The 113590-nt window shown below is 37.3% G+C and overlaps 11 protein-coding genes and 7 non-coding genes across 21 annotated transcripts; 10 read left to right on the forward strand and 8 right to left on the reverse strand.

Annotated features, from left to right (window-relative positions):
- Positions 1-6767: 6767 nt before the first annotated feature.
- Positions 6768-12895, reverse strand: LOC137707454 (T-complex protein 1 subunit theta-like). The gene is made up of 13 exons (XM_068446328.1): positions 12619-12895; positions 12226-12488; positions 11994-12140; positions 11689-11850; positions 10465-10542; positions 9594-9727; positions 9344-9416; positions 9173-9250; positions 8943-9065; positions 8682-8776; positions 7882-8091; positions 7321-7378; positions 6768-7088 (listed from the first exon to the last, which is right to left on the reverse strand). The coding sequence occupies exons 1-13, from the start codon at positions 12752-12754 to the stop codon at positions 7020-7022; spliced, it is 1626 nt and encodes a 541-aa protein (XP_068302429.1). The 5' UTR covers positions 12755-12895; the 3' UTR covers positions 6768-7019.
- Positions 12896-17107: 4212 nt separating this feature from the next.
- Positions 17108-20817, forward strand: LOC137708725 (uncharacterized). Its single transcript, XM_068447868.1, has 7 exons — positions 17108-17403; positions 17597-17976; positions 18459-18540; positions 18787-18837; positions 19229-19267; positions 19596-19698; positions 20452-20817. The coding sequence occupies exons 1-7, from the start codon at positions 17158-17160 to the stop codon at positions 20580-20582; spliced, it is 1032 nt and encodes a 343-aa protein (XP_068303969.1). The 5' UTR covers positions 17108-17157; the 3' UTR covers positions 20583-20817.
- Positions 20818-21539: 722 nt separating this feature from the next.
- Positions 21540-24856, reverse strand: LOC137708375 (ras-related protein Rab11D-like). The gene is made up of 3 exons (XM_068447434.1): positions 24798-24856; positions 24490-24710; positions 21540-22217 (listed from the first exon to the last, which is right to left on the reverse strand). Exons 2-3 carry the CDS (start codon positions 24708-24710, stop codon positions 21782-21784), a joined length of 657 nt encoding a protein of 218 aa, XP_068303535.1. The 5' UTR covers positions 24798-24856; the 3' UTR covers positions 21540-21781.
- A 4146-nt stretch (positions 24857-29002) lies between these two features.
- LOC137709582 (U4 spliceosomal RNA) lies at positions 29003-29148 on the forward strand. The gene has a single exon (XR_011064876.1). It is a non-coding gene; the product is annotated as a U4 spliceosomal RNA (small nuclear RNA).
- A 4402-nt stretch (positions 29149-33550) lies between these two features.
- On the forward strand, positions 33551-33746 carry LOC137709580 (U2 spliceosomal RNA). Its single transcript, XR_011064874.1, has one exon. It is a non-coding gene; the product is annotated as a U2 spliceosomal RNA (small nuclear RNA).
- A 1661-nt stretch (positions 33747-35407) lies between these two features.
- On the forward strand, positions 35408-35603 carry LOC137709578 (U2 spliceosomal RNA). Its single transcript, XR_011064872.1, has one exon. It is a non-coding gene; the product is annotated as a U2 spliceosomal RNA (small nuclear RNA).
- Positions 35604-40647: 5044 nt separating this feature from the next.
- Positions 40648-40800, forward strand: LOC137709581 (U4 spliceosomal RNA). Its single transcript, XR_011064875.1, has one exon. It is a non-coding gene; the product is annotated as a U4 spliceosomal RNA (small nuclear RNA).
- A 2000-nt stretch (positions 40801-42800) lies between these two features.
- Positions 42801-49463, reverse strand: LOC137708786 (pentatricopeptide repeat-containing protein At2g41080). Of its 2 annotated transcripts, XR_011064832.1 has the most exons (3): positions 47123-49463; positions 45257-45441; positions 42801-43831 (listed from the first exon to the last, which is right to left on the reverse strand). XR_011064832.1 is itself a non-coding variant. In XM_068447937.1 (2 exons), exon 1 carries the CDS (start codon positions 49142-49144, stop codon positions 47138-47140), a length of 2007 nt encoding a protein of 668 aa, XP_068304038.1. In that variant the 5' UTR covers positions 49145-49463; the 3' UTR covers positions 45025-45441; positions 47123-47137. The 2 variants fall into 2 exon arrangements, 1 of the variants encoding a protein (XP_068304038.1); XM_068447937.1 differs by lacking the exon at positions 42801-43831 and having other exon boundaries at positions 45025-45441.
- On the forward strand, positions 42885-43080 carry LOC137709579 (U2 spliceosomal RNA). Its single transcript, XR_011064873.1, has one exon. It is a non-coding gene; the product is annotated as a U2 spliceosomal RNA (small nuclear RNA).
- Positions 44641-44836, forward strand: LOC137709576 (U2 spliceosomal RNA). The gene has a single exon (XR_011064870.1). It is a non-coding gene; the product is annotated as a U2 spliceosomal RNA (small nuclear RNA).
- On the forward strand, positions 46266-46461 carry LOC137709577 (U2 spliceosomal RNA). The gene has a single exon (XR_011064871.1). It is a non-coding gene; the product is annotated as a U2 spliceosomal RNA (small nuclear RNA).
- Positions 49464-49880: 417 nt separating the features above from the next.
- Positions 49881-53653, reverse strand: LOC137749571 (ATP-dependent zinc metalloprotease FTSH 2, chloroplastic-like). The gene is made up of 4 exons (XM_068489690.1): positions 53515-53653; positions 50994-52498; positions 50640-50880; positions 49881-50494 (listed from the first exon to the last, which is right to left on the reverse strand). The coding sequence occupies exons 2-4, from the start codon at positions 52496-52498 to the stop codon at positions 50156-50158; spliced, it is 2085 nt and encodes a 694-aa protein (XP_068345791.1). The 5' UTR covers positions 53515-53653; the 3' UTR covers positions 49881-50155.
- An 8821-nt stretch (positions 53654-62474) lies between these two features.
- LOC137709397 (uncharacterized) lies at positions 62475-63761 on the reverse strand. Its single transcript, XM_068448490.1, has 3 exons — positions 63514-63761; positions 63355-63434; positions 62475-63128 (listed from the first exon to the last, which is right to left on the reverse strand). The coding sequence occupies exons 1-3, from the start codon at positions 63679-63681 to the stop codon at positions 62702-62704; spliced, it is 675 nt and encodes a 224-aa protein (XP_068304591.1). The 5' UTR covers positions 63682-63761; the 3' UTR covers positions 62475-62701.
- Positions 63762-64347: 586 nt separating this feature from the next.
- On the reverse strand, positions 64348-71761 carry LOC137708286 (uncharacterized). Of its 2 annotated transcripts, none has more exons than XM_068447331.1 (6): positions 71358-71761; positions 65662-65817; positions 65392-65524; positions 65259-65291; positions 64812-64953; positions 64348-64729 (listed from the first exon to the last, which is right to left on the reverse strand). In XM_068447331.1, exons 1-4 carry the CDS (start codon positions 71613-71615, stop codon positions 65266-65268), a joined length of 573 nt encoding a protein of 190 aa, XP_068303432.1. In that variant the 5' UTR covers positions 71616-71761; the 3' UTR covers positions 64348-64729; positions 64812-64953; positions 65259-65265. The 2 variants fall into 2 exon arrangements, with proteins under 2 accessions (XP_068303432.1, XP_068303431.1); XM_068447330.1 differs by having other exon boundaries at positions 65259-65298.
- A 1439-nt stretch (positions 71762-73200) lies between these two features.
- On the reverse strand, positions 73201-75697 carry LOC137707704 (F-box/kelch-repeat protein At3g06240-like). The gene is made up of 2 exons (XM_068446608.1): positions 74406-75697; positions 73201-73315 (listed from the first exon to the last, which is right to left on the reverse strand). Exons 1-2 carry the CDS (start codon positions 75695-75697, stop codon positions 73201-73203), a joined length of 1407 nt encoding a protein of 468 aa, XP_068302709.1.
- A 785-nt stretch (positions 75698-76482) lies between these two features.
- On the forward strand, positions 76483-77146 carry LOC137707628 (NADH dehydrogenase [ubiquinone] 1 beta subcomplex subunit 8, mitochondrial). Its single transcript, XM_068446544.1, has one exon. It carries the CDS (start codon positions 76568-76570, stop codon positions 76943-76945), a length of 378 nt encoding a protein of 125 aa, XP_068302645.1. The 5' UTR covers positions 76483-76567; the 3' UTR covers positions 76946-77146.
- A 4478-nt stretch (positions 77147-81624) lies between these two features.
- LOC137708163 (nuclear poly(A) polymerase 1-like) lies at positions 81625-84594 on the reverse strand. The gene has a single exon (XM_068447173.1). It carries the CDS (start codon positions 83946-83948, stop codon positions 81813-81815), a length of 2136 nt encoding a protein of 711 aa, XP_068303274.1. The 5' UTR covers positions 83949-84594; the 3' UTR covers positions 81625-81812.
- A 5179-nt stretch (positions 84595-89773) lies between these two features.
- On the forward strand, positions 89774-97904 carry LOC137707547 (potassium channel SKOR-like). 2 transcript variants are annotated; one of them, XM_068446438.1, is made up of 13 exons: positions 89774-90360; positions 92702-92926; positions 93112-93175; positions 93414-93753; positions 93829-94124; positions 94275-94355; positions 94815-94913; positions 95793-96014; positions 96125-96307; positions 96408-96483; positions 96574-96868; positions 97096-97217; positions 97534-97904. In XM_068446438.1, the coding sequence occupies exons 1-13, from the start codon at positions 90095-90097 to the stop codon at positions 97785-97787; spliced, it is 2523 nt and encodes an 840-aa protein (XP_068302539.1). In that variant the 5' UTR covers positions 89774-90094; the 3' UTR covers positions 97788-97904. The 2 variants fall into 2 exon arrangements, with proteins under 2 accessions (XP_068302539.1, XP_068302538.1); XM_068446437.1 differs by lacking the exon at positions 89774-90360 and adding an exon at positions 92405-92532.
- Positions 97905-113590: the final 15686 nt, after the last annotated feature.

Here is a 113590-nt window from a genome sequence, read left to right on the forward strand (position 1 = left end):
TACGGCTGGCATTTTTGGAACGATGGTTGATCCAACGATCCAGATTCAAATTATGTTTTTTTTTAAATGTTATTTTAAAATGCATTGAATCCAACAGCTGAGATTGAATATAATCAAATCTAATGGTAAAAAAAAAAAGATCTAACGGCCCAAATTTAAATCCAACGGCTAAAATAATTAAAAAAAAATTATTTAACTCAAAATTCACCCAAAAACTCTGTAAATACCTATGTATTTGTTAAACATCCACACAAAACTCGATTTTCTCCTACAATTCTTCCAATTTTTCTTTCTACCATTTCCAAATTGTTCAACATGGCAAGAGAGCATATTAGAGGTTGAAATTTAACTTGTGATGAAGATGTTGTTTTATGCTTGGCATGAGTTTCTGTTAGCGAAGATAGTGCAGTTGGCACGAATGAACGCCCCGTGATAAAACCATGATAACTAGATTCGGCATGATGCTCATATTGCATAAGCGAGTTTGCAAGTTCAGCTTCTGTGTTGATCATTTATGCATCCTCAATGTCAAGGCTTGCTTGGTCTTGTGTCATCTGCATTGCCCTGCTACGCCTTCTTCTATCACCCATTGATGAGATATTGAAGATTTTTAGGAAACAAAAACACTTTGAAAGTTGAAATATTGGTGAATATAGAGGATGATTGAAGGTTGAAAGATTGTGTGATCAACTGATATTCAACCTGTGTTTATATAGAGGATGATTGATGAAAGTTAAAAGATTGGTGAAAGTTGAAAATTGGTGAAAATTGAAGGCTTGCTTTGTGGAAAGATTTAGTGATTTTTCAATATTTATTGGAATTTAAAAATTTTTAGATTAAAATGTTCATAAAATTAATTTACGATAATTTACATAATTTTTTTTAAGTTATTTAAGAAAAAAAATTTAGCTTAAGTTCATTCTTTAATAATCCTGGGCTAAAATTTTAGGCCAGAATGGTTGGAGCAGAAAAGCTGTTTCTGGGCTAAAAGCTAAATTTTCCGGGCTAAAAAATTTGGCTTTTAGCTCAAGAGTTGGAGATGGTCTTAAGGACCATTTTTTTTTTTCTTACAAATAAGTACCGATTTTTCTTTAAAAAAAAGAGTACCGATTTATACATGTCTATATATTTTGGGAACTATTATTAGCACTCCTAAATTTTGATTTTACACTCCTTAAAAGTGTACAATTGTATTTTTATTTCTAATTATAAAAAGTTTGGAATGCTAAACAAAATTTTTAAAGTTCCAATAACTATTCCCTATATTTTAATTTAGTATAATTATATTAGAGTATTTTCACCGACAAATACTGTGACATCCCACATCGCCTAGGGGAGTGATCCTTATATGTATATTCTCATCTCTACCTAGCACGAGGCCTTTTGGGAGCTCACTGGCTTCGAGTTCCGTAGGAACTCCGAAGTTAAGCTAGAAGGGGGCTAGAGCAATCCCATGATGGGTGACCCACTGGGAAGTTGCTCGTGAGTTCCCAAAAACAAAACCGTGAGGGAATGGTAAGCCCAAAGCGGACAATATCGTGCTACGGTGGTGGAGCGGGGCTCGGGAAGTGATCCGGCCCGCTTTGGAAAGCTTACTATTCCCTCACGGTTTTGTTTTGGATCACTTCCCGAGCCCGCTCCACCACCGTAGCACGATATTGTCCGCTTTGGGCTTACCATTCCCTCACGGTTTTGTTTTTGGGAACTCACGAGCAACTTCCCAGTGGGTCACCCATCATGGGATTGCTCTAGCCCCCTTCTCGCTTAACTTCGGAGTTCCTACAGAACTCGAAGCCAGTGAGCTCCCAAAAGGCCTCGTGCTAGGTAAGGATGGGAATATACATTTAAGGATCACTCCCCTGGGCGATGTGGGATGTTACAATCCACCCCCCTTAGGGGCCCGACGTCCTCGTCGGCACACACGCGACCAGGGTTAGGCTCTGATACCAAATTGTCACATCCCCGCCCGGGCCGGACTACTTCCCGAGCCCGCTCCACCACCGTAGCACGATATTGTCCGTTTTGGGATTACCATTCCCTTACGGTTTTGTTTTTGGGAACTCACGAGCAACTTCCCAGTGGGTCACCCATCATGGGATTGCTCTAGCCCCCTTCTCGCTTAACTTCGGAGTTCCTACAGAACCCGAAGCCAGTGAGCTCCCAAAAGGCCTCGTGCTAGGTAAGGATGGGAATATACATTTAAGGATCACTCCCCTAGGCGATGTGGGATGTTACAAATACAAATTTGAGACATAAAAATCACATTTATATTTCTCATTTACTAGCGGAACTCACAAATGAACACTCTGTGACAGAACCACGATAGCTAGATTCGACATGATGCCCATATTGCATAAGTGAGTTTGCAAATTCGGCTTCTTCGTTGTTCATTTATGCATCCGCAGTTGCAAGGCTTGCTTGGCATTGTGACATATGCATTGTCAAGCTACACCTTCTTGACACACCCCGACCGAAATCAGGGCATGTTGGCCGTCACGCAAGGGTGACGTAACCATGTGCACAGTGCGGAAGCTGAGAATAATAATAAAAGTACGCGAATAAATAAAAACCAAGCTATACACCAAATAGAAAACATACATGTGCAAGCATGAGTGTGAAAAACAATATTCAGAGCACAGAATACCTAGTGCAGTCCGGGGGAAACAAACACTAAATAAACACACCCAGAGGTGGTCCTACACTGGTGATAATCTGTCAAATATGCCGAGAATTCCTTGAGAGCCACCAAAAGAGTAATCCAAACTAGAACCCGGAGGGGCACAAAACAGAAAGTGTGAGTGGGAAAAAACAAAGCTTTTCAAAACCATTTCATTAACAAAGTTCTAACCCCTCGCCGTAAAATCCGTATAGTTTCCCAGAAAATAGAATATGCACATATATATAAAACATGCTCAGAAATATGCCATGTCGAATGCCTCTAAATAAAATGCAAGTACTCGGGTAATGTCAATCAATGCCATGTAATCTGTCAGCCGGAGTCACCTAATGTGACCTGTACGGCTGAATCTAGAGCTCAAATCCATAACTCACTAACTATACCTGCACACGAGTTGGAACCACCTAAAGTGGTCTGTACGACAGGACTGAGTGTAAATAAATACGCGCAAGTGCTACGATCACGTGAAGACTGGACGAATAATCGCGGGTCACCTACGAGTCGGAACCACCTATAGTGGTCTGTACAACAGGACTGTGCACCTAATTTGGATCCAAGATGAGCGTGTGGTGCGGGAGGTGAACATCATGTGAAGGAATGTGCCCTACTCTGAGCGGGAGTACTAACACCGGGGGTGCAGGTTATGAGCTCTCAATGGATCTCATATCACTACTAATCACAAACATAAACCATAACTTACCTGGCACTTACCTGTGCGTCTGCAATATCAAACATATATATATGCAACTACTAATGCATAATGAAATAGGCAAACGCAATGCATGGCCTTTAAAAACATATAGACAATTCATTTCATTTTCTGGGAAAATCACAAGTATATAGGTATATACGGAAAACCAAAAGCCCACTCACTGGTATGTAGAAGGGTCGTAACCCCCTTGCCTCGAGTGACCGCGCTTGTTCTCGGGATAGGTCTCACCTATATGTAAAACAACTATAAAAACGTTAATTTAAAGCACATAACCCAAACTAGGTAATAACTTCTCATACAATGCTCAAATGGGGTGTGTGAATACACCAACGTGATCTACTCAACCTCATGAACATCCCCATATTTTTAAAATAATTTTCCGACGCCGCACGGGCCCCCACGCGCCGACCAAGGCAAGTGTCTGGCACACTGACGGCGTCAGTTAACGTCGTCAGGAATATTCCGTTATATCTGACAGATTCTGTTAAAGTTAACCTAACGACGTTAGGAATATTTCGTCCAAACTGACAGAATATTCTGTCGTCTTCTCCAGCCAATCTCCGGCACCGTTGCCATCGCCGGAAAATCGGGAAATTTTCTAAACTTAATTTCTCACTCGTTTTTCACCCAAATTTCACGAAATTGGTACCAAAATGAAGCTTACAACTAGAGGAACAAAACCTTACCACTTTCAAGCACTAAAACCAACGAAATCTCGCCGGAAAAACTTCACCAAATCCGGCCAAACCTGCAACTCACGATCCCGACGTCCAAAACCTTCAAACAAACCACCCCGAGCTTCCTAAGGATCTCACCAAGCTTCCTACAACCCTGAAATTCCCAAAAACACATGATTTTACATGTGCATGAACAATACCCCAAATTGAACATCTCGGGTTCGACATGAAAACGAAGGTGTCCTTACCTGAAATGGGTATGGTTGAACTCGTATGAAGCTCACGAACACAAAGGTATAAGTCTCCACCACGATCTACCACGTTTTCGAAGGATTTGATCTTGTCCATACAAAGAAGAAAGGAAAGGGAGAGAGAGACAGGGATACGGGACAGGGAAAGGATAAGAATGAGTGTGGATGTGTGTGTGTGTGGTCCAAAAGCAACCAACCAAAACCCCAAAATAACCACACAACAAAACAAAACCACTAGGGGCAAAACCGTCATTTCACACTTGCGGTACGAAAAATCCGGGACGGGCTGTCACATTCTTCTATCACTCATTGATGAGATAATAATGATTTTGAGGAAACAAAAACACTTTGAAAGTTGGAAGATTGGTGAATATGTTGTGTGATGGTTAGATATTCAACATATGCTTATATAGAGGATGATTGAAGGTTTGTGGTTAGATATTCCCATGTTTGGTGTGTTATACATCTCTATCATGTGTTTTGTATGTGTTTTGTGTGTCTTGTGTGTTTCATATACATGATTTTCATATTCTTTCATAGTATTTCATGAGTTTTATGTATCGATTTAGTGATTTTTCAATATTTATCGGAATTTAACTATTTTGGATTAAAATGTTCATAAAATTAATTTATCATAGTCTACATATTTTTTTCAAAGTTATTTTTAAAAAAAATTTAGCCTAAATTCATTCTTTAATAATCTGAGGCTAAAATTCTAGGCCATAAGGGTTGGAGCAGAAAAACTGTTTTTAGGTTAAAATCTAAATTTTCTTTGCTAAAAATTTTAAGTTTTAGGCTAAGGATTGGAGATGGTCTTAAAGATATAAAATGTAAAAAATTAACATATTTCAGCGAAGATAATATTTTACTATTAAATAGCTTTCCGGCAAACAAGATACTAACACTGCCCATTTCAAGGCATTTTACCTTTCCCATTTTAATGCTATTTGCATTTCATAAATAAAAAATAAATAAAAAGCAATGTTGCACCCTCTTTTGATGTAAAGTTACACTAAAAAAAGCCCAATAACTCTTTTATGGCGCGTTTACGTACCCGTAATCGGAATTAAAATGTAGAATTGAATTCCGATTACGGACTACTCTAGTGTTTACTAAATATGAAGGAATTGAAAAAGTGGCGGGACCCACAAAAATTTTGGATTTCAATTCCGCATGCTGTGGGGAATCCGGAATACAAATTTTCTACCACTTATATCCTCACTTTATTTTGAAAATTCTAGCACTACCCTTTGCATTAACACAGAAAATCCACTTGCCGTTGTCCAGCGATAATGTCCAGTGCTACTTCCTCCTCCAACACCGCAACCACCCATGCCCAGGAACGTAACCCAAACCCACTACTCCCACTTTCTACCATATCTCTATGTTACTCCAGGAAAATTTTGAAATCAAAATGAACTAGGTTAGAGAGAGAGAGAGAGAGAGAGAGAGAGAGAGAGAGAGAGAGAGAGAGAGAGGAATGAGGGACTTACAGTGGAGTTTATTTGCCATCAAATGCTCAAGACTTGAAATAAATACTTGAATTATAATGGAATGGATTGAGATAGCGAGAGGTGGCGGTGAGGAGTGGGTTCTCCGGGAAGAGAAAGATAAAATTGGTTTGGGGTTAAGTTATTTTTTATTTAAATAAATATATATTTACTGGTGCAGCATCAGTAGATATGCAAATCATGGTGGCTTACACTATCTTGGCTAGCATTAATACATATTTGATTTGGGATAAGGGCATTTTAGTAATCATACTGATTTATATTCCGATTCTGCTGAATTTGTAAACAGCTTTATGGAATTCTATTCCGATTTCAAAACATTTAAGTAAACAGTTTCAACATGAATCTGATTCTGACTTCTCCTCATTCCAACTCCTCAATTCAATTCCTCCTCTTTTCATTACAGTTATGTAAACACACTATTAGGTTCTCCCTTTAAAGGAGGAAACTTAGATGAACCGGATACACTCACAGTGACACCTCAATCCAATAATATAATACGATTCGCTAATCTCACTTCATATGACTTTGTGTTAATAGATCAAAACACCACCGTACCAGCAGGGTGAGCAGAAAATTTTGCTTAAGTAAATTTCGGATTAAGCTCAACTGCTCAAGCATAGGGGAGTGGGTGAATGGTAAATCTCGGGTTCTAATCCTCTTTTAACCAAGTTTTTCTTTTCGCCACCAAAACAGACGATAATGGGAAACAGAGATTCAAACACTCGACCTCGGGTGTAGTTTTTGGCCGGGAAAACTTTCTCAAAAGAATAATAAAAAGGACAATCGGAGAAACCGACACCAGAATTACAGCAACTTTGAGAAACAAAGAGGACCACATAAACATCTGAACACCTAAAGAGAAAATGGCAAGCAAATACAAAGACGAAAACAGCTCCGGGGAAGTATCACTGAACAAAAGCTGAAGGAAAGAACGAATTGAAGAAACATAATCTGCAATCATAGAAGGAAAATTTATATAATTCCAATCCATTAGTGTCTAGCAAGGGCACATACGAAAACAAAAACTTTCAACAAAACCTCAAGGACCAGCCAAGACCACAAAAACTCGAGTACCAGCTAGAACAAAAACTCGAGAAACCAAACACGCTTTTCAACTGTCCTCATATCCTAAAATACAAGCGAGATGGTTAGTTGTAGCACAAAACAAGTTCTGTGACACAAAACAAGTTAATCCTCATCCATCCCTGCAGGCTGATCTCTCCTACTTGGGCCACCTGCTGGTTTCGCCATTATAATCTGCAACACGGTCAAGACATTGTCAAAAAAAATATCAGCTGCCGTCTTTTTTTATCTTACTACTATTTATTTATATTTATTAAGGTAATCATACTGAGCGAAATATTTGAAAGCAGCCGTCAATTTATATGCAGTAGTTGTGATAAGGTGGGCATCATTACGAGAAGATATATTGGTAACAATGCACTTAGGGACCAAAAAAAGCATTGACCAATAGTTACTAGTTACTTACTTGATCTACTCTTAGGACAGTGCAGGCAGCATCCACAGCATACTTGAGAGCAAAGAACCTGTAACAAACATCGCAAGAAAGGTCAGGCCAAAAAGGAAAGAATAAAATCCCAAGACGAAATATGGACGCCTAATATCACATATAAAGAAAAATAACATTGGGCAAGGGTTTACCGAAAAATCTAGTGGTTCAATAAATAATTTTGATTTCAATGAATCACATAAAAGATCTACAATTACAAATATTCCCTTGTGTATGAATTGGAGATATGAACCATACTTGGCTTATATGTAAGGAGTAATTGGCCAACAAATGAACCTAACAGATGAACAACTACAGACGCAGAAGGAACTCATTGGCTATTCAATTTCAAAACCACCAAAAAGGGCATGGAAATTCAAAGAGTCCTCTACAAACAAATTATAGACCCAAAATTTAATGCACAAAACTTAATCTTCATGAACAATATCGCATCAAGCATCACGGTTGTAAGTTGTAACAATACACAATGAAATCCGTTCACAAAAAAACTTGACTTGAAAGATGACAAAGAAAGCTTACTTAGTTATGTGGAGGTCCCAAACATTAATAGTCGACACATCTTTGCAACGGCCTTCCTCTAAGTCAATGCCCGCTTTCGTATTTCCTGATGCATGTTCAGCATAGAGAGAAGATATGATCTCCATTGCATTCTTTCCAGCATTCTCAGCCAGAGTTTTAGGCACCATCTCAAAACTTTCGGCAAATTTTGCTATAGCATACTGATCCAATCTGCAAAACCAGTGTTTCTTTAGTGTGTTACTTATTTCTCTCATGCCCAGATTCTATTTTATGCTGTCAGGGACAACGTTACAAGCAAATTACAAATCCAATATTGCAGATCAACCTAAAAAATCTAAACGAATCATATCAAAATTCATGATTTCTAAACCATACCATTTTTGGACCAGAACACCCATGACATATCTGTTCTTTTTCTTTTGTTTTGCTTTTGCTGCTAGTCATATTTCCTTTACATGTTAATTTGGTTGGATCATTTAAAACTGCAACTGGTGTTCCTATCTAGTTAGGTTGTAATACCCCTGACGCTTCATTAAGGTATCACTGAAGTTCTACAATGTTTATTCCGATACCACTGAATACATCTTATGTACTTAGAATGTACCTCATGACACATTTTCAACAGAATATCTTATATGGTATGACTTTCCTTCTAAACAGAATCTTAATAGCTAATTCCATCTCATTTGAGGATTAAATCATTACTTATTGTTGGTTATTTTTGTCTGACTAGCAGAAATCTCCATGTGTATTATGTAATTAAGTTGAACTAAAATAATTCAAAAACAGAGACAATTTACCCCGTTTCTTTAAAAGAGAATTCCTTCACTCTTCTAGCTAACTCAATTTCAGTAGCAGCAGCTCCAGGAACAATGCGGCTATCCTTGCACATAGCCTGACAATGAAATGCATTAGGAAAGCAAGAAATTACTTTCAATGGTTTGGACACCTTAATACAACTACTTCAAGAGTTCCAGAGAACAATATGCCTCCAGTGATTGCAGAGGTAAAACAAGCCAGCCAAACAACACAGAAAACTCTTAATGCTCCACATTAATTACCTTGTATGTGTTCACTCCATCATCAACTGCTCTTTCAAGGTCATCTAATATACTATCAGTACTTGCCCGTAGAACCACAGTAGCTACTGAGTTCCCACCTTCTTCATTCTTCACAACAGTGACCTACATAAAAGATCGTTAGATGTATCAGCAAGATGAAAAGGAAAATAGCCGAGAACAAGATAATTTCAATACAGTACTAGGTCTGAGGAAACATCTTTTCAGCATACCCTAACACCGGCAATTTCCTCAACCGCGACAGAGTCAGCATATCCCAGATCATCTGGGTTAGGTTGGCTAAGCTTCAACTGTTGCAAAAATACAAGGGGTATTTTTGTAAGACTCTCATAATTAAGAAACATTCAATAAGGTTCTCACAAATCAGATTCTTGTGAGATTACCATGGCAACAGCACCAGTTGTACGGCAAAATCGTCTCAATTCAAATTTTGAATTGATTTTCAGCACCATGAGCCTGGAATCAAGAAATAACAAGTTAAAACAGAAAAAGAGCTCAAAGATCTCTTAAGAGATTTGAATACCTTAAGATGGGTATTGAAGGGTTTATCTGATTCTACGGACACAAGTGTCAGTTTATGCTACAACGGTTGGAAAGGATAAAAAAAAAATATGACAAGATGTTAATACTTACTTGTACCGCTCACAGAAATGTAGTGCCATCTCTCCAACTGCTGCTCCACTCACAATTACCTTGGCACCTGAATCTGCAACTGCTTTAATGAGCTCCTCAATTTTAGCTTCTTCAGTTTTTGCATAATTTTCAAGCTACATAATGACCAAGAAAATCATAGTTAATGAGATATCAACCACCTTAACATAACTTTCAAACAATGGAGGACAAAAGGCACACAACTTTAAAATACCAACTACAGAAAACATCAGATATATTGTTAATACCCAGGAGAAAATAGATCAAAACATTTTAAGATAAGAAATACCAAAAAACAATTAGCTGCAATAAACTGACACCAGCTCAAGTACTATGGACCTAAAGGCAAGCATATTAAAACACCAAGAGGTCCAATACATTCTGTTAAGATGTACAAAGGGATAGAAACTATATTTTGTGAAACTTTTCCAAAATGAAAGTAAAACAGACTTAGATATAGTAGTAAAGTGACATCGCATAAACTGGTAAAACACATTAGAAGAAATCATCACTTCTTCATGTACAGCCCTCTAACCAAAAGACAAACTAGGGGAGATTAAAAAGAAATAACAAGGACCACTTCAAGAAAAGTACAGAGTGCTCCAATCATGTACAAGTACAATAGAAATAAATTAAACCTTATGAACCATATGCATATGAAGAAGAACTTAACTAGTTGCACATATAAACTAAGTATTCAAGAAACTGCCACCAAATATAACCTTTATGGGATCAATTGCACATATAAACTAAGTTTTTTGGTTGCAACATAAAAAGAAAATTCAAACTTTTGCTACATAGAATTACAAACAATCTCCCATTCCTCCAGAACAACAAACACACACAAACATACCTGGTCAGCAGTATGAATTAGAACAGTTCCTTTGGTCTCAGTTGCAGAGGTATCAACTCCACCCGCAAACACAGCAACCTGAAATGGTTTAACAGAATATACAAGCTCAGAAACTTGAACCTTTCAAGCATATATTTAGACCGCATAAAGGTAAAGGGTTTTTATAATAATACATAGCGATCACAATACAGAAAACAGGCATGATCAAGCATAAAGTATTATAAACTACAATAGAAGAAGATTCAAAAGTTAAACGGCACCAAAGCACTATAAAGTTAATAATATTATACAAATCGCCAATACAAACACACACTCATGTTACTAGCTTACGAAAACAAGCACACTGTTAGCAGATATACGTGAAGACTGAATATAGAAAACTAAATTCCAAATAGTCAACGTGTGGTGCATTTTCTGAACTTCAATACATCAAGAAGAACATGTTATGACAAGAAGGCTGCTGCAAGTCTTGAGCATAGCATATTATTGAATGCAATATGCCAAAAATTAGTGTTATCAAGGTAATAACATGAAATCAGAAGCCCTAATCACCACAATTAAGAAAATAAAAAGAACACCATTTTCTCTGGTACCCAACAAACCAGGCCAACATTTTTCCTGATTCCAAAAGTTTGAAGTACGAAAAATACGGAAGAAGGCAGCGTGTAAGTTCACACCAGACAACACCTACTTATTCTAACTGGTATTTGCGTTGAATCATCAATTTTACATCATGATCATTCAACAAACCTACAATTTCCATAGATTTTTCAAAAGAATCTTCAACCATACTGACTATCACAAGCAAACAGCAATTCCATTTGGCAACTGACTTTGGCCAACATAAACTACCTTCAAGGGCATTTATGGTAATGAAAAGGTATGAAAATCATGCTCATATTCTTATAATCATTGAGTTGCTTCTTCCCTATACCCAATATTCCATGCAGAAAGTTTCGATGATGTTTCGTCCATCATTTACAAGCTGTTCCAAATTTGATATGAGATCCTCACTATAGTGTCCTCACAATACCATTAATTTGTGCCTTTATATCAAAATCCAGAGTTAACAGATAGTGAAAACTCCCAAAATGGTGCTAAAAAGACAAGAGTAAATCTGACAAAGTTTTTAATAGACTATGAGAAATGAAACTCATCATATAAGGGTATGTCATGTATATCTTATGCAAAAGTTCAAAAGCAGATGTGTAAAAGATTGCTAACCTTGGCCTTCTCCATTCGCTTTATACTCCCCACAGCATCAGTTTTCAACACCATACCTCGAACTACTGTACAATTATGCAAACCCCCTCCCGCAATCTTTGCAACACGTACATTATCCACATTGAAGTTTACTGGGTTCTTGGGGCATACTTGTATACATGCCTATATCGTCCAATAAAAATGTTTACCATTAGAACTTGCTAACAAACAGTGACACGCTATACTTCTTTCCTTGGCTTCAAAATAGCTGAGTAGCTGACATAGAAATTAACCAATAATACAAAGGGGAAACAAGTAATAATTACATCGGCAACAAGTGAGGACAAGATATCTTCTTGGCCGAATTGCTTGCTGGCAACAGCAGCTCTCATTCTAGAAACCACTTGTTCTTTGTTGCGCACATCCATAATCTCGGAACCTTCCTCAACCAGTTCATCTAAGACTTCAAGCGTCTGAAATATTCAAAAAAAATGGAACAAAACTCAGAACATTAGAATTCTAATAACAGATAAAAAGCAGAAAGGGGGATTGAAAAACCTTTTTTATGGCTTTGTTGTATCCACTAATGATCTCACTCGGGTGCAGACCCATCCTGATAAGCTCCTCTGCGTTTTGAAGGAGCTCCCCAGCAAAAGAAATGGTGAGATTAGCGCCATCGCCGATTTCTTCCTGCTGAGCCCTGCCTGCCAAAACCAAAATCTTGGCAGCAGGATGCTGAACCTCCAGTTCATTGACAATGGTGGCGGCATCATTTGTCACAAATAGCTTGTCCAAGTGATTGATTACCATCTTATTCATACCTGATTAGTGACAAAGTAGACAAATAATTCAAAAATTAAAATTAAAAAGTATGCTTGCAAGTATCGGATCCACTAAAGAGATCCACCAAGGAACTGTAATTTGTAGTCAGTAGAGTAAGAAAAGGAATACCATTGGGACCGAGAGAAGTTCTGGTGATGGTGGAGAGTTGCTTGCAGGCATCGATGTTCTTCACCACCGCCTCGTCCAAACCGGAGAGGTGCTTGTGGCCCTCCTTCAGCATCGATTGTATTCCGTAGGGCTGCATTTTGAACTCTTTTCTTCTTATTCTTCTACTACTCTTTCTTTCTCACAGATTCTGTAAAACCCTAACCCTAGAAATGGCTGCCTTACAAAACCCTACTCCCTGCAACTGAAGACCTTTTCTTTGAACTCAGACCGCGAGGAGCTCTTTTTCTTGTCAAAGGATGCGGCTCCTCTGCAGTTATGCCTTCTGCACTTGTTTTCCTAGTACGAAATCTGCATCCTCCAACTAATCCAATGGATTGATCGGTTGCCAGGTCATTTGAAACAACTCTTGTTAATTGGAGAAATAATCTCTCATGGTGAATCGGTGACAGGGTATTCATAAGATAACCCTCACGGTAAAAAATTAAAATTAAATACTCTTATGATAAAGTCTGTTAGGATTTATGTTCAAAATTGAAAGTTTCGTCACCAAGTCAACTTTTGGATAGCCTGCATGTGGAGACTTTTAATGAAGAGTTAACGAAACTTTCAATTTTGGACTTGAATCTAACAAATTTTATCACGAAGATTTAATTCCTAAATGTTTTTACCACGCAGCTCTATTATGAATACTCTATCACCACAAGATCAAAATTTCTTACATGAAGAAATATCGTCACAGGTTCGTTGATTGTAAGCTGCACGCTTGTCGAATCCCTCGTCGAGATGCAACTCTGAAGGTTGTTAGGGTGGCTTTGTTTCAGTGGGGGTGTGGTGGTGTACCTGCAAAAAAAGTACTCCGACACTTACGTCAGTCAGAGTGAATTAGTATTATCTAGTCAATGGTTTCAGATTGTGTACCTTGTTCTCTATCTCAACTCCCTTTTTATAGAGCTATGATGCTTGAGGAGCAAGTATCACTCCCTCGATTCTCATTCCTTCTCCAAAAATGGAGGTAGTTGCTCACCTCCCTCTACCCCTCTTATGGGCTTTGCATTCGCGAATTTGACCCAAATTTTCCATGTTCTGCATCTCATACATATACGAAGGACAACTAATATATCACGCATGTGGGTTAAGGGCACATTCCTTGTTAGTGTCACATCTCGGCCCAGGCTCAACTCCACCATAGCACTATATTGTCTGTTTTGGGTCCCGACCACACCCTCACAGTTTTGTTTCTGGGAACTCACATGAGAACTTCCCAATGGGTCACCCATCCTGTGATAGCTTTCACGTGAACTCGCTTAACTTCGGAGTTCCTACAAAACCCGAAGCCAGTGAGCTCCACCAAGGTCCTCGTCGGCACACTTCCGCCCAGGGATTGGCTCTGATACCAAATTGTCACATCCCGGCCCGGACCCCACCACATCCCAGGCTCGACTCCACCGTAGCACGATATTGTCCGCTTTGGGCCCTGACCACGCCATCACGGTTTTGTTTATGAGAACTCACACAAGAACTTCCCAATAGGTCACCCATCCTGGGATTGCTCTTGCGTGAACTCGCTTAACTTCGAAGTTCCTACGGAACCCGAAGCCAGTGAGCTCCCAAAAGGCCTCATGCTAGGTAGAGATGGGAATATACATATAAGACTTACAGGATCCACTCCCTTAGGCGATGTGGGTTGTTACAGTTGGTGTTAAAAGAACAATGTTTGAGTTAAATTTTCAACTTTGGAAAGACTCCATAGTATCTGGAACAAACAACTGTAAGACTTTTATTGGGCTTACATCTATTTAGGAGTCCTAATTGATTAAGAATATAAGATAGGAAGAAATTCTTGATTATCCCTATAATGATTGGTGGTGAAGTAAACCTATAATGATTAGGAATATCTTTCCTATTAGGTCATGGATTTTGGAGGTGCTAAAGATATGTATTAGGGATTTCTTTATGGGCAAGAAACCTAATATACTCACCTATAAATATAAGGCTTAGGTCCTCACTCTTATATACAATATTCTAGCACAAAACCCTACCCCATATAAGAGTGCATAAGGCGTGTAGAGAGAGCGGAAGATCTTTGCTTGTTGCTATGTTCGTGGTTCATTCTTATGCTTGGATTCAATGACTTCTCAAGGTTAGTACTTTTAGTGTGCACATTATAGTTAACTTACAACAACGTCAATATATGGATGTGAAATGGAAAGTTTATTTTTTGTTGTAGAACTTAAAATGCATTTTTGGACTAAGTAAATGATATTGGATGGCTAAAATCCTTATACATCACAACAAATAAATGAGTTTGAACGAAGTGAATGTTGCGCTCTTTCCAATAGGGTATTATGAGCCTGAAACGAAGTTCGGGCGACAATTTCAAAATTTCCCAATGCGTCATTTTTCGAATTATGAGGTTAATTAGTTAAATGTTTAATTAGAAGATGAATTAAATTACTTTTAAACCCTTTAGATTATTTCAAAAAGTTGTATCTGTTTGAACTTGAATCAAACAGTTACACCTATTTTGAAAAGGCATTAGAATCCTATATATCTCAAACGGTCATTTGCATTTTGTTATGTCAATTTTGGAACCTTTATTCATATAAACTTTATGAGAGAGAAACACAAGGAAGTTCGCTAGAATCAAAGTTTCAGTGCTAAAACTTTCATAGATAGTTAAATCCTGGTGGAGCAGACGCTTGCAAAACTACAAGCGCTGAATAGGAGTGAAATTATGTTCAAAGACATTGAAAATCTACAGGCCTCTATTTGCAAAATTTGTAAGCTCATTGCTTTATTATAATTTTGCTTTTTTTGTAATTATATACATATCATATTTGGTTGTTAATATTATTGTGTTAGAATATATAAATTTCAATAAATTAGTCTTATTGATTGTTGTTCTGCCAACATTCTCTTAACATTTCACATGTAGTGTGAGACTCATGACTCTTTTGGGCAACTAAGAGTACCCTTGGGAAGGCAAAGATCTTGACGAATCTTCGTCCTTAGGCTTGTCTCATATCTCCATGTGTAACTCATGATGGGTCCACATGTAAAAATCATATTTTATTTCCACGCCCAAATTTCATAGTTTTGGGTCTGCTATCTCGATCATGATTTTTCTACCCCAAAAGAAAAGGTCCTTCATTTTAGGGCGGTTGTCGGTGATGAGGTATTCGAACCCCAACAATGTGGCTCGTACCCATGTACTCTAATCTTCTGAGCTACAAACTCCACCTTGTCTCAATTGGATATATTTATAGGAGTACCCTAATAGGACCCTTATTCTTATTTGCCAATTTATTTTATTCTAGAAACAAACCGGCCATTAATGTGGGTTTTCAGTTTCCAGGGCAGGATCTTGGGTTTTATATTGGAATCTCAACTTTCTTTATGGTAGCAAGTAGTCCCATGTGTAAAGCCCTACGGCCACACATGCTCCATATACCCGAGTTGTATTGTTCACGTGTTAAGCTTGAAAATTTGCCACACGTATAAGGGCGTGTTGAGAATGAATCCCACATCTATATGCTTATAAGTAGTTAGGCTACTCCTCATATGATTTTATGGTAGAACATTAACTTCTTCATAGTATAGCTCAAATAGAAAGCTGTACAACAAGTAGTTGGCAAAACAAAATTGATATTGACACAATTTGCAGAATTAAAAGCCTTTGCAAAATTCGTTTTTGTTCTTCAAAGTGAAACATATTGTGGTTGTTTTGGTTGCATCACAATGAAATAATCGTTGCATCAAGTACTAACCAAATTGAGCAAGGACTGTCACTTCGCAATATTGTACCACACGTAATGGAGCCGTAAATAGTTGAGTGAAACAAAGTAACCAATTCGGAGGATTTATTTTCTCTCCTTCTGTGAGAGTTCTTTCCCCCCTTTTGGTGAGGGTTTCGGTTGCCTCTTCTCAATTTCTCTAGTGGCACCGGCCCTAGCTCCGGCTGGGGTCTATTGCTGTGTTCTCGACGGTGGATGATGTTTCAGTTGGCTGCTTTGGATTTCTGTTGGTGAAGATTTCAGTGGAAGCTTCTCGCCTGTTGTGTGCTTTTTTGGGCTTCACAGTTGTTGGGTCCTCTTTCTGTTTTTCTGTTGGTTTGGACCATTTTTTGATTGTGTATAGGTGTAAATTGGACCTTTGATTTGCTTGTAAATTTAAGCTTGCTGTTTAATAAAAGTTTTCCCTCGACCAAAAAAAAAAACAAAGTAACCGGTTCGATGAAGAGTTGCAGCAGCAATTATTCACGAGGTGACACGTTTTCCCTGTGTGCTTGCCGTACTTCGCCACTTCCCATGATGGAACCACCTCGGGTCCGTCCACATTCTCAGGAAAACGTTTGGCTCTGAAACTGCCATCTCAGCATCCCTCCCTTCCACGCCAAAAATTCTTCCACCTCAGAAATTTTCAAATATTCCAAATTTATCTCCCAAAAATTAAAATATCCAACTTTTTTACTTCCTCTGTTTCATATTATTCAATTGAGCCCAAAGCAATAACCTGGAGTTGCAATTTGCATGCTCGTCAATGGCTCAATTACTGACCCCCTCTCCTGTTTTCACTGAATCTCTCAAGTTCCAGAACCCATTACCGAATGGGTGCTCTAGAAGCCCAGGGCGCATGTTAGCCAAGCCCGGCAGTAGCCTGACTTTGATGGGTGGTCATGGCGGTGGCCGGAGGAGGCGTAGAGGCTTTAGCAGGCTCAGAGTGGCAACCGACGACTCACCTTCAACGAACGCCGTCGCTGATGACTACTATTCCGTCTTGGGATTGGTATGCTTAATAATGTTGTACCCCTTTTGTTAAATTCCATCTGGGTTGTTTAAATTTGCAAAAAAATTATGCTTCTGCGCAAATTAATTAGTTTAATTTTTGTGGGAATATCCAAAAGTTCATATTTTTATGAATTTTGAGGAGTTCGGTTTTGCGTGAAATGCTTAGATTTTGTATGTTATGTTAATAACAGCTTCCAGATGCAACGCCGGCACAAATAAAAAAGGCGTATTATAATTGTATGAAAGCTTGCCATCCGGACTTGAGTGGTGATAATCCAGACACCAACAATTTCTGCATGTTCATCAATGAGGTCTATGAGGTGCTCAGTGACCCCGTGCAACGCATGGTTTACGACGAAATTCACGGCTATGCTTTGACAGCAATCAATCCTTTCCTGAACGAGTCTGCACCAAAGGATCATGCATTTGTTGATGAGTTTAGCTGCATAGGCTGTAAAAACTGTGCCAGTGTTGCCCCAGACGTCTTTGGAATCGAGGAAGACTTTGGAAGAGCCCGAGTATACAGTCAGTGCGGGAGCGTAGATTTAGTTCAACAGGCAATTGATAGTTGGTAGGTACTTTGACATCGGTTTTTCGAATATGATGAACATTTTGTGACAAACTGACTAGTCCTACTTCCATTTTTGTCAATTGTATTGTGTGTTTAACTTCATCACTGTGAACTAAGACAGATATTAGGAATCAGGCATCTTTGTATTTTCATGGTTTGCGTGTAAATAGGTAGAAACGGGACAGACTTCACTGAAGAGCGTTACTTTACATCAAATAAGAATTTGACTTCAGACTTGTTAGAAGAGTCTTCCTTAAAGCTCGTGATAGTATTTCTGGTTTTTGACAAAAAATCTAATCATTTTTCTACAAATTTCAAATCTTTCTGCAGCATCAAATAGTTTTCGTGCATGCTTGTACTGCTTTCACAAATTCGACGTTTGAAATTTTCATGTCACTGGATAGTTGTCAATTGGACTATCAGATGCCTGGAAATGACTAGCTGTCCTTGATTATTAGTTGACAAATTCTTCTTTGTTTCAGCCCTGTTGATTGCATCCATTGGACTTCTGCTGCGCAACTATCATTGCTCGAAGATGAAATGCGCAGAGTAGAAAGAGTAAACGTACGGAAAGCAATCATTATAATGTCAGAATTGTCCAAGTTTTATATTTATACTAATAATTATATGCACCTTCTTTATCACCATTTTGAAATCCTTCGATGCGAATAGTTTTCTTGGCTGCTTGGTCGTACTAATCAATTCTGAGTCTTTCTAGTTATCTAAACTTTGACCAAAAGAGCTGCGTTTTATACTTTTTTCTTATTCGTTTATAACTTCAGTAGCTAAAAGTGTACTGTGGATGGTCAGGTTGCACTGATGCTCGCAGGTATGGGCTCATCAGTGGATGTTTTCAGAATGGTATGTTACTCGTTCTTTGTATTATACATTGTCTTCTATATGATTTTTCACAACTTTCAGTTAATGACCTGAAGACATTTTCAAACTACTTGTTTCACTTATCTTTGCTTTTGTGCGTTGAACTACAATGTGTTGGCATATTATCTGAATTCTGCTATGTGTTGGCATATTATCTTAATTCTGCTAAAACGAAGTAGAACCAGGAAGTTTATTCCTCGTAGCTCTTGAAACACTTCAGATGTAATCAAGAAGCAAATCAAAAGAAGAATGTATAAATATTTGTTATATGTTCTTGAATTCATCTGCTTAGATGAATCTTTGGGATAAAATTATTTCTAGCTTATCTTCATTGTCGCCATAACTAGCTTAGCAATTTTTGTTAATGTGGCAGGCAAGTTCTCGGTGGCAAAAGAGGCAATCACAAGTCTTGGTAGGAACTCTCATTTTATATTTTGTACCTTCAACTAATCTAATGTTTTGTGATTTCTTTTGCTATAAAGTAAAATCGGTAATACTGGGTGTGTCGGTTGTATGAACTACCAAAGATGAATCCTTCAATATTCTGATCCAAAGAGCCGTCTTATGAAATTTCAGTTTCTTCTGATAAAGAAGAAAACAAAAAACCTTGAGTTGCCAATTTCTGTGCTGCTGTTCCCTCTTGGCAGAAAAAAATCTCGATCGCTGCTTACAGGTTTTTAAAGTACCAAGTGCATTTATAATTTTAGTTATGACATTTCACAAACCTGGGTTTATTGCAGGAACAAACTAAAATTAGGATGATGAAGAAGAAGAAGGATTCAGATAAAACAGAATCATACTGGGACAACATTTGGGGTAACACCAAAAACTACCAAAATTCAGGTAAGTGCAAACCTGTAGAAAGAATGATATTGATAGCTAATGTTTGAAATATCAATGCACAGAAGAAACATAATAGAAGTTACTCGAGGTGAGTACCATCCATGCTTTCTTCGTGTCTCACCGTTTTACCCTCAAGTATGTCCAATGAATGAAATGCAATATGTTTTAAAATTTAGTCTCTAAGAAGTTTTTACATTTTGATTTATATTCCTTCTCAACGTCTAGTGCTGTCTCTTCCTTTCCGAGGTCCAATGAGTTAGAACCAACTTATTTGGATCGCCGACTGATAACAAAAGCATTACTTTCATTTGCTGCTGTGCTCATATATCTGCATAGCTACGCAGAATCTTGCTCCCTTGTCCAGATAGATGTTTTTTCAAATGGGCAATGATTAAGACTCAGAAAGGCTTTCCACATTTGTCGTCCTTCTTACCATTCCTACATGCTTTCTTCCACAAGCAAAAGTTCTAATCTCCCATAGGTGCCAATTAGATTTGCATATTCTGAATCTTATGCGCTAGTGGTTGTTGCCGAACCCCGCCTCAGTTCATATAGGCATTTCAGCATAAAATTATCCTCCTCCAAACTTCAATATCTCATCTAAATATTGATGTTACATGGTTGTAATGATTGGGGACACTATCGTTAAAGCTTCCATAAAAAATGTTTTCTAGTCAAACATGTTTAATGCTTCATATGTTATAGACGAATCAAAGTCCGAAGTTAAATTTGAAATGTGTTTTCATTTTCCAGAGGAGGAAGTGAAAGAAAGAGCAAAGAGAGCAGCAGCAGCAGCTCGAAGATGGAGAGAGTACTCAAGGAGGGGTGCTGATAAGCCTCCCAGCTATAAACTTCCGGAGGCCATCTCCAACAACGAAAAGTGACCAGATTAATCTGTAGAGGACCGACACCATTGAAATTATATCATCAAATGTAAGTATTAGCAAATTTATAGCTTAAGCTGGTGTAAATTTGTAACCATGTAAAACTTGAAGAGATCTGAAACTCTGCGTAATCAGTATAGTAGCTATCAGATTACCAGAAGATTGATCTGTAAGTTTAAAAATTGAAAAACAAAAAGATAAGATATACATATAGAAGCATTCTGCATACGCGCAAGGTTTTTATTGCATCGAAGCATCATGGTCGACGTTATTTCTTGTTTCTCCAAGACTCCATCGAGAATCTGAGCACGACATAGCATCATGGTTGACGTGTAGAGCCCCGTGGTCCGGGCACACTAAAAAATCTCTCTAGGAAATAGTAATCGCACGAATTATGATGTGGTATATGTTTTCTGAACTCGGCGAGTTACAGGAGGGTTCGGTGACAAAACCGGAGATGCAAGTTTAAAAGTTGTAGTAGTACAGGATACGACTAAAAACATTCATCAGTCTTCTTTTTATACAAGCGGCATTGGGTAAGGAGGAAATTGCATACAACAACTAAGGTAGGGCTGGTTTTGTATTGTTGTGCTTTGAAAAAAAACTGCTTCTGCTGTGCTGTGAGAATAAGCAGCTGTAAAATAAAGCAGCAGAGTGTTTGGTAAACTTTTTTGTAAAAGTGCTTTTGAAAAAAAAAAAAAAGCAATATTATAGTGTTTGATAAACTTTTATGTAAAACAGATGTGAAAAAAAAAAACTAGTTTTTCAAAGCTGTGTTTTGCAGGTTTGTGTTTTTGGCTTTTTTTCACCAAAAACTGTGAAAAAAAACTGAAGTTGAATGTTTATCAAACATAAAAAAGCTCTCAGCTTTTTTTGATGGCCATATTTTTCTGAATCACCTCAGTACCAAACTAGGGCTAGTAGAGTCGATGTTCATGATTTTTGCAAGTACACAAATGAAGCTAAAATACTATAACAAGCTACGAAATATGATCCGGCGGCCACAAGTTCGGGTATACAAGGAAACGAACCCACCCAACGATCAATATACAGACCCTGGCCTGGCCTATTAGACAATTTAGCCAGCAATGTATCTGAAAAACTAGTTTTTTTTATTCTAAAGACAGATTCCGTTGATCATATACAGGGTGCAGGATAAAAGAAAAGCCCGAAAAAGAAAAGCACGAAAATTACCAGTTCTAGTTTGAGCAGCATCCAATTCTCTTGAAAACAGAACCATCATCTTTGACATTTATGGTCTGTCCTTTAGACGGAACAGCAGAAGCGCTTCCACTGTTGCCTGCCTCGACTGCCCTCTTGCTTACCACCCGGTATATTTGAGTCAAGACTTGGGTAAATGCACTTTCTACGTTGGTTGCTTCCAACGCAGAAGTTTCCATGAAGTAAAGGGACTCTTTTTCGGCAAAAGATTTACCATCCTCTTTTGAGACAGCCACCAGATGGCGAAGATCTGATTTGTTGCCGATGAGCATCACTACAATGTTGGGGTCAGTATGGTCCCTCAGTTCCTTCAACCACCTTGCTACATTCTCAAATGTGGCATGCCGAGTGACATCATACACTAGCAAAGCACCAACAGCCCCTCGGTAGTATGCGCTTGTAATGGCACGGTACCTATAACAGTTAAGGAATATAGTGGAAACTATGTAATTTAGAACTAAACAGCAATTTTACAACTTCAGACAACAACTTGCAATTGTAGCTAGAGGGCCATTTCACCCCGCGATGGATGTTATTTCCACTTGAACATGATGCCCAATGTGAGGGAGATTCAGACCAAGGAAACATATCTGCAATCAACACTTTTACCCAAATATAACTCCAACTATTTACAACTCTTTTTTTTAGATAGTATTAGAAAGCTCTATGGTCTAGCAACCGCTACAGTACCTTGTGGTAATCAGTGTAGCATTTACTAAACAACGGAATAATACAAAAGACTCCAATCCTGGGCAGTATCAACAACAGATTAGCCAGCTGATTTATCTTTCCCTCACTGGACCTTGTGAGCCAAATGCAGTTATATAGTGTTTTTTGCCAATTCATATCATGCTTTTCCTTGAGAAATAATATTCTCCAACTAGACTCAATAGAATTCAATCACTTGCATGCAGCTAACACGTCATAATGTTTATACACATGACATGAACATAATCGGTAACTTTTGCGTTTTCAACAAAACTATATGAAAGTCAAAAGCAGTTGCGAACGATACTTAGGTACAAAACTTCTTGCAACACGACAATTAACTCATAGGTCAGAAGTCTGGTCATAAACAAAAGCTAGAAACACAGTGAGTTCAAAACCAAATAGTTTTCGCAAAGCAAACATCAAAGTTACATTTCATAAGCCAAAGATCGTTTCCATGAAATTAGGCAAAAATAATTGGCCATCAACAGCACTGCACAGTTGCATTACAATTCAACAAAACTCAAAACTGAAAATTTTCAAATTCCTTCTTTTCCTCTGAGGATTGGTTTGTAGGCAATATTCTATCCAAATATAGTTCAGGCATGCCTCTTTTGTGGTGAGGCGATGGAAGATATTGACCATTTTTCAAATAGTATTCTTTCGTTAGAGGTGTCAGGATGTGTTGACATGGCCCGCCCAAACACCCTAAACACAAACCTTTTTCTTGATTGGGTTCTACACATAGAGAACAAGCAACAATAAAAAGGAAATAACAACATTAATTTGTCAGAAAAACTGTTGGTGTGTAAGCAGCTCTTGGAACACCTATATGCAATGATACTGAGGAACCAAAAGCCTAACCCTATTCAGGCCATTAGTAATGCTACTAATTGTCTCCCAACTTTGCCATAAGATACAACACCACACAATACAGGAAAAAACAAACACACCCCCTCCCACAAAGGGGATCAAATGGCAACCCCTGAAGGAGTACTTCATTAAACACAATTTGGATTCTCCAGTTTAGAGAAGCAATCAAGCCATGTCTGGAGACCTAGACTAGAGAACTGTCCCAATCGCAGAATGTCAAGCCTTGAAGGAGGGATTTCCATGAAAAGTGAAATAAGGTCGGACAAAGAAGCAAAACAGAAGGCCACTCTAAAGTCCAAAATAGTATTTTGAAAGCACCACGAGCAAAAAAATATGCTATGGCAGCTGGGAGTGGTCAAGAGAGGTATCCACTTCACATCATCTCCCAAATGGATCACATAGAACTTCAACATGTTATCAAAGACGCAAATGTTGTGGCAGATGCAGTTGCTGACTCAGGGCTTACAACAAGTTTTTAAGTACTGGAAATAAAACCAGATTCTACTTGTAGGTGGTGGCCACTATTCGATCGGGTTGTTCTTTCTCCTTTAATATCAAGATTATGATGGTGATGCATCAATATCAGCCTATGTTCTGTCTCCCCTCCTTTCCTCTTCCTCCTTGATCACCTTATCAAAATGCCCACTAAGACATACTATAGTGCTTTGCAGACAAGCACCACGTCAAATTACAGGCGCGTTTAGTATCAAGTTCTTCACTTCCATATATACAAGTATCAAAGTATCCTTTCCTCAAGAAAAAGAGGACTGCAAAATATGAGTATGCAAAACTTCGCAAAACTACAGGTAAAATTTCAAAATAAGTTAGGGAGACAAAAACTCCATAACCCCACGAAATTTCCAAAAACAGGGGAAAACCCCTTTGACAAAACCGAATTTTGGGTTTTTCACTGTTCACCTCAGATATCAATACTTGAAAGAATAACCCTACTAACTATTGAGCATACAATTCAATCAAAACTCAAACCAAGATATTATATATAAAATATTTCCAAGTAATCAGCAAAATAATCAAACCCAAATCAGAAAAACTAAAAATATAGAGAATACTGCGGGGAAAAAAGAAAGAGGAGAAAAAATATCACCTTTCTTGACCAGCAGTGTCCCAAATCTGAGCCTTGATGAGCTTGGAATCAACGGTCAAAGTCTTGGTGGCGAACTCGACGCCGATGGTAGACTTGGACTCCAAATTAAACTCGTTCCTGGTGAACCTGGAAAGCAGGTTCGACTTTCCCACCCCAGAATCCCCAATCAATACCAGCTTGAACAAGTAATCGTACTCATCGTCACCTTTGTACCCCGCCATCTATGATTTTATATCAATTATTCAAATATTCAAATATTCAAATCTCAACCAATCAATATATATATGTATATGTATGTATATACATACTTCTTCTTGCTGAGAGAGAGATGAAGCGCAAGGAGACTGCCTTTTCTTGGTTTGGTCTAACAATTGTGGAAGATAGGCATCATCGTAGGTGTGAACGGGGATGTGGTGGTCATTGAATTATTTTTTTTATATTTTTACTTTTAAGAAAGATAAAGATTTGGGTTTTTAAATTTTGAAGAATTTTCACTTTGCTTGCTGCCAATCTAAGTCTACATCTTTTTTCTTTAACCAAAGTTTTCAAATTTAAATTTTATAAATGGTGATTTCGAAAGCAAAATTAAATTCTAAGTTAAAACTAAATTAAAGTAAAAGGTTTTTGGAAGGTTTTCTGGTTGCCCGAAATCTAGCGAGATAATAAAAAGCCCAAAGATACGAAAGAGTCTAATAAAAACCCTAAACCCTAAAGGTGACGGAACACGTTTGGTATCGTGTTATAATATAATTAGTTAAATTTTATTTTCAAGTGTCTAATTAATTGTGCCACTAATTATTACCGTATAGTGATATTCCTATTCACTTGAAATTAAGAGGTTTTAGGTTTGAATCTCGTGGATGGCGAATTCGATCTAAATTAAGTTGCTCATTGTGTGACTTAGTCGAATTCCCCATCTCCTTAGTATAAAAATATCCATATACTAAAAAAAAATAAAATCTAGTTAATTATATTATTATATTTAGTATATTAAACTATTCTCTTAAAACTAATTTTTTTTTACCAAAAAGAGGTCTTCATCTCTTTCTCCCCAGCTTTCCACTTTCTGGAGGGAGTGACCATCCAAATTCCAAATGACTAGCGAGTGTGACCTTAAAATTTGACAAAATAGAAATGAAAATTATTACTGATGCCATAATAGAGAGAAATAATGATATATTCTGCTTTTATGATTTCCAATCAGATCGAGTATCTTTGGGTTCAACGCAAACATTCAAACACAATCAAATATTATTTTTAAATTTGAACGTAAATAATGATATGTTTCGTGCGTTATGATTTCTATCAAGAGAGAGGGTCTTTTTCGGATCTACTTTGTAGGAATTATAGGGATTTTCATATCCTAACCGTTCATCGTACATTATGCGGTTAGTTTTAGTAATATATTATTTGTGTTTAACTTAAAATAAAAAAAATTCAAATGATTTATGACCGCACAATACACGATGATTGGTTAAGATGTAGGGATCACTAGAATCCTCACAAAGTGGATCCAGATAAGATCCAATTCCCAATTGGATAGGGTTTTTTTGGATTTGAAAGAAAAGATACTTACATTTAAATTCAATCATCAATTCAAACTGAAATTAATTATCAACCAAGATTTCTATATTCAATTTTGGAAAAAATCGAAAATAAAAAATGAATGGTTATCAAATGGCCTTGGTTATAGAATAGATCATGAAGGTTGAACGACTCTACAAACATGAAATGAGGTATATATGAGGACGCACCTAAAACCACCGTCACTCTAGTCTAACTTACAAACTATTAGTCACTTAGTATTATGATCTAATGACATTTCTCTTAACTTACAAAATATTTATCTTCACTTGTAAGTGAAAGGTCTTAGGTTTGATTCTCACCAAAGTTAAATTTGAACCATATTATTACGAATTATTGTGAGACTAAACTCTCACTCCCTTAATGTAAATAATATCGTTTTTTTTAAAATAACTTACAAACCATTGACACCATCCTCCTGATTATGTTCTTATAAAAGATCCACTCGTAAACCCGCCCAATAAAATCCTGCTGGACCGGCCGACCAAAGCCCAAAGCTATGAACATATCTTTCTCACACAAAAAGCAACAACTTGCCCAACTGATGTGATATTTTGTAGCAACTTTTAACGAATGTTGCAGATCCATCGAAACGGAGAAAGTATAACGACGTTGATGGATACTACAATAGTGCCACAAATGCAAGCCTAATTCTTTAAGGGGTAATTTGCTTAAGGTTGCGAAAAAAAAAAAAAAAAAATCAGCTGGTGGTTTTGCTTCGGCAGTCCACCATTCTGACGGCAAGAAAGACTTACAAAAACACTTCAGCCTCCTCTTAGCCACTATCAAATTATTCACCACCTTCAGAAATCGAACTCAAAATGTGTCATGTGGAATATTGATCTTAGTTGGAGGAATGATTATGTACATGTAAAGAGCTAAGAAATGATTTTGGAGGAATAATTTTGCAAACCTTAGTTGGAGGAATGATTTTGCAACCTTCAGCACCTTCAAAGGGTTGGACCATTCTAGAGGTATTATTTGCAACTAAGGATAACTAAGATTGCCTCCATTAGGGTTTGCATTTTACATTAATTGATTGCTAGGATGTGTAAAGTCATGGCGTTGTAGAACAACGTTCACATGAATAACATACATAAAGATGTGGAACTAGGATTTTGTTAAGGGAACTTTAACTAAAAGCTTCCAGTACTGTTGATTTTAACGAAAATCATCCTTATCGTTAAAACTCAAAGTTTTCAAGTTTTTTTTATTAGTTTTTTTTTTTATCAAAGACTCAAAGGGAAGGTGGAGTAATGAACAAATAATACGCTTGGCCTAGTTGTTTGGAGTAGGTAGTAAAGCATGAAAATTTCTTACAAAGTGGTTGCAAATAAATTTCTTACAAAGTGGGCGCAAATGCCCACAATAGGACTTGTACATGCCCCCAGGTGAATTTATACATTTTAGATAGAGAGTGTCCGCAAGTCGTCAGAATGGTTGTTTGTAAGCAATTGGCCACTGACAATCAATAAGCATGGTTGTTGGTAGGCAGCATCGTCTAAAACGATGTACTAAGGATAGGTCAGCAAGTCGTAAGCTTATTGAATGGATAACCTGAATTGAGAATGACATTAAATTTAGAATTGTGATTATCTTACAACAACTTTACAAACTAGGCATATCGGTGATTGCGATAGTAGTGTAACTGAATTGACTTAAATTAAAATTCAAGGTATTTTTCTTCATTTGGAAGTAAGAGGTCTTAGGTTCGAGTCTCATGAATAACGAATTCAATATCAAATTAAACTGCCTATTGTATAGCTTTGTTGAACTTACCCTTTCTTTAATATAAAAATATCGATGTACTAAATTTTATATCGATGTACTATAAACAAATAATTCAAAGGGCAAACAAGATCATACAATTTTAAGCCAGGAATGGATTGTTCTGGGGAAAGGAATATCGTTACGAGTTTGGACCCAAATAGGTGCCTTTATTTGCCTTCACTGGCTTTCACTGGACTGAACTAAGTATTAGTTCAATCCCGTGTTTGTTAGGCGTCGAGACTAGTTTTAATGAGAGTAGAAGGAACTCAGCCCAGGCTAAAGGCTTCTCTAGCCGGTCTTAGAGAGACCCCCAAATATTGAGCGGACTGCTAATCCGCTTCTCCCCTTCCTGCTTCGTCCCTCTTATCAACGACTGTAGACTTCCCCATCTCCCAGAAAACCCAAAAGAGCAAGTCTGCAATTACCCTCAGCCACCCACCTCCCAAACCAGCAGCCACCTCCAAAGCTAACAACTATCTCTTTCTTCGCTCTCTATCGATGGAATCCGACGCATAACCCAAAAATAAAACCCACCGACTTCCAAACACAAACACCAGAAGAGGAAGATGAAGAAAGTAACCTTCCTAATTAGTCCAGCCGTCCAAGCCGTCGTCCAATTTGTCCCGGAACACCCAGAAAAAACCCACCTAAGTGGCCCATTTCTCATCTGGGTTCAACCCCACCAAGAACCCATACCCCAATTCGACCAAAACCAAAATCTTTGAATTGATTTGTTGTGCCTTCTAGAGTTTGTTAGAGAGAGATAGATATTCTAGACAAAAATGGTGAAACTGGGAGAAGGGAGGGAGAGAGTGGCGGAGGAAAATAGGTTTTGTGAGAGATGATTCTAGAAATAAAAAAATATTGGCCGTAGATGATTTCATAAAATAATAAAACAAATAAAATTATAATTTATTAATTATCTTGCTTTTTAGTCCGACAGTACACCAAACGCTTCATTAAGTTAGTTCAGTTTAGTCTAGTCTAAGCCAATCCAACTTAGTCCCTGAAGCTAATCCAGTCCGAGATAGTCCGGTGCAACAAACGATAGGCTGTGGAAGAGGCTTCGGGCAGCTGCTTCGTGTCCCACATCGATAGGCTATGGGATTGCCACGCGGTGAAGAGCCCTTAATAGGACGCAAAAATAATCTGGAAAAGCATCTTTGCACTTGCGGCAATGACGTAGCTAATGAGATTCTAACCGAGACGTGTCTATTGTTGGTTGAAAACTATTTCCAAATCCCTTCTTATGCCTTGATTTAGTCTTGTGTTTTTGAGAAATTCTTGAAAGCTTTCTCTTCAGAGTGAGCTCTACAATATCTAGTTCTAAATTTTATCATATTCTTTTCGATAGGATTCTTTTTTGATTCTTTTGGTGAGAATTTTAAGAATTTGTAAATCGTATTTATTTATTATATATTGTGCAACTTAAAATGATTTTTGATCGCACGATATAGTGGACAATGTCATGTATTCTCCTCATATTTCATACAGAAAAACTATAAAATATTTCCATAATTTATTTGAAAACAAAATAAAATTGTGCATGGTGTGGGCCACTGTTTTTGTCTAAGTGCTCATTGGGTTTCGTCATTGTGTGTTGGATTAATCAATTGCTAGGTTGCTTCCGCATGGCTAATCCTTGCATTAATCAAAGTTCTGGCTCTATAAGAAGGGTGGTGGACCGGATGGAATGGCTCGACCGGATAGAATGGCTCATTAGGTTATGAATTTAGGATTTGTAATGTTAGGATTGGAAGGAATAGGTTGAGATATTTGGCAGCAAACACGTCAATTAGATTAGGATTAGAAGGGAGGGGTTAAGATACTTGTCTAGTGTTTGTTGTGAACAAATCAAAGAAAAGTCATCCAACATCAACGATCTCAACATATCCCAGCAAGCATGACATTCTACCAACAAGCATAATCTGCAATGAGATTGCAACTACAATCACGACCCAGTAAAGATCAAGCATCAAACCATAACGATCGCGATCCACAACTAAAGTCAAGCACCAATCTGTGATGTTATTTAGGCGCATTCAAACAATGGTTAGGACTTATTGCCTACACAACTAGATATGTGGCAACTACAAATTTATGTGTGTAATGCTAAAAGTTAGGATGAATAACTTGTGTCTTTATGCCTTTTTTTGGTAGAGGCCAGATTAAATAGGATAAGCGCAATTAAATTTAACATGAATTATGTTTGTTGTTTGGTAGAGTTAGTAGATCATGAGTTTAATATGGATCTCATAGCGAATAGAAAGAACTAAATCCCTAAAAGAAGGTCCCCCGTCCCTTCAACCCCAACCATCTGAAAATTTTGAACTACAATCCATAAACAATACATCAAGTAAAAAATATGGTGATTCTTCAAACTAAATTTGCTTCACACCAAGAGACAAACCAATCTATCCAGCTGATAAGCGCACTCATTTACTTGACAACATTTACAACATCTAAAATGTACTCGCCGGTAGTACGAATTTAAAAGAGAAATATAACTTTATGTATAAAAATGTGAATTTCACGAAAATTGAAAGTAGTAAAATAAAAATAATTCTATTTTTAAATGACTATGCAAGACTTTCATTTTCCGACGTGGACAAACCAACTAGTTATCACCAGAACCAAAAGGACACCAACAGAAACACAAACAGCAATTAAACCTATATATTCAAACGGTAATGGTTGGAAAACATGTACATATATGTATATAATCCTCTTTAATTATTCAAGAAGAACAATTCCAAACCTATCGACATGAAGTTCAACAGTGACTATTAACTAGTACTGATCGCAATTCTGCGGCAAAATCATTTGGAAATGTTTTAAAAATAACTGAAAACATTTTTGGTGAAAATATTTTTAGAACAAATTCTTAGAAAACATTTATGTGACATCCCGTCCCGAAATTATTTAAAACGCACGTGTGAAATGACCCTTTTACCCCTAGCTTGTGTTCGTTATGTTGTTTGGTGGTTTGTGTAGTGTTGGCAAGTGTTGGGCCACACACACACACACACTGTCACTCTCCTTCTCCTTCTGTCTTTTCCCTCTCTCTCTCTCTCTCTCCCGAGTCCTCTTTCCTTCCTCTTCCTTCTGAAAACGTACGGACACACACCAAGAACCATCAAACCTTAACAGATCGAGGGAACCAACTACACCTTCGAACTCGTGAGGCTGAGAAGAACACAGTCGTACCATTTTCAGGTAAGAACTTCACCGTTTTCACGTCGTTTTCACGAAGACAGTTTGGGGTACTATTCATGCAAAAATTATTCATCACGTTTTTGGGATTTTGAAGCTCGTGGGTAGCTTGGTGGAGTCCCAAGGAGCCTCGGAGTGCTTCGTTTGACGGAAGTGGACGTCGGAATCACCTGGTTTGAAGTTGGCTGGTTTTTTGAGTTTGGAGACAGGTATGATCCCGTGATTTTTAGGCTTTAAAAGTGGTCTAACGTTGTTCTACTAGTCTAGGGCTTCAATTTGGTTCAAGAAATGTGAAAAATGGTGGAGAAACAAGTGAGAAAACGTAGGTTGCAGGTTTTTCCAGTTTCCGGCGACGTCGCCGGAGGTTCGCCGGGGAAGGTGACGGAATATTCCGTCAAATCTGACGGAATATTCCTGATGCCGTTGACGGAATCCGTTAGAACTAACGGAATATTCCTCACGGCGTCAGTTGACGCCGTCAGCGTGCCAGGCACGTGCCTGCGCGTGGCCGGCGCGTGGGGGCGCGTGCGGCGGAGAAGTTATTACGAGAAGTTGGTTATGTGCTTTAAAATTAACGTTTTTATAATTGTTTCGCGTATAGGTGATACGTACCCCGAGGACGAGCGTGGTCACTCGAGGCAGGGGGGCTACGACCCTTCCACTTACCAGTGAATGGGTTTTTGGTTTTCCGTATATACCTATATACATTTATATTCCCAAAAATTGATTAAAAGGGTTATTTGTTTTATGCCATGCACCATATTATTATCGTTTATGCATCATTACATGCATTAGTAGTGGCATACATATATATATGCGTATTTGGTGTTGTGGACGCACAGGTAAGTGCCAGGTAAGTGGTATTCATGTTTATATTCAGTAGTAGTTTGAGATGCTTAGAGAGCTCATAACCTGCACCCCCGGTGTTAGTGCTCCCGCCCAGAGTAGGGCACAGTCCTTCACGTGATGTTCACCTCCCGCACCACACGCTCAGCTTGGATCCAAGTTAGGTGCACAGTCCTGTCGTACAGACCACATTAGGTGGTTCCGACTCGTAGGTGACCCGCGATTATTCGCACAGCCTTCACGTGATCGTAGCACTAGAGCGTACATATGTATTACACCCAGGCCTGTCGTACAGACCACTTTAGGTGGTTCCGACTCGTGGGCAGGTTCAGTTATTGAGTTTTGAGATTTGAGCTCTACATGCAGCCGTACAGGTCACGTTAGGTGACTCCGGCTGCCAGATTATATATTATTGATATGATTTATACCTGAGCACTTGCATTTCCATTATGAGATTCTGACATGGCATATTCTTGAGCATGATTGGCATATCTATACATACGTACATATGTTATTTTTTGGGAAGTATACAGGTTTTACGGCGAGGGGTTAGATTGTGTTTTACTAAATGGTTTTAGAAAAGTTTTGTTTTTGCCCACTCACGCTTTTGTTTTGCGCCCCTCCAGGTTCTAGTTGCTTAGCAGTTTCGGTGGTTTCCCAGAGGGTTCTCCCGGCTTTTCTGACAGACACTCACCAGCGTAGGGTCACCTTCGGGTGTACTTTTGTCGCATCTTTTCTTTTGGACTGCTGTAGACTTGCTCTGAACTTGTGTCTCACTTACGCTAGCACTTGTTTTAGTACTTTGTATGCTAGTTTTTAATTATTCGTACTTTTATATTACTATCTTATTAGCTTCCGCACGTGCACATGGTTACGTCACCTCTGTGTGACGGCCAGCACGCCCTGATCTCGGTCGGGGTGTGTCATATAAGTAAATCCTGAAAAAGTACTTGAAGTGCTTCTTACGGGAACCACTCCAGTGTGTTTGAAACCCAAATTTTTTTTTTCTCTAAAAGCATTTTTAGTGATTTTAGAGGCACTTCCAAACAAGTTCCAAAAAACAAAAACATTAGAATTGAAATTTTCGGATTTGGATCCTCTCCGAAGCAACTAGTCGGGATCCTACTGACCAGTGTTAGTGGACCGTTAGATTTTTTTACCAACGGCTACAAACAGAGAACCCTCTAAAAGTTATAATAATTGTAGCCGTTGGATAAAAATCCAATTGTCCACTAACACTGGTCAGGATCTTCTGACCAGTTGTCTCGGAGAGGATCCAAATCCGAAATTTTCATCCAAGAGAAGAGAGCTCTGTGGTTTTGACAAGAAAACGTATTATTTTCTTTCAATTCTCATCCTTTCGAGTTTAAAAAGACTCTCAATTGGTTCAAACTTCAAACTTGAGCTGACAACTCCCCTTGATTTGAACACAGATTCAAATCTTCCTCCTGTCCTCCAATTTGGTCTGTTTTAATTCCACAAAGAATAAAATAATTGTAAAAGTAAGGGCAGTGGGCACCAAGACTAAAAACAACAACGACAAAGTGATAGGCATACTGCATACAGGTTTTATATCCCACATCCGCTGGTGGAAGAAGTACGTTAGTGAAGTCGCATATAAAAACACAAGCCAAACTTGAAGAAAAGCATACCTTTCTCGGCCTTTTGGCTAAGATCAAGTGTAGTATCTGTTCTTATCAGTTTAATATCTGATACGTGGGCCAATGGTTCACACGATATTAAATTAATTTTTTTAGGGAGAGAGTCTACTACAATAGCTTGCTATTGGGGCTCTCGAGTGTCGCTCAAGCGTTGCACTATAGCATGGGCCTGGCGCATCCCACCAAATCTAGTTAGAATTTTCGAGCCTTCACTCTTCAATGGTCCAATATGTTAAGAAGTAGAACGGTTTTGAGTCTTTTTTGGAGAATTACAATGGTTGTGGCTCATAGTTTTGGGAGCATCTCCAGTTGTCTTTTATCCCTCAAATCCATTCAATATTTCACACAAATCACAAGCTATCTATCATAAAGTCACTTCTAACACTTAAAATGTCTGAGAAAGTGAGGAGGGGTATCATATTAGAGCATCTCCAATAGGAGACTCGATAATAAGGTCTCCACCATTGTTAAGGACCTCTTTAGGACTCAACAAGTATATTCGAGTCTCTAACAAAATATTTACTTCAATGAAGGAGTCCCTACAGTTGAATCCCCAAACAAATATAAAAAGGAAAGAAAAAAAAAAGATTGGGAGTTTGAAAAGTATCTCTTTGATCTACAACAATAAAAAAGAGAAAAACATAAGAAACAATCTAAGTTGTTGATTTTAACAGAGTAAAAAAAAAAAAGGTAAATAACAAGTGCGTTGTAGGGCATGCATTGGAAGCCTTATGTCCTGAAATATGAGGTTTATACGGTGGTAGGAACTCACCCTTGCCCTGACCTCTCTTTCGTCGCCCTGACCTCTCTTTCGTCACCTCCGGCCACCAGCTTGAGAGTTCGGTGGCATGTTTCTCCCATTCCGGCAAGAAATCCAGGGGATCCGCTCATTCGGGTCAGGACTTGGCTCTCACCACTTATAATTATCTTGGACAACCCAAAAACATTTCAACAATTTTGTGGGAGCTCATTCGGGTCAGCACATATCTTTAAATGACTATGCAAGACTTTCATTTTCCGACGTGGACAAATCAACTAGTTATCACCAGAACCATAAGGACACCAACACAAACACAAACAGCAATTAAACCTATACGTTCATACGGTAATGGTTGGAAAACACATACATATATGAATATAATCCTCTTTAATTATTCAAGAAGAACAATTCCAAACCTATCGACATGAAGTTCAACAGTGACTAGTAACTAGTACTGATCGCCATTCTGCGGCAAACTCATTTGAAAGTGCTTTAAAAATAACTAAAAAGGTTTTTGGTGAAAATATTTTTAGAACCAATTATTAGTAAAAATACAAGTAAATCCTAGAAAATCACTTAAAGTGCTTCTTGGAGGAAACACATAACTAGTGCTTCTTACAGGAAGCACTTCAAGTGTGTTTGAAACCCAAATTTTTTTTTCTCTAAAAGCATTTTTAGTCATTTTAAAGGCACCAAACTAGTCCCGAAAAGCAAAAACTTTAGGATTGAAATTTTCATCCAAGAGAAGAGAGCTCTGTGGTTTTACACGAAAATGTATTATTTTCTTTCAATCCTCATCCCTTCGAGTTTAAAAAGACTCTCAATTGGTTCAAACTTGAGCTGACAACTCCCTTTGATTTGAACACAGTTTCAAATCTTCCTCTTGTCCTCCAATTTGTTCTGTTTTAATTCCACAAAGAATAAAATAATTGTAAAATTAAGGGCAGTGGGCACTAAGACTTAAAACAACAAAGACAAAAGTGATAGACATACCGCATACAGGTTTTATATCCCACATCCGCTGGTGGAAGAAATACTTTAGTGAAGTGGCATATAAAAACACAAGCCAAACTTGAAGAAAAGCATACCTTTCTCGGCCTTTTGGCTAAGATCAAGTGTAGTATCTGTTCTTATCAGTTTAATATCTGATACGTGGACCAATGGTTCACACGATATTAAATTAATTTTTTTAGGGAGAGAGTTTATAACAATAGCTTGCTATTGAGACTCTCGAGTGTTGCCCAAGCGTTGCATTATAGCATGGGCCTGGCGCATCCCACCAAATCTAGTTAGAATTTTCGAGCTTTCACTCTTAATGGTCCAATATGTGGCTCCTTAACAGTAATCGCTTAACAAGTAGAACGGTTTTGAGTTTTTATTTTTTATTTTTTGGAGATTACAATGGTTGAGGCTAAAACACTAGTTTTGGGAGCTTCTCCAGTTGTCTTTCATCCCTCAAATCCCTTCAATATTTCACACAAATCACAAGCTATCTATCATTTAAATAGATAGCTTGTGATTTGTGTGAAATATTGAAGGATAGCTTGTGATTTGTGTGAAATATTGAAGGGATTTGTGTGACACAAATCCCTTATTAAAATGTTTAAAATGTCACTTATTACATTTAAAATGTGCATCTCCAATGCGAGGCTCAATAATAGGGTCTTCACAATTGTTAAGGACCTCATTAGGACTCAACAAGTATATTCGAGTCTCTAACAAAATATTTACTTCAATGAAGGAGTCCCTACACTTGAATCCCCAAACAAATATAAAAAGGAAAAAAAAAAGATTGGGAGTTTGAAAAGTAGCTCTTCGATCTCCAACAATAATTTTGAAGAATATTCCCTTTGCTTGCTGCCAATCTACTTCTTTTTCCTTTAACCAAAGTTTTCAAATTTGAATTTTATAAATGGCGATTTTGTAACCAAAATGAAATTCTAAGGTAAAACTACATTAAAGTAAAAGGTTTTTGAAAGGTTTTGAAATGGAAAAGAAAAAAAAGAAGAGGGACTGCTTTTCTGATTGCCCGAAATCTAGCAGGAGAATAAAAAGCCCAAAGACATTAAAATTCTCTAATAAAAACCCTAAACCTCAAACGTGTCGGAACACGTTTGGTATTATGTTATAATACAAATAGTTAAATTTTATTTTCAAGTGTCTAATTAATTGTGTCACTCAATGCTACGGTTTAGTGATATTCCTATTCACTTGGAAGTAAAATGTCTTAGGTTTGAATCTTTTGTATGACGAATTCAATCTAAATTAAGTTGCTTATTGTGTGGCTTAGTCGAATTCCCAATCTCCTCAGTATAAAAATATCAATAAACTCAACAAAAAAAATCTAATTAATTGTATTATTATATTTAATATATTAAACTATGTTCTCGTAAAACTAAAATTTTTAACCAAAAAGAGTCTTCATCTCTTTCTCCTCAGCTTCCCACTTTCTGGAGGGAGTGTGACCATCCATATGACTAGCGAGTGTGACCTTAAAAATTGACAAAATAGAAATGAAAATTATTAGTGATGCCATAATAGAGAGAAATAATGATATATTCTGCTTTTATGATTTCCAATCAGATAGAGTATCTTTGGGTTCAACGCAAACATTCAAGTACGATCAAACATTATTTGTAAATTTGAACGTAAATCATGATATATTCTGTGCGTTATGATTTCTAACAAGAGAGAGAATCCTCTTCAGATTCACTTTTTGAGGATTATAAGAATCTTCATATCTTAGTCGTTCATCGTATATCGTGCGGTTAGTTTTCATCATATACTATTTGTGTTTAATTTTAAATAAAAAAATCAAATAATTTTTTACCGCACGATACACGATGAATGATTAAGATGTGAGGATCCCTAAGATCCTCACAAAGTGGATCCATATAGGATCCAATTCCCAACTGGATAGGGTTTTTTTTGGATTTGAAGGAAAATATACTTACATTTAAATTCAATCATCAATTCGAACTGAAATTAATTATCAAACAAGATATCAATATTCAATTTTGGAAAAAACCGAAAACAAAAAACGAATGGTTATCAAACGGCCTTGGTTATAGACTAGATCAAGAAGGTTGAACGACTCTCCAAACATTTCCGAAATGAGGTGTATATGAGGACACACCTAAAACCACCATTACTTTACTCTAACTTACGAACTATTAGTCACTTAGTATTATGGTCTAATGACATTTATCTTCACTTACAAAACTTTTATCTTCACTTGTAAGTAAGAGATCTTAGGTTTGATTCTCACCAAAGTCAAATTTGAACCATATTATTATGAATTATTGTGAGGCTAAGCTCTCACTCCCTTAATATAAATAATATCATTTGTTAAAAAATAACTTACAAACCATTGACACCGTCCTCTTGATTATGTTCTTCTAAAAGATCCACTCGTAAACCAGCCCAATAAAATCCTGCTAGACCGGCCGACCAAGGCCCAAGGCTATCAAAATATCTTTCTCACAAAAAGCAACTACTTGCCCAACTGATGTGATATTTCTCTTTACTTACAAAACATTTATTTTGTGTGATATTTCTCACACAAAATAAAATTATTAGTCACTTAGTATTATGGTCTAATGACATTTCTCTTTACTTACAAAACATTTATTTTCACTTGTAAGTAAGAGGTATTGAGTTTGATTCTCACCAAAATCAAATTTGAATCACATTATTACTAGTTATTGTGAGGCTAAGCTCTCACTCCCTAATGTAAATAATATCATTTGTTAAAAAAAAGGGTAAAGTACAAAAAACTACCTCAACTATTGGTGTTACGACACTTTCATACCTCATCTTTTAAAATTGACAATGTCATACCTTATCTTTAGAATTTATGCTAATGTTATACCTTCCGTTAGCTTGGCCGTTTATTTCTCAGTTAAATGCTGACGTGCCTTGATTCGGGACCCATTTTTTTATTAAAAAATTATTAAAAAAAATCATTTAATAATTTTTAAATATTAAAATAATAAAGAAAAGTAAAAAAATTAATTTAAAAATTAAAAAAAAAAACCCTCACGTCCCCTTTCCCCACCCCCTTCTCTCTCTTCTCCCCCATCTTCATCTTCTTCCCCTTCCAGCGCCCTTCTTGCAACCTAGAAAAAAGAAGAAGAAGAAAAAAAACCAATTTATCTTCCCCTCCCCCACCCCACTCGTGATTTTCCCCGACCCCCCTTCCTTTCTTCCCCCCTCCTGTCTTCCCTAAACCTGCCTCACCCTCGCACCCACTACCTGCAACCCAAAAAAAAAACCCGGGAAAAAACCCAAATCATGTTGAGGTGGAATCGGGAAACCTTCGTGATGGGGTGGGAGTGATGGATTTGGGGTTGGCAGGGGGTTGGGTTTGTTGGGGGAGGGGGACGAACTGCGTTTGGTTTGGTTTTTTTTTTTTTTTTTTAACTTCTTCCTGTTCTTCTTTCTAGATTGTGTTTTTTTTTTTTTTTTTTTTTTTTTTTTTTTTTGTTGAATATTAAGTAGGAAGATGAAAATGGGGAGAAGAGAGAGGGGGGAAGGGACGAAGTGAGGACTTTTTTAAAAAAAAATATTAAATATCTTTTTTTTTTTTTAGTTTTTAATAATATATATTTTTTAAATAGAAAATGGGCTCCGAATCAAGCCACGTCAGCATTTAACTGAGAAATAAATGGTTAAGCTAACAGAAGGTATAACATTGGCACAAATTCTAAAGATGAGGTATGACATCGTCAATTTTAAAGGATGAGTTATGAAAGTGTCGTGACACCAATAGTTGAGGTAGTTTTTCGTACTTTATCCAAAAAAAAACTTACAAACCATTTACACCATAATCTTGAATATGTTCTTATAAAAGATCCACTCGTAAACCAGCTCAATAAAATCCTGCTGGACCGGCCAACCAAGGCCCAAGGCTATGAACATATCTTTCTCACACAAAATACGACTACTTGCCCAACTGATGTGATATTTTATAGTTAACGAATGTTGCAAATTCATCGAGACGAAGAAAGTACAATGGCGTTGCTGGATACTACAATCGTGTCACAAATGCAAGCCTAATTCTTTAAAGGGGTAATTTGCTTAAGGTTGTCAAAAATAAAATAAAAAAATCAATTGATGGCTTCACTTCAGCAGTCCACCATTCCGGCGGTATGAAAGATTCACAAGGACACTTCAGCCTCCTCTTAGCCACTATCGAATTATTCACCACCTTTAGAAATCGAACTTAAAATGTGTCATGTGAAATATTGACCTTAGTTGAAGGAATGATTGTGTACATGTAAAAGAGCTAAGAAATGATTTTGGAGGAATAATTTTGCAAACCTTAGTTGGAGGAATGATTTTGCAACTAAGGATAACTAAGATTGCCTCCATTAGTTTGCATTTTACATAAATAATACTCTTGGCCTAGTTAGTTGTTTAGAGTAGGTAGTAAAGCGTGAAAATTTCTTACAAAGCGGGTGCAAATAAATTTCTTACAAAGTGGGCGCAAATGCCCACAATAGGACTTATATATGTCCGCAGGTGAATTTATACGTTTTAGATAGATATTGTCCGGCTTATCATGTTCAAGCAATCGGCCACTGACAACAAATAAGAATGGTTGTTGGTAGGTAACACCGCTTAAAACGCTCTAGGTTGGCAAGTCGTAAGTCTACTGAATGGATAATCTGAATTGATGTTTCAATGACGTTAAATTCAGAATTGTGGTATTCTTACAACAATTTTACAAACTAGGCATATCGATGATTGAGATAGTAGTGAACTGAATTGATTTAAATTAAAATTTAAAGTATTTCTCTTCACTTGGAAATAAGAGGTCTTAGGTTCGAATCTCGTGAATAATGAATTCAATATCAAATTATGCTATCCATTGTATGGCTTTGCTGAACTCTTTCTCTCCTTAGTATAAAAATATCGATGTAGTAAAAGAAAAAAATTCAAAGGGCAAAGAAGATCATAAAATTTTAGAAAGGTTTAACAAAACACTTCCGGTACTGTTTATTTTTAACGAAAAATCATATTTATACTTTTTCATGGTACTATTCACTATACCTTTAAAAAATACTTTTCATTAAAATAGAAGTTTTTTTTTTTGAATTTTTCATTAGTTTTTTTTAAATTTTATCAAAGCTTGGAATGGATTGTTCTAGGGAAAAGAATACCGTTACGTGTTTGTACCCAAATAAGGATTTTACTGGATTGTTCTTGCTTTGGGAAATGAAAAAGGCTTCGGGCAGCTACTTCGTGTCCCACATCGATAGGCTGTGGGATTGCCACGCGGTGAAGAGCATTTAAAAGGACGCGAAAATTAACAAGAAAAGCATCTTTGCGCTTGGGGCAATGACGCAGTTAATGAGGTTCTAACTGAGACGCGTCTATTGCTGGTTGAAAACTATTTCCAAACCCCCTCTTAGGTCTTGATTCAGTCTTGTGCCTTTGAGAATTTCTGGAAGAGCTTTCTCTTTGGAGTGAGCTCTACAATATCTAGTTCTAAATTTTATTATATTCTTTGTAATATGACTGTCTCTTGATTCTTTTGGTGAGAATTTTAGAAATTTGTAAGTTGTTTTTGTCTGTGTAGTTAGTTTTTGTCAAGGATAATTTATGTGTATTTTTAAATGAAAATATTTAAAATAATTTTTGATCATACGATGTATGATGAATGGACACGATTTATAAATTCTCCTCATATTCTTTTGGGTTGTATTCATAATTCATGCAGAAAAACTATAAAATATTTCCAAAATTTATTTGAAAACAAAATAAAATTGTGCATGGTGTGGGCCACTGTTTTCGTCTAAGTGCTCATTGGGTTTCGTCAGTGTGTGTTGGATTAATCAACTGCCAGGTTGCTTCCGCATGGCTAATCCTTACATTAATCGAAGCTCTGGCTCTATAATAAGAGTGGTGGACCGGATAGAATGGCTCATTAGGTTATGAATTTAGGATTTGTTATGTTAGGATTGGAAGGAATAGGTTGAGATATTTGGCAGCAAACATGTCAATTAGATTAGGATTAGAAGGGATAGGTTGAGATACTTGTCTAGTGTTTGGTGTAAACAAATCAAAGAAATGTCGTCCAACAACAACAATCTCAACATATCCCAGCAACTAAGGTCAAGTATCAATCCGTGATGTTATTTAGGTGCATTCAAACAATGGTTAGGACTTATTGCCTACGCAACTAGATATGTTGCAGCTACAAATTTAAATGTGTAATGCTAAAAGTTAGGATGAATAACTTGTGTCTTTATGCCTTTTTTTGGTAGAGGCCAGATTAAATAGGATAAGTGCAGTAAATTTAACATGAATTATGTTTGTTGTTTGGTAGAGTTAAGTATATCATGAGTTTGATATGGATCTCATAGCGAATAGAAAGAGCCAAACCCCTAAAAGAAGGTCCTCCGTCCCTTCAAACCCAACCATTTGGAATTTTTGAACTACAATCCATAAACAATACATCAACTAAAAAATTTGGTGGTTCTTCGAACTAAATTTGCTTCACACCAAGAGACAAACCAAATCTATCCAACTGATAAACGCACTTGTTTGCTTGACAACATTTACAATTTGAATTGACTCACCTCTAAAATGTACTCGCTGGTAGTATGAATTTGGAAGAGAAACGTAACTTTATGTATGGAAGTGTGAATTTCACGATACTTGAGAGTAGTAAAGTAAAAATAATCCTATTTTTAAATGACTATGCAAGACTTTCATTTTCCGACATGGACAAATCAACTAGTTATCACCAGAACCATAAGGACACCAATACAAACACAAACAGCAATTAAACCTATATATTCATATGGTAATGGTTGGAAAACATATACATATATATATGTATATAATCCTCTTTAATTATTCAAGAAGAACAATTCCAAACCTATCGACATGAAGTTCAACAGTGACTGGTAACTAGTACTGATCGCAATTCCGCGGCGAACTCATTTGGAAATGCTTTAAAAATAAATGGAAGCGCTTTTGGTGAAAATATTTTTATAACCAATTCTAAGTAAAAATACAAGTAAATCCTGGAAAAGCACTTGAAGTGCTTCCTGAAAGAAACACATAACTGGTGCTTCTTACGGGAAGCACTTCAAGTGTGTTTGAAACTCAAAAACATTGTCTCTAAAAGTGTTTTTAGTTATTTTAAAGGCATTTCCGAACAAGTTCCGAAAAGAAAAAACTTTAGAGTTGAAATTTTCATGCAAGAGAAGAGAATGCTCTATGGTTTTACAAGAAAATGTATTATTTTCTTTCAATACTCATCCTTTCGAGTTTAAAAAGACTCTCAATTGGTTCAAAACTTGAGCTGACAACTCCCTTTGATTTGAACACAGTTTCAAATCTTCCTCTTGTCCGCCAATTTGGTCTGTTTTAATTCCACAAAGAATAAAATAATTGTAGAATTAAGGGCAGTGGGCACCAAGACTTAAAACAACAAAGACAAAAGTGATAGGCATACTGCATACAGGTTTTATATCCCACATCCGCTGGTGGAAGAAGTACGTTAGTAAAGTGGCATATAAAAACACAAGCCAAACTTGAAGAAAAGCATACCTTTCTCGGCCTTTTGGCTAAGATCAAGTGTAGTATCTGTTCTTATCAGTTTAATATCTGATATGTGGATCAATGGTTCACATGATATTAAATTAATTTCTTTAGGGAGAGAGTTCACCACAATAGCTTGCTATTGGGGCTCTCGAGCGTTGCCCAAGCGTTGCACTACAGCATGGGCCTGACGCATCCCACCAAATCTAGTTAGAATTTTTGTGCTTACACTCTTCAATTCTCCAATATGTCAAGAAGTAGAACGGCTTTGAGTTATTTTGGAGATTACAATGGTTGTGGCTAAAACATAGTTTTGGGAGCATCTCCTGTTGTCTTTTATCCCTCAAATCCATTCAATATTTCACACAAATCACAAGCTATCTATCATAAAGTCACATCTAACACTTAAAATGTCTGAGAAAGTGAGGAGGGGTGTCATATTAGAGCATCTCCAATGGGAGACTCGATAATAGGGTATTCACCACTATTGTTAAGAACCTCTTTAGGACATCTCCAATGGGAGACTAGATAACAAGTGCGTTGTGGGGCATGCATTGTCGCTGCGCTTTGCAGCTTCAGCATTAACGTGGGTTCAAGCCCACTTTCTCCGATTCTTCAAACTGGGTACACCATTTATGAGTCCTTATCTGCATCCTTACATTTGAGGATTTTTATAGGAATTCCGGCTGAGTCTCTATTCTTTACTATACTTTAGGGACTTCTTTTCCGGCCCATTGGAAGCCTTATGTCCCTAAATATGAGGTTTATACGGTGGTAGGAGCTCACCCTTGCCCTGACCTCTCTTTCGTCACTTCCGGCCACCAGCTTGAGAGTTCGGTGGCATGTTTCTCCCATTCCGGCAAGAAATCGAGGGGATCCGCTCATTCGGGTCAGCACTCTATCTTGGACAACCCAAAAACATTTCAACAATTTTGTGGGAGCTCGATCATAACTGCAACCCATTTTTACAAAATCGATTAGACAACCCAATTTTCCAAAAGTTTTAAGTATCGAACTATTCCATGATGTGTTAAGAAAAAGATATTAACAAATGGATGAATGCATATTTAAAAAAAAAAAAAAAAAAAGAAGAGATGTATATGATATGCAAACTACTACTCTGCCGACCCAAAAGCGTGAATACGAGTAGAGAAAAAAAAAAAAAAGGGGTCTTTCCTCAAATTTTTTTATGGTATTTAGAGCCAGGTTATGTACATGAGCAACATATATATTTTATAGCAACATGCGAGTAACATGACTCCGATACCATGATAGAAGCCATTTTTAAACGACTACGCAAAACTTTCATTCTTCGATGTGGGACAATTTAGCTCATTGTAACTATAACCATAAAGATGACAAGACAAATACAAACGATAATTAAACACAACCCGAACACTTTCCCAACTTTATGGGAGATTCTGTCAAGATTCCAGGGTTGAGCTAGCAACCCACTACTATTTACACCGATAGTGTTCCAATTATATCAAGTCAGGTCAGAATTTCATTCATAATTTTATATCTAGTAATATGGAGATACAACTCTTGTAGGACAAGGAAACAAAACTCCTAATCTAATAAAAAATACAATCCTATAAAGACATAAAATAAATACATTCATATTTTAATTTCACTCACTCATCTCAATATATGACTTTTATAAGTGATAGGCATACATGTTTTATGTACCATATCGACCACTGGGGACAAGTATGTTTCTGAAGTGGCCTATATAAACACAAGCCAAAGTTGGTATAAATCATACCTTTCTCGGCCTTTTGGCTAAGATCAAGTGTAGTATCTGTTCTTATCAGTTTAATATCTGATACGTGGGCCAATGGTCCACACGATATTAAATTAATTTTTTTAGGGAGAGAGTCCATTACAATAGCTTGCTATTGGGGCTCTCAAGCGTCGCCCAAGCGTTGCAATATAGCATGGGCCCGGCGCATCCCACCAAACATAGTTTAAACTTATACAAAGACCCATTAGCCCCACCAGTAAATGAAGGATGGAGGGAGAACTAAAACCCCTAGATACTATTGCAATGACCGATACAAATGCAAACCCTGACACTAAGGATTTCTCGTTGTACTGGACTCGGGTTATGTATATTTTAAGGCATTCCAATCCGTGCACACACTATGGCTCTGCCTTTTGTAACAGAATGCTGGATGCAGTTAGACAGAGATAGAGGTCAAGACTTATAGTTAAACCTTCCATCTCCGAAAAATATATGAATACTTATCCTAGAACGTTTGAGCAAACTAAAGAAACAAAGTGCTCTTAGCTGAAGAAAAAGGACCTATTGACGCAACACCAAATCCTCAGATTAATCTAATATAAATATGAGGTTTATACGGTGGTAGGAACTCACCCTTGCCCTGACCTCTCTTTCGTCACCTCCGGCCACCAGCTTGAGAGTTCGGTGGCATGTTTCTCCCATTCCGGCCATAAATCCAGGGGATCCGCTCATTCGGGTCAGCACTTGGCTCTCACCACTTATAATTATCTTGGACAACCCAAAAACATTTCAACAATTTTGTGGGAGCTCGATCATAACTGCAACCCATTTTTACAAAATCGATTAGATAACCCAATTTTCCAAAAGTTTAAGTATCGAACTATTCCATGATGTGTTAAGAAAAACATAATACAAATGGATGAACGCGTATATTTTAAAAAATAAAATAAAATAAAAGGAGATTGGGGGGGGGGGGGGGGTATATGATATGCAAACTACTACTCTGCCGACGCAAAAGCGTGAATACAACAAGTAGATAAAAAAAAAGGGCCTTTCCTCAAAAAAAATATATGGTATCTAGAGCTAGGTTATACACATGAGCAACATATATATTTTATAGCAACATGCGAATAACATGACTCTGATATCATGATAGAAGTCAATTTTAAACGACTACGCAAAACTTTCATTCTCCAATGTGGGACAATTCAGCTCATTGTAACTACAACCATAAAGATGACAAGACAAATACAAATGATAATTAAACACAACCCGAACATTGTCCCAACTTTATGGGAGATTCTGTCAAGATTCCAGGGTTGAACTAGCAACCCACTACTATTCACACCGATAGTGTCCCAATTATATCAAGTCAGGTCAGAATTTCATTCACAATTTTATATCTAGTAATATGGAGATACAACTCTTGTAGGACAAGGAAACAAAACTCCTAATCTAATAAAAAATACAATCCTATAAAGACATAACATAAATACATTCATATTTTAATTTCACTCACTCAACTCAATATATGACTTTTATAAGTGATAGGCATACATGTTTTATGTACCATATCGACCACTGGGGACAAGTATGTTTCTGAAGTGGCCTATATAAACACAAGCCAAAGTTGAGATAAAGCATACCTTTCTCGGCCTTTTGGCTAAGATCAAGTGTAGTATCTGTTCTTATCAGTTTAATATTTGATACGTGGGCCAATGGTCCACATGATATTAAATTAATTTTTTTAGGGAGAGAGTCCACTACAATAGCTTGCTATTGGGGCTCTCAAGCGTCGCCCAAGCGTTGCACTATAGCATGGGCCTGGCGCATCCCACCAAACTTAGTTTAAACTTATACAAACCCATTAGTCCCAATCGACCTTGCAAGATTAAAATGGCGAACACAGAACTAAAGCTTCCACTGCCTATTTCTTTCTTGAAACCTTCTGTTGCAACTTGCAACTCAAGCATATGAAATCCAGTGCGATGTAGAATGTATGACAAAGGTGGAGTGTTGCCTCAGGACGAGAATTCTAAGAACTCACTCAACATTTGGTTCCTTGGCAACACAAAGAATATGAAACCAGTAAATGGAGGACAGAGGGAAAACTAAAACCACTAGATACTATTGCAATGACCGATACAAATACAAACCCTGACACTAAGGATTTTTCGTTGTATTGGACTCGGGTTATGTATATTAAACACCATGATTTATTTAAGGCATTCCAATCCGTGCGCACACTATGGCTTTGCCTCTTGTAACAGAATGTTGGATGCAGTTAGACAGAGTTAGAGGTCAAGACTTATAGTTAAACATTCTATCTCCGAAAAATATATGAATACTTATCCTAGAACGTTTGAGAAAACTAACGAAACAAAGTGATGTTAGCTGAAGAAAAAGGAACTATTGACGCAACACCAAATCCTCAGATTAATCTGTCATAAAATGAAAGGAATATTCGAAACATTTAGAAATCAGATGAAGAACACTTACTTGTATAACCTTCCTTTACCAGTAATCTCCACAAGAACATTTCCCATCTTTAAAGTGATGAAATCTACTAGCATCACGTACAATAATCTCTCGGTTTTTTATTAGAGATATGTACTTAATAGCAACATGACAATCAGTGCAAACGCGCAAATTCTTCATCACCCTTACTGGTACACCCTCAGGAGTGTTCATTAAGGCGAAAGCAATCGCCAACTTCTCACTATGGTGTGCCAAGTTATATTCTTTCTCCTCGTTATCCATATCATGCAAAACAGAGCCGATATCAGGCACATAACCATGCAACTTCAACTCTGATGTTAGCTCTTTAAGATACAAATCAATCTCTCTAGATTGGGGGTGCGATTTATCACCGATGCAGAACTGGTGAACTTGATTTTTAATTTCCAGCCAGCTTATACCTGGCTCCTTCTTGACCTTTCTATCTCTCATCGTTTTTCTCATCTCAGAAACATCATGCCACCTTCGAGCTAAAGCATGGATGTTCGAGAGTAGCACATAGGATGCCGAGTCCTGTGGATCTTGCCTAATAACTTCTTCAGCAATCCTTCTTGCCATGTCTGCGTTCTTGTGGATTTTACATGCAGATAACAAAGTTTTCCAAATGATAGCATCTGCTTTAACAGGAATTGATCGTATCATTGCCTCGGCTTCCTCCAAACAGCCAGATCGGCCAAGCAGGTCAACCACACATGTATAGTGTTCTAATTTAGGATGTAGTCCATACTTTTCGACCATAGAGTTGAAGAACTCAAGTCCTTTGTCCTTCAACCCGCAATGACTGCACGCATAAAGCAAACTCAAGAAAGTAACATCATTTGCCTCCAATTCTTCCTGCTTCATCTCCTCAAACAGCTTAATGGCATTCTCTCCTTGTCCATGAAACCCATAGGCAGAAATCATAGAACTCCACGTTACAGCATCTCCACCTTCACTTTCCATGAAAGCTTTCAGAGAATCATCAAGACACCCGCATCTCGAATACATGCTAATTAACGAACTAATCACCGCAACAACTGTGCTAGCCCCAGCTTTAATTGCTTCAGCATGAATTTGCTGACCCTGTCCAAGTGTTGCCAATTCCGCACACGAACTAATAACACTAACAAAAGTGACCTGATCAGGCCTGAAACCAGCAATTTTCATCAAGTTATACTGATCCAGCACTCCCTCGAGATGCCCGTTTTGAGCTTTTCCCGCAATAATAGTATTCCAAGCAACCACACTACGAATTGGCATCGATGTAATCACTTTTTCTCCTTCCACCAAACTACCCGACTTCATATACATATGAGCCAAAGAGCTCCCAACGACCAAATTAAACTCAAACCCGCATTTCATCACGTAAGCGTGAACCTGACGCCCGGCACACAATGTTCTCAAACCAGCACAACCCCTCAGAACACTGCCCAAAGTGTACTCGTCGGGCAAAAACCCAAACTCGTGCATCTCAGAAAACAGACCCAGCCCCTCTTCGTTAAATTCAAACTGCGTCAACCCGGTGACCATGGCATTCCACGTAGCCACATTTCTCTCAGGCATTTCATCAAACAGCTTCTGGGCACTTTCCAAATCACCCTTCTGCACGTACCCATTGATCAAAATGTTGCAAGACATTGTGTTTCTCCTGGGGAGATGACCAAACAAGGTTAAAGCGGCATCCAAGTCTCCGACTTTGGAGTACAAGTTGAGGAGGTGATTGGATACGAACTTGTCTGCGGAACACCCAGATGTGACAATCAAAGAATGGAGCTGTTTTGCTAAAGAGAGGGACTCGCTGGGGATGCATGCTTTGAGGAGGTGTGAGAAGAGAGATGGGTCTGACCATATCTGAGATTTGAACCCCTCAAATGCTTGTTTGATGTGTCCTTTGGAGCAGAGGTTTGTGAATTGTTCTGTGGCGGCGGCGGGGGTGGTCGAGCCTCCGACAACTTTGGAGGTGGCGGAGGACAGAAAGCGTGGGGATGGAATGTTGAGTAGGGAGTAGAAAGACGACTTGCCCATACATCTGGTTCGCCGTGGCGTGTTCTGTTGAAAACGAGCAAGGAATTTTTATGTTACTAACTTACCATGTGGGGGTGCCCTTGTGTAAAATTTGAATTTAGTTTGGTTCGTTGTCAGGTCTACTTCGAAGTTGGCACTGCCCCTTATCAAAGAGTATCCTCCTGCTCACTATATTGCAGGTTCTGTGTGAAGAATTTCTCACACGCCAATTCGCTTTAAGTGTTTGGCTTTTTCATCATGCATGGAGTTGTCTTGACTTTGAAGTGCCGTCGCAATTTTTGAGTGTGGGGGTGGATGATTTCAAAAGTCGGATGCCTTTTTTTTTGCTTATTCTTTGACATGTTTCGCCCTCAAATCTACCAATACGACTATAACTAGTTTGGCCAAGTTGGCTTATTCTTTGACATGTCTCGCCCTTAAATCTTCAATGTCCAATTTGATATTTCTATTATTTTCTGAATTTTATAATAAAATCGCTATCATTTCGTCACAAAGAATTTAATAATCGTTTCTCCTTCTATTCTTTCCTTTTATTTTTTCTAAACTATTATAACATGTATGAATAGTAATATCATCAAACTGTTTTTTGTTGGTGTCAGACTATGATGTACACATACAAGCTCTAATTTTATGTGAAAATTATTCTGCCCATGTCTTAATGATTTTTTTTTTCTTTTTTTTTGACAAAAGATAGCGATAATAGTTGAAAAGTGTTAGTTGTTAGGGAGGAAAGGGATCAGTAAAGATCGAACTTGCATCAAAATGCACATACATAATTATTTTTCGTCATTGTAGTAAGCGCCATCTGCCTGTCTTCAATGGAGTTTACAAATTCCAGAAGTAGAGATTAAAAATCAGGAGGGACTTTCACAGAAGAAACCAAAGGCCCAAGTATATTTGGTCATCACATTACAACACTTTACATGTGATTTAAAAAAATAACAGCTTTTATACATTTTTACCAGTTATAGAAGTTTAGCCGAGTGTTGATGACGGTATGAGTTACACTATCTAAACAGCCACTGGTGATGGAACTGCAGCAGGGATCCGGTTTTCAACTGGGATTTCAACGAATTCGGACAAGATTGCCCGGAATTCATCTCCGGTCATTGTTTCCTTCTCAAGAAGGACCTCCACGATCTTGTCAATGGCTTCGCGGTTGTTTCTTATGTGGGTCAACGCAATCTCATATGCTTCATCCGATAATCTCTTAATAGCTAAATCAATGTCTTCAGCAAGCTTTTCTGACATTGAGTTCCTTGCCATCATTCTCATAATGACGTCACCGCTCTGAGACGCGTCCATCAATGACCACGGTCCAATATCAGACATTCCGAAGGTGGTAACCATCTGCAACAATGCCAATTAAGTTTCTCAGTATGACAGAGCTAATAGTTTCATGTCATGTCACATTTAATAACACCAAGGTTCACAGTAATCTGTGTCATCTGACAGTTTAAATTTCTATGAGAAGATAACGAATAAGTTCAATTACCTGTTTGGCCAAACCAGTGATCTGCTGCAAATCACCAGCTGCACCTGTTGTCACCTCAGGCTCACCAAAGATCACTTCCTCTGCAGCTCTACCACCAAGCCCGCCAACAATTCTTGCAAATAGTTGCTGCTTGGAGATCAAGGTAGGATCATCTGCAGGAATAAACCATGTAAGACCCCGAGCCTGACCACGAGGGACTAATGTCACCTTTTGGACAGCATCATGCCCTGGAGTCAATGTCCTGCATTGAGGAGAATACAAATCATTATTCGGGTTATTTAGGTTTCTGTTTCCACAATTTTAGTTATTTGAGCTTCATAAGAACAACCAATAAAAGACTAAATTATCACTTACCCACAGATGGCGTGTCCAACTTCATGATATGCCACCAGACTTTTACTCTTTCCATCTGTCATTACTGTTCCTTCCATTCCAGCCACTATTCTATCAATTGAATCATCAATCTCCTTAGATGAAATTGCTGACTTCCCACGTCGACCAGCCAATATAGCTGCTTCATTAAGGAGGTTTGCAAGATCTGCCCCACTGAAGCCAGGTGTCCTCATGGCTACAACATCAAGAGAAACAGTTCCATCAAACTTCTTATTGCTAGCATGAACCTTTAAGATCTCTGTTCTTCCTCGTATGTCTGGGACATCAACAGACACCTGCCTGTCAAACCGGCCAGGCCTCAATAAGGCAGAGTCAAGAATATCTGCCCTGTTAGTTGCTGCAACCACGATGATACCAGTGTTGCCCTCAAAACCATCCATTTCTGTCAAAAGCTGATTAAGGGTTTGTTCCCTTTCATCATTCCCTCCACCAATTCCAGTTCCTCTTTGCCGTCCAACAGCGTCAATTTCATCAACAAAAACAATGCAAGGTGCATTCTCCTTAGCCTTCTTAAAAAGATCACGAACTCGAGAAGCACCAACACCAACAAACATTTCAACAAACTCAGAACCTGAGATGGAGAAAAATGGAACACCAGCTTCACCAGCAATTGCCTTTGCTAGTAGAGTCTTTCCAGTTCCAGGAGGGCCAACAAGAAGAACCCCTTTAGGAATTCGAGCCCCAACAGCTGTGAACCTCTCAGGCTTCTTTAAGAATTCAACCACCTCCACGAAATCTTGCTTGGCTTCATCTACCCCAGCAACATCATCGAATGTCACTCCGGTGTTTGGTTCCATTTGGAACTTGGCTTTAGATTGACCAAATTGTAAAGGAAATCCAGGCCCACCTGGACCACCCATGCCTCCGGATGAACGCCTTGAGAGTAGGAACAAGCCCCCAATTAAAATTAGTGGGAAAGCAAGATTTCCGATCAGATTAAATAAAAGAGAGCCTGAGTCTTCTTGAGCATTATGTGCTGCAAAGTCGATGTTCTTTTCCCTGAACTTCTGGAGGAGCTCTTGGCTTAGTCCCGGAAGTTGAACACGAACTCGCTGCAATCGGTTCCCTAACTCAGGAGAAACAGCCTCAACAATAGCTATGGTTCCATTCTCAAACAAATCAACTTTAGTTACCCTGCCCTTGTCCAGATACTCCAAGAACCTGGAATAAGACATCCTTGAAGAAGAGACACCTTGATCATCGGCGGCCAAAGCATTCCCCGCTCCAAGTAAAGCTGGTGCTCCTATTCCCACATTCCCAAGCAACAACTTCAGAAAGCCTCTTCTTCCCTCGTTTTGCCTTTGGTCTAGTGACGCCTTTGTGAGAACTGTTTTTGTCACTTTACCCAATGATGGAAGAGCTGAAGGGTGCAAGAGATGCCTGCCACAAAAGTCCTTGCTCAAATTTGTCTTAGTACTGCGGGTAGATAACCCATTCCCCACAAGGCATGCTGATGATGCTGCCATCTGTAAGTACGATAACAAAAGGCACTTGCAAGTTTATATGCCAAATCACAGATTACTGGAAACAAAATTGAGTAATTCAACAACCTATGCAGAAGAACAAAAGATCAGAGTATAAAGGAAATATGAGATCAGCTTAATATTTGATTGCATCTCAGTCCCGAAAAAAGTTGCTCAAACAGATAATTACTTTTTCAACAGGAGATAAGGGATTGTTTGGCATTTAACTTGAAAACAATTTATAGTTCCAAAAACGATGAATCTAGCTAAAATACTCGGAACTCATTAGTTTCAAAAACAAAAAAATTGGATTCAAGACGGATACCAAGCAGGGCCTAAATTTATCGAATCTCAATTCATACCATCCTAATGATCTTAAGCCAAAAATGTCACATAAATAAACATTACAAATTAGAGCAATTCAACATTTAACAGAACAAGATGAATGAACATCAAGATCTTCACTCATACTGCAACAGTGAAGCAACTTCTACCGCCTTTTTACCCAACACATGCAATTCTTTTCAGTTAATTTTTTTTCAGAAAATCCATTCAACCAAAAGCAAAAAATAAAAAATAAAAAGCAATCAGGTGACGTGAACTGATGGAGTGTTTCCAAAGACGCAAGTTTCTGGTTCAATAAATTCACAAAATAATGCAAATAAAAACTTGATCATTAAAAAATCATAGCTTTCTTCAAGAAGCAAGCACCCAGTTGACATTTACAGCAGCAAAAAATCCCATTGAGGAAATGCACATCAAACACATGTCTGGATTTCGTTTGTTTTCCAAGTACAAGTACGAAGACACAGATACAAAAATACACAGAGCAGAACCACAAGTGGTGGATTGCCCCGATGGTTAGGATTTTCTTCTTCAACCTACTGCGTCCCGAGTTCAAAGCCCCTCTCTTCCTTAGTGTAGTTTAGCGTAAAATATCGATTGAAATTAAAGAAATACAGTACAGAGTAAATAAAACTATGGAGGATCGGCAGCAGAAGAGGGAGAGAAGCACGTACCTTTGAAAAATGGGGGATTTTTGTGAGGGAGAGGATGGGGATTTTAGGAAGGGGCGAGCAAGATAAATAGCTCCAATGAATGGGGATGCCAAATGGGATTTTTGAAGAAGCGGATGTGGTTTCAGAGCAGCGTACGTGGCTTATCTTTAGTGAGTAGGAGGACTTAGAAGTCGTTTTAAGTTTTTTACTTTTTTATTTTATTTTTTCATAGGCTGGGGATCTGAAAAAAGCACGTCACTCAAGTTTAGCAAATATGATTAGGGATGGGCATGGTTCGGTTCGGTTCGGTTTGGTTTCATCATTAAATTGGAATCGGAATCGAAACATTTCAACGATTCGGTTCATGACGGGTTATGGTTCGGTTCATGCTGGTTTATGGTTCTAACCAAAATTATATATATGTTTTTTCTAATTTTCTACTTCTAATACCAAACACATATTTCAACCACAAATTCAAGTAAATTTGAGTTTCCATTACTAGATCTACAAGATTTGTGACCGGAAAATAGAAAATGTGCGTATAAATATAAATCAAAAGATAAAAAGGCTCATATCAAGACCAAAGTGTAAGATCTTAAACTAAAACTAAAATGTACATAATGCATAATATATTGGAAATAATGGAGAAAAATAATGTAGGGGGAGAAAAGTGATAAAACAACAAAGGAGGGGGAGAGAAGTGAAAGAAAAATATTGAGCTTATGCACATGATCTTCTTGGAAAAATGTCTTATTTATATAAAAATAATAATAAAACAATAATTTATATTAAAAGCGGTTTGGTTCGGTTCCTTCGGTTCTTAATATTTCCAAATTGGAACCGGAACCGGTTGAAATGGTTCGATTCAGTTTTTGTTCTGATTTTAACCTTTTTTGGTCAATGCGGTTACAATTTTTTTTTGTCACGGTTCGATTCAGTTTTCCGGTTTTGCGATTTTTATGCCCACTCCTAAATATGACAATAACGCTTTACAGTAACGGCAAAAAAAAAAATTATGTTTATGTGTTCTGGTACGAGTTTAATTCTTATTGATTATTTGCTCTTAATGATTAATTTTTTAATTCACTAATATTATTATTTGTTAAAAAAAAAAAAAAAACTCTTTAACAAAAATTAAAATAGAGAGCACGTCACTCCCTTCAATTACCACATGTGGACTGGACACAATCAGAGATTCAAACCTTTTTACTAACATTTTCTCACTCTCCAACTATCCTTCTTGTTGTAGTGGTGCTTGTCTACTTCAACTCAAGAGGATCTTCGCCCAGACCTTTTTTTGTACGAACGTATGAATTTATGTTACTTTCAATTATATTTTGATATTTATCGAGAAAATAAATAATTAATCAAGATTTTACACGAATTTAAATTAATTCTTCCGCCATGCTAAGCAAGGAAATATATCACGCATGCCAAATAAGAAAATATATCAAGTCATGCCAAGAATAATCCTTTAAACTCAACACCTACCAAGCTCACATGACCCAATACATGTGGTTGTGACCCAATACATGTGGTTGCACATGGCTTGCTAGAGTGGTTGATGTGTGAAAGGTTACAAAGGTCCACAAGGCCCATGTAAACTCTTCAATAATGGAAACTTTGGTCTATTTGGGAGCACTAGAGTCCAAGCCCATTACTTGGAGTAACAAATGCCAGGTGAGCAAATTGAAGAAAGTTGAGGTTCCACCATAAAACCAATTGGCAATACGAGGAGTAGCCCAACCTCTTATAAGCCCATGTAAGGTCTTTCCTCTCATCAATGTGTCATCAATGTGGGACTCATTCTCAACACAAATGAGATACTTTTCAACACCTTATTTGACAGTAACCTAACCTCAACAACCTATCGCCTCATTCCTACACTAAGACATATGTTTTCCGTGAACCTTTTTAACCATGTCATCCTTTATATATAAAACAATTCTATAATCATGTGTTTTATGTGTTGGAAACAAGCTATTTCAGACACCTCGTATCCCTAAGTAGTCTCCGGCACACCATTTTACCCAACAAATTTAAGAGAGTCTTCACCCTCTATAAAAGCAAGTCAATATCATATAAATGGGGGAGGAGGATACCACGCTCAGCAAGCAAAGGAGAAGAACCTCTTTTTCCAGCTACCGAAAATCTTTCTCTTGTTTATTGCAAGCTTCCTACACCAACCACAAGTCTAGCCTCAAGCTTCCCACTGTTCTGCCTCCAACTTTTCCCCCCCTAGCTACTGTAAAACCTCCCAGCAAGCTATAACCTCAACTATTTTTCTCACATTCTCATCCTTGAAACCTTAATCTCCACTGCCAAATATCTCTTCAAACATTTCTTCTGAAACCAAATCATACACTCTTATTGGCTAAACTTTTGGGTCTCAAGCTCTTATGCTAAGCCTAATTATTCTAATGTCTAGTATTTGTTCAAAGTTGAACAATCTTACTAAAGCCATTAGAAATACTTCATCAGCACCAAAATATTTGGCGTAACATCAAATCAAGCACTTAAGAGCTGCTAGAAGAACAACAAATCATTTCCTAGGACTTGTTTTTCCTTCGAATGTTTTGGGCCTATTTTTCAATAACTCATAAATAGGGGACATAAAGGCTTCATCCACCTTCTTACAATACAAGTCCACCAAACCTACGACTGAAAAAACCCAACAATTTCTTATTTGGAAATAAGGTTTCATTGTAATTTTTTTAATTGAAATTAGTTCCTAAACAAGTTTTTAAATTTTTAGTTTTTAAAAAGTTGCCACTTAGTACTACAATCTAATGTTATTCATCTTCACTTGTAAGTCAGAGGTCGTAGGCCATCTCCAACCGAAGGGTCCAGAAGGCCGAAAATAGCCCGAAAATATTCTCCAACCGAGGGCTAGGCCAAAGGGCTCGTGGGACACATAGGGCAAAAAAGAGTCAAAGGGCCAACCGGTAGGCCTAACCCAGCCAATCCCGGGCCAGGCCGAATTTTGAATGCAACGATAACATACTGACGTCAGCTAACTGTTATATTTGATTTTTTTTATTATTTTACAAATTTAAAAATTCTATTTTTTCCCTATAACTTCCTAAGCCATTAAACAACATTAAATAACATTAAGTCATATGAAACAACATTAAACAATATTAAACAACATAAAAATTATACAACATTAAAAAAAAAACATTTAACAACATGAAATTTAAACAACATTTTTAACAACATAAAATTTAAACACCTACTCCATGCTTCTTTTGGCCCAAAGATGTGCAACCCGATCCTATTGTAGGTACTTATTTGTGGCATGAGAACTTATTATCCTATAACGCCTCAATACTTATTTAAAGAGATATTACCAATTTTTTGATTCAAAGGCAAATTAGGTCCATCATATATTTTTGCACAAACCCTTCTTGACCTATTTGGATTCTCTTGGTTGTCATCAGACTCTCCATCAATATACCAATCTCGCTCATCCTCCACAATCATGTCATGTAATATGATAGACATCATGATAGAGTTCAAATTTTCTCGACTCCACTCTTTTGCTGATTCGTTGATGATCTTCCACCGTACTTGTAGAATACCGAAATCTTTCTCAACATCTTTCAGGTATGCCTCTTGTTGTAAGGTAAACCACTTTTCGACATCATTCGCAGGGTTTGGAATTGCTTGGACAAATGTCGCCCACTTTGGGTAGATGTCATTTGCCAAGTAATACCCCATATTGTACTGACAGTAATTGATGTAGTAGTCAAGTTTAGGTGATTTACCTTCCGTCAGGTTATTGAAGATGGGTGAACGCTCAAGAACTGTAATGTCATTTTGGGATCTAGGGACTCCAAAGAAAGCATGCTAGATCCATGTGTCATACGAGGCAACTGCCTCTAACACAATAGTTAACTTTCTCGACCTTCTGTTAAAGCCTTCTTGCCATCTGGTGGGACAGTTCTTCCAATTCCAATGCATGCAATCTAATGACCCTATCATACCCGAAAACCCACGGTCTTCAACTTTGCGAATGAGCCGATCTAGATCTTCTTGATTTGGCTCACGGAGGTACTCCTCTTTGTAAAGCTAAACAATTATGTTATAGAATTCAGCAAGAGTATCAAGGCATGTAGACTCAGACATACCATATGTTTCATCCATCGAATCAGCTAGGGAGCCATAAGCCATCATTCGTAGTGCAATAGTAACCTTTTGATGAGGTGAGAAACCAGAGCTGTTTGTTGTGTCTAGCTTCTGTCGAAAATATGGATTGACCTGCTAGACATCATGAAGTAAACGCTCAGAAACATGGCGCCTCATCCGGAAGTGACGTCTGAAATCCTCTTTAGTGTACACCGAGTTGGGGTTGAAATAGTTGTTCATTTGATTGGCATGCGTGATCGCTCTGTTTCGTGGTTTGTAAGAGCGACCAGCAACATAGCCACCCCATTGAGCTTGTTCCTCAATTGGTTAACACACCATGACCGTAGCCATGGTTACCATATATTGTGTGTTGCACCATGCTTCATCTTCTTCATCAGACTCCTCATATTCTCGTCTTATCTGCGCCCATTTTTCTTCCAATTTGGAATTGGATGAAGACCCCCAGTTGGAATTCGAAAAGGATTCAAAGTTGGAATTCATTGCAAACTTGAATTCAAAGGTATGTGAATTATAGCCCAATATCCACCCTATTTATAGCCCAAAAAAATTCAAATCCAACGGCTAGCTAACGTCAGTTACCGTTGGATTTGAATTTCTTTTTTCAACCAAATTTTTTTTTTAAATATTAAAAAATTCTCATTTTTTCCTTTAAATTTAAGTTGTTGTAACTTTTAAATTAAAATAATCAATTATGTTTGGCCCTTGGTTGGAGATGGTTTTTTGTCACAAGGCTATGTTTAGCCTATGGCCCTCTTGACACACCCCAACCGAGATCAAGGCATGCTGGCCGTCACGTAAAAGTAACGTAGCCATGTGCACAGTGCGGAAGCTAAAAATAATAATAATAAAAGTACGAATAAATAAAAACCTAGCTATACACGAAGTAAGAACATACATGTGCAAGCGTAAGTGTGAGAAACAAAGTTCAGAGCACGAAAGACCTAGTGCAGTCTGGGAGAAACAACACTAAATAAACACACCCGAGGGTGGTCCTACATAGGGGTGGAAAAAATTCCCAAAAATCCCGAACCGAACCGAAAAAATCCCGATCCCAAACCAAAAATTTCCCAAACCGAAATTCCCAAAATTTTCGGGATGCTATCCCAAACCGATCCCAAAATTTCGGTATGGGATTCGGGATTGGCTTCTCGATATTTCGGGAATCCCATACCGAACCGAAAATATATAATATTAATTATTATATATATATTATTCTTTTATAATTGATGCTAGTAGTTTCTAATTCATGCTCTGCAACCTGTAATGCCCTACACCTTGCATATTTTTCATGTTTTGTTTGATATTCATGTGGATTTTATTATTGCTGCTGCCATGGCTGATGATTTTAGAAGGCTTGATTCTTTTGTCTCTCAACATATTGCAAAAAGGGTTTAATTAATTTGAATTTTGACTATGATAAAAACAGTCAGGCATGCCAGTGTTCAATTAAATGGTAGTGTGAATGAAATGAAATTCCTAGTTCATGAATGTGTTCTTGAATTATATATTTGAAGAACAATTCATAATTTCATATTTCAATTTGGGATTCCCGATTTGTCCCAAAATCCCGAAAATATTTCGGGATTCCCGAAATTTGGGATTCCCGAAAATTTGGTTTGGGATTGGTCTTCAAATTTCCGTCCCGAAAAATTTTGGTTTGGGATTCGGGATACTAGTTTCGGTATGGTATCCCATACCGAACCACCCCTAGTCCTACACTGGTGATAATATGTCTATAAGCTGGGAAAATCCTTTGGGGAGCCACCAAAAGCGCTAGCCAAACTAGAATCTGGATGGGCGCAAAACAGAAAGCGTGAGTGGGCAAAAACAAAGCTTTTCAAAAACCATTTCATAAACAAAGTTCTAACCCCTCGCCGTAAAACCTGTATACTTCCCAAAAAAAATAGAATATATACATATATACAAATTATGCTCGGAAATATGCCATGCCAAATGCCTCGAAATAAAATGCAAGTACTCAGGTAATGCCAAACAATGCCATGTAATCTGTCAGCCGGAGTCGCCTAACGTGACCTGTACGGCTGAATCTAGAGCTCAAATCTCCATCTCACTAACTATACCTGCACACGAGTTGGAACCACCTAAAGTGGTCTGTACGATAGGACTGGGTGTATAATAAGTACGCTCAAGTGCTACGATCACGTGAAGGCTGGGCGAATAATCGCGGGTCACTTACGAGTCAGAAGCGTGTGGTGCAGGAGGTGAACATCACGTAAAGGACTGTGCCCAACTCTGGGCGGGAGCACTAACACCGGGGGTGCAGGTTATGAGCTCTCTATGCATCTCATATCACCACTAAGCAATAAATATAAACCATAACTTACCTGGCACTTACCTGTGCGTCCGCAGCACCAAACACACATATAGATATGCAACTAATAATGTATAATCAACGGCAAACATAATGCATGACATATAAACGTATAAACATTTCATTTCACTTTTTGGGAAAAACATAAGTATATAGGTATCTACGGAAAACCAAAAGCCCACTCACTGGTATGTAGAAGGGTTGTAACCCCCTTGCCACGAGTGACCGTGCTCGTCCTCGGGATAGGTCTCACCTATATGCGAAACAACTATAATTACGTTAATTTTAAAGCACATAACCAACATTACGAAATAACTTCTCATACAATGCTCAAATGGGGTGTATGAATACACCAACGTGATTTACTCAACCTCACGAACATCCCCATATTTTTAAAATAATTTTTCGATGCTGCACGCGCCCACGCGCAGGCACGTGCCTGGCACACTGACGGCGTCAGTTAACGCCGTCAGGAATATTCCATTAACTCTGACATATTCCATTAACGCCGTTAGGAATATTCTGTCCAAACTAACGGAATATTCCGTCGTCTTCTCAGGCCAAACCGAAAAATAGGGAAATTTTCAAAACTTTGTATCTTCTTCGTTTTTCAACCAAATTTCACAAAATTGGTACCAAAATGAATCTTACAACAAGAGGAACAAATACATACCACTTTCAAGCACTAAAACCCACAGAATCTCACCGGGAAAACACCACCAACTCCGGCCAAACTTGCAACTCACGATCACGACGTCCAAAACCTTCAAACGAACCACCCCGAGCCTCCTAAGGACCTCACCAAGCTTCCTACAAGCTTGAAATTCCAAAAAACACAAGAATTAACGTGTGCATGAACAGTGATCAAATCGAGGGATCCCGAGGTAGACATGAAAACGAAGGTATCCTTACCTGAAATGGGTATGGTTGAACTCCTAAGGACCTCACGAGCACAACTATATAATTTGTTTCCACGATCCGTGAAGATCTCGAGGGTTATGGTGTTGTCCGTACGTAAAGAATAGGAAAGGAAGAGAGAGAGGGGCTCGGGACAGGGATAGGGATGAAGGTGAGTGTGGGGGTGTGTGTGTGGTCCAAACTCCACCAATCAAAACTCAAAAACAACCACAAAACGAAAAAAAACCATACTAGGGGCAAAACCATCATTTCACCCCTATGGTACGAAAAGTCCGGGATGGACTGTCACACCTTTGGCTTCTTGATTGGAGATGGTCAGAAATATGGCCCTGCACTGTTTATTAAAATATTAATTTCTTGTAGGGCTATAGGGCTAAAACGAGCCATCTGGCCTTCCTTCGATTGGAGATGGCCTTAGGTTCGATTCTCGCCAAAGACGAATTTGAACCACATTATTGGTAGCCCATTATGAGACTAAGTTCATCCCTTCTCCCATTAGTGTAGATAATATCATTTATAAACAATAAAAAAAAAGTTGAAAATAAAACGACCCCTAAGAATACAAAATCAATGAGGCGATTGCAGTGTTGGTGCTATTGTCCAGGAAAATGGGGTGTTTCATTTCAAGGTGCTGGTGTGGTTATTCATAACAACCGTGGTGAGTTCATGGCGGCCTATTTACTGTGCTAGCTATGAGGGCAATTGTAGTGATGCTTGAGTTTCAGTTTCCTAGTGATCTGGGGTTTTCAAAAGTAATAACGAAGATGGATTCAAAAGTTGTGGTGGATTTATCAATAGTGATGTAGGTCTGTTGGACGACGGAATGGCTTGTTTGGTACATATGATTGAATTGGAATGAAAAACTCTTAAATTACAAGGTATATTGGTGAATATTTTGGAAAGGATTAACTATGAAAAAATTCATCCCTTCTAATCCAACCATTTTAAGAAGTATTGGAATGAATGTCTTTTCATGAGAATTATGAATTTAGTAGAGGTGGTCATAATTGTATAATTTCTCCAATACCTTTAATTTAGTAGGTTATCCATTTAAATCTAATCATGTGTACCAAATGAGTCTGAATTTAGTATGATTCAAGAGGTTATCCATTCCAATCTAATCACATGTGTCAAACGAACCCGAATTTAGTATGATTCAAGAGATAAGAGCTATATGTATTAGTTCAAGTGTTTTAAAAAACTAGTTTTATGACTCGTCTAGGCGAGGCGGAGTTATGAGGAAAACATTTTTGCCTAGTAGAAGTGGGCTATATACTAGCCTAAACTCTTAGGCTATTGCCTTAAGCGCCTAGGCTACCTGGGCGTATGAATCTTTTTATAAAAATAAAAAAAACAGCCCAAACACAATGCGACGTTTTGGGCAGGGTTTTTTATTTATTATTATTTTTTTTTATAAAATTTATGTTTCCAACTTTTAGTTTCTATTAGTTTATTGTGACTTTATGATGTGAATTAAAAAAAAAAATAATAATAGTCAAATGTTGATTGCTTGACATGTTTGCTTGATTGTTCTACAAAGTATCCTACTATATATATATATATATATATATATATATATATATATTAAGTTGTAATAATAATTTTAGGTACTTGAGGCTGTCCATGAAACACCTTTGTTTCGCTTTTGCCTTTTAAAACATTCACCGGATATTTAACTTAAACTATATTTCAACAACTAAAAATATTATAACTAAACTAGTTCTTGTTACAATAATACTTCTTTGCCGCGACTCGTTAACGCTCTTAATCTAGTGATATTTCTTTTTCTCTGGACGAGGTATTTATTGTTCACTCAGATATGGAGAACCTACATACTGGGCAACGACCATTGCTCTTCACCCAAGGCACAATGCATTCTTCATGAAACATATGCTTACAAGGAGTGAGCATAACCTCTTGTTTGGGCTCAAAGTCATCCAAGCAAATGGTACACCTCTTTTCATCATTCTCCATATCCTTCTCCTTCACAACTGTGTCTCTGTAATACAAGTTCACCCTCTTCGATATTCTCCTCAAAGGATTGTATATCTCTTTCTTCAGCTTCTGCAACGCCCTCTTTTGCTCGTTATGGGTCAATCTGGAGTCTGCTTCAAGTCCAGGGGCGGCCGTATTCCATTGGTTACCGACCATCTGTCTAGTCCTCAGGTCTGCCTGTCGTGCCAAATCATCGCCAAGGACCAGAAAATGAATTCGGGGACCTGGTGCTGCTGCTGAACTGCAAGTTTTTCATCAGTAGAAGGTGAGAGAGGGATAACAAATAAAATGTACGAGTAATGGCTGCGCTCTAAAGAGGCACATTAGCCGTTAGATCATATATGAACTGATGCTAAACCACATACGTATGCGTACTAATCATTTTACTGATATGTGAATCAATGACATGAAAAAAAAAAAAAAAGGAGAAAAATCTGCATGTGAACTGTGATCTCGACTGCGATTACCCTGCTGAGCCAAGAGATCTTGCAACCGCTAGCGTTCCCTCAAATGGTCGCCTTGAATCCGACGCACCTGTTCTGGTTACCTGATTATGCAACCAAAATAGTTTGTGCCATATTCTACACATCGTATCATAAGGAAAAAGGGAAAGAAACTCTACTTACTTGAGTTGCTTGAAAATTATCATAGAAGGGACTACCAGAGATCCCAGAAGCCCATTCACCAAAATCGTCCTCAAAATTCCCGAAGTAGAGATCAAACGGCTCACGATAGGTAAGATGAGGACGAGGAGGAGTAGGAAGAGAATAGGTAGTGTTGGTACTTCTGCTCATGATGGCTACGTTCTGCCTATCTCCGGAGTTTGCACTTCCTATGCAATATTGTTGATGTGTTTTCGGGTTCTGAGAGTTTTTATTCCTTCATCTGCTTCAAGGTGTGTGTATATATATATACATATCCTTGTCAATCAAGGTTATCATTTTTATATTGCGGATGCTTTTTCTGGTGGCATGCAAGAAAAGCTAATAGAGATTCGATAGAAAAAGCAACGTAGGAATCGATTCCAACCCGTTCAGTTTCTACTTTTCCTGTTTCTGCGATGTGATTGAGATAACAATGCATTCTATGGCAGAGGTTTCCCAGCAACGGCCACACACAACTGAACAATCAAGCACTCATTCTTATGAGTCAATCAACAGTTTGCAGATGCTCGTGCGCCGTGGATTCTGTCCATTGTAGTGCGCTTCCCAGTTCTTAAAGTTTATTCCCCCGAGTCTGAGCTTTCAGACTCTCAGTTGTCACCTTTTGGCCCCATTAGCTATCGCAAGGCATCTAAACATTCCTACATTTCGTTCACGGAGGATGTTTATCTCCATCTGTAATGCAAATTGCTTTAGATCCTTGCATTGCAAACGTCTGTAATGCACATTGCTTTAGATCCTTGCATTGCAAGTAAACTTGGTAGATCTTCGATAGCATCCACCGTCTTGGTTGCTGTATGAATTTATTTGTTTATTTTTGCCATAGACCAAGTATGCTCGAGTTTTAGCAAAGTTCGAAGTGCATTGCCAAATGTTCAATATGATTCCACAAGATCTAGTTTCGTTCAAGTAACGGAACCTAGCCCATTTAAAGGCAGTTTCAACAACCGAGTGGCTGAAAGATCAGAGTAATGACCAGGTACGTTAAGAAAAGTATCCGTTTTCCTTTCTTCTTTTACAGCTAGCAGAAAAAGAATCAGTTCACAAGGTCCGCGTTGTTGTAACAATCAAACTTGAAAACCGAAGGGCTTGAATTTCATCTTTTTTAACTAAAAAGTTGCTTCTGGTCCTCATTTTCTTCTCAACCCCGGTCTCCCAGATGTCAGACCTCCAAACCAACCTGCCACGAGTAAAGAAATAGCATAAGACAGGAAAACTAAGAAGCTCAAAGCAAGGTAAGCAATCAGATGTGTAAATGATACCTCGTGGCCAAAGTTCTGCTTGCTGATAACAATTGTAGATAAAATGCACAGATGCTACTTGCTAATAGTTGAAGACAAGCAGAAGTTCCAGAAAATTGAACCCACGGACATGAAAGCTACACGAGTTTGAAGAGGTACCACCCTGTATCGAAAGCCATTTCAGTCAATTAGATAAAGCTACCACTTGATTTGGTATTAAAAAGTGGAGTATATGCCAGAGTATGATGTTCTCGGAAAAGAATTTTCCCATCACCCATTGCAAAAAATCCTGGGAGCCCTTTTCATTAGTTTTCCTAAAAATCTTTCATTGTCTTTATAGAGAAATTACTAGTTTACAAACAATTTCAAACAGTCTATGATGACACTAATTGAGGCACGGCTTAAATTTCCGGTACCAAAGGACATGAAAAAAAGAGGAAATAAATAGCAGAAGTGAAAATGGTGTACCAGAAATTCAATAAACTGACAGGTATCCAGAACCTAAATCCTGCACAAAATAATACAACAAAAATTGGAAAAACACGAGTTTATGTAATCTGAAATGCAGAGTGAACATAAATAATAATCAGAATAAGTTTACCATAAAGTAAGGTGGGAAGAGCATCTCTTCGATACTTCTCTGGAAGCTGTGAGAGTTTCCCTTGCCATAAATTGTTCCACGCAAAAACAACAGCAATCACACATGGACCAAGCACAATTTGATTCAACAAAACCTGTAAGAAAAGAAAGCTATGAGATACCTTCCAAATGGCTTCCGTTCATTTTTTATTTCCTCAAACTTTACTTTGTTTTTTTTTACAAAGTTCCTTAGAGTCATGCTACCTCAAGATTGATGTAAAAGAGGTCGTACCTTCAGCAGTAGGTTCTCTACAGTTTTCGCAGGCAAAGAATGATCAAGATACTGGTACCAAGCATAAGAACCAGGGCCGTACAAAAGAAACCCATAGGAAGTCATCCGCAGTGCACGAAGCCAATCATGGTGTGAGAGGAGAGCATGTGTTACATCCTAAGAAAGAGATTTTGGTCATCAAACACTAAACTCAAGGGAACACAAATAATAATGTAACAACGCATCCTTACAAAACATAAACTATAATATTAGACAAGACTAGACCAATTGACGGATCTACAAAGAGTCAACAAGCTTGGAGGATGGACTACATAAATCAACTAGGAGGCACACCATGATCTTCATAGCATTATCCATTATAAATGAATTTTCTAGCATTTGACTCCGCACTAGGCCTGGCAATTTCTGACACGACCCGATAACCCGACACGACACGACACGAAATTAACAGGTGTTTGGGTCGACACGATAACGAATCGGGTCTTATCGGGTAACCCGATAAGCACCTGTTAAGATAACGGGTTGGGTCGGGTATACACGTGGCTAAACACGATACACGATAAGCAGAATATTATTTTTATAATTTTATAACCCTAAAAAAATACTGTAATAATTATATACATTAATTTTACAATTTTATACCCCTAAAAATTATAATATATATATATATATATATTAAATTAACTATAAAATTTATAATAATTATAATAATTATATATACTATAATAATTATACTCCCAAAATATTAAGTCTATCTATACTAATTATATATATATATATTAAATTTTATAAAAACTATAATAATTATTAATTAATAATTTAATATGCATGATCATGCATTGCATATTTGCATGATTTTGCATCCATTGAAATTTGATGCGTCAGGATTCAGATGTGATTTGTTTCCATTCTCAAATTTCAATAATCAATTTCTTGCCATTGCCATTTGCCAACTTGCCGCCCTTTTTGAAAAAAAAAATGGAGGGAAAATGAAAATGTTAAGAAAAGTTGAAAATAAAACAAAAAAGTGAGGGAATTAGGGAAAAATGTTGGAGGGAAAAGTGAAAATAATAAGAAAAAGTTGAAAAGGAAACAAAAAAGAGAGGGAAAAATGAAAATTAATAGAAGTGGTGAGAAATTTTTTTTTTTTTTAAGTTATTAACTTTTTATCACACACACGACTGTCATGACATATCTCACTATTTTTATAACGACACACGTGACACGTGATGTATGTACTATTCCGTGTACCAGTCAATTATAATTTATACGTACAAAATAAATAGATTTAAATCTACTTAATAAATATATATATATATATACACACACACGGAACTTGATTGATGGCATACGAATTCTCCAAAACTAATTTCAACGATCCCAACCGTCAAACTTGTTTGTATATGCTTTGAGATCATATCAACAAAAAATCATAAAAAATAAACATTCAGAGATCAAGTAACGGGACAAAACTTTTCAACGGTTATAAACGAAAAATCACGATTTAACGGTTATTTTAACTCTGATTTTGATGATTTTTTATAACTACACTCCTTGACCCTATATGAATACAATGAATGAATTCGATCTTCAATTTAAAATATTTACACAAGTGGATACCACAAAATCTTTTGTTATACTTAATGAAAGTATAAATAAACTCTAAGTGTTAGTCAATCTATCGTTTTACGAATTCTCCAAAATTAATTTCAACGATCCAAACCATCAAAATTGTTTGTATATGCTTGGAGATCACATCAGCAAAAAATCACAAAAAAAAAAACATTCAAAGATCAAGTAACGGGACAAAGCTTTTCAACGGTTATAAACGAAAAATCACGATTTAACGGTTATTTTAACTCCGATTTTGATGATTTTTTATAACTACACTCCTTGACTCTATATGAATACAATGAATGAATTCGATCTTCAATTTAAAATATTTACACAAGTGGATACCACAAAATATTATGTTATACTTAATAAAAGTATAAATAAACTCTAAGTGTTAGTCAATCTATCGTTTTACGAATTCTCCAAAACTAATTTCAACGATCCAAACCGTCAAAATTGTTTGTATATGCTTGGAGATCACATCGGCAAAAAATCACAAAAAAAAAAAATTCAAAGATCAAGTAACGGGACAAAGCTTTTCAACGGTTATAAACGAAAAATCACGATTTAATGGTTATTTTAACTCTGATTTTGATGATTTTTTATAACTACACTCCTTGACCCTATATGAATACAATGAATGAATTCGATCTTCAATTTAAAATATTTACACAAGTGGATACCACAAAATCTTATGTTATACTTAATAAAAATATAAATAAACTCTAAGTGTTAGTCAATCTATCGTTTTACGAATTCTCCAAAACTAATTTCAACGATCCAAACCGTCAAAATTGTTTGTATATGCTTGGAGATCACATCAGCAAAAAATCACAAAAAAAAAACATTCAGAGATCAAGTAACGGGACAAAGTTTTTCAACGGTTATAAACGAAAAATCACGATTTAACGGTTATTTTAACTCCGATTTTGATGATTTTTTATAACTACACTCCTTGACCCTATATGAATACAATGAATGAATTCGATCTTCAATTTAAAATATTTACACAAGTGGATACCACAAAATCTTACGTTATACTTAATAAAAATATAAATAAACTCTAAGTGTTAGTCAATCTATCGTTTTACGAATTCTCCAAAACTAATTTCAACGATCCAAACCGTCAAAATTGTTTGTATATTCTTGGAGATCACATCAGCAAAAAATCACAAAAAACAAAACATTCAAAGATCAAGTAACGGGACAAAACTTTTCAACGGTTATAAACGAAAAATCACGATTTAACGGTTATTTTAACTCTGATTTTGATGATTTTTTATAACTACACTCCTTGACCCTATATGAATACAATGAATGAATTCAATCTTCAATTTAAAATATTTACACAAGTGGATACCACAAAATCTTATGTTATACTTAATAAAAGTATAAATAAACTCTAAGTGTTAGTCAATCTATCGTTTTACGAATTCTCCAAAACTAATTTCAACGATCCAAACCGTCAAAATTGTTTGTATATGCTTGGAGATCACATCAGCAAAAAATCACAAAAAAAAAACATTCAAAGATCAAGTAACGGGACAAAGCTTTTCAACGGTTATAAACGAAAAATCACGATTTAATGGTTATTTTAACTCCGATTTTGATGATTTTTTATAACTACACTCCTTGACCCTATATGAATACAATGAATGAATTCGATCTTCAATTTAAAATATTTACACAAGTGGATACCACAAAATATTATGTTATACTTAATAAAAGTATAAATAAACTCTAAGTGTTAGTCAATCTATCGTTTTACAAATTCTCCAAAACTAATTTCAACGATCCAAACCGTCAAAATTGTTTGTATATGCTTGGAGATCATATCAGCAAAAAATCACAAAAAAAAAACATTTAGAGATCAAGTAACGGGATAAAGCTTTTCAACGGTTATAAACGAAAAATCACGATTTAACGGTTATTTTAACTCCGATTTTGCTGATTTTTTATAACTACACTCCTTGACCCTATATGAATACAATGAATGAATTCGATCTTCAATTTAAAATATTTACACAAGTGGATACCACAAAATCTTATGTTATACTTAATGAAAGTATAAATAAACTCTAAGTGTTAGTCAATCTATCGTTTTACGAATTCTCCAAAACTAATTTCAACGATCCAAACCGTCAAAATTGTTTGTATATGCTTGGAGATCACATCAGCAAAAAATCACAAAAAAAAAATATTCAGAGATCAAGTAATGGGACAATCTTAAAAACAAAAACTCTTTATCCTTGCACATTTAATATTTGTAATAGATTAGTAGTGTATGTATTATTTTTTTATTAGGCTTTCATTTTCGAGTGTAGATATAGTACTTGAACGAGAAATGTTTTAATGTTTTCAAGTAATATTTATGTCACAATGTGTGGTATGTGCAAATTTTAAAAAAATATATATTTTTCATAACGGGTGTGACACGACACGACCCGTTAAGATAACAGGTGTTACATGAAAACGACACGAACACGACAGACACGACCCGTTTGCCAGGCCTACTCCGCACCACCGAAAGGTTTGGTCGCATACTTGAAAAATAACCCAAAAAAATCAAGGGAATGCTTGGATAAATGGTTTATAACTTTATATAAATACTTCCTGGTTGAGACCACACATAAGAATGACATTGCCATAAACTGACAAGATAATATTTCCACTGTTTTATCGAAGAGGAGTATCCTTCGAAGACAGAACCCGGTCAAGATGATACAGGTCAACTCCTCCTTGTGCCAAAGATCTTACCATTTCCGAAAGAAACTTGATTCTTTTCCACCTTCATTCAAGAGTTCTCCCGAAAAATGGACAACTTCCTTTTCTTAGGAACACATACAAGATTCGTCACTACAAAAAGCTAGCAGAGCCAAAAAACTAAAAGAAATTCAAGATTCACAGCACAAAGTGCTGATCCATCTTGCACCCGCTACAACCTTAAAACCAGAACCTTCGGCTAAGCAATAGCTTAGTGGATAACAACCTATAAACTGGGAAATTGTGCCTAACAGGGCCATCCAACCCATATTAGGCACTTGTTCTTTCTAGTCAGTTTAACACATCGAGATCCAAGAGTTTCCTTCATCAGAATATACAACCAAGGAAACACCGGTTTAGCATTTGTGCCAACTTCGGTACGATTATAAGAAACAAAATCATCCTGCAAATTAAATAAGTAGCTGCTGCACTCAGAATTAGAGCACCAACTCGCAATTTACATCGCTAGAAGCTGAAAGTTGTTCTTTTCTCACTCCAAACCCCAACTATAAATAAAGCTACTAGAAAAGCTACTAGAGATTCGACAGAAAAAACAACGTAGGAATCGATTTTTTGTATTGTGGATGCTTTTTCTGGTGACATGCAAGATTCGTCACTACAAAAAGGTTTATGGTAATATGTCTCAAACCTAGAATTGTGTTCGCTAGCAGAGCCAAAAAACTAAAAGAAATTCAAGACTCACAGCACAAAGTGCTGATCCATAATTGCACCCGCTACAAACTTAAAACCACAACCTTTGGCTAAGCAATAGCTTAGCGGATAACAACCTATAAGCTGGGAAATTGTGGCCTAACAGGGCCCTCCAACCCATATTAGGCGCGTGTTCTTTCTAGTCAGTTTAACACAACGAGCTCCAAGAGTTTCCTTCATTTAACATAATATACAACCAAGGAAACACCGGTTTAGCATTTGCGCCAACTTCGGTACAATTATACGAAACAAAATCATCCTGCAAATTAATAAGTAGCTGTTGTGCTCAGAATTAGAGAACCAACTCTCAATTAACTGCAATTTACATCGCAGGAAGCTGAAAGTTGTTCTTTTCTCACTCCAGACCCCAACCATAAATAATTCCAAGCCTCAAACTTTATAAACCCTCAAACATTTTCTGAGCACCCAAACACTTTCCCTTACCCCACATTTTCTCAGCAACCAAACCCATCATAAAATTCCGATATTTATCTTTTCCTAATTTTCTCAGCAACCAAACACAGCATAAAATTCCAATATCTTACCTTAACTTCTCAGCAACCAAACAGCTTAATGAAACAAAGAAAGAGACGTTAAATTTGACAAACCTGTTGGTCTTCCGCGCCTGCTTTTCTCCAGCGCTGTGTGAGCTGAGCAATTGTATCTCCCGTCAGAGCCAGTGTGCCAGCCGTGGCGGCTTGCTTTAAGGGAAACCAGTGACCTGCTCTTCCGGTTGCGTCCACAGATTTGGAGGAAGACTGGGATTTGGAATCAAATGGGCGTTTTCTTTGCTGCTTCGGTTTTCTGGGTGATGAGTAGTTCCAACCCCAGAGGCCGCCATGGCCGCCACCGCCAAGAGCATTCATATTCTCAAAGCAAGGCAAATGCAATTGAAAATTGAGAAACGGTGTGCGTGCTGCGTTACTGACAGTGGACACGGGTCTGGTTGGCCCGGGTAGAGCTCCAGTCAACCCGAATTAGACTAGTGGTCTCTGTATTTTTTTCTGATTTTTATTGAGCGATGCTAAAGCCAACCACATGATTTTATCTATCTTTAGATTAATAACTTAATTGGATTAATAGCCTTCATGGTAATAGCGTAATCATGTGTTAACAATTAAAAAAGATTTGAAGAAATTTTCAATTTTGTGGTTTAAATTCTAACATACTTCATCACAAGAGTTTAAATACTAATTTTTTTACCACGGCTGTCTTCGGACTAGTCATGGTATCCTATCACCACGGTAGCTATTAATCCAGGATAGTATTATTCACACCTATTTTTACTTCTCACACACCCCATCAATTTTCAGTCGTCGGATCGAATGGATTGAAGAATATATCATCGACAAAAAATTAACAAGTGTTTGGGGGAGTGAAACAGGGTGTGTGATAGCACTTTCCTTAATCCAATTAGGCCTAGATTTTTTTTTTTTTAAAACAAACAATATTATCTATACTAAGGAGAAGATGTAGACTTAGCCTCACAATGGACTAACAATAGTGTGATTCAAACTCGCATTTAACGAAAATCGAATCTAAAGCCTCTCACTTACAAATGAAAAGAAATATCACTAGACCGTAGTAGTAAATGACAATTAGGCCTAGATTAATTTAAGGATTTTAAATAAAATGGTCCTTGCAGGACCTCATCTATAGGCCCTTCGGCGAGCATTGTATTTTCTATCCACCTTTTGGTAAATTTTTTAAAAAATGACTCAATAAGTGCAATCTGTGAGACTAGAACTCATGCTACCCAACAAAATGAGTGTTAAACGGTGTAGTTAACAACTTAAAAGTTAAAAAGAAAAATTAAAAGGAGCATCAAACACAGCTAGTAGAATCCGAATCCTCGCCAGATCCTCTTTGCGAGGATTCTGAAAATCCTTGAATCATATACGACAAACGGATGTGAATAACAATGGATGTGAAAAGTAATTTTTGAAGATAAATAGCTAGTCATGGTATCCTATCACCACGGATTTTCACATAGCTATTGATCGCATAGCTAGGATACCATGACCAAGAGCATTCATATTTTTGAAGATAAATAGCTATGTGAAAATCCTTGAATCATATACTTGTGCGATCAAAAATTATTTTAAATATTTTTATTTGAAGATAAATACAAACAATACCTAATAAAAACTGACCGCACGATGTACGACAAACGGATATAATTTACAGATTCCCAAAATCCTCACCATGTTGGCAGATGGTAATTTAACTGTAATCCAAAATAATAAAAATTTGAAAGGAACATCAAACATAACAATACTAGTTAGAACGGAATCCAAGGTTATGCTGTCCAACAGTGTAAAATACTACTAAGAGCCCATCACAACCCTTTTAACAAAATGGCTCTCTTGATTCGATCTATACTATAATTTAACAAAATGGTTCTTTTAGCTCGCTGTGAAACCACATCACCTCCATCAGTGCCTGCTCGTTTCATTCGTCGCTAAAACAGTAATTGTCCGACGAAAAAGGGTCTGATTCGAATTCAGCAATTTCTTCCTTCAGAGATGGAGCTTTAGTCTCTCCTTGCAGTTTCAACCCTGCACACCTGTATCAACAACAGTAGTTATGAGATTAAAAGTCAAAAACATGAACAAGTAGAAAAAATGTATCGAAGGATCAGAAGAGGAGCGCATTGTTTGGTTTCACGTATTGTGTCATTGCAGCACCTAATGTAAACATGATATTCTCTCAACGGCTTAACGAGTTACCTTTCAGAAAAGCAGATTACCCAAGTTCTAAGTTCTAACAGCGCAAAGAAAGGACAATTCAGCAAACCTATATGTAACAATGAAAGACGATGAATCCTACTTCCTCATACTTTCATAGATATGTGTACGTGCGTGTGCAGGTCCCATGTGTTTTTTTGTTTGTAGAGATCCAAAGATAAGTTAAGTCTAAGCATCAGAACTAGTGTCAGCATCTTTCATTCATCTTTCAAAACTGACACTTGTCTGAGCAGGAGTTTACAGGTCCCTTCTTCTGCAGTTCTGGTGTCATAAAAGAGGTCAAACACACATTCATCATTTTCCGATTCATGAGCATAATTATTAATTGGTGCTCTGGTCTAAAATAGTCTCAAATATAGAACAGTAGCCTCGAAAAGCACCTCCTCGTTGGAAATACTATGCAACCATAAAGCAAGTGCTACTTCCTCATGATTGAGAGTTGAGATACAGATAAACACTAACTCATCTTTTATACTTCCATTTCCAATATGTTAATTTATGTATACGTTCATATATGTGTCCAGTTATACATGGTTTTCAAATTAGCAATTGCATACACACAACCCATCTTTTCATTAGAACCACAGATATACTAGGCAAATATCACAAATCCTATAAATTGACAATATCAGGTAGTGAAAGCAACTAAGACGAAAAAAATTCATACATGCTCTTCATCTAGTTGAAAAGTAAACTCAACCATGTACAATCAATCACTGAACAAAACTACAAATTAATCAGCGGGAAACAAATTAAACATATCGGGTGATTTTGGGATCTTTCAAAGACAGGCAAGCATAAATGTTTGTCCACATAAATTCTTCTGAGGTTGAGTTTGATATCCTACAAATACATAACTAGAGCAGCAAATTTACGCAAAATCTTAGAAGGTATAGAAAAAATCCTTACCTTGTATTTATATTCAATACTTCTACATCCTTCCCTGCCAGATTGTCCTTGAGTAAAATAAAGCTCGGAACATGACTAATTGCTTGAAAATTTGCCTTGAAGCCACAAAGCTTAAGATAAACGTATGAACTTGGTTTTTCTGGGTGATAGTAAAAGAAGGAATTTGTTTGAGAATGAAACATAAACAAACCATAGTTCTTATGGTATTTCATAGCTGTATATACGCCATATGGCCACCTTCCACAATCACCTTTATCAATAACAATCACCTTTGTCCAACGATATTTTCCACCAGAATCTGTCAGTGTCCACACAGTGATACGATCACCATAGGAATCACACAAGCAAAGACAACCTTCCAAAACTCCCATGCCCACATACATAAATTGCTTGATCGGAAAAGGTGGTGATGGAACTGATTTGAACTTTTCAGTGTTCAAATCAAAAGAACGAATTCTATAGCCATAAGACTCATACCAATAAAGCACTCCTTTCGCATAGGTAGGGGATACTAAGTTACCTGCTGTTTCAGAAACTTCACCAATGGACTTCCATGAACCTGTTCCAAGTGTGTGTATCTCAGCAAACTTAAAGCAATAGCCTGCTTCAGCTTCAAAAATTCGTATCACCTTATATTCATTGGTCTCGGAACTGAAACCCAATCCACATTCGACAGGAATCCTTATATTCTGATGCGGCCTAGAACTTTTGGGAAGGTTTATAAATTCACCGGTTACTGGATTGCACACAACAGCAGGGTCATTGTGGACTGGCTCAGACAAGCAAAGCAGGCCATTACACGAATTCACCACATTGTACTTGTGATGATGTGGCGGTATCCTGATGCAAGTCTTCCTTTTGGTGCCGCGGTTCCCATTAGGCATCACATTGCCGTTATCACTGTTGCTATTGATGACCTCCTCAGCGTTGCGCAATGGGATCTTGTACTTGGTAAGCTTCATGTGGACATGAGACTGGTCACAAGCATTGCCAGTAGCAGCACAGGCACAATCCTTCAAATCAAACCCAGAGCGATCTTCGGGCTCAACCATGTAAAGGGTTCTTGGCACACGAGTTGGAGTTGGACCAAGGAGCGACAGCAGAGGACAGGGCTCTGCCTGTGCAAAGTGCAGCTTAGCAAATTCAGGGTCCGAAATTCGAGCACACCAAGTCTTGCAAACACATTTGCAAATGAGAATGCTCCTGGTTGGTAACTTTAGTAAAATATTCCAAAGGACGGGCTTCGGAAGATCTCTGATAAGGGGACCCTTTTCTTGAATTTGATCATCCATGTTGCCTATTTGGATTTGGGTGTCACAAGCAGCAGATTTTCTTTTCCTCTTCATCCTTGTTGCCTATAAATATTATGAATATATTCCTTTGAAAATCATAGACTTAAAGCCACAACTGGATCATATATAACAGATTGAACTGGGAAATTAACCATTTTTACCAATTTTAGAATAATGACTGCTACTGATGGTGCTTTTTGAAAGAACTTCTAGAGAAAATGTTTTTAAGTTTCAAAAGCACTTGAAGTGACATAACATTCTTGCTGGAAGCACTTCAAGGCAATTCCATGATTTATTCACATTTTACTCCAAAATTATTTTCACCAAAAACGCATTTAGTCATTTTAAAAACACTTCCCAACGAGTTCATACAGATTTTTAGGTTACAATTAATTTGAATAAACAACAATTAGGAAGATAAATACAGACAGACATAGGTTTTAAGCTATAAAATTACCTAGAAGAATTTAGCCCTACTTGCAGTTGCACAGAGAGAGAGATGAAGAGCCGGATACGTGCGTGCGTAATGGGAAAGGGCAGAAAGCTAACTTGTACGCGTGAGGGTTTCAGATTGGCGGGAAAACGAGGCGACGACGCGCGCACATCCATGGGATATGGCCCAGTGGGCTTGCAACTTTTGGACTTTGGACTTGCAGTGGATTTGCAGGCCTCACAGGTGCCCAAAAGAAAAAGTCACATTGGGCCAATAAGGGAAACCCGTGCCCAGCCCATTAAACAGGCTAAGATTACATTCCAAAGCGTCGTCGTTTCATCTGTCATCTCGATTCCTTCAACTCCAGAATCCAATTGCGATCGAATTTGTTGGTTTAGGTTTCAGAAAGAGAAAAGGAAGAAGAAGCATTTTGCGCAATGGCAGGGAGATTGAGCAGTGTGGCTTCCAAGATCATGGGCGGAAACGGCGTCGTCTCACGTTCCGTCGCTTCCTCTCTCCGTGTCCGCGCCGGCATGGGCCTTCCGGTCGGCAAGCACATCGTCCCCGACAAGCCCCTTCCCGTAAACGACGAGCTCATCTGGGACAACGGCACGCCGTTTCCCGAACCCTGCATCGATCGAATCGCCGACACCGTCGGAAAGTACGAAGCTTTGGCTTGGCTCTGTGGGGGTTTGAGCTGCTTTGCTGGTCTGGGTTTGTTGGCCGTGTGGAACGACAAGGCGTCCAAGATCCCATTTGCCCCAAAAGTGTACCCCTACGACAACCTGCGAGTGGAGCTCGGCGGAGAACCGTAGGTACATCCAGCGGTCGGTTTCTGATCGTTAATTGTGTGGTTAATGTTGTTTCGGATGTGCTTTTGCTGATTTCTGTGTTTGAAATGATGGTTCTAAATAATGCTCTGTAGCTCAAACTGAGTCTGTTTTCGGCACTACGGTGTTCAAACAAATTGCGATTCTGGTTTCGTTTAAATCAACTTAGTTCGAATTTGGCGTTGAGATGCAATTTTTTTAGTTTTGTTCAAGTGGCAATCTATCTAGTATGTGATATGTATCATTGCAAGTCGAGATTACTTTCGGGAACCGGAATTTTCGTATGTGGAGCTCAAATTAAGGGGATAAAGGTATCAAATTGTTCGAAAAGGATATACTGTTTGCAGAAGATTAATACTTTTGAGTGATGTAACACTGAACAAAGTTAGCTGAAACCGAGAATTTGGTCTCAGGAGTGTGTTTGAAGTTTGTTTTCGCATGGTATTTTTTGAGAGTAGAGCATAGGTTGAAATGGCGCATTGTTTAATTTAGATTTCCACATGTTTTGTGTTGTTTGATTAGTGTGCCGTGTTTTTTATGTTTTGATTCCAAAGTCGTCTTTCAAGGGTCGTCCTGTGTCTTCGCTTGTGTTTCCGAGGATATAACAGTGGAGTTGAGGGCTGATTCTTGTTGAGTTTGCTTTTGTACAAAACGTTTCTGAATGGAGACTGTAGTGTTGAATACTTTATGGATCCTTCACTGGGGCTCAATGTGAATACATAGTTAATTGGTCTATAGTTTTTTGAAAATTATCAATTGACCTGCACAATTGAATTAATGGGTTTACATGTTCTTTTGCATAGCTGATTGAACAGATACAAAAGGCCAACCTTCCGGCATTATAACTGTTTCAGGTTTTTGGTAACACTTAAGTGGCTGTTATAAGACTAGGGCGTTTCTTTCATCTAGTCAATGAGAAAATTGAAAAAGAGAGAAAATATATGGGCAGTGTGTTCCAGGAAACATGTAGGCTTTGAGTTCATTTCATTTGTCGTGATGAAAATCCCATGATTGAATTGTAGTGTGTATAAATGCTCGACCTATGCAAGCTCTTATCTCAAATCCTCTGTTATTACAGTTAAAGTTGTACTTCTACCCTTGTTAGAACTTAGAAGGGAGGTTTTGGTTTCGTCCAACGGCAAGTGCAATCCAGACTTTAGATCAAACGAGGAACAGATTTCTTTAAACCAGGGTGTTGTGTTAATGTGATTTTATATGCCTAATTTGTTGTTGCATGATCCATTTATTATTTGTGAACTAGTTCTTTTGTTATAGATCAGTGCTACATGGGACTTATTACATGCCAGTGGTTAAACAGTTGACGGTAATGTGATTCGGTTATCTGTCTAATTTGTTTGTTTGATGTTATCAGTCTGATGATGCTAGAACCTTTATCTATTAGACACACTTGAACACAGGCGTCAGTTAATGTTTCCCATATTGTAATTGGCTTCAGATTCACAAGTTTTGATTTGGAATATGCTCGTGAGTCAAGGATGGGCACAGGCCGGGCCCAAATTTAGAGGAACCGGACCTTACCCGTTGTAAAGGATTTGCATTTACTTATGAAGAGATCCCACATTTAGAGGAACCGGACCTTACCTGTTGTAAAGGATTTGCATTTACTTATGAAGAGATCCCACATTTAGAGGAACCGGACCTTACCTGTTGTAAAGGATTTGCATTTACTTATGAAGAGATTCATACCATTCTTTGTTAAGTCCGTTGACGAGGTTGTTCTAGTGATCGATTCCATCTCGGAGTCTGCCACTTAAGGTTCCCTCTATGCATCTAAAATTTCAAACAAAGAGCAAGAGTCTAGCAGAGATTAAACGTAAGAAGCTCAGTTTTATTGGTCAAATGACATCTTCGAGGGGTTTGCAATTTTGTCTGAATTTAACGAAAAATCACCAAAATCCGAAATCATTGGACTATTGGATTAAATGGTAGTCATAACAGTGTTTCTTTGTAAAATTGTATTCCTCTATTTTCTTCATTACAATCGGATGTATTATTGGTTTTAGATTTCTCTAATTTTTGCAAGAGTAATCTATAAATGATGTACTAAAATATAGATGGTTTGGACCATTAGAAAAAGTTATGGATTGAGCACCACAAGGTGTTCTTAAAATAAATTATTTGAAGGATCCCTCGTCGGAATATATAATGCTCCGTCATAAATGTCAAAAACTATGACAACTCTTAAGATTCACAATAAACAGAACAAGAACTATTTTTCTTTCCATTTGAGTTTTGTCTGCCTTAAATTGTTATTTAACATCAGCAAACAAGGTTTATTTCTATTTACAACAAGTGTGTGATATTTATTTTAATTGGCAGCAAATAATTTGAAGACATAAAATGCTTCAATTCACATGTCTCTTTCTTAACATTGATAAGGATCCAAAGTTGCCCCAAAAGCACATATGTCGAGTCATCACAACTCAATTCAATCAATCCAACAAAATATCACCTAAGAACTTGACAATATGCCATATGATATATTAACTAAAGTGCCCGGTCAGCTTTTGTGAATTATTCATGTCAGCATAATAGTTACGTTGAGCTTTCTTTCTGAAATTCTTGATTTGCTAGAGTTAAAGAAGATAATGCGACGGGAGTATTACAATATCAAAATTGGACAGTTGAAGGTAATGAAAGAATTTCTTCATGTCTTCTGATTATGAAACATATCTTGCAACGCCTTAGTGACATGTGTGGCATGCTTCCATTCTCTTGGATCAAAGTACTCATCAAAGTAACATCTTTCCGATCATCCAAGTTCAATTACACACAATAAAAAGTCGACGCATGCTAGCTTCTTCGTCAATTGGGCACAAAGTTCTGAAGAATGCGATTATTAAGATCAACAAGATTGAGAAAAATGACGTACTATAAATTTTTTTGTTTATTTTAATTTCCTCCAATATTTTACTCAGTAAACAGAAAAAGTAGGATGAAAATGTGCGTTCAGAAAATTAATGATGTTTGTTTAAGGTTTTGAGATTTTAGTAAATGAAAAGTTTGAAATTGGACATGATACTAATATTCATTTAGAATAAAATAGTTGTGATAGTTACGTAGGTGTTTTTCCATGAAATAAGTGTTTAAAAACAAGTTTTGCTAGTTTTGAACCTCATGATACATCATATCTAGGAATTCTTCCAATATGCCGATGTGGATAATTTAAAAAGAAGTTCTGCAAGTTTGTTTGTTTGTTTGTTTTTTTTTTTTTTTTTTTTTTTTTAACCAATTCTTCCAATACTTGGGGACTGATTAATAACGATTATTGAAAGGTTGTTAAATTAAAGGGAGTTTTAACGAAAAGCCCACGGTACTGTTCACTTTAAAGAAAAATCACATTTTTACATTAAAAAGTCAAATGAGGGTAAACTAAACATCTGCGCAAAAACGATCTTATATTCCAGCCAAATAGTGCAACTTGGACTTTAAACGCAGCTCGACACCAAAAAGCACCATCGAGGAGTACTATTCATTTTACCTTTGATTTTATCTTTATCATTAAAACTCAAAGTTCAATCTCTTTTCATTAATTTTTTTTTAAATTAAATGGATACATTATGTATTTCAACTTTCAAAGTTATTTGTATCGAATTTTCTACCTGTTTAAAACCCCATAATCCTAATCGTATTGGATTTTCGATTTCGTGTGAATTTCGAGGTTTTGTTTTGAAGACTTTCATGACATAACCATGTTCGAAAAAGAGCTTAAACAGATATATTTAAAACTTGTATGTATCGGATCTTCGAGTTTGCGTTAAGCTCATATGTCGAGTCATCCAGCTCAATTCGAGATCCAAAAAGGAGGAAATCAAAACGTTCTCTTTACAGTGGTGGAGGCTGCATGGGATCATTGGTTGTCCTTGACTCTGATAAATCCAAAAACCTCATTTATATTTGTTTATATATTGTATTTGACCCTCTATAAATAGCCAAGACAAACAAAATTACAACATTTTCCCCCAACATCTTCCTCCTGCTTCTTCTATTTTCTTCTAACATACTTGTCTCCTTTTTCTCTCCTCTTATATGAAATACTTTAGTTGAAAAGCTTTAATAGTCTTCAACATTACTTCACAGTATCTTGTATCCACTATCGACAAGCATCTACAAATAATAGTAGTCGTTGACATATGTTGGCATAAACTTTCGCCATATGCTGACAGGAATTGGTAGTTGTCAACTAGGTGCTAGACGAAATGATCAAATAAAATTTTTTGATTGATATGATGATCCTATTATTTGAAAATCCTGGCTAATGGCGCAATATGCTCCTTGTATCGCTTGTATGAATCAATGGACGTAAACATGTTCGAGTGGTCTACAATCCAATTTAAACGTATAGAAAAAACTCATCCCAAATGATATACAATCTCCAAAAGAAATTAGGAAAATTGTCAAAACTATAGAATCTTGCCTTTTGTTTTACTAGTCTACTAGCTAGATACGATTACTTTTAATTTATAAACAAACACACAAGGATAAATAAATCACCTTAAATGTGCAACTTAATCCAAACAATTCTTAAATAAATGGATTTGATGATCTGTATTTTCTACTATAAGACAAGTGCATAAGTACTCTACTTGTTAATTGAAAAATAATAGAAATTTGTAATCAAATAACGCAAGAGATTTACGAGGAAAACTAACTTTATTGATAAAAAGGAAAGATTACAAGCGTAGGGCCTTGGCGCCTGACCCGTCGCAGACAGATAACATAAAACTAAAACTTCGTGACTGTTAACTTTTAAATTGTCAATACAACGAAGAAAGAAAAGGAGCATTGTCATTGTGCATGTGAGGTTTCAACATTGAACATCCTCATGCCTTTAGCCACTAGCTTTGACGAATGTAGAGAAACTGAACCTGATGATTGGCTTTCTTTGCGCCGCAGGTGGAAAAGAGGTTCCGTTTGAGGATGGCGCCACAAATTCATCCACGAGTTCCTCTACGCCCCCATTATATGAATCATTGGAAGGACCAGCAGCTCCATTGCTAGAGTTTATTGGCGTACCAACTGATGCGCCCTCCTTTGTAGCCGTAATCTTCTTCTCCAATGCCAGCTTCTCTGCTTCTTTAGAATTTGATGTATTTGCAGCAGCAGGTAGACTATCGATTGGTGGATTGCACCTTGACGAAGATTCAGTCTGATCGTTCTGATAAGGAATGTCTCTTGGGATTCCTGTCTTTCCGGAGTTATTGTTGTTTGCATCCATACTGTCACATTTTATGGAACATGAATTGACACTGCTGCTCATAGAAGGGCTACCCTCACGAAATTCTTCACTGCAGGGACGTAAAGACTTGGCATGCCTTGAGTCAATTTCTACATTACCATCCACTCGCTTTCTCTTCTGCCTGCCATCTGATCCATCTAAATCAGTTTTAGCTTTACATAATTTATGTGGTTCAGATGCTCCAGAAACCGTTGGTTCTGAACCCTGCCTTCTCCCCCAAGTTACTTTAGACGTGCGCAGAAGTCGAACCCCACCAGGAAATACAAAATTTGGGATGCTCCCGCGGTTTACATGGGATACACGGATCTCCATTCCAGGTTTCCATAATGTGTAACGGTTGACATCAGCTTGCTTAAACTCCTCAATTGTTCCTCTTATGTCAAAGTATCGCTGGCCATCATTGGCACGAACTCCTTGACGTCGTTGTAGACCCATGAAGAAAGAGCTATGAAAACCTCTTGATTTGTCTGAAAAATCACCTGGATGTGGGTGACACAGCAGCTTGCCGGATGTGTGCCTCTCAATCTTCAGCATTAGTTGACGGATACGGGACCCAACCCAGCCTTTCCATGCTGTAAAGTCATCATCATTTTCTGCAGTGATGTCTATCTGTAAATAATTCTTATACGCTTCAAAGAAAGCATAAGACTCAAAAAGGGTATCCCAATCAGCCTCGTTTGCTTCCATAGCCTTACAAATATCATTTCCCCTCTGAAACTCGTCTAACATGATACACTTAGTACTCGGAGACACGCTGTAGCTAGAGTTCATGCTGGGATATGCCGGAGTAATTATGGGCATCAAATGAAGGCTGTCCATTTTGTTTCTTATAGGATCCCAGACCTGCAGTCCAAGAGACCCAGCTTCAATAGCACAGAGCATGACAGGATTTGGCCAGTGCCACTGCGTATATATCTTAAAGAACCGAGACACTAGCATATTAGGCAGGGCATTCGGGTAAAGTTGGCATATGCGAGCAACAAGCAATGTCCAATTTATACCACCAAGAAATCCCGCAACGTTGGAATAAACACAACGACGCTTTGCCCATAACCTCATGCATCTCAAAGTCGTGCAGAAGTTCTGAATGCTTGGGATTAAACGAAGAATTCGGTCTGTAACTCTGAAACCATTAAGACTACGAACCGTCTGTTCATCCACACCCTGTAGTACTGAGTCTTGTAATATATCCAAGTCTTCTGGAATAACCAAGAGTGCTAGTTGCGCATAAAGAAGATCTATTGCCACCCCACTGAACTTGAATCTCATGACCGGGACGTGAGCATCGGGTACAGGGTTCAACTCTGTCACTTGAGGCATCTCAGACAACATCCTATGTAGCTCGCCGAAGAAATCTTCTTGACGAGTTGCATATTTAGGACCGACACAGAGTGTGTCTATATCTGCTCCTGGGCCATGAACCCCTAGCCGATACGATCCAAAGGTGACGATCAAAGCATTTGCTTCATCCACCAGTTGCTCATTGAATCCCTTGGCCTTGCTAACTGTCTTAACCCACACCTTGACAATCTCGCCGAGGCTGCCAAGAACCTCCTGCCTGCGCACAGCCTCTTCCTGACTCTCATACAATCCAGCATCTTGCAAGTAGTTTTCCAATTCACGAGTCTTGATCACATCAGACTCGGTGGGTCCGGCCAGCGAGATGGGCCCCGTAAGGCCAAACCTCTGCCCGTTATCTTGATTGCTTAATGCATCATGGTTCCCCATTTACAATATGCAAGAATTTTGAGTATATATAATTTTGCGAATATGGGAATTGGGGAAATTTTTTATCTTTTCTTCTTTTCCAAAATAATGAAATCGACCCCAATCAAATAAAAAAAGATATTATGAAATCGAAACAAGCAAATCAGAAAAGAATAATAATAATAATAATAATCTCAATTCTCAAGCTATTTTTTTTTTTTTTTTCAGTTGCAGATGCAGTATTGGGCAGATCGAAGCCCTACAAAATACAAATTAAGATAACGAAATTGAGACGAAGCGAAACCCTAACCGTAGATTTTCAATATCGTAATTAATACAAACTTAATTTCAAGCAATTTAAAATTTCCAACCCTAACTAACCGTAGAGGAGGAGGGAGAATAAACAGAACCGATCGGAATGGACGCCGGAAAATTGAGTAAGTAAGCGCCAAAACGTCTGCGACTGCGGCTTTCAGAATCGTCGGTGAAGATCCTCGGCCTTGGTCGTTTGAGCCTGAGAATTGCAGATACGACGACGACGAATTACTGGTCCAATCTCGCCGCCCCTGGAGATTATCAGGGAATTCTGATCGAGAGATTTTGGTCGATCGAGAGAGAGACGGTAGCTTTTAATTTTTTAGAGAGGAGAAAGAGAGTGACGGTTGGGTTTCCCTTCCCCGTTCAGATGGTATATATAGGCTTCCGCTTTATGAGGGATTCCTCAAAATTGTGGGACTATCAATATGGATTCCTCGAATTAGCGGGAAACTGTCGGGCCCCACTACAACCTATTATATATCGACCGTTCGATCGTCTACTTTAAATAATACTTTTTTTCTTAAAGGCGGTGTATCAGTATATTAAATGAGGAAAATAATTTTTTTTTTTTTTTTAAAGGACGACTCTATTAACTTTTTGTAATTTCACATTTTAATATCAAATTTTTAATCGATATTATTAAAAATTATCCAAAAAACATGAGGCGATATATAATTCATAAAAAATTCTACTTTTTAGAAAATCTGCTTAGCATTTTTCTATCTAGGTCTACTATTATTAAGAGCGATCTTGTTCTCCTGGCCCATGGAGACCAAGAAAAATGATAGTGAACCAACCATAAATTCCACCTTTAGAAAAGTCTGCTTATCATTTTTCTATGTAGATCTACTATTATTCTCCTGGCCCATGGAGACCAAGAAAAATGATAGTCAACCAATCATAAATTCCACCTTTAGAAAAGTCTGCTTGGCATTTTTCTATGTAGGTCTACTATTATCAAGAGCGATCTTGTTCTCCTAACCCATGGAGACCAAGAAAAATGATAGTCAACCAATCATCGAATCTAATCCAAGGGTGGAGAAAAATTTAGTGGTCATTTAATATATATATATTTTTTTTACATTTTGTTTCTTTCTATTTCTTACACATTTGCACAACCCTCTATCTTCCTTAACTTGACTAAAGAACAACGATCGACGGAGAATGACGACCGATGACTGACGAATAGTAACTAAACCAAGCACTAGGTCCGATAGTCTCTAGGTCCCTTTGTAGGCTTCCTTCCATGTTAATAAACGATGCGGGGCATAGAGTTAATGTTTGGATAGACATGTCTCTTGGAGTTTCGTGCTGAAAAGTTGTTAGGTTCACCCATTGACTAAACAGGTGAAAAATTATTTCCAAGCACTCATTTCTTTTTGGTCGGTGATGAGGATTGGCTATTTACTGACTCGAGCAGTTAATGATGTAGCATTTTTACTCACCACCATAACTATGATGTATGCTCATTATACACTTAGACATTTGTTATGTATTATTTCACCTAACTCTAGTTAATTTTCACATTAAATGTTACATTTTTGCTTTCATTTTAAACATATTAACTAAGGTTAAGTGAAAAGACATACACCATAATTTAAGATGGGGAGCAAAAGTGCTCCCTGTCTGATGATGTTCTTCGTCCATAGTGTACGGGCTATGGAAACTCTTGGACTGGTTCATGGGTCTAGTAACTTAAATCTTTTAGCACTTGTGGCCTTTTATGGGCTTCCTCTCAGGGCCTATTCCAGAGAATTACAAATATACATTATTTCAACGAGTTAATAGAAGATCATTCGCTAACCACTCTCTCGTCACCGTTAAGTAGTTATTATTTTTGTCGTGCTAATAGTAATTTCATTATTTGTAGCAGAAAAGTAAAGCATAAGTGTACGCAAATAGTTATGCGATGTGCTAGTGTAACCGTTAAGTTCAATTATCATTTATTACAACTAGAAAGTAAATAGACAGAAAGTAGATTCATCCTACTTCGTAGGAGGGATGTACTACTGTCAAGTCTACTCGTCGTCACTAACTGCTGCTCTTTTCCCACTAGGTCTTAATGAGCGAAAAACAAAGTGTCAGTGAATCATAATCAATCATCAAGTAAAAATCCTTTCGAACATATTAACTCATGTTTTAGAAAACTTATATAACACAAAATAATATATACTAGTATCTACTACATATATAGTTTGCATAATACAAAATAATATATACTAGTGTCTACTCATATTTTTGGCACAATTATTGTACTAACATATAAAACATTATGTCAATAACTTGAGATGATGGAGAGTCCATAAAGAGTTTCATTTTCAGATAATCTCCTTAGCATTTCTATCAATCCAGAATCCAGATAGCTAAAGTCCCACATCTTAAATCGATTTGAAGTTTCATCCTTAAGCAAAGCTTGTCTAATTTGGATTTAATTAGATCGCTCAATCTTTCGTGAAACAAAAGGAATATATGTTGCAGGTATTAATTAGTCTTAAGATGCTTATGTTGGCCTAAGACATGGGATGCTTCAAATCCGAGGCAGATCGTATTACTAAACTTGTTAACTCCCACGTGGGGTAATGTATTTGTATATATTGTATCTTTATGAAGCTGTCAGGGGCCCGCATGAGCATATATTCATTAATTTATGTGTTGAACATCCACGTCCTGTAGCCACAATAGTTCAGTAGTCAGAGCGTGAACTGCAACTTTTCAATAAATAAAAAAAATATGAGAGGTTTTAGGTTCGATGTTCGACTGGTAAGTTTGCTTGATTGTGCTCACGGGAAAAATGAAAATTTTCATAACTTCTGCGTGTTTGGAAGAGATGGATAACCAAGACTTGTCATTATTTATCTCCCTTTTAATAAAAAAAAATTAAAAGAAAAACATCTACGTCCTGCTAACCTAATCAAACCAATCTTAATCGAAAACCACAATCATATTTTAGCTGCTTAATTATACCAGCCGCCACCAACCATCTTGCTTTGCCCTTAATTTTTTATATTTACATTTTAATAGTATAATAAAACAGATATCGTTCGCGTGAAAAAATATGTGACATGCACGCACATATTTATTCACTGATTATTTTGTGACTGATAATTGTTTGTTTCGTTAATATTTAGTTTTACACTCAATAAAACATAATTAAATCAGGTTTCATTAAACCCTAAACCCAAATTTTCCGATGATTTCTTAGTTTACCGCAATTCTTAGAAAATGCAAGGGAGGATTCAGGAAGATTTGATCTTGTTCGAACAAAAAAGGAAAAAGTTTGGTCATAAATAATTTGTGATGAGGGAAAAAAAAAAAGAGAAACACAAGGACGAAGGAGTTAAATATGAGAATAATGTTTGATTATTCAATGATGAGTAAGAATTTCTACGCAAAACTCTTCATATTCGAATCACAAAATTTTGTGTTTATGATCAGAACCGTTCATGTTATGAATCACTCTGTAAAAATCATATCTGCAAAAAAAATTAATTAACACTAAGATCGTGTAGTCAATCTATTCTAACATATACATAGACGGTTCATAATACTTCTACGAATTTTGTTCATCTATTTTTATACAGTTTGATGACTAAAAGACTTTAGTATTAATTGATTTTTTTTTTGCAAAAGGGATCTTTATAGAGTAATTTATAATATGACCGGTTTATCATAAGTACGAAATTCTATGAATTGGTAACAAACTATTTTGAGTAAGAATTTCTACACATTGTTTGAGTAGCTAAATATTATTCTAAACACGACAACATGGAGAGATAATGATAATATACTGGTTAACATTAGTTAGGAATATAAAAGGAAAGCCAAATTCTATATTCTTGACATGTCACGTTTCAAGTCATCAGACTATTCGAATGACTCAAAATTTATAAAATACGGATTTACATTCCTTTGATTAAAAAGATAGCAAGGAAGAAAAAAGAATTAAGAAAAACATAGAGAAACATGAAAAATTTAGGATTAAATACGTTTGTTGTCCCTGTATTTTGGTCAGATTTCATTTTCGGTACTTGGGTTTGCAGTATAGTATCTCTAAAATTTTAATAAATTACATTTATTTACAAAGATAAAATGACAATCATTGTGGTTATTTTTTTCGGACAAAAATGAAAAGACAAGTGATTTCATTTCATGCACAATGACGTCAAGGTCATTTAAATAAATAAATAAATAAATAAGCGTATACTACTTTTAAATATTGTGAAATTTACTTGAATATCTAATTGTTTTTGTTTTGTCTCATTTTTATACTTAAAGTTACATTTTTTTTTTTGTCAAATTTATACTTCTGTTAAGTTTATTGTCAGCGTAATGTGAATGGTGACTTGCAATAAAATGACATTGTGACCCCGCGTGATCAATAATTGTGCAGAATTTTTTTTTGAAGATCCTTAAAACGCACGGAAATCATGCAAAAGACCAAAGAAGTTATTGAAGATCCTTGAAACACATGGAAAGGTTCATGAAAAGACCAAAATATTTTTGAAGGAATCTTTTAATAAATGGATTCGTTGTCACTAATATTGTCTATTTCTTATGTTCTAAAACTTATATATACATACAAACATATAGGAACCCTTTAATATAGGAACCCTTTAACAAGAGGGATCCTCATTTTTCTAAAAAAATGAGGACACCCTCTTGACCGTTAGATTGACTTTAATGAAATTGTGTGGTTGAGATTAAATCATAGGCCACATAATCTCAACCACACAATTTTATTAAAGCCAAATCTAACAGTCAAGAGGGTGTCCCTATTTTTTTTTTTTTAAATGGGAATCCCTCTTGTTAAAGGGCCTATATATATGTATATATATATTGCTTCTAACACAATGTATTCATTTTCATCGTAAGCAGAAAAAGTTTAAGTTTATGAATAACGAGTTCAATATCAATTTTTTGATAGTTATCATGTTACTTATTCCAAACTCCTACACCTAATATCTTTGGAAAAAAAAAAAAAAAAAAAAAACGTATCTCTTGGACAGATGGAGTAAGCATTTCGTCGCTTACTACACGCTTCATCATCCATTGATGCCTACATAACCATCATATGCCATTACTCGTTTGAACCTCGTCTTTGAATTTATATGTCAATAGAGTTTCCTTTCTTTTTTTTGTTAACAGGTAATTAACTGGATATCAAGGGTAGCATTTTCAATAACTTTATATTTTAAGGGAAAAACCATGATAATGAAGAGAATTTTTTCAGTGTGACAGAAATACAATCTAATTAATTACAATTAAAATTTTTTTTAATCAATTATATTATTACATTTACCATACAATCTCTTCCGATAAAAATCACTGGACAACTGTCTATTGGGTACCGCGCCTTCTAAGTGCGTCCAGTCACTGCAGCAGATAAATAAAAAATAATATCAAAATAATATTTATATTAAAAAAAACGTAAGGTGTTGGAAGTTCGTCGTCACGGAAAGAAGAGTTGCAAGCATAAATTGCAAAGAGCGCAAAGTGATTTTCAAACTCTGATAAGTTGAAAACTAGTAGCACCAGAAAGTGCCGCAGTCTCTTGTGCGCTGCGTGCTTCCAATTAATTCCAAAAAAGAGAAAAGAAAGAAAAAAAATAACAAACAAACAGAGTTTTGAAACGATTTGAGCTCTGCAGCTTTCAGTTTCTCCAACAAGAGTATCGCAAATCGCAAAATTTTCCGAGAAAAAAGGTGCTTGGATTTTCTCCCTAACCAAACACATCATAAGCACCACGTCCTCGTGATTTATTTCTTCATTTATTTTTTTCGCTCGTGATTTCGAATCTGCGCGCGCTTTCCTTCTGTTCAGCGTTTCGAGTTTTGGTCGATTTGGGGAAAATGTCGAGGCGAGTGGTGGTGGAGGACCACCGTCACACGGAGGGTGAGTCGTCGAAGGACGACGGCGAAGAGGAGGATGAAGAGTATCAGGTGCAGGATCTGAGGGAGCGAATAAAATCGTCGCTCGGGAGCCAATTCAATCTGATTAAGAACGAATTAGGACTCGGAGACGGTTCTTCGACACTGCGGCGGCGGTTCAGTCGCCAGAGAATGGTCGATGGCGTCAGGGGGCTCTCCAAAGGACTCGTCATTCATCCTGACAACTGGTACGATGCTTCCTCTTCAGTTTATTTTTCGTTTTTCAGTTTTATTTTTCCTTTAAATATTGTGTCTCCATAATAATCGGTTAACGAATTGCAATCGGTATTATCTGTCTGTCTAAACTTAATTACCAGTTTAAAATTTAGTTTTAGTTTCTCTTTATTACAATGATATAATCAGTGTTCAAAATATTAGTATCGATTGAAATATCGATTTGCAAATTTGTACAAACAGTGATAAATATATCGATTGCCTTTGATGAAAATTTGCTTAAAAAGTGAAAATTTAAAATGAAACTTTCAAAAATATTATATGCCAATTTATCAATATTTAATTCGAAAATATTAACGAAATCTGTCGATTTTAATCGAAATTTGAGAGTTTCTCCATCATACTTCAAATCTAGAGTTTAGATAGATGACTACCGACCATGCATAAAAGTAGGAACATGTTATCCAAAAAGAAACCTAGCCGCGTGCCTTCTCCCTCTCTCCAAAAAAAATTTCCTAGATCTGAAAGCCTCTTAGCTTACCCTTCTCATCACTTATTAGATCTTTGTGTGGCCTCACTATTTGCGATGAATTTTTGTGAGGGTATCGGTGTTAGGTCTGTTATGTCTATCGTAAATTTGGTGTAGGTTAGCAAAAACAAAAAAATCAGTACATAACTAATAAATTATTGATTAATTTTTTGTTTTTCTTATATAGTTGACTACAGGAGAAAAACATACATGACATATGTACATCATCTTCTAGAATTGAGTCTTAAGATTACATAATCAAGTCGTAGCTATCGTATCTATCATGAATTTGTCAGCTCAATTTTAAGTCAAATAAAGATGATTTATATCCAATTGGCCAAAAACAAAAGTTCTATTAGTCCCGAATTTAGTTTAATAATGAGGTTTATAATTTAGTATTGTATTAATTATTAATTGTTTCTCATGCCCAAAATTAATCAGTGTCATCTTTCATAATTCACTTTCAATCCCGTAAAACGCATTCGTTGAAAACGCTTACGTGGCATAAGTTAGTTTATCAACTATAATCGCGCATGAGTGTTGTCAACCGAAATTTTAACAAAATTGAACGGTGGAAATCATATTGATGTATGGATGGAAATGTGGAGGACAAAATTTATCAGAATGAAAATGAGAATTTTAAAAAACGCGTACTATTTGAAAAAATAAGAAAGAAAAGGAAACACAGTAGAAAAAAAGTACTCTCTCTACCAATCTTCATCCCTAAACCTTCACAAGCTAATCCCAATGCACACATATTCATATAACAATATTAACATTCCATCATAGATTTGTGAATATTGACAAATGAATGCTTAAACTGATGTTTTGAAGATCTTCCAATGACCAGTCATCAGATTTTTGTAAGGTTCTAAAAGACGCTAGACGTTAGTCGGACGGCAGGTTAGGGACTAGCACCTAGGCGGGATCTAGGCTGGCGCATAGGCGGACTAGGCGGATTTAATTAAATCTACTATATTTCGTGTAAATGTGTCTATTTATACGTAAAAATATATACAATTTCAACATAAACTACAAAATATAATGAAGTATATATTATGAGCTATTGGAATATAATGAAAACATGGGAAACAAGCATATAATGTGTGTTCATTTAAGTATTCATTAAGTCTCTTACAATTTATTGACAAAAAATAAAATGCAAAATGAATGTTATCTCTAAGTGAGTTGCAACCTAGGCGGGTCTTGGCGGGTGCTTAGGCGGTCTAGGCGGGCGCCTTAGTGGGTGTAGGCGCCCTTTCTTAATTTTCAAACACCTAAGCATTAATCGGGACGGTGACCAATTGCCTAGCGCCTAGGCGGGGATTTTTAGAACAGTGGATTTTTGTCGGCAAATGAATCAAAGAACTTCAAAATTCGTTGGCAAATAAGCATCGTCCACGTTGCATTATGTTCAGCACATCAGCATAAGTATCGAACACAGGGATAATCGCCACTTTACTAGTGGACCTTTAGTGTTCAGCCAATACGTGCCCAACACGTGTGAAAAATTATCCCATATAATGCATCTGGGATTCTGGTGGCTATAAGCAAAACGCCCTCCTTCCTGGGTTGCTGAACATACCTCCTATGTGTTCCGGCAGGCCTAAATGATGCCGGTGATCGAAAACGGCCCGATCCCAAGATTAGTTAACAAGTAAAACCTTAGCCATGCTAAAGAACTACTTTTACCTCATATACTGTCATGCATTGCACACTCGTCCTGTATATATATATGTATACACACACATATAGTTATATATGATTGTTATTTTGTGTTTTGTTTTTCTTCTCTCAGTGTGCTGAAATTTGAAGACTAAATGCAGGTGGTATCGGGCATGGATGAAATTCATACTTGGATGGGCAGTGTACTCGTCCTTCTTCACACCTTTCGAGTTCGGGTTTTTCAGGGGTTTGGAAAAGAAACTTTTTATACTGGATGTAGTAGGACAGATAGCATTTCTTGTAGACATTGTTTTGCAGTTCTTCCTTGCCTACCGGGACAGTCACACCTATCGAATGGTCTATAAGCGCAAACTGATTGCTCTGAGGTTAGTTTTCTTTTCCATCTACTGTTTATGGAAAAGAGGATTGTTGTGATGTTTATCACTACTTACTGGAATTTGTTGAATTTAGTTAAACCTTAAAAGCAAACAAATGTCCACGGTGATTTTACAAGCTATATGTTCCGGCATTGTACTTTATTTTTGTTGCTGATTTAACTTTTCCTTTGCAGGTACTTGAAATCGAGTTTTATCATTGACTTGCTTGGTTGTATGCCTTGGGATCTCATCTACAAGGTACTGCCATTTCCAATTTACGTGACTTGCCCATTGACACTTTCTCTCATAAAATGTTAATTTGTTTATGCACGTGTTTGCCGATTCATGAGATTGGCGGGCAGGTGTACAGAATGTATAAGATCAATAAAAAATTGCAGCATATATCTTGATTTGTTGAAGTAATCAAGTTAATCTACTACAATGCTTTCAATATGTTCTGCTTCCGTATTCACTTTGTGAAATCTGTTTGGAATAGGCTTGTGGGAGAAGAGAGGAAGTTAGGTATCTCCTATGGATACGGCTATATCGGGTGTGCAAAGTCATCAAGTTCTTTCATGACCTAGAGAAGGATATTCGTATTAGTTATCAGTTTACCAGGATTATAAAGCTTATTGTTGTTGAACTCTACTGCACGCATACAGCAGCCTGCATCTTCTATTACTTGGCCACCACCCTGCCTGCTTCGCAAGAGGGGTATACATGGATTGGAAGTTTGAAGTTAGGTGACTATAGTTATTCAAGCTTCAGGGACATCGACTTGTGGAAGCGCTACACAACTTCTTTGTATTTTGCCATTGTAACCATGGCCACTGTGGGTAAGTGACCTTGTAATTTGTAAGCGTAGAGTTGGAATGTTTAGTAATGCCTGACCAGCACTCTTTCTTTTATAGGTTATGGAGATATTCATGCAGTCAACCTGAGGGAAATGATATTCATAATGGTTTATGTATCTTTTGACATGGTTCTTGGAGCGTATTTGATTGGTAACATGACAGCGTTAATTGTAAAAGGATCAAAGACAGAAAAGTTCAGGGACAAAATGACAGATATTATGAAATATATGAACAGAAATAGACTTGGGAGGGATATGCGTAATCAAATCAAAGGTCACTTGCGTTTACAATATGAGAGTACCTACACGGAGGCTGCTGTTCTCCAGGAAATTCCTGCTTCAATTCGCGCTAAGGTAAGATACAAATAAGTTCTCTGTGAACTTTGTCTGTTGACGACATAGTTTCAATAAATTCGGTAAGAAGTATTTCATTTTAATTGTTACCTCATGTATTCCAATATGTATGCGTTATTCTGACCGTTTCTGGTTGTTTCTTCATTGCAGATTTCACAAACTTTATATTTCCCATACATTGAAAGTGTTCCTCTCTTCAAGGGATGCTCGACAGAATTCATCAATCAGATCGTAAGTCATTAATTTTCCTTTTACATAATATAAAGTACTTTCACTGGAAGTGGAAACACTGGTAGTTGGATCTTTCTGATCTGGTGTGCAATGCCGGTGTGTTCGTAGGTGTCATTGGTGCTAATGTTAACAAGCATTGTCATTGACAATAAAAATAATACAAATTTGGTGCTTCTTCCTCTGTTGCATGGGTATGATTTTGAGCTGGAACCTCATTTGGAAAACAATACATGTGATAGAGGGTATACCCCATCTTGTGAATGTTTGTGCGGGCATGCCAAATAGGCCACCGAAAACCAGTGTGGCATCACTTTTCTGTAGGTGGTATAATTGTGGTTGTCGGAAGTTTCATATGCAGCACCACGCATAATGTCAAGTAGAATCTTCCATGGTTTATGGATATATCTTCTTGAATGTGAATTAGTGAAATGAGTTATTCTTTTTCTTTTCGTCTTGCAGGTTATTAAACTGCATGAAGAATTTTTCCTCCCTGGAGAAGTGATCATGGAACCAGGAAACGTCGTAGATCAACTTTATTTCGTCTGTCATGGTGTGCTGGTATGATTTCGTACTCTAGAGTCAGTGATGTGTCTTATTTAGTTGATAATGCCATGTTTCTCATTTCATTTCTTGTCATCTTAGGCGGGGCTGTCTCTGAGATTTTCGAGGCCCTATACGAAATTTATGAAAGGGCCTCTCCTTAAGATAGTTTTAAAAAAGGTAGAACAATGTATTGATGCTAGAAAATAATCACTTAAATCAAAATAAAGTTTAGCACTCACTGATTGCAAGTTTAAAAATGTCATTAATAATAAGTAAAAGGAGCTGCAAATTAACGTTCACTAAATAATCAAAAGCAGTTCAATCTTAAACAACCAAACAAGGAAAAAAAAAACTTAAAATTTCTAACTTTAAAGTTTCACTTGAATATATAACATTGTTATATAATAAAATTGAAAAAAGAATACCATTTTTAAGGTGTTAGAAAGGAAAAAATACGTTTATAAGGAGTGCACAATGAAAATTTAAAGTGCTAACAAAAACAATTTTTAAATATAGAACGTTATTACATAACAAAAGCAATTTTTAAATATAGAACATTATTACATATAAATATTATATTAGATGACAAAAATTTTGGAGGCCCCTTCAAATTCGAGTCCTGTGCGACTGCACCTTTCGCTCCCCCTCAGTGCCCCATCTGATGTTAGGGTGTTCTATTGAAAATTTGGAAACTGGATCAACCAATTCACACAAAAATCAACATATATTCTGTAACTTGTTTGTTTAAACCTGTATGAAGTTTGTCTGAAAATAATTTGTCCTTGCTTTGAACTATATGCTATTTAGTTCACTATTATGTATTTCTAGTTTCATACAAAAATCCACATATATTCGGTTGCTTGTTTGTTTTTTTGTTCTACTACGTGAGTACAGGAGGAGATAGGCGTAAGGGAAGATGGAACAGAAGAAATTGTTGAGCGTTTGGAACCAAACAGCACATTTGGAGAAATCTCCATTCTTTGCAACATTCCTCAACTTTATACAGTTAGGGTGTGTGAATTATGTAGACTTCTGCGACTTGATAAGCAATCTTTGACAAGTATCCTTGACATATACTTCTATGACGGGCGGAAAATCTTGAACAACCTTTTAGAGGTAAGTTATCTGTGGTTATTTATGTTCCTTTTTCTATGTGCCTACAACTGTATGGAAAGATTTTGATTAGATTTACCTATGTGCCCATCGTATGGCTGAAAATGGTACAGGGTAAAGCGCCTCGCGTGAAACAACTAGAGTCAGACATTACATTTCATATCGGAAAGCAAGAAGCTGAACTTGCTTTGAAGGTCAATAGCGCGGCTTACCATGGAGATCTATTTCAGCTAAAAGGTTTGATCCGAACTGGAGCTGATCCCAACAAGGCAGATTATGATGGAAGATCACCCTTGGTATAAATGGCATGAATTTCTTATATTAATCATTACGAATACGCGCATGTGTGCGTGACATGATGATATATTGTCTGAAAGCATTCTTTCTTCTGTACAGCATCTCGCTGCATTAAAAGGACATGAAGATATGACAATTTTCCTTATTCAGGAAGGAGTAGACATCAACATCAAAGGTATGTTTACAATGTATACCAATCCTTATGTGGCTTTATCTGTTGCCCAATCATAGTACCACATTATAATAATTCGTTTAACTTTTCTAGACAATTTTGGGAATACACCCTTACTTGAAGCCATCAAGAACGGGAATGATCGAGTTTCTTCTTTACTTATTCAAGAAGGGGCCTCCTTGAACATAGAAAATGCTGGTAGTTTTATATGTACATCCATTGCAAGGGGGGACGCAGATCTCCTTAAAAGGTTATTGGCAAATGGCGTTGACCCGAATTCAAAAGATTATGATCACCGGACTCCACTTCATGTAGCTGCGTCAGAAGGACTATATGTGATGGCAAAGTTGCTGTTAGAATCTGGGGCTAGCGTTTTCTCAAGGGACAGGTACAGTTGAAATATTCAATTTATTTGAGACAAACTCACCGGTACTCTTCCAAAATGTTACTTCTCTATGCTAGTTCCCTAGCATTGTTTGACATGAAGTTTAGAAACTTAACCTTATAGACCTATCCAACCTCTTTCACCTGTACTTCTCTCTTTCATGATGATTGTTGTAAGTAGTAATTTTTCTTCTTTCTTTAACAACCATATGATCGTTTTCCACCCTGCAGATGGGGAAATACCCCACTAGATGAAGGTCGGATGTGTGGGAACAAGAATTTAATTAAACTGCTGGAAGAAGCAAAGGCAGCTGAGTCGATAGAATTCCCTTACCGTGCTCAAGAAATCACAGGTATGACAAGAGTCTTACATTTTCTTTGTGACCTTTTAGTTTGTTTTTTCCCTCTGAAATTAGAGAGAAGAAGAGCTAGAAAGAAATTTAGAACGATCTGAATGTTTTACGCTTCAGTCAGATGTTAATACCGTTTAGTAAACAAACACCAAGGAGAGATGACTGTATAGGGTGATGAATGTTAAGATTTAACGAATTAGTTATGTCCGCATAGATACAGATCACGCTAAGGGCCTAGTGAATATTCCTGTAGATGACGGCTCGTACTTACAGTTATCATGGTAAGCTGATACGAAATTTCTGTTGCAACCTGCAGATAAAATGCATCCGAAGAAGTGCACAGTATACCCTTTCCACCCATGGGAAAGTAAAGATCAAAGAAGACCTGGAATCGTGTTATGGGTCCCGACTACCATTGGAGAACTCATCAGAACAGCAGGAGAGCAACTAGAGTTTTCATTGAGCGGTTCCTGCATGATATTAACAGAAGATGCAGGTAAAATTCTTGATGTGGACTTGATAAATGATAGTCAGAAGCTGTATTTGGTCAGTGAGACGCATTTTACATAAACATTTTGGCCATTCCATCATTGTAATTTGTGTAGTCCTTGTACCATTTTAGTAATATCGAATCGGAATGTATGAAATGAAGTATGCATTTTGTAAAACATCTGCATTAGGTGTAAGCGCAACGAAGAAAACACATCGTTTTGAGTAGGTTCCAACATTGATGACGAAAGAGTGAAGTACAAAGAACTAGGTGAATTCTGAATTAGAAGAATTTAATTGACTGTTGGATCAACAATCTGGTTGGTTTGGGACCAAAATGTAGAGGTATGGTTGGTTGTCCTCGTACAAACGAACCCAACACAACCACATCAACTGAGAGATTCCCACGTGTCTTCAGAAATATATCGATGAAATTTATGGCACTCGTCTATATGGTGTGACGTTATGAGTGTTATAGACTTGAAGAATATTATCTCACAAACTAAAGCATTATATCTCACTAAGGTGATGGATGCTCGAGATAGTTTTTGAGTTGATCACTAAAATCTAACATACAAGTGGTTTATAACTCGGTTAAAAAGATTCACTATCTTTCTATTATTTGCCGGATAATATCACTGAATACAAGAAAGAATCTTTCCTAAATATTTCTTGTATAAAGAAGTAATTAAAATCAACTTGTAGTTTCTCAAAAACAATCAACGACTCCCAAAAAAGTGAAAAAATAAAAAAAAAAATGGCCAAAACTATCATTTTCCAAATTATGGCATCGTTGTCAATTGAAACTTCCTATTATTGCCTTACGACTTGAGTGTCACTAAGAAGACGACATACTCAATAATTGCACCCTTTTTATCTTTCTTTTTTTTGGAAACTTACTGTCATTGCTTTACGACTTGAGTGTTACTACATACGCAATTATTGCACCCTTTTTGTCTTTCTTTTTTTGGAAACTTACTGTTATTGCTTTACGACTTGAGTGTCACTAAGAAGACGACATACTCCATTATTGCAGCCTTTTTATCTTTCTTTTTTTGGAAAAATGTTTAAGGGGAGGGGAAGCTATCTCATTTTAGGATCAGGATGAGAGATTTTTTGTGATTGGCATACGAGATGGTATATTATGTGTTATTATACAAATAGTATAATTTGTTTGTTAAAAAGTTAATGACTTAAAAAATAAAATTTCCCATTCTTACATAAAAACACGTGGAACCATCCGTGTTCCCGTCACAAAGAAAAATTTCTTCACTTTGAGGACTTACAGAGAGGGTTTGAACCATTTTTTTGGTTTTTACATATCGCACATGAAGAAGGATTACCAATAGTAAAACTCAAACCTAAGCTTGATTTAGTAAAGAGAAATATACTTACCAACTCAACCAAGCCTTGTTGGCACTCTTTTTTATCTTTTTTTTTTTTTTTTTTCTCTACTTTCTTTTGGGAACCTAAGGGTCAATTTTGAGTGGTTTGAAATTTCAAACTACATAGAATTTTCCTAACTCAGTCACCACGTTCGTTTAAATATTGACTTAAAACTAACACGTCTTCATTGCACTTACTGGCGGAGCCACGTTAAGGGCTGCCTGGGCTGTAGCCCAGGTAGTTTTTGATGAAAAATAAAATTTTACATGTAATTTTAATTGATTTTCGAATGTAGCCCACTAAATATTTAGTCACTAATCCGAATTCTGTAGATTTAACTATATAAAATTATATAATACAATTTACAAACCATCATTTTTTCTTACATCATGTTAAGCTAGCTAACATTATGAAAAATACGGTATCAAGTTTCTTTATTTATAAAGATTTAAAATTTAAAATTAGCCCGCTCGGTAAAAAATTTCTAGCTCCGCCATTGACTGCACTCTCCACTATAAATTTAGCCCAAACATCAAACGCACCACATACTATCCAAATTAGTTATAAGCTATGAATATCAGACATATTGCAATCGTAAGCTGCTCTCTTCCCTTTGTGGGCACTCTTGTTCGCCTCTTCTTGTCGTCTCTGCAAGACAAGCTTTCGACTTCTGGAGACAATGGGAAGAACGAAGCCGAGGATCAAAATATTGTTGTTGCTTCTGATCCAAGCAATGTAACGGAGGATCAAAGTGTTTTTGTTGCTTCTGATCGAAGCAATGCAACGGCCCAGATGCATTTCCGGCAACTTCAACACTTAAGAACAGCTTGATCATACTGTTGTTGAGTACCCGTCTAATTATGAGTATGACTTTTAGGGCCAATTCCTCTTTTTATCTTTTACTTGTTCTTTCTTATAACACGTGAATTACATAATGTTGTTGACGGCCCATCTAATTAAGGGTACGATTTTTAGGAGTCAATTCTTCTTTTTGTCTTTTACTTGTTATTTTTTATAATATGTGAATTAGTAACAATTTATGCATGATATAAAGGGTGGTTTTTTTTTTTTTTTGTTGCTTTTGTTAATATCCAAAGTTAAGGCAAAAACGAAACGAAGAGAAAAAACATGTGTGGAAAGAATTTGACTCGCTCGAGTTAGGGATCTCTAGTAATCATTTGACCATGGTTCAGAACCGGATATCACAAGGGTAATATTTCATGCACTAGTCCTATCTTCCCACCCACCTTATATTCGCACCCGCAGATCGGATTCTAAAAGAACGATTGAAGGCAAAAACATGAAATTCAAAAGACAGGACAATGAATTGGTGAAATTAACCGAGTAACATCTTCTGTTAGAATTCAATTTGTCAGAAACACTCAGGCAGTCCCCGTTGGAAACTCTGCTCCAGTGCATCAGATTCAAAGACTTCGTACAGTAATCCGCGATTCGAACACTTTTAGCTCCACCTGTGGCAGCACAACAGAAATTCCACCAGTGATCAACAACTGTGAAAATTTAGAAAGTAAACCTTAATAACACAACATAGATATCAATCAATTTGACGACAATAACCAAGTACATCTCTTAGAATTCGGTTTTTCAAAAACTTACACACTTTGGCCCCTTGTGTTCAAAACATTCAGGCTCATTCGTATATGTGCATCATCCACAACTTTCATCTGCAAAAAGGTGCTCTTCAAAGAGATTGAAGACATGTTGATAACCATTCCGTTTTTACTTTTTGTGCTTGAGATATGAGAAAAGTATAAGACAGAAAGGAAGGATAAAGGAGGGTGATGGGAGAGAGGGAAAGAAATAAAGAAACAAAGAATGACCGTTTCGCGATAACATTCGACTCTTCCTTCAAGAGGACGTCGATTTGGTGCACTCTTCTTGTGCATGAAAATAGAAGCATGGTTGTCCCTCTTTACACCATTGAAGAGGCCGTCAAGACCTCTGAAGAACCCTTCTGCAAGCTCTGCCGATGCACAGGTTGAAACTCCAATTTCCTTCGTATAATTTGATCGTTTCCTTGATTTTGGAATTGGGTTTCTGCAAACTTCTGTTTAGGGTCAGGAATTGGTTGTTGGTGTTCCAAGATTTGCTTATATTTCTTCAGCATTGGTTTTTTCAAGTGGATTTCTGCTGAAGAATTCGAATTTCTCTGATGAAATGGATGATACGGAAGTACTTTTTGGAGTAGCTGAATCGGGAGCAGAAGTTGGTGTGAGAGGAAGTGGGATAGATCTAGACACATCACTGAGGTATGAAGGCGGATCAGACACTTGGATGGTGAGATGTGAGTGCGGGGCTAGAGGTGATCATGGGGAGAGGATGGTGGATTGTGACATTTGTGAGGTGTGGCAACATACACGGTGCTGCAGAATTGAGGATGTTGACACTGTTCCACCGCTGTTTGTATGCTCTGCATGTTTTGTTTCACTGGTGCCTCCTAGAATTGAACCCTGTCTCAGGTTCGACTGCTCTGATGCTTTTTCCATTTGCTGCAGAGACTGAATAAGGACTGGGGTTCGGGTTCGGGTACTAATGCAAACTGATGCAAATGATATGTGCTGATAGTTAGCAGCCTAGGAATGACAATGCATAAAGATTTGCGAATATTCTTGGTCCTTCGATAATATCATAATAGTAACTGTAAATGTCATGCCGAAATTCATTCTTTCAGACACTTAAGGGTAAGCTAATAACGAAAATCCTCGGAGTCATGCTCATCTCTCTGTCTCTGTCTCTCTCTCTCTCTCTCTCTCACTATTCACACACGCAGTCGGGTAGTTCAGTGACTGCTGCAATATGATAAAAATGCAGAATGATGTTTTGATGGCATGCTTGAAGTTCTTCGAGAAACCTTGCATCCTGACTTGATACGAGAGAGTGAAGAAAGGCCTGAAAAACAAGGAGCAGGCTTTACTAAGAAAGTTTTAGTGTTTAATTACTTGAATGACTGAAAACTGAGTACTTTCATTTTTAAGCATCAAGCAAGTGAACTGACCTAAGGCTAGGATTTAGAAAAAGGGGGCTCTGCATGGTTTTCCCTTTCTTTTGGATAAACTTCTTTCAGGTTTCGGAACTCTCTTGCGCTGCTTAGAAGGCTGGACGGAAAGAAATGGAGGAACTGAAGCACTGGCCTTTCTTGAAAATGCTTTGACCTGAAGTTTTACGCAGTTAACTTTAGACGAATTCAATTGAAGGTAAAATGAAAGCAGTACACACACACACACAGCAATCATACTACAGTCAGAGACTTTCCTTGCAAGAAATACAGCAATAGCGATGACGATCTGGTTCACGTAATGTTCTTTTACAAATCTCACAGCACCCTTCATCATTGGCAGAGTCATTTTTTGATCCGAAGCGGGGAAGTGGGGTCTGAGGTAGAACCAATTTCTTGTTGGATCTATATGGCTGAAAAACCGACGAAAAAAGAAGAAGAAACAGATGAAGAAGGAAAACACATTAAAGAATTTAGTAGAGAAGGAAAACACATGAATAATTGATGTACCTGAATTTGGGAACAATCCATATGCTTTTTCATGGCATCAAGTGGGACAGCACCCTGATAGATATAGTGGTAAATTTGCAATGTTCGGTGATGTCGATGATCACCAGAATCAACGCAGTACTGGCAGGCTGCTGTGTTACAATCAACACAGTATCTGTTCCTTTCATTCAAGTATCTGTTCTTTTCATTCTTGTCTACAGGATGATCTGGACAGGTATCGAAAAAGATTATTTTTATAAATGAATCGAGCCATTCGGGCTTTTGATTTCCATTCTTAACCTCTTTTTTGCTTAAATTTTGTTCCCTCGTCAAGCTTTCATTCCTCAAGTCGCTTGCAACTTCCACTACTTCATCTCTGCTTTCATTAAGTTGATAATTCCCCTACAAAACAAGGTTTTAAGGACGAAAAGTCAGGAAAAGTTATTGTCTTGGCAATGAATTGTGATGCTTCAATCTTCATCACCCAAAACAGACACAAGTGCTATGTCTTTTGTCACCAATGCCACGACTGCTCACTTGCGGTTGCAAAAAGAAGAGCGGCAAACAGATTCTCCACCCTAGAGTGGCAGGATGTGGGTGAAGAGTGATGAAATTGAGGTTCCACCATAAAACCAATTGGCTATATGGGGAGTAGCCCAAGACCATATAAGCACATAGCAAGCCTTGTCCCTCACCGATGTGGGACAACTCTCAACACGCCCCCGCACGTGTGGCGGATTTTCAAGCCTACACGTGGACAACAACTGGATGACGTGGAGTGCGTGTGGCCGTTTGGCTTCACACGAGGACAACCCGCTCTGATACCATGATGAAATTGAGGTTCCACCATAAAACCAATTGGCTATATGGGGAGTAGCCCAAGATCATATAAGCACATAGCAAACCTTGTCCCTCACCGATGTGGGACAACTCTCAACAAAGAGACCATCCATTTACGACGAGAGGTCTCATTCACCCTTACTAATTAAAGTATGAATTTACTTGATGCAAAATGCAGCAAAAATGGAAACACCGAGACAATGGTATGAACCACAAGCAAACAAAATGCAAAGTCTAACCAAAAAGATTGGAAGAAAGCCAAGGTCATAACTAGGCAACAGTAGCAAGAGCACAACATGAGGGACATCATGCCAAACCATGAAGCACAAAATCTCAAATTGTTCATCTTATAAACGACATTACTACTCTTGCAATTAACATGGCGGATCCAGAAGCTTAATTTTGCCCAAGGGGTCTACATACGTGTGAAATTTCATTAGTTCTTTAATGAATTACTTACAATGATAAATAAAAAACTTACACTATCTGTAAAAGCTAGACCTAAAGTCTCTCATTTAAAAAAAAAAAAAAAAAAAAAACTACTAAACAGTATTGCTAAGGAAAATTATCGGGAATCCCCTCGTTGGACTTTTTGTTCGGTAATAAAATCCCCTTATTGGATTTGAGTGAATTTAATTATTGTCTTGCTTTCTTGTTTGCGGGAAAATGCCTTGTCTCTAAAATTGTTCACGTTTTTCTAGCCATATTCTAATTAATATATCTAAACGACATGGATAGTGACTCAAACTTGGGTTCATAGAAGGGACCGTACTACAACAACCAACTTAGTTAAGCCTAAGTTTGTGACTCTAAAGTCACATGCAAGACAATACATACAACTCTCAAATAGTTAAGATGGCACTGATATGGGGTCGCTCAAGAACTCTCTAATGATCAAGTTAGTTGTGTTTCAGTATAAACTTAAGACTAGTAGGCTTAGAGCTTGAAGGATGGTGTACCTTCAATGGTGGATGATTGGGGGTACTTATAACAATGATTGGAGAGTCACTATATGTCACATCTCAGTCCAAGCCCCCACCGCATTTCGGGCTCGACTATGCCGTAACACGATATTGTCCGCTTTAGGCCCTGACCACGCCCTCACGGTTTTGTTTCTGGGAACTCACATGAGAACTTCTCGGTGGGTCACCCATCCTGGGAATGCTCTCACCCAAACTCACTTAACTTCGGAGTTCCGATGAATTTCGAAGCCAGTGATCTCCCAAAAGGCCTCATGCTAGGTAGAGATGGGAATATATATATATAAGGCTTACATGATCCTCACCCCTGGGCGATGTGGGATCCCGTCAGGGATTGGCTCTGATACCAAATTGTCGCATTCCGGCCTAGGCTCCCACCACATCTCGAGCTCGACCACGCCATAGCACGATATTGTTCGCAGGCTCCCACCACATCTCGAGCTCGACCACGCCCACCACATCTCGAGCTCGACCACGCTGTAGCACGATATTGTTCGCTTTGGGCCCTGACCACGCCCTCACGGTTTTGTTTCTGGGAACTCACACGAGAATTTCCCAGTGGGTCACCCATCCTGGGAATGCTCTCGCCCGAACTCGCTTAACTTCGGAGTTCTGATGAACTCCGAAGCCAATGAGCTCCCAAAAGGCCTCGTGCTAGGTAGAGATGAGAATATACATATAAGGCTTACAGGATCCTCACCCTTGGGCGATGTGGGATCTTACACTATAGGAGGTTTTTTTTTTTTTTTTTTTTTTTTTTTTTTTTTTTTTTTTGCACAAACAATATTATCTACACTAAAAAGGAGGGGGTGTGCTTAGCCTCACAATGGGCTAGCAATAATATGGTTTAAACTCGTTTTTGGCGAGAATCGAACCTAAGATCTCTCACTTACAAGTGAAAAAAATACCACTAGACCGTAGTACTAAGTGGCGAGTCCCTATAAGGATTGTATACCCTAATATGGGTGTAATCCAAATACAGTAGGAAATCTAGGAAGGTGTCTCCTTACATGATATGGGTTCATAATTACTTGGAGTGCGATCCAAGTCACATTAGGTCTAGGCTGCGCAAAATCTGTGAATGAAAGGCTAATTCAAACCTGAAAAAAACTTAATGACACTGAATATGGACGCACAAAATCTTTAATACCATGTTAATTCTAACAATACGAAATTTGATCGTAATTCAGTTATGATAGAGATAATGAAGGCATTTAACAAAATCTATCTTTCTCCTAAAGAAAGATGGAATAAATGATTTGAATAGTAACACTAATTATGATTGTTTTATTTTGTTCTAGCACTTGGAAGATATGAACTTTATGGCCTCACATTGGTTTAGATCAATGTTTTAAAAGGCTCGCCTCAGGGCGCGCTTAGGCGCCCTGTGAGGTTGGGCTTCAAGGTTGTCGTCTTTGTTTTGAGGAAGTGGGCGAAAGGCGTCGTCGGAAGGCACCGCCGGAGCCGCCTAGGTGCACCTCAGGGGAATTTTATTTTTTATTATTATTATTTTTTTTTAATACTCCCAAACCCAAATTTTGGGTAGGGTTTTAACTACCTCATACCTCTTCCTTGCACTATCATCTCTCTGCTTTGTTTTCTGATTTTTATTTTTTATATAAAGGATGTGTGTGCCGTCTACGTGCATTATTATATGTGTGCTCATTGTGCTTTTCATCCTCTATTATATATATATATATATATATATATGTGTGTGTGTGTGTGTGTGTGTGTGTGTATGTATTTATAATATATGTGTGTGCTCAAGGTGATTATTGATTAATTATCTTTTTTTTATTTTTTTATTTTTTTTATTTTTTTTAATATAATATATGTGTATGCTCAGTGTATATATTAAAAAATTTAGGTCCCGTGAGGCTTCGCCTCACGCCTCACGCCTAGGCTGGGCTATCCCTCGGACGCCTCGCCCACACCTCACACTTTTAATACATTGGTTTAGATTGAAACTATATGTCTTCTAAGTACATGTTCTTAGGATGCATTTATAGATGTTCTTCACTTTGGATGCGTGGTATTTATAGGGCTCGATTTGGTCCCATTTCGGCTAGCCATGATTTGGCAGCTTATTTGGAGAAATCTTACTTATATAACTGAAACTTCTGTCATTTCGACGTTATACTTTTGAAGCTTCCCTCATTTTGTGACCTGTTGTTCATTCAAATTCTCTGCACAGTGACGTTATACTTTTGACGTTCATAATTGAGGTCTGACGTTATACTTTTGAAGCTTCCCTCAGTTTGTGACCAGTTTGTTCATTCAAATTGTCTGCATAGTGATGTCATCTATTATATTCCATTTCGGCTAGCCATATTTGGCTCGGATGAAGCTTGTTTGGAGAAATATTACTTATCTAGACATAACAAAATAAACCGAGGTATTAAGCTATGCTTTTTAATCTTCCTCCCTTTTGTGATCACAGTCTGTTCACTCAGATTGTTTGCACAACAATGTCATCCATCATATTCCACTTCGGCTAGCCATGATTTGGTATGACTTAGTTTGTTTGGAGAAGTCTTATTTATCTAGCTGAAACTGAATAAATTGAGGTCTGGCACTATAATCGTTAATTTTCCATCCTTTTTGTGGCCAAAATATATTCACTCAGATTCCCATTTCGGCAGGCCATGATTTGGATTGGCTGAAGATTGTTTGGAGAAGTCTTACTTATCTAATTGAAGCTGAATAAATTGAGGTCTGACACTATGCTTTTCAATCTTCCCCTCCTTTTGTGACCACAATCTATTCATTCAGATTGTCTGCACAATGATGTCTTGTTCCGAAATAAACATATAAGGGTAGATCACCCTAAAACTAACTCAATAATTTATTACAAACAGTTCGAGTCCTAAAGACAATGATTTGGAGAACATACCATCAAACGAATTTGCTAGTTGGTGCTGCTTGGATTGCGACGACGACGCCCCAGGTCTTCATTGCCGGCACACTCTCACCGTCATCGTCATCGTCACCGCCACCAAGACTCATGGCCCCAATCCCATGCGACGCCACTGCCATTAGAAGCAGTGTCGTCTCATTGTTCTTATGTTTGAATGATGCCTACAGGTGAGCCATCGTCTCCAATCCGCAGAGAGGGAGACGGAAAGGAAGAAAGACTAGAAGTGAAAAAAAAAAAAAAAATTGTTAGATTAGATCCGACAGTGAGTGACCAACATTTTTCTTGCACCCTATGACTGGGAGAACGAGACTGTTTATGTGGATAGGTCATTTGTCTGTTAGTGTTCGTTTTGTCATTTAATTGAACACAATAGCCTACCCAGACAATGAGGAAGCTTATGATTTCAATCGTACCACGAAAGGTCGAATTAATTGTTATTTAAGTTGCATTTTGTCTGCTTATTCGTTTTAAAGTCTACATTCATCTTCATTTTTATTTTCACCAAAGCCGGTACCACGAATGGTAGGACTAATCACTAGTAGGGCTCGAAAAGGCTGAAGGAATTTTAAACCACACATGTTCTTTCAAAATTTTCAACCAGAAAATCACCTGTGTTTTTTCCAATTTCGTGCTACAAACCCAAAATCAAAGAGCATATCTGACTTGGATTTCTACCGCATTTTCACTTAAACACTTGCAATAATTGCAATAATCTTTATTGTTAAGTACAACAAAGGGTGGCAGTAATGGCTTCATCTGCAAGATACATTTGTATTACTCCCAAAGTGGCTTGCCAATCGTACGTGGTTTACTCACCGAAGTTTGGTAAATAAATGGCTTGCCAATCGTACGTGGTCTACGCACCGAAGTTTGGTGAATGATTGTGGTTGCTCTTTCTCAAAGATATTCAAAGGAGTCCAACAGGGTTTCGATTTTTTTCTCTTAAGAGGGTAGAAATGTCAATTTGACTAATGTTTTTAATCCTACTCGCTCTAGCAAATATGGCTCTATCCATAAAAGGTAATCAACTAACATACTACTTAATTTAAAAGGAAACTAATTAAAAGGGTTTGAAAATTTTGAGTTTTAACAATAAGGACAAAATAAAGGGTAAAGTGAATAGTACCAGGATTGACTTTTTAGTGTAAAAATGTAGTTTTTTTTTTATTAAAGTGAACAATACCAAAAGCTTTGCGTTAAAATTCCCTAATTTAAAATCCCCATATATATTTGCTATCCGTTACAACTTTCCCTTGTCTCTCCATGTAGTCAAAACTGTTGCATAAAGATTGCGTACATGTTTTTTATTTTTTTAAAAAGATCAGCTAGTAATTTCACTACGACAGTCTATTTTTTTTGGAGTCTGATAAGATTCACAAAGACACTTCAGCCTTCCCTTGGTCACCATCGTGTGGTTCACAAGCGTAAAAAATCGAATACAGGATGTATTGTATGAAATACAGGCATGTAGTTCGTCCCTAACCACTAAATTGCTCTGTGGTGGTTATACACAGTTGATTATCACATAAGTTATATAGTTTACCTCCTAAGAAAAAATTTCATTGCACGATGGAAATACCCAAAAAGCAGAAAGAAAAACATAACTTGAATGAATCAAATTTATAGCAAAATATACAATTTCGAAAAACAAAAGTAGCTAGAGATGCCAAATCGATTTCGGGAAGCGAAACTAAGTATGTTTGCAGTGAAAAGTAAAAGATATTTCAACAAATTTTGGGAAATTAGCTCAAGAATTTCCCTTTTTAATTATTAATTAGATCTTTTAGCACAACATAGCAAAACATAATAAAAAATAAAAAAAAACATAACAAAACTAGCCACATTCAACAAAAAATACTTTTATTTTGCTAAAAAAACCAAAATTATTTTATCTACTGGCTAATTCATAGCGAATACTTGACCAAAAAAATTTCATAGAAACTATACACCACAAATATATACATATATATATATTAAGTGAAAACGTTATTTTGGTACAAAATAAAATTACGTTGGGTCTTGGACGGGACCATTCTGAATATACACCACAAATTGAATAGGAAAAAATTTCAGCACACAGGCACAAGAAACATAATTAGGGAAAAAAATCATGGATATATAGAGAATAAATATTGGTTACAATTTAACTATTTGCAACAAATTAAGCCAAAGGGAATAGAATTAATATTAATTCGAGGTCTCGTACCTGAAGATGTCTTTTCTTTTGAGGAAGTGCCTCAGGTCTTAGCTTAGAGTAAGATGAACTCATCCTTCCACTGAAAACAAGTTGAAATTGTAAAGATTTGGTGTTTGATTCAAGGATGGGAGGAGAAATTTGAGAAGAGGTAAAATTCTTAGGACATAAGGGTCTGCTTAGTGAAAGAGGATACAATTATTTATGGATATAACAGCTCGTTTTACTTTTTATGATTGACTGGTCGATGATATCGAGAAGAGTGTAATATGTGACATAGCATGACAAACATTTATTGGGATGTTAAGGAAAAACTTTTATTAATACGTGGCAAATATTCGTTTAATCAGTAACGCTAGCATGACTATGCATAGATTTCAATAAATTCTTATGGATATGGACAAAAAAGTTGCATGTCTTTCTTTTTTTCCATGATGCATTTAATTTTCTTTTCTTTCAAAAAATAAGAAAAGTATTTACAACGCAACAAATTTATTAATTTTCTCTTCTTTCAAAAAATAACAAAAGTATTTACAACGCATCTAGTTTATTATTATTATTTTTTTAGGTCAACATTTTATTATCTTTCTATAACAATACATGTGAGTACTCCACCTGGAAGCTTCCGTGGACGAGGACACAATCGTAAATTCATGAATAAAAACAAGAGTACTAAATTTGGATCTAAATGTGACGGTTTCGGGTAAATTGGCATCTTGTCTGATATTCATGCATTTCTCGAGGGATGCTTGCATGGCTAAGATTTAAAAAAAAAGAAAAGAAATGGTTAATCTTACCATATTGTTCATTTCATATTTGTAACACCTTTTCAATGAAGATGAGCTCCCGATATATATGTGTTCTCTATTTATTATTAAAAAAATAGTATAAATAAGATATGAAAAATATAATCAATATATCATTAATCTTTTTAAAATTTTAAACACATTTTATTTTCCTCGTATTCATCATTCTGCCAGGTCATGCCTAGAATTTTTTTAATTTTTTTATTTTCATACAAGTGGCTATTGCAGGAGGAGAGTGAATGGAACTTAGGACTAAATTTAGGCCTCAGATGAAAGCTCAAATGAGCCCTACCTAATTTAATTCCCAAGTATAATTTTTAATCATTAACTAGTGAATTTGAGGCAAATTAAATTAGGTTTAGATGAAAAAGAGAATTCGTGATTTTTTTTTTGCCTTTTTTTTATTGGGAATAAGAAGACACTTTTATGGTGCCAAAAAAAATAAGAGTATGTAAAAAACATAAGGCTTGATTCAAAGTGAGCCACATGCGTTGTTCGTTTTGCATTTGAGTCGTCTCTGTCTAGAATTTCGAGTGCAATTGAGTTACAAGTCCATTACGCGTCTACAAGTGTTAAGCCTTTGACATGAATAAACCGTAGGCTAATCCAAATTTACGAGTTGGTAATTTTCAAACCCATAAAATTTGTTTTTAGAAGTGAGAAGAAAAGTATCACTAGTTAAGCTAAGAGCTAGTTATAATTTAAGTAGTTAGTTTGATAGAATGACATGGTTTAAGGGTTTTGGAAATACAATCATTGTAAATGCTATTGTCAATGTTATATAGGAATATCGCACTTTCTAAATTTGCGTTCTTCCACTTTCTTTTTAACATCTCATATCTGACATCCATGACCACGAAACTGCTATCTCCAAGGATCAAATACACTCTATTTCCTAGCTAACTCCGCGGCAAGTGTTTAGAAATTTAACTAGTTTCTTTTTTTATTTTTTATTTTTTTATTTTTTTTAAACGATATTATCTACCTTAGGGTGGGGGGAGTGGGCAATGCCTCACAATGGACTAGCAATAATGTAGTTCAAATTCGCATTTGGTAAAAATTGAACTTATGACCTCTCAGTTACAAATGAAGAGGAATATCATTAGACTATAGTAAGAGTCGTCTCTGAGATTTTCGAGCCTTGTGTGAGATATATAAAATGGGCCCACCTTAAGATATTTAAAAAAAAAGGGATAATGTATTGATGCTAGAAGGTTATCACTTAAATCAAAACAAACTTTAGCACTCAATGATTGCAAGATTACACAAGTAAAAAGAGCTGCAAACATAACCTATACTAATGAAATCAAAATCAGTTCAATCTTAAACAACCAAACAAGAAAAAAAAAATTCAAAAACTCTAACTGTGACATCCCGTCCCGGGATTATTAGAACGCACGTGTGAAATTACATAATTGCCCTTAGTTCATTTTCGTCACGTGTGTTGGTTGTTTTGTGTATTGTGGCAGGTGTTGGGCACACACACACACACCTGCACACTCTCTGTCTTTCCCTTTCCCTCTGTCTCTCTCTCCCGTGTCTCTCTCTCCCCCGAGCTCCCGTTTCCACTGTAAACGTACGGACACACACCAAGAACCATTATACCGTAGCAGATCGAGGAAACCAAGGGTGCAGTCGTGATCGTGAGGTCGAGGGGAGCACGAATATACCATTTTCAGGTAGGAACTTCGACGTTTTCACGTCGAATTCACAAGCTCCGATTTGTGTACTATTCATGCAAAAATTATTCATTAAGTTTTTGGGTTTTCTAAGCTCGTAGGTAGCTTGGTGGTGTCACGAGGAGCCCAGGAGTGTTTCGTTGGAAGTGTTTTGACGTCGGGGAAGCTTGGTTCGAAGTTGGCCGAGTTTTGAGTTTTGAGACAGGTACGATCGCGTGATTTTTAGCTTTTAAAAGTTGTATAACGTGATTCTACTAGTCTAGGGCTTTTTTTGGCCCAAGAATCATAGAAAATGGTTGAAAAACGAAGGAGAATAGTGAGTTTAAAGTTTTCCCAGTTTTCCGGTGACCGGAGTCCGGCGAGGGTAGACCGGAGAAGAAACAGGAATATTCCGTTAATTTTAACGGAATATTCCTAACGGCAGTAACGGTATCCAGTTAAGTTTAACGGAATATTCCGGAATTTTAACGGAATATTCCTGACGGCGTCAATTGACACCGTCAGTGTGCATGGCGCCTGGCCGCGCGTGGGGGCGCGTAGGTCCGTGCCTATTTTGGCGTGTGGGGGCGCGTGAGAGGTCCAAAAATTATTTTAAAAATATGGTTGTGATCCTGAGGTTGTGTAGAGCACGTTGGTATATTCATTTGTCCAATTTGAGCAATGTATGAGAAGTTATTACGAGGAGTTGGTTATGTGCTTTAAAGTTAACGTTTTTATAGCTATTTCACATATAGGTGACACGTACCCCGAGGATGAGCGTGCACACGCGAGGCAGGGGGGCTACGACCCTTCTACATACCAGTGAGTGGGCTTTTGGTTTTCCGTATATACCTATATACTATATTTTCCCAGAACTTGAATAAATGTTTATTCATTATGCCATTCATTACATTATCGTTTTTCGTGCATCGTTGAGTACGTTATTAGTTGCATATATTTATACATATGCATATTGGGTGTTGTGGACGCACAGGTAAGTGCCAGGTAAGCGTTATTCACGTTTATGTTTCAGTAATGGTTTGAGATAGTTAGAGAGCTCATAACCTGCACCCCCGGTGTTAGTGCTCCCGCCCGTGGCCAGGGCACAGTCCTTCACGTGATGTTCACCTCCCGCACCTTATACTCACCTTGGATTCAAGGTAGGTGCACAGTCCTGTCGTACAGACCACATTAGGTGGTTCCGACTCGTAGGTGATCCGCGATTATTCGCCCAGTCTTCACGTGATCGTAGCACTTGTTTACACCCAGGCCTGTCGTACAGACCACTTTAGGTGGTTCCGACTCGTGGGCAGGTTTAGACATTGAGATTGAGATTTGAGCTCTAGATGCAGCCGTACAGGTCACGTTAGGTGACTCCGGCTGCCAGATTACATGATATTAATATGGTTATACCTGGGCACTTGCATATCATTATGAGATTTCGGCATGGCATATTATTTGAGCATGTTTGGCATATGTATTATGTGTATATTTTCTGGGAAGTATACAGGTTTTACGGCGAGGGGTTAGAAAGTATTTATAAATGGTTTTCGAAAGCTTTGTTTTTGCCCACTCACACTTTTGTTTTGCGCCCCTCC

Source organism: Pyrus communis, chromosome 11, assembly GCF_963583255.1.
Source record: "Pyrus communis chromosome 11, drPyrComm1.1, whole genome shotgun sequence".
Lineage (NCBI taxonomy): Eukaryota > Viridiplantae > Streptophyta > Magnoliopsida > Rosales > Rosaceae > Pyrus > Pyrus communis.

Bases quoted from the DNA above. Each gene is read 5' to 3' on its own strand.
- LOC137749571 (XM_068489690.1), bottom strand. From the start codon at position 52,498: ATGGCAGCATCATCAGCATGCCTTGTGGGGAATGGGTTATCTACCCGC. The intron at 50,881-50,993 runs GTAAGTGATAAT...TCCTCAATGCAG, and splicing joins GTTGGACACGCCATCTGTGG to GACATTGACTCCAGGGCATG. The intron at 50,495-50,639 runs GTAATTGAACTT...GCATTGTTGCAG, and splicing joins TCACTGGTTTGGCCAAACAG to ATGGTTACCACCTTCGGAAT.
- LOC137708725 (XM_068447868.1), top strand. From the start codon at position 17,158: ATGGCTCAATTACTGACCCCCTCTCCTGTTTTCACTGAATCTCTCAAG. The intron at 19,268-19,595 runs GTAGGAACTCTC...GGTTTATTGCAG, and splicing joins AGAGGCAATCACAAGTCTTG to GAACAAACTAAAATTAGGAT. The intron at 19,699-20,451 runs GTAAGTGCAAAC...TTCATTTTCCAG, and splicing joins CAAAAACTACCAAAATTCAG to AGGAGGAAGTGAAAGAAAGA.
- LOC137708163 (XM_068447173.1), bottom strand. From the start codon at position 83,948: ATGGGGAACCATGATGCATTAAGCAATCAAGATAACGGGCAGAGGTTT.
- LOC137707628 (XM_068446544.1), top strand. From the start codon at position 76,568: ATGGCAGGGAGATTGAGCAGTGTGGCTTCCAAGATCATGGGCGGAAAC.
- LOC137709397 (XM_068448490.1), bottom strand. From the start codon at position 63,681: ATGAGCAGAAGTACCAACACTACCTATTCTCTTCCTACTCCTCCTCGT. The intron at 63,435-63,513 runs GTAAGTAGAGTT...TTGCATAATCAG, and splicing joins ATAATTTTCAAGCAACTCAA to GTAACCAGAACAGGTGCGTC. The intron at 63,129-63,354 runs GTAATCGCAGTC...AAAAACTTGCAG, and splicing joins AGATCTCTTGGCTCAGCAGG to TTCAGCAGCAGCACCAGGTC.
- LOC137707547 (XM_068446438.1), top strand. From the start codon at position 90,095: ATGTCGAGGCGAGTGGTGGTGGAGGACCACCGTCACACGGAGGGTGAG. The intron at 94,356-94,814 runs GTAAGTCATTAA...TTCGTCTTGCAG, and splicing joins CAGAATTCATCAATCAGATC to GTTATTAAACTGCATGAAGA. The intron at 94,914-95,792 runs GTATGATTTCGT...ACGTGAGTACAG, and splicing joins TCGTCTGTCATGGTGTGCTG to GAGGAGATAGGCGTAAGGGA.
- LOC137708786 (XM_068447937.1), bottom strand. From the start codon at position 49,144: ATGGGCAAGTCGTCTTTCTACTCCCTACTCAACATTCCATCCCCACGC.
- LOC137708286 (XM_068447330.1), bottom strand. From the start codon at position 71,615: ATGAATGCTCTTGGCGGTGGCGGCCATGGCGGCCTCTGGGGTTGGAAC. The intron at 65,818-71,357 runs GTTTGTCAAATT...TCTCTTTCTTAG, and splicing joins CAGGCGCGGAAGACCAACAG to GATGTAACACATGCTCTCCT. The intron at 64,954-65,258 runs GTACACCATTTT...CTTTCGATACAG, and splicing joins GTCAGTTTATTGAATTTCTG to GGTGGTACCTCTTCAAACTC.
- LOC137707454 (XM_068446328.1), bottom strand. From the start codon at position 12,754: ATGCAGCCCTACGGAATACAATCGATGCTGAAGGAGGGCCACAAGCAC. The intron at 12,141-12,225 runs GTTTTTCAATCC...TGAATATTTCAG, and splicing joins ACAACAAAGCCATAAAAAAG to ACGCTTGAAGTCTTAGATGA. The intron at 9,728-10,464 runs GTATGTTTGTGT...GTCATTATGTAG, and splicing joins TAATTCATACTGCTGACCAG to CTTGAAAATTATGCAAAAAC.
- LOC137708375 (XM_068447434.1), bottom strand. From the start codon at position 24,710: ATGGCGGGGTACAAAGGTGACGATGAGTACGATTACTTGTTCAAGCTG. The intron at 22,218-24,489 runs GTGATATTTTTT...TAACTGTTATAG, and splicing joins GACACTGCTGGTCAAGAAAG to GTACCGTGCCATTACAAGCG.
- LOC137707704 (XM_068446608.1), bottom strand. From the start codon at position 75,697: ATGGATGATCAAATTCAAGAAAAGGGTCCCCTTATCAGAGATCTTCCG. The intron at 73,316-74,405 runs GTAAGGATTTTT...TTGTTGATACAG, and splicing joins GTATTGAATATAAATACAAG to GTGTGCAGGGTTGAAACTGC.